Source organism: Myotis yumanensis, unplaced genomic scaffold (genome assembly GCF_028538775.1).
Source record: "Myotis yumanensis isolate MYYU_CA2020_CCGP unplaced genomic scaffold, mMyoYum1.0.hap1 SCAF_18, whole genome shotgun sequence".
Lineage (NCBI taxonomy): Eukaryota > Metazoa > Chordata > Mammalia > Chiroptera > Vespertilionidae > Myotis > Myotis yumanensis.
In genome coordinates, this window is record NW_027223769.1 from 9,115,450 (window position 1) to 9,251,821 (window position 136,372).

Sequence of the window (136,372 nt, forward strand, 5' to 3'; positions counted from 1 at the left end):
AATTAACCTGAGTGGCAAATAAGAATTATACAAAATGAGATAATATAATAAATTACCTGTTTGAAATTTAGTTGACTGTGGCAAAAAACTCCCAAAGGCAGAGATAGAGAATGGGTAAACAGCCTCATGGGTTTCTGTCATCTGAAAACTCAAGGCACATCTGTGTGAGGAGAGTACCCTAACAGCCCTCTGGGGTCTAGGCAGATGGGAGTGTTGATCCATCTGGAGCAGGTCTGGCCACATTTACAGGCTGGAGTTAGGCCCAAAATGAATGGTATACTCAAGAAGGACTCTGATGAAGTGGGGAACAATCCAGAGTCCAGAGAAGACTGCAGAATAAAGGAGACTCTGGCCATCTGGAATCTCAAACTCAAGGCTCTAAGTTACAAAAGCTGGCCAAGGATAACTGAAATCGTCTCAATAAAAGGCCAACTGTTTACAATCCAAATTTAAAAAGCACCACCACCATTAAAAACTTTATTTTAGAAAGTACTCATCTATGGCAAACAGTGGAGATCTTTTAACCTTCATATCCATCACAAATTAATTTTTTAAAGGAAAGGATTTAGCATTCCTGCAGAAAATACAATGAATAAACCCAACAAGGCAGCAGATACTGTGCAGGCATGTACAACAAGTATGCAGAGGCCATTTATTTGGTCCATAAGTACAGTATAGTTGTATTTGAGTTTTACAAAACATCAAATATAAATAACCTGAAACTGTAACAATACACAAAAATTGGCTTCTTACACAGACATACCAGGCAGTACAAGCTGAAAACTTGAGTAAATTAACATTGTTTTACATCAATATACATAGTGCCAGTTCATATTTAAAAACAAGTTTCAATACAGCACTTGATACTTTTTTTAAATCTGTTTCAGTTAAGAGTATGAAAATGGTTAGATCTAGGCTAAAAATAATTCTTTTTCTAACCAAAAATAAAGGCATAATATTTATAACCAGGTATCAACTTTACTAAACCACAATATTTTAAACTATTAAATGATACCCTAAGAATATTTACATTAAAAAGGCAACATGCATTGTGTTGTTTCTTCTCATGACTAGTTATGCAAACACTTTGTTCAGAGGGTTTTTAAACTATATTCCTACTTTCCATACAGCATTCCACAATGTGTCTGATAGTTCTAGCAAAGTGAGTGCTTTCAAAGGGAGCAGAATCATCTTCAAGTCACTGGGGTCAACTTTTTCCTTTTGGAACAAAGGACATTGGATGATCCATGCAGTCAGAGGGTTCTGCTGGAGGCACTGCTGTTCAATCTAATGCTATAATATCATCAAGCTCTCTTGTCTGTTCTGTGCGTGACCTCTTTGTACTGATATTCTCTTTCTCATCCAATTTCCTCTTGCGACTTCTCTCTTCACTGATGTCAGCATTATTTGAAGGACCTTCTTCATCGGAATCAACTATGAGCACATCATCTTGCTCTTGTGCTTATTTCAGAAAAAAGAAAAATGGTTAAAAGTGTGGGAATTACTAGTGGTTCATTAATATATTCATATAAGTGAAAAGCTAACTCTTCTGATATACACCAGACTTAAGAAAGGCTACCCTTCACTTTATACATCACATATTCCTATACTGCCTTAATGTTTTCTGTAACAAGTACCTATTCCTTTTCTAATCAAAACAAAAAATTATAACAGGCATGATATAACTCATATAAATTACCACAGTTCCTTATTTCTATTTCGCCAACAGAAAAGGGAGGGTAAAAATCCTAATACTGTGGTAGTGGTGGTGGTAAACAACAACAACACAACAACAACAACAACATACACACAGCACTTACAATGTGCCAGGAACTGTTCTGAGCACTTTGCAAATAACAACTCATTTAATCATCACAACAACCCTATAAAGAAGATAACATTATTATCCGTTTTCCAGAAAAGGAAACTAAGGTACAAAAAGGTTGACTTGCCCAAAGTCAAAAGCAGAGGATGAGGTCAGGATGCGGTTTTGTGCCCCCACCCAACAAATCAAAGGCAGAGTACTATCTTACTTATTGCACCAGCCTCCAAAACCTACCCACAGAGGATCAATCAATCCACATTTCAAATTATGATTTTTAAAAACTACCCTAGTCCCTTCCTCAAAGGATGATGGGCCTCTCTATTTTCAGAGAAGAAAGGTCATGAACCCATGGCCCACAAATGGGCCAAACTGTAGATAGTCTCAAAAACCATCTTTAAAACTCTCAGAGAACATCAGAACCTAGAACCACACTCCAAAGAACATCAAAGACCCAGGGTCAAAGAATTGAAAAAAGAAGTACAAAAATCGGTACCTTTTTGTTTCCTGACTTAAAGAATAAAGAGGGGTATGTGTGGGGAGGGGTAGTAGACATCCAAATCCAGCACAATCAAGTACAAGCACCAGCACTGAAAACCCAGCATCAAGGCCTCTGATACACTGTTCCCAGTCATATTGGTTCTGAGAAAACTGTGAAATGCTATAATTCTGTACTCAGCAAGCATCTGCTCACTCCAAAGTCAGATGTACTGATCTGTCATCTCTAAATAAAACAGGGATACAAAATCCAAAACTATGACTACTAATAAGAATGGTCTTTATGATCTAGTGCAGTGATGGCGAACCTTTTGAGCTCGGCGTGTCAGCATTTTGAAAAACCCTAACTTAACTCTGGTGCTGTGTCACATATAGAAATTTTTTGATATTTGCAACCATAGTAAAACAAAGACTTATATTTTTGATATTTATTTTATATATTTAAATGCCATTTAACAAAGAAAAATCAACCAAAAAAATGAGTTCGCGTGTCATAGGTTTGCCATCACTGATCTAGTAGAAAACTCACTGACATGTCCAATTGTAAAAATCCACTAACAAAAAAATAACTCAATGTTTCTAAATGGCTTCATGGGTCATACATCAAAACTCCATTAAAATAATCAATGCCAGCCCCAAACCGGTTTGGCTCAGTGGAAAGAGGGTCCTGGGTTCGATTCCAGTCAAGAGCATATACCTAGGTTGCAGGCTCGCTGCGTGTGCGAAGGCAACCAATTGATGTCTCTCTCTCACGTCAATGTTTCTCTCTGTCTCTCTCTCCCCCTACCCCTCTCTCTAAAAACCAATGGAAAAATATCCTCAGGTGAGGATTAACAACAACAAAATCAATGCCAAACAAAAACATACCTCTAGTAGTCCTATGGATTTCTACTTTATTGTCAATGTTTATGAAATAATCATAATTTGTTTCTATATAGTCTTGCCTGTTGGTTGGGTAATTAACCTTCTGGCTGGGACCATGACTCACCTGTGGATGTCGAAGGCTGAGCTCCATCGTCACTGCCATTGGTTATGCTTTTGGCAGCATCTTCAGCTTGTTTGGGCCCCACTTTTTCTGGGGCATCACCAACAACTTCAAATTCAACATCCTTTCCTAGGTCTTCACTGTAAAAGAACCATACGCTATAAAAATAGACCAGCACTACAACTATTTACAAAAGCAAGGTCACACCAGAAGAGATCTGCTCCTCAGTTTGAAGGATAGGCTATATACACACCAAATATTTGAATTCTGATTTTCTTTCAAAGAGCTAAAATAAAAAGCAAGACTATACATAACAGATTTTTGTAACAATTCCAAACTCTCTAACTCAAATTGTAAATACCACTGCATCTTCAAACAGGCACAGGGTGGTTTGTTTTTTATGTTAAATAACTTTTATTGCTAAAGCAGAAAATTGAGCCTAATACTCTGTGGCCCAATGTAACTTGCTGGCATTATTTCTTCAGCTACTATGCAAAAAGATTCTACACTTGACCAATTCTGATCTTGACCAAAGTAATTTGGTGTTTTAGAAGTAGGGTACATGGATTCTATGTTTCCCCCATCTTTACAAGCAGCACCCTTGCTTTTTGTAATGAGTTCCCAAAAACATGTACACAAGCACACCACTGGCATCCAATTGGTGACTACTTGAGGCTAGAGCTCATTCCTAGCATTATCTTTGCTCAATTGTCTGACTTTGTGAAACATACTTATTACTAAGTAGAGGGCCGGTGCACAAAATTCATGCGGGTGGGAGCAGGGGAGTTCCCCTCAGCCTGGCCTGTACCTGCTCCCAATCTGGGACCACTGGCTCCTAACCGCTCGCCTGCCTGCCTGCCTGATCACCCCCAACTGCTTGCCTGCCTGACTGATGGCCCTTAACCGCCTCTGCCTCAGCTCTCGCCGCCACAGCTTCGTCAGGAAGGACATCCAGAATGATGCCTGGAAGGTCATTTGGCTGTTTGGTCTAATTAGCATATTACTCCTTTATTATTATTATAGATAACTCACATTCAGTCTTTCCTGTCATTTTATGCTTTTTATAAACCAAATACATAAAATACAATGTTCTCCAAACTATACAAGTTGTATATGTTTGTACAGAGATGGCAATATTGGCAAAAATAACTGGACAAAGCTATTCGTTAGATGGTACCCAAAAGTCCTAAGTTAAGATGCAGTTTAGGGTTATAAATGAGTATGTAAAAAACTGCACCTAAAAAACAGACAAACAAAAAAACCTGCACCTTGTTTTACCAGATAAAATTACCAAAGTGGAGGATTATCTATATTTAATTGTTATATATACACAAATATTCTATAATGCAAGCACTTTGAATGCTTATTATAAAGGATGTAAAATCAAATTTAAGAAATATGTGACCCAGGAATCTATACAGGATTAATTTTAATATTCTCTTGTATTGTTACAGATCACAAATAAAATATTTCTTCCATTCTTCTAATGAGTCTTTAAAAAGAATAGAAATTTTTATTCTAGTTCAATTATCAAAATGAACTCACCTCTGATTATAACTATTCAAACGCCTGGATTTCTACCCTCATTTTCAGCAGGCATCATCGACAACAGTTACCCTTAAAGATTTTTTGTCTACCCCTTTTATTTCTGAACTAGAGGCCCGGTGCACGAAAATTCGTGCACTGGGGGGTGGGGGGTGTCCCTCAGCCCAGCCTGCACCCTCTTGCAGTCCAGGACCCCTTGGGGGATGTCCACCTGCCGGCTTAGACCCGCTTCCTGGGGGACTGGGCCTGATCTGGCAGTCAGACATCCCTCTGGCAGCCCTGGAGCCCTCAGGGGATGTCCGACTGACAGCGTAGGCCCACTCCCCGTGGAATTGGACATCCTTAGCGCTGTCGAGGAGGCGGGAGAGGCTCGTCAACTGTGATCATCAACCCTGCTTTTGGCTGAACGGAGCTCCCCCTGTGGGAGCACAGAGACCACCAGGGGGCAGTTCCTGCATTGAGCGTCTGCCCCCTGGTGGTCAGTGCACATCATAGCGACCAGATCCTGGTCATTCTGCCATTAGGGTCAATTTGCATATTACCCTTTCATTATATAGGATACCCAAATTTTTCTGTCAGTCAAACCTCAGGGAATTTAGGGCCAACTTGAACAAATGTACTGTGCAGTTTCAAATGAATATTAGGGTTTAAGGATAAGAAAACATATTTTCTCCATTTACTTAAGTGCATATATGAAAATAATTTCTTACATTTAAAATATTAATAGTTCTTACCTATGAAGGATGTTGATCAATAAAGTGTAGTCCTGAAGAAAGTCGTCTGCTTGAAGCCGGCTCCCATTTCTAATTCCAAATTCTGACAACTTCTTGTGATTATTAGCTATGAAAAATTTTTTAAAAATTTAGATACATTCATTATATTTCCATGGAGCAGTCACATCAATTAAAAAAGGTTAACACCCACCCTAAGCTGAATCGTGCCCCCCAGTTCTTATGTTGAAGCACTAACCCCAGGACTTCAGAATGTGGCTGTATTTGGAGACAGTGCTTTTTAAAGTGATTAAAAGAAGGCTGTTAGGGTGGGGTGGGCCCTGATCCAATCTAACTGGTATCTTTATGAGAAGCCATGGAGCTAAACCTCAGGAGAAAACAAACCTATTGCCACTTGAAGTCCTCTAGCCCCAGAACTATGAGAAAATAAATTTGTTATTTAAGTCACCCTATCTGTGTATTTTGATAGGGCAGTCCTAGCAAACTAATCCATTAAAATACTAGGCACTTAGGAATTTGTCCTTGAACACTCAACTACTAAAACTACTTCAAAGGCACCAAACAGAGGTTCTGAGAACTTTTTCCCATTCAAACCAAATTAATCTCGAATCTTGAGGAGTCAAAAACAACTTTTAGGACTGTACAAAATATATCCTTTATTGACATGTGTGTATGTGAGAGAGAGATCAATTTGTTGTTCCACTTATTTCTGCCTTCACTGGTTGCGTCTTGTATATGCCTTGATTGAGATTGAACCCACAACCTTGGTGTAATGGCATGATGCTCTCTAACCAACTAAGCTACCTGGCCAGGGCCAAAATATATTCTATGTTGCAAACAGGTTATCCACAACAAAACTTTTTAGCAAATTTTACAATTCAGAAGTATAAGAAAACTTTAAATAAGAACTTGATTTCTCAACATCAACATTTCTCAGTGAAGAGCTAGTGGGGCCTCCCCAAAATAAACATTCCAACCTAGTTCTATCTTCCACATGTCTTTTCTGTTTCCTCTGAATATCCCTAGTAGACAGAATGTGCTTGGCACCCAGTTAGCACTCAACAGACCTTTGCTACATGGATGTAAATACTCCAGTGAAAAACAATCCCTCCAACCACACTTTTGGTGTCACCTATTCTAGAGCCTTTCTGCCTTACTTATGCTTTCTCTCCTGCATGTTCAAATGCTCCCTCTCTCTGACCTGTAAAAGCACGCAAGTCTCATCTACAAAACTGCATATGCTATAGCACAGGGAATTAGTCAATAATATTGTAACAACTATGTTTGGTGTCAGGTGGGTACTAGACTTATGGGGGTGATCACTTTGTAAATTATGTAATTGTCTAACCCAGCCGTGGGCAAACTACGGCCCACGGGCCGGATCCGGCCCGTTTGAAATGAATAAAACTAAAAAAAAAAAAAAAAAGGACCATACCCTTTTATGTAATGATGTTTACTTTGAATTTGTATTAGTTCACACAAACACTCCATCCATGCTTTTGTTCCGGCCCTCCGGTCCAGTTTAAGAACCCATTGTGGCCCTCCAGTCAAAAAGTTTGCCCACCCCTGGTCTAACCACTATGTTGTACACCTGAAATTAATATAATATTGTATGTAAACTGAAATAAAAAAATTTTAAAAAAATTTAATCCTCACCTGAGAATACTTATTCCACTGATTTTTAGAGAGAGTGGAATAGAAGGGGGGAGAGAGAGAGAGAAACATCAATGTCAGAGAGACACATTGATTGGTTGTCTCCGGAACTCGTCCCAACATGGTATCAAACTGCAACCCAGGAATCAAACCTGAGAGGCTGACACTCTAACCACTGAGACAAACTGAAGAGGGCTAAAAAATTTTTAGCTGAAGTCTTAAGGAAAATAAAACCCTGCTTCCTCATCCTGCTGCCTATATACACTCCCTCTTTGCTACACTCAGTCCACTTTATTGAGTATTTGTTTGTGAGGGGCACAGACTGTATAGCACTTGCTGATCTATATCTACAGTGCCTGACATATACTGAGTAAACTATATTTTAAGTTCTAGTTGTCATGTTTAACTTTATGTAATTTCTTTCTTTAGTTTTTATTTCTTTCTTTCACTGCTTAAGAGGGAAAATGATTTAGGAAGTATCTCCCTACCTAGACTTTGAAACCCAGAAACTATTGACAGTTTCTAGTTCTCTCACAATTTTTTTTTATTACTTTAACTTTCCAATCTACCTGGAATGTCTTCAGAAAACCATAGTTCCCTCCCATCCTTCCATCCCAAGACCTTTCACAAACTCCCCACTTTACAAACTCCTCAAACCCAACATACTCAAAAGGAAAACAGTTACTGTGCATTCTAACCTGGTTATTAGCATCATCTGTAAACCTACAGTCCTGGCAACAGTCTTGTAATAATGCTGTTCTTCTTCACCTGTGCCCTAAATTCTGACCTTGCAAATCTCAAGTCTTGTCATCTGCTTCTATCTTAGTAAAAATCCTCACTCCCGGCTCCTGTCTCCACTCTCACACCCTTAATTTACCCTCTGCAAATCATACTAGAAGGTAAACACATTACTTCACCTCTTAAACCCTGGTGGGAGTAAGATATTGGGGGTTTGGGGAGGACAAAGACACATTACATGTAGCCACAGAAAGTCCTACAGTGCACTTCCATGAACCAGCACTGCCACCCCACAGCACCCTAATTTCCAGTAAAACAAAATAACTGGCCATTCTGAAAGTCTTTATAGAAGCTGCTCATATGCAGACACTCCCTTCACTGCCCAGAGGGTCCTTACTTCTTCAAGAACTGGTCCAAGAGTCCTTTCTCCTGTGACCTCCCTTTGAACCTCCCTTCACAAAGTTTCAATTCATATACTCTTTTACCACAGTATTTCTTAGACCAGGGGTGGGAAAACTTTTTGACTGGAGGGCCACAATGGGTTCTTAAACTGGACCGGAGGCCGGAACAAAAGCATGGATGGAGTGTTTGTGTGAACTAATATAAATTCAAAGTAAACATCATTACATAAAAGGGTACGGTCTTTTTTTTTTTTTTTTTTTTTTTTTTTAGTTTTATTCATTTCAAACGGCCGGATCCAGCCTGTGGGCTGTAGTTTGCCCACGGCTGTCTTAGACTGTACTAAATCCACTAGTTGATCATCTCTCCTCTTCTTCCAGGCTACAAAGAAATTCAAACCAGAGACTACTGTCGCACTCATCCTTGAATTATGAATACCTATGACTGTGCCTGTGATATATAGGACTACACACATATTTGAGTAAATGCCATCTCACCCTCAGCAGCACACGTATTTTGTGGAGAAGGGCCACATTTAAGCCACTGAGATTCTCGACCAGTTTCTATTTTTAAGGACCTAGCATTTGAAAGGAACCAAAAGAACAGTGTATAGTCATGAACAAACTTTTATTTTTTATTTTTGTGAAGACAGCTGTCAAGAATGGGGCCTAAATATTCAACTAGACTCTTAAAATAGACTACTACCCAGCCAAAACATGGCCTCCAAATGGCCTCCAATTACTCATGACCTAAAAGCCCAAACAATTTGACAAGTAACTACAGCCAAGAAGAATCCTGACACTAAGTTTTGATTTAAAGAAAGCTTAACATCCCCATCAGGATCTGGCAAAGTGTACTGAATAAATAACCAGTGAAGAAACAGGTAAATAAGTAAATTAATATAGAAAAAAACAATGCCCCTAGATTTTCAAAGCAATGGTATACTGACAAAATCTGAAATATAAAGAAATCAACTAAAACGATAACCCAAGAGATTGAGATGCCAAAGTGACAGAAGAGAACTGTTAATTCCAATCAGACTGACTAGTGTAGGCCAAAGGAGAACCAATCAGAAAGCTTAAACAGAATCAAATACACTGAACCTTATATAACAAATGCAGTAACAAAAGTTGACAGGCTTCTTGAACATAAAAATAAAGTCTAGCCCTAGCCACTTTTCTCACTGGATAGAGCATCGGCCTGTGGATTGAAGGGACCGATGTTCGATTCCAGTCAAGGGCACAAATTGCGAGGAAAACAATCAATGTGCCTCTCTCACTCCCCCGCCCTTCACTCTCTCTAAAAATCAATGAAAAAATATCCTCGGGTGAAGATTAAAAAAATATATATCTAAAAAGCCAAAACTAGGTACTGATTTTCAGCACTACTTTCTGCTCTATAGTAGGAGCAGGCTATGAAGGGTTCTCCTCTTGGGTCAAACACCTAAAAGCCTTAGATTACCATCTACTGATTTAACAGCCAGAACAATTTTCTTATTACCAATTTAGCTCCAGGATCCATGATACAGGCAAGGCAGTTCCTTCAAATTGGACAAGAGCATTGAAGTCATAGTAAATGATGACTATCCATTGGAATATTGAAAAATAGCACCTGAGACACACTGACAACATGGAGTTCCCAATACTTTAAAATTTGTGATCCTACCAAGGCAATGCCATCTTGGGAGAGCACCTCCTTGATCACATATTGCCTCTTTCAGCTATGATACTGAGTAACATACATAGCAAATGAACAACCTAATGTGCACTCCTTCATTTAGACATCTCCACTCAAAAGAGCGAAGTGAATAAATGCAATGTGTCATACCTTCTGTCTCTCCCTCTTCCGAAGATATTAGGATTGTTCCTTTCCCATCCTCGATTTGGACATCTGGTGCTACCATAGCAAATTTTTCTTTCACAATCTACAGAAGAAGAAGAAAAAAAAATCAAAATATTGATATAAGTAATTAAAGACCATATAACTTAGACCCTTTTTTCCATATAGGGTCTTACTTTCCCCTTCCATTGGAAAGGAGCCAAATAGTCCTGTAAGATACCTTAGGCTAGCTAGGGCAAGTTGGAAAGCAGTGGGAATTCACCCAATTACTTCATGCCCATGTTCCATCCTCATGTTTGACCACTGATGAAGATAAGATACAACTTGCTCCAAATGGAGGACTGAGAACTCTTTGATTGGCTCTTGGTATTTTGCACTTCCCTGCAGATTAGATACTGAGCTGGACATATAACATAATTTCTTTTAGTCCCCATGACAACCCTGCACTGGCAGATGTTTTACAGATTCAAATTTTCTCATTAACCTGACTCTCAAAGATGGTGTTCCTCTTCCCAAATTCCATTTCGCTTTAAGTTCCAAGATGAATCAAAAGCAGTAATATTCTGTCAAATCTACAAGCTCCTAAACGGGGGGAGAGGGGGGTGGGGAAACCTCTCTAAAGGTTTATAAAGAGTGGAATTACCTTTAAACTCAAGAATGAGTAGATACAAACTATAATTATTTCCTAAGAAAAAAGGTGAGGTCCTAGCTGGTTTGGCTCAGTGGATAGAATGTCAGCCTGCAGACTGAAGGTCCCAGGTTCAATTCTTGCCAAGGGCACATGCCCAGGTTGCGGGCTTGATCCTCAGTGTCGGGCATGCAGGAAGTAGCTGATCAATGATTCTCTCTCATCATTGATGTCTCTGTCTCTTTCTCCCTCTCCCTTCCTCTCTAAAATCAATTTTTTAAAAAAAAAATTTAAAAAGAACATCAAAAGAATTTTTTAAAATATTGTTAAAAAAAGAAAGAAAGAAAGAAAGGTGGGGCGACCATCCTCTGCTGGCAAGTATTACAAGTCCTGCCGTTTTCCTATCCAAAACATAAGATCCAACCAACATGCTCTTGGAGAAAGGAGATTTCCTTTTAAGCAGCCTTTAGACCAGGAAGGTCTACAAGGCATATAGACACACACACACACACACACACACACACACACACACACACACACGACGATGGGTATGATCAGAGAATAATCTGAAGTAACCCCAAAAGTGGGAAGTGATACCCATTGGGGCCATATTTTATATGTTCCCTAATAAAAACACTAGAGCCTGAGAAGCTCATGGTGGCAAGTCGGAAGCATTCAAACCAGGAAGGCAGTGGCTGGGGCAGCAGTGGCGGCAGGCACAGAAAGGATTAGGAAGGGCCAGGGAAGGCTGCTCCATCCTTGCACCTGGAGAGCCAGCCAGAGAGCACAATTTAGGTGCAGCACCACGACACTGCCCTGCCCCAGATTTAATTCTGCAGTGGGGGGTTTTGCGCGCAAAATTCTGGTGGCTGCTGTGATTCCAGTGCAAATCTTGTATTTGGATTAAAAATGGCGGCAGAGTAAGCAAATGCTACACAGACACACTCCTAGTATCAAACTGGAATTACAATTAAAATACACACACAAAAAAATCCTAAATAATCAACTGAAAACTATGTGGAGAGAACCCTGATAACCAAGAATGAAAAGTGGAGACTGCATAGAGACTGACATTTGCTATCCAGGTGGTAGGGCCTGGGGGGAAGACCAAGTCGACCCACCCTAATGGAAAATACCTTGCCCCATAGAGTAGAGTTTCTGAGGCCCATTAAGAGACTGAGAATAACAATTAGCCTCCAGGCAGAAGCAATTGCCCCACCTTGTTGGCAAAATTGTTGCCATACCTGTGGACCATTGCCTGGAGGCTACACAACTCTAAATCCAATCAGTCTGCAAGCAGAGGTGGTCCCTGGAGGCTTTGAGTCTTTGCCTGATCTAATTAGTCTTAAACAGCATTTGACAGTGTCCTGTACTAAAGATTGAAAGGCATAGCAGATCTACCTAATACATAGTCACAAACCCAAAAAGGCACCCAAAATGTGGAGACAAGAACAACCCGCAGCCGAAACCGGTTTGGCTCAGTGGATGGAGCGTCAGCCTGCGGACTGGGGGGTCCCGGGTTCGATTCCAGTCAGGGGCATGTGCCTGGGTTGCGGGCGCATCCCCAGTGGGAGATGTGCAGGAGGCAGCTGATCGATGTTTCTCTCTCATCGATGTTTCTGGCTCTCTATCTCTCTCCCTTCCTCTCTGTAAAAAAAATCAATAAAATATATTTAAAAAAATAAATAAATAAATAAATAAAAAAGAACAACCCGCAAACAAAAGAATTCTCCAGGAGAAGAGATAAATGAAATGGAGACAAGATATTTATCTGATACAGAGTTCAGAATAATGATGGTAAAGATGCTCAACAGCATGAGAAAAGATATAGTAACTATGAAAAACAGAAATAAAGAAAAACATAGCACAAATAAAGAACACATTGGAAGGAATACACAGCAGATTGGGGAAGCTGAGGATCGAATCAGTGAATTAGAATACAGTGTACAAAAATTACTCAATCAGAGAACAAACGAGAAAAAACAAGAGGACAGCTTAAGGGAGTATGGGACAGAGAATGTGTTTGAAGAAATGACGGCAGAAAACTTTCCTAACCTGGTGAATGAAAAAGTAACACAAGATCAAGAGGCACAGAGAGTCCCAAGCAAGAAGAACCCAAACAGGCCCACGCCCATACACATCATAATTAAAATGGCAAAAATTAAACACAAAGAGAGAATCTTAAAGGCAAAAAGAGAAAAGCAAACTGTTACCTACAAAGGAGTTCCCATAAGGCAGTCGTAAGATTTCTCATTAGAAATTCTACAGAACAGAAGGGAATGGCATGAAGTACTCAAGGTAATGGGAAAGCAAGGATCTGAAACCAAGATTACTATATCCCGCAAGGTTATCGTTCAAAATAGATGGTCAAATAAGGAGCTTCCCAGACAAAAGTAAAAAAAAAAGGTTAAAGGAGTTCATCACCACCAAGCCAGCATTATAAGAAATGCTAAAGGGACTGCTGTAATAAGAAGAGAGAAACTTAGGCATACAGATCTAGCAATAAGAACCTTAAATGTAAATGGATTGAACGCTCCAATCAAGACATAGAATAGCTAAATGGGTACAAAAACATGACTCAACTATCTACTGTTTACAAGAGACCCACCTTAGAACAAAAGGCACACACAGGATGAGAAAAAATTTTCCAGGCAAATGGAAAAAAAAAGCTGGAGTACCAATACTCATATCTGAAAAAATAGATATCAAAATGAAGGACATCACAAGAGAGAGTAAAGAACACTACATAATACTAAAGAGATCATTCCAACCAGAAGACATAACCATGGTAAACTTATATACACCCAATATAGGAACACCTACATATATATAAAAAAAAAACTTCTAGAGGATTGTAAGGGAGAGATCAACAACAATACAGTCATAGGAAGGGACTTTACACCCCGCTGACCTCAGTGGGTAGATCTTCCAGACAAAAACTTAACAAGAAAACAGTGACTCTAAAGGACACATTGGATCAGATGGGTTTAACTGACATTTATAGAACATTTCACCCCACAGCTGCAGAATATACATTCTTCTCAAGTGCACATGAATCATTCACAAAGATAGACCACATGTCAGGACACAAATCTCTACAAGTTCATACCAAGCATCTTCTCAGATCACAGTGGAATTAAATTAGAAATCAACTTTGCCGAAACCGGTTTGGCTCAGTGGATAGAGCGTCGGCCTGCGGACTGAAGGGTCCCAGGTTCGATTCCGGTCAAGGGTATGTACCTGGGTTGCGGGCACATCCCCAGTGGGAGATGTGCAGGAGGCAGCTGGTCGATGTTTCTCTCTCATCGATGTTTCTAACTCTCTATCTCTCTCCCTTCCTTTCTGTGAAAAATCAATAAAATATATTTAAAAAAAAAAATTAGAAATCAACTACACTAAAAACACCCCAAAACATTCAAACACATGGAGACTTAAATATCATCTTATTAAACAATGAATGGGTTACCAATAAGATCAAGAAAGAAATCAAGAACTTCCTGGAGCTGAAACCGGTTTGGCTCAGTGGATGGAGCGTCGGCCTGCGGACTGAAAGGTCCCGGGTTTGATTCCGGTCAAGGGCATGTACCTGGGTTGCGGGCACATCCCCAGTAGGAGATGTGCAGGAGGCAGCTGGTCGATGTTTCTCTCTCATCGATGTTTCTAACTCTCTATATCTCTCCCTTCCTCTCTGTAAAAAATCAATAAAATATATTTAAAAAAAAAAAAAAAGAACTTCCTGGAAGCAAATGAAAATTAAGACACAACAAACGAAAATCTCTGGGACACAGCAAAAGCAGTCCTGAGAGGGAAATTCATAGCACTATAGGCCCACCTCAAAAAACAAGAAAAATTAGTAATAAACTACTCAACCCTTCAGTTTAAAGAATCAGAAAGAGAATAAGAAAAGCTCAAAGTAGAAGGAAAAATATAATAAAGATTAGAGCAGAAATAAATGACATAGAGACTAAAAAAACAATACAAAACAAATCTATGAAACAAGAACTGGTTCTTTGAAAGGATAAGATGGACCTTTAGCCAGACTCATCAAGAGCCTTAGATGTTTTGGCTCAATGGATAGAGCATCAGCCTGCAAACTGAAGGGTCCAGGGTTCAATTCTGGTCAAGGACATATGCCTGGTTTGCAGGCTTGATCCTCAGTAGGGGTTGTGCAAGAGGCAGCCGATCAATGACTCTCTCTCGTCGATGTTTCTCACACTCTCTCTCTCCTTCTCCCTTCCTCTGAAATCAATAAAAATATATTTAAAAAATGAAAGAAATGAAACAAAGAGAGGACCCAAATAAATACAATCAGAAGTGGAGAAGTAACCACTGACACCACAGAAATACAAAAGATTGTAAGAAAATACTATGAATAACCACATGTCAACAAGCTGACAATGGGGATGAAAAGGATAAACTCCTAGAAAAATACAATCTCCCAAAACTAAATCAGAAGAATCAGAAAACCTGAATAGGCCAATAACAACTGAGGAAATAGCAGCAAAAAACAAAACAAAACAAAAAAAAAACTCCCACCAAACAAAAGCCCAGGTCCGTATGGCTTCACAGGGGAATTTTACCGAACATTCAAAGAAGAACACCTATACTCCTCAAACTATTCCAAAAAATCCAAGAGAAAGGAACACTCCAATCTCTTTTTATGAGGCCAGCGATATCCTAATTCCAAAACCAAATAAAGACACTACAAAGAAAGAGAATTACAGGCCAATATCATTGATGAACATAGATGCTAAAGTCCTCAACAAATTATTAGCAAATCACATCCAGCAATATATTACAAAGATCATACACCATAACCAAGTGGGATTTATTCCAGGATGCAAGGCTAGTACAATGTTTGCAAATCAATAAATGTGATACATCACATAAGCAAATTGAAAGATAAAAATTGTGGGGCGCGGCTACAATGTTTTGGACAGGTTCAAGCCTTGGACTAATGAGAGGGCACAGTCCTCTCGTGGCCACGTGCAAGTCCCAGCTGGAGGGCAGAGCCTTCCCAGCACAATTATAGCCAACAGCTATAGTTGTAAGCTTGAACCTGTGGTCCGAACAAGTAGCTCCACGTGCCTGAGTGATAGAGTTCAGGTGCATGTAGTTGAGTAGGGTTGAAACCCAAACCCAGGATGCTGTAAACATCTTGATCACGCCCTTACTTTGCCTCGTGGCATCTGCTATAAAATAAAAGACATGGCTTGTGGGCGTGGGTGCTGTCCATCAGAGGAGCAGCGTCCCACCGAGACCCAGCTTTCATTCTCTTTTCTGTCTTTTCTAAGCCTTTCATCGCCCCCACTCAGGGTCACTGAACCAGGCTGAGCTGGCATGAGTATGCCATGGCCGTGCCGGCTCCCCCAAAAAATCTCATGATCATATCAATAGCTGCAGAAAAAGCAACTGACAAAACCCAACACCCATTTTTGATAAAAACTCTCAGCAAAGTGGGAATAGAGGGAGCATGTCTCCACATGACTAAGGCTGTTATGCCCAGATTTCAAGACCCCCCAAAGATCCACCAGGGAGCGCCAAATTCGATGCAAAAGCAGAGAGTCTTTTATTCAAGCTAGCTTGGTCTCCTCTGCCTCCATTACTGGATGTGAGAGAGAGCCCGGAGTCCCAAGAGAAGAATTTATAGGGCTTGGACCACTGATTTGGCCAATTCCGGTTGGTTGAGTGAGGGCCGGGGGGCTAATGACGCAAGGGCAGGGTGCAGTTAGGGTCTGGTTACACAAAGACGGGGGGTGGCTAGCATACTCTTGGCCTTGAGTTTGTTTTCCCTTGCATTCCCATTGGCTGAGACAAGGGCAGGCTGAGTAACTGATACACTCCATGGCTTTTGCTGGAAGAGGAGTTAGGAACACAGCTATCAGTCCCGTTCTGTCCTTTCAAGGTCATATGACAAACCTAAAACAAACATCATACTCAATGGGCAAAAACTATAATCATTTCCCCCAAGAACAGGAACAAGACAGGAATGTCTGCTTTCACCACTCTTATTCAACGAAGTCCTAGCCACAATAATCAGACAAGAATAAAAGGCATCGAAATTGGAAAGGAGAAATAAAACTCTCATTATTTGCAGATGATAAGATACTGTACATAGAAAACCCCAAAGACTCCACCAAAAAACTACTAGATTTAATAAATGAATTTGGTCATGCAACAGGATACAAAAATCAACACCCAAAAATCGATGACTTTTTTATACACCAAATAATAAATTCTCAGAAAGAGAAACTAAACAAACAATCTCATTTACCACTGCATCAAAAAAATTAAGATACTCAGGAATAAACTTAACCAAGGAGGTAAAAGACTTGTACTTGGAAAACTATGAGATGTTGAAAAAGAGATAGAAGATATTAACAAGTGGAAGAATATACTGTGTTCATGGATTGGTAGAATCAACATCATTAAAATACTACCCAAGGCAATCTATAGATTCAGTGCAATCCTATTAAAATACCAAGAGCATATTTAACAGATCTAGAATAAATACTCCAAAAATTTATATGGAATCAGAAAAGACCCTGAATAGCTGCAGCAATCTTGAGAAAGAAAAACGAAGTTGGAGGAATCACAATACCAGATTTCAAGTTATACTACAAAGCCACCATAATCAAAACAGCCTGGTACTGGCACAAGAACAGGCATGGAGATCAATGGAACAAAACAGAGATGCCAGAAATCGACACAAGCTATTATGCTCAATTAATACTTGACAAAGGAGGCAAGAGCATACAATGGAGTCAAGACAGTCTCTTCAATTAATGGTATTGGGAAAATTGGGCAGCTACACGCAAAAAAATGAAACTAGATCAACAATTTATACCATACACAAGAATAAACTAACTCAAATGGATGAAAGACTTAAATGTAAATCGTGAAACCATAAAAATCCTAGAAGAAACCATAGGAAGCAAAATCTCAGACATCTCTTGTAACAATGTTTATAGATACATCTCCTAGGGGCAAAAGAAACTAAGGAGAAAATAAACAAATGGGGCTTCATCAAAATAAAAAGCTTCTGCACAGCAAAAGAAGCCATCAACAACAAAAAGGGAACCCACTGTATGGGAGAACATATTTGGCAATGATACATCTGATAAAGGGTTAATATCCAAAATATATTAGGAACTCATACAACTTGACAAAAGGAAGACAAAACAATCTAATTAAAAAATAGGCAAAAGACCTAAATAGACACTTTTCCTAAGAGGACATACAGACGGTCAAGAGACATATGAAAAAATGCTCAATGTCACTGATCAGAGAATTGCAAATTAAAACAATGAGGTATCTGCCCTGACCAGTTTGGCTCAGTGGCTAGAGCGTCGGCCTGTGGACTGAAAAGTCCCAGGTTCGATTCCGGTCAAGGGCATGTACCTTGGTTGCGGGCACATCCCCAGTAGGGGGTGTGCAGGAGGCAGCTGATGGATGTTTCTAAAAACAAACAAACAAAAACCCCAATGAGGTATCATCTCACATCTGTCAGAATGGCTATCACCAACAAATCAATAAATGACAAGTGCTGGCAAGGATGTGGAGTACCCTGCTGGTGGGAATGCAGACTAGTGCAGCCATTATGAAAAACGGTATGGAATTTCCTCAAAAAATTAAATATGGAGGAAAACAGTAGGGAGTTTCCTCAAAAAATGAAATATGGAACTGCCTTTTGACCCAGTGATCCTACTTCTAGGACTAAATCCTAAGAAACCTGAAACACCAATCAGAAAGAATGTATGGCCCAGGCTGGTTTGGCTCAGTAGATAGAGCACTGGCCTTCGAACTGAGGGGTCCCAGGTTCGATTCTGGTCAAGGGCACATGCCAGGGTTGTCAGGGTTGTGGGCTCGATCCCTAGTAGGGGGCATGCAGGAGGCAACTGATCAATGATTCTCTCTCATCATTGATGTTTCTCTCTTTCTCTCCCCCCGCTTCCTTTCTGAAATCAATAAAAATATTTTAAAAATTCTTTAAAGAAAGAAGGAATGTATGCACACACATGTTCATAGCAGCATAATTTGCAATAGCTAAGATCTGGAAACAACCCAAGTGCCCATCAGTAGATGAGTGGATTAAAAAGCTGTAGCAGCCCTGGCTGGTTTGGCTCAGTGGATGGAGCATCGGCATGCGGACTGAAGGGTCCCGGGTTCGATTCTGGTCAAGGGCACATGCTCGGGTTGCGGGCTTGGTCCCCAGTAGGGGGTGTGCGGGAGGCAGCCAATCAATGATTTTCTCATCATTGATGTCTCTCTCTTCCTTTCCCTTCCTCTCTGAAGTCAATAAAAATAAAAAAATAAAAGCTGTAGCACATTTATACTATGGAATACTATGCAGCAGTAAAAAAGAATCTCTTACCCTTTGAGAGAGTATGGAGGGACCTGGAGGGTACCATGCTAAGTGAAATGAGTCAGAGTATCGCATGATCTCACTCATATGTGGAATCTAATCTATACTAATAAAAGCCTAAGTGCCCCTCATGCGACGCCTCCATGTCACACAAGATGGCTGCCACAAGATGGCCAGCAGGAGAGGGCAGTTGGGGTGATTGGGCCAGCAGGGGAGTGATTAGGGGGCAATCAGGCTGGCAGGCAGGCAAGTGGTTAGGAGCCAGCAGTCCCAGATTTGAGAGGGATGTCCCCCTGAGGGGTCCCAGTTTGGAGAATGTACAGGCTAGGCCAGGGGTCCTCAAACTTTTTAAACAGGGGGCCAGTTCACTGTCCCTCAGACCGTTGGAGGGCCGGACTATAGTTTAAAAAAAAACTATGAACAAATTCCTATGCACACTGCACTTATCTTATTTTGAAGTAAAAAAACAAAACGGGAACAAATACAATATTTGTATTTGCATGTGGCCCGCGGGCCATAGTTTGAGGACCCCTGGGCTAGGCTGAGGGACTCAACTCCCATGCACAATTTTCATGCACCGGGCACTCTAGTTAACAAAATGAATTGATGAACTGAGTAGATCCAGAGACATGGAAGGCAGGGGGCGGGGGGGGGGGGGGGGGGGGGGGGGCAGGGGTAGGAGGTAATCAACCAAAGATCTTGTATGCATATATGCATAACCCATGGACACAGACAATGGGGTGGTGCAGGCCTGGGGTGGGGGTAGCAGGGGCAGGCTGAAGGGGGCCAATGGGGGGGAAAGGGGGACATATGTAATACTTTCACTAATAAATAATTATAAACAAAAACAATAAAAACTAAATTAGCCAGTTTAGGAGGAACCTAAAATCCAGGCAATAGAACCAAACCACATTTTAAACCCCATTTCTACTCATTCATCTAAAGGTGGCAGGTTTGATTCCCAGTAAGGGCAGATATCTAGGTTGTGGGTTCAATGACCAGTCGGGGTGTGTTTGGGAAGTAACCCATCGATGTTTCTATTTCTTTCTCTCCCTCCCCCTTCCTCTAACATTTATGAAAAATATACCCTCAGGTGAGGATTAAAATGAATAAAACACACACACACACACACACACACACACACACACACACTACATGAATAAATAAAATAAATGCTGCATCTCTACAACACAACATCACCAGACTCTTTTAGGATACTTCCTGTCTGCCAAAAATACAGAATTTATACACTATCTGGGAAATAGCGAGCAAAGCGTCTCAAGTTTGCCAAGATAAAGCACCACCTCTGCAATACCCACGGTGCATTTTGTAGTCAAATGCAGTTAATTCCTCTCTGGGATGTGAGGCACGTATTCTGGAACAACAGAGAAAAAGCCAGCAGGATCCCAAATGGTAAAGTGATCAAGGTTATCAGAGCAACACACTTCAGTAGCCAGAGTCTTCCAGAGTAATTATGAGGCTTTTAGTTTGCAAAAGGAAACTTGAGAAGTTTTGTTTTTTAGGAAAAGGAACAAAGTTGTGAAAGAGATTAGCTTCTGCACTTACCTTATCTTGTAATGTGAGAACGGTCACTTTATGGACATTCAGGCGCACAGTCACCTCTGGCTTGCTGGCACATACGTAACAATTAGGGTTGGGAGGATCCAGTGCACAAGGCACAAGGAGCTTCTTCCTTGGGTTTGGTTGTTTATTCAAAAAGATCTTTGGAGGAGAAAAAACACAAGCATAAATCAGAAATTCAAGCCACAGTTTTATACATCATACATATGAAGCTTACTGTCTTTTATTTATGTCACTTAACAATGACAAATATTCCCTTCTGGATGGCAAAAAGGATAAGGAAAAGCATGACCTTAAGAGCCTGATTTCCCAAACTTCTTTTCAAATTAGCTACCATGTAGGGAGAAGTATAGGTGGAGGTGGAAGAGAGGATAGAGGGAATAAATAGTGATAGAAGAAATAAAATGAATTGGAAAAAAATTAGCTACCATGTAAAAGGCTTAGCTTACTGAAAAGAAATTTACTTATATTTAAGACTGTAGCCCTAACCGGTTTGGCTCAGTGGATAGAGCGTCAGCCTGCAGACTTAAGGGTCTCAGGTTCGATTCCGGTCAAGGGCATGTACCTTGGTTGCGGGCATATCCCCAGTAGGGGGTGTGCAGGAGGCAGCTGATTGATGTTTCTAACTCTCTATCCCTCTCCCTTCCTCTCTGTAAAAAATCAATAAAATGTATTAAAAAAAAAAAAAAAAGACTGTAGACTATGCTGCAAATTAATTTAGCAAGACTAAGGGCTGAGTCATATTCATTTCTGGTTTCATTAAATCAGTTTTTGGGTGCCTTGCTAGTAGTTATTCTTATCAATTTTAAGCCAACTTCTCAGCTAATGAGAATGCTTTGACAGATGTATGGAACCAATGTGCTTAGCTTCCTTTTCAAATTTTCTATGACTATAATATTAACGCTTAAATAATTAAGAGAAAAAATAATGTATTTCTGGCACTATAAGCACCTAATTACCATTTCTCTATTATCCAAACAAAAAAACAGTAAGAACCAAGGCAAATTAAAAAAAAGAAAAAAAAAAACACTGAAATTTAAAAAGACGCCTGGCCAGTGTGGCTCGGTGGTTGAATGTTAACCCATGAACCGAGAGTTTACATGTTGTATTCCCTATCAGGGCACATGCCCACATTGTGGGTTCAATCCCCAGTATGGGGCATGCAGGAGGCAGGTGATTGGTGTTTCTCACTCATCACTTTTTATCTCTCTATCCCTCCTTCTTCACTCTCTAAAAATCAATAAAGACATATTAGAAAATTAATTAAAAAGCCCTAACCTCATACTACTACGAAACTTGGAGAACACTAGCCAGATTCAATACAAAGAAATGTTAGGACAACAATGAAAGCTAATACACAATTTATCATCTTGTGACTACTAGGTTCTGCGGTATTTGCTAAGATTAATTAATTCTAAAGGGGAAAACCCCATAGATTCCCACAGTAAACTCCTCAAGAGGCAGTAAGTGGTAGGAAACAGCCTCCCATAGTAACAGTATTACTGGTACTAGTCATTGTACTAGTGGGTCTGGGAGCAGGGTAGAAAGGGGGGAACAGATTTGTTTGATCTTGAGCTTCACTGGAATGGTAACTGTGCCTTAGCAAACTGACAGTAATGAAAGTAAGCACTAATATTACTAATACCCAGACTAACACTACTAACCCATCCTGAAATTCATTATGGACAAATAACTCAGAAATAAGTATCATTAGCTCAAGAGAGAATAGAGCTGAGACAGCAAAGAACCAATAAGGATGTTACAGGAACAGTAGATATTTTAATAAATTCAACAATTAGCAATGTTTGTGAGCTCGAAGGGATACTATAGCCACAGGATAAATTAAGGCTTCTAAAAAAAGGTAGAACTAAAAAAATGAAGTTCTTAGAAATTAAAAATAAGTTAGCTTAAAAAAATTATTTTTATTTTTTTCCTTGTCTTTTTATTTTCGGTATTAAGGTATTACATATGTGTTCTTATCCCCCTTAGCTAAAAAATTTTAATAAAAGATGGCACAATGGCAACATGATTCTACATCAAGCATGTCAAACTCACAGCCCATGGGCTGCATGCGGCCCCTAATGAGTATTTTTGTGGCCCAGCCAATATAACGATATGTAAGAAACGTTTTAATAAAAATTTCATGACTTAATTTTTACAATATCCTGTTATACATAATTATTAATAACAAACTACAATGTTCGCTAATGACTGATTACTATAATCGTGTTGCATTCATTTCCCTTACACGCAGATGCACCTTTTCTCTCCACTAATAGTAGCAGTGAATATTTTAGCAGCCAATTACCACATCATTAGTCTTGGACGTACTTGTTTGGTGTGCACAACAGGAAATATTTCGCTTTTGGAGAACAAGAAAAATAGATTTATTTGTGTAACACTTATTAATTTGTGTAGTTATTCAGTGTCTGGTAAGCTAATGTTCAAGAAAAAATATTAACTTTTATTAAAATGTCCTATTATTTTAACGATTACTCATTTATGTCAGTCCTTCGTATTCACCATGTCTCCATTGAAATAAACCTACATTCTATTAAAATTGAAGCTTTTGTTTTTTTGCGGCCCACATAAACTTAAACCTTGTTTATTTGGCCCATAGCCTTTGAGTTTGACATGCTTGTTCTACATTCCTTCACCCTGAAATTTCATGAAAACAATAAGATATTTAAATACGACATCAATAATGGCACTAAAGCTCTGCCTGGCATGTCTCAGTGGTTAGAACATCGGCCCAAACACGGAAGGGTCACGGGTTTGAGCTCCTTAGGACTCAAGCAGGAGGTAACCAGTGGATGTTTCTCTCCACTCTCCTACTCCCAACCGACCACCACCTTCTACTCTCTCTGAAAAGCAATGGAAAAAATATGCTCAGGTGAGGATATTTTTACAACAACAAACAAGGGCTAATGGCACTGAAATACCATCACAGACTAGGGTTTGTTTTTTTAAATAGAAATTCCTAAAAGTAAATTGACCCTTCTATAAAAGGAGAAACTACATTGCAAGAAATATTAGCCACAATATGTTTAAGGAGATTTTTAATTGCCCAGCTGGTAGGAAATCAAAGCACCTCAGACACACAAACTCAATACAGAATGAAAACAAGAATCCACAGAGGATATCCAAGTGTCTTACTCTTGAGATACAGCTAAGAAGACACATAAAAGAAGGACATGCAAGGGGAGAAGAGTGAAGAAGAGAAGGATAGCTTCCCCACAAAAATTACAAGAAAAATTATTTTGATATTGGTGTGTCAAAGAGGGAGGAAACTTCCTTTATAAAATTACAATAATATAGGGCTCATGCAGATTTGCTGTCTGAATATGTATGTGAATTGAAAAACTAAAAAGTTTTAAAATGGCCCTGGATTGGTCAGACCCTAGGCACCCAGAAATAAGTAAACACAAATCCTCTGAAGAAATGTATCTTTAAGGGGTCCTTAAAGAATTATCAAAGAGAGTTTTAACAAATACTAAGTCAGTTAAAAAAACAAATTATACACCAAACAATATTCCTGTACTATAAGAGATATCTGGCAGACGGAACACTATGTAAAAACACTATGATTGTCTAACCCAGGGGTGGGCAAACTTTTTGACTGGAGGGCCACAATGGGTTCTTAAACTGGACCGGAGGGCCGGAACAAAAGCATGGATGGAGTGTTTGTGTGAACTAATATAAATTCAAAGTAAACATCATTACATAAAAGGGTACGGTCCTTTTTTTTTTTTTTTTTTTTTTTTTAGTTTTATTCATTTCAAACGGGCCGGATCCGGCCCACGGGCCATAGTTTGCCCACGGCTGGAACCACTATGCTGAACACATGAAACCAATATAATATAAAATGTAAACCGTAATTTGAAAAAAAACAAAACGGGACTATAAAACAACCAAACAAAATTAAAAACCCATAAAGGACTCAGCACTCACAAGGTATCTGGAACAATTATTTTTCCACTGCTTTAGACCAGTTTTATTGATTTTTTTTTTAAATGTCAATTTAATGTGTTTTTTTATAAATTGTTTTTTCCCTGCAAATATATATTACTTTACAAAGAGAGTGAATAAAAAACAAATAGAAATACTCACTGTTCTACACTGGTCTATTTTTCCTGATAAAATCTTCAATCCTTCCAATACTATTAACCCAGCAATCACCGCATTAGTAGTCGCGATAGCAGGAATAATGTTCCCTGCCATTGCTAAAAGACATTAAAAATTAAAAAGAAAGATGAATATGCTTAACTATTAAAAAAGAAAAGAATAACTTAGTATTTTAGATGTTACAACTGAAGTACAACTTACATTTTATATCAAATCTGCTCTTCATATTCATACTGAAAATATGCATCCTGAGATTTGCAGCAGAGGTGACAAAATCCATTGCAGATGGATCATCCTGCCAATAATTTAAATAATTTAACAAGTCTCCCCACAATTTTACTAATTTTAACAAATTGAAGGCAAGAACCTTTTTAACAAATACTAAGTAACAAATACTAAGTCAGTTAAAAAAACAAATTATACACCAAACAATTTGTATTACTTTCAGAACAGTACTTTCACATGTTTATAACATTGCAGTCAGTCAACTAGAACATGAGATGGCCTTGCGGGAAATAAAGCCTTATGGTAGCGTGATTAGATGAGTAGCGGGCAGGGTCTCATCATCAGCTCTTCTGACCCAGGAATGTAATCTGACAAGAATGTCATGAGCCACCAGGCTCCTAGGAACTTGGAAACCAATTCCATTAATGACAATGGCAATCTTTTCCTGGGTCCATCAGTCAGTACAGGCATACCTCGGATATTACAGGTTCCATTCCAGACCACAGCAATAAAGTGAGTATCATAATAAAGCGAGTCATAAACTTTTTGCTGGTGGAGGTAGGTTCTTGCCTTCAATTTGTTAAAAACACAACATCCGCCCTGGCTGGTGCGGCTCAGTTGATGGAGTGTCATTCTGTGCCCCAGAAGGTCATTGGTTCGATTCCCAGTCAGGGCACATACAGGAGGCAACCTATTGATGCATATCTCTAAAATCAATGTTCCTCTCTCCTTTCTGCCCTCTCCAAAATCAACTTAAAAAAAAGAGAAAACAGCATCCGTGAGACGCAATAAAGCAAAGTACAATAACATGAGGTATGCCTGTAATAAAAAGGTTGTTTGACAAAAGATTTCAGGCAACCGAAACCGGTTTGGCTCAGTGGATAGAGCGTCGGCCTGTGGACTGAAGGGTCCCGGGTTCGATTCCGGTCAAGGGCATGTACCTGGGTTGCGGGCACATCCCCAGTAGGAGATGTGCAGGAGGCGGCTGATCAATGTTTCTCTCTCATCGATGTTTCTGACTCTCTATCTCTCTCCCTTCCTCTCTGTAAAAAATCAATAAAATATATTTAAAAAAATATATATTTCAGGCAAAGAAATGGAGGCTTTAAAAAACAAAACAAAAACCTGTTCAGATAAAGTCTCAGAAACACCTGGACAACTCCTTTTGGCTTTCTTTCTCCTTCATGTATACACCACTCTCCTACATTTGCTATTTCTTTTCAGAAATGGCAAAACAATAAAAGTTTTTCCCTGACAATTTATATTCTTCCTGAAACTATATCCTAGTCTCTAGAATTAGATTTCAGTAAGGTTTCCTGCATTCCTGAGAAGATTCTATTCTACCCTATTATTCAGAAGCACCAAAGAAAGGAAAAGTATTGACAGGATGTCAGTCCTTTATATATTTACTAGAGGCCCGGTGCACAAAATTCATGTGGGGGTGGGGGGTGTCCCTCAGCCCAGCCTGCACCCTCTCCAATCTGGGATATTCCTCTCACAATCCGGGACTGCTGGCTCCTAACCACTTGCCGGCCTGATTGCCCCTAACCACTTCTGCCTGCCAGCCTGATTGATGCCTAACTGCTCCCATGCTGGCCTGGTTGCCCCCAACTGCCCTCCCCCACAGGCCTGGTCACTCCTAACTGCCCTCCCCTGCCAGCCATCTTGTGATGACATCGCACATGATGCCACCTAGGCTTTTATTATATAGGATTGGCTGGCTGTATAACTTCAAGGCAAATAAACTTCCCTGAATCAAAATTCCTTAATCTGTTAAATAGAAAAATTAGATAAATACTTCGGAACGTTGTAGTTGAAATTAGGTTGTTCCCAATCCTGAGAATTACATTGAAATACTCAACAGTATCCAACACAGCGTCTATTAATTACTTCCCTAGGCAATTAGCTTATCACACACCTTAGGTATTGATTTTACTCAGAGGGTAACAATTCCCACTTCCAAGGTTTCGTTAACTAGCCCGTGTACAAATGAAAACCTCCCAAATCCCTGTTGTAACAATAACAATGAAAATATTTTTAAAACATAGTTACTCCTAACATCACATGTACCTAAAAGAATGAATCCCAAAAAATCTAAATTCACCATCTTCACTTTAGATGCCTGATTCAACCACAATTCCAGAATTTGCAGAGTTATCATATTGTTTGCCATCACAGGAACATATAAACTTTGTATCAGATATATCACTTATAGCCTTGGAAAATATTGACTGCAATTAGAAATAAGTAAAACTCATTAAACCTCAAAATACGACATCTAGCTCTGGCTGGTGTGGCTCAGTTGGTTGGGCATCGTCCAGCACACTGAAAAGTTGCTGGTTCAATTCTGGTCAAGGCATGTGCCCGGGTTGGGGGGCTTGATCCCCAGTAGGGGGTATGCAGGAGGCAGCCAATCAACATTACGCTCTCACATTTCCCCTCTCTCTTCCTTCCTCTCTAAAAATCAATAAAGCCCTGACCAGTTAGGCTCAGTGAATAGAGTGTTGGCCTGCGGACTGAGGGGTCCCAGGTTCGATTCTGGTCGGGGGCATGTACCTTGGTTGCGGGCACATCCCCATGAGGGGGTGTGCAGGAGGCAGCTAATGGATGTTTCTCATTGATGTTTCTAGCTCTCTATCCCTCTCCCTTCCTCTCTGTAAAAAATCAATAAAATATATTAAAAAATAAAAAAATAAAAATCTTTTAAAAACATACTTCTATATATAAAAGAAATATGACATCTAATTGCAAAATACTATTATATATTAATTTGTAAGGATAATTACATGTCATTTTTGTATTGAGGGGTCTTAGACTTCTAAAACAGTTATTACTATTGCAACAGAAAGGCAATTTTATTTTCTTTCACAGTCAAACTGGCCCAAAACTGGTGTCTCCAAAAGGATTTTGACTTCTATTAAATCTATACCACACAGGAAGCTTTCTTAAGTCTGTAAGACATTTTACTCCAACACATTCACAATATTTCTCTTATCAACAGAATATAAAACATGAACACATTAGAATCTAAATGAGGTTTTATGATATTGCCTGAATTCATGTATAGAAAATTCATAGTTTAATGTAAAAATTAAAGATAAAAACATGCAAAAAAATCAACACTATGGCCTATGTGGCAGAATAAACGATATTCAAAAATGACTAGCTTCTGACTATAGTTCAAAAACTAAAATATACACCTGATATTTCAAAACGAACCTTGTCCCAAATGAGCTCAGCTCCATCCCCCTTTTCTGCTAAATGAACTCTCAAAGTCTCAATGCTCTTTGAAAAAAGACGTGCATAGCTCTTTACATCTAGAACTTGCTGGTCTTTCAGACCTAACTGGGGTTCATTTTGTTGATCTGCTGCATTGATTTCCTCTCCTAAGGGGAAAAAAAAATATTAGAAATTTCACTATTAAACATCATTCCTCTACTGTTTAACAATTCAATGCCTGACCAATAAGAAAATAAGTAATATGAAACAAATCCTACTGAAGTAATTATCACTATGATACAAATATGTATACAAGAAAATTGCTAATATTGAGATGGGAAAGGTGCAAGACTGTTTCAGAACCTCAAAGGGTTACTGGGGGATTTAAGGATATAATATAGATAAAGGTGATGAGCATTATGCCCAGCACATAGTAAGCACTCAATAAATGCAAACTCTTAGAGCCATACTTAAATTAGCCTGTAAATTCAAGTATCCATTACTACAGAAAACTGCTCCAAACTGACATCCCTAATCTCCTGGGACCGTTTAAGATCCAATGTGCTGACCATTGCTGTGCATACATCAATTGCAATACAATTCAGATAAAGCAGAGAGACTGTGTGTTGAAGGGGAGTGGGATAAGGAAGTCGTCACTACTGGAATAGCTTTACTCACATTTAGAATTATAAATGTTTCTAACTTAAAATCTTAAAGAAATAATCACACAAAGGTACAAAGATGTATGTACATATATACTCATCACAACATTGTGTTTCAGGGAAAATGAAGCAATTAAATGTTAACTGATAAAGGACTAGTTAAATATTATTTACTAATAAGAGTAAGTCATGCCCTAACTGGTCTGGCTCAGTGGATAGAGCAGGGGTCCTAAAACTTTTTAAACAGGGGCCAGTTCACTGTCCCTCAGACCGTTGGAGGGCCGGACTATAGTTTGAGGACCCCTGGGATAGAGCGTCAGCCTGTGGACTGAAGGGTCCCAGGTTCGATTCCAGTCAAGGGCATGTACCTTGGTTGTGGGCACATCCCCAGCGGGAGCTGTGCAGGAGGCAGCTGATCAATGTTTCTAACTCTTTCCCTCTCCCTTTCTCTCTGTAAAAAATCAATAAAATATATATTTTTTTAAAAAGAGTAAGTCAGAACATATGAATTTATATGCCTCTATTATGTAAAGTGCACACATAACTGCTTGTGCCTAAATGCATAGATCTGATTCCCAGACATTCCCTAAAACATAGAGACTATTTCTCTAGGTGATAAGATTTCCAGTGATTTTCCCTTTTTCATACTTTTCTGAATTGTTTGAACTTCTTACCATGAACCATTTTCAAGAAACAACAGGGCTAAAGACTGAGGGAATTTCCAATTTAGATATTCCAAAGACTAAAATGTATCCTTTACCTTGACTCTGTACTTCAGCCCAGTCCAATGGAACCGGAGGTTTCCTTTTCCGCCATAGTTTGTCCATTGTCAACAGATACCTGATATCATCTTTAAAAAGCTTTAAAATAAACAAACAGGCAAACTCCATGAACCCTACAGTCCCTTTGCTAATAAAAGTCAGCAAAACTTCACTGGTGATTTATTATCAATATTATACTGTAATATCTTCTGATTTAAAGACATGCTGTATATCAGTAAAATGGCAATGTTTTTTAAATTTTTATTTATTGACTTGAGAGAGAGAGAGAAACATAGAGTTGTTGTTCCACTTCTTCATGTATTCACTGGTTGATTCTGTATATGCCCTGACCGGGATCGAACCCACAACACTGTGGCATATAGGGACAACACTCTAACCAATTAAGCAACCTGACCAGGGCCTAGGCTAACAATTTTTATAAAAAAGCTCAAGTCTTTTGTAAAAGGAAATTTGACACAGAGCTCCTACATCTGAGACATTAAAAGGAGAGGTGCTCTGCCCAGCCAGTGTGGCTCAGTTGGTTGGGCGTCATCCGTGCACCAAAAGGTCACCAGCTAATTCCTGGTCAGGGCACATGCCCAGTGTGGTGTGCAGTAGGACACCAATCAATGACTCTCTCTCATCAATGTTTCTCTCTCTCTTCTATAAAAACATACATACATTTATATATATATGTGTGTGTATATATATATATGTTTTAAAGAAGCAGAGATGCTCTGAGGAAAGCAGAGTAAGGGAATCCCTAGTTATGAAGACTGACCCTGCCCTCCCAATCACCTCCCTAAAAGCTCCCCTAAGGCTTCAAAGATCGTCCAAAGCACAATACCAATCAAGGGATTAAATAAATATACACCAACTCCCTAAGAATTGAACACAATCATTGAGCCTAGAGATACCAGTTAGCAGTATCTCCAAATCTGTGGGTACATACCAATAAAGCATACATATTCTAAATTTCTTAACCATCTGTAACATCTCTGAAATGTGCCCCCCCCAAATAAACAAACAAAAATTACTATTTCAAAAACATAAACATTACTACATGTAGACTGAAAGACTATCACATAAATCACACTATCCTATGTGGTAGCATTTCAAATGATTTTATCTTATCCTTAGTTGCATTTTCTATTCCTAATTGATTCACTGAATGTATTTATTATATTTATCTCTAGGAATTTAGATTTGGCTTAACAAAAAAAAGTTAAAGTTAGAACTATACTATATTCTATCAAATCTACTCAGTTCAATCAATATTTATTAAGCATCTTTAATCTTTGGAAAACCAGCCATATATACATATAATTAGAATATAGTGTGAAAATCAAATAGCTTGGAGTATTAGCAGGAATTTTGTTGTATCAATCTGAGAAATGAGGCAAGAATTCAAGGAGAAGGTAACATCTGAAATGGGGACACAGGAAAGGAATGTGAAGTCCGATATGGTATGGGTCGCAAATGTGGCTGGAGACATTATGGAGAGGACCTTCAGCACTTGACTGAAAAGTCTTCCAGGCAATGGGAAATTAGCATTGTTTCCCAAGCACAAGCTCCATGTCCTTTTTTATCCAATTATTAAATGCCGAGAGTCCCTGTACAGAGGTATCTTCATACTCTTCTTTTTCTATAAACCTATGAATCCCTATACATGTCTAGTCCAAACCTCTCTACTCACCTACAGAATCTCTTATCATTTCTCCAATATTTCATAGGATTCCTATCTCCTTCTCTATGCTCCAACCCCTACACACCTGCTTTCTACCACACCTACCTCAGAGAATGGTACCTCTGTTCATCCTGCTGCCCAGCAGGAAACCAGGTATTGATTCTTATTGATTCTTCACCTCATATGTCCTAAATACTCCAGGTCTATTTTTCCTCCACTCTCCACTAAGAATAGAGAGTACAAGAGGTTGCCCTTCAGACTACTTTGGTGCTGCACAATTCCAGAAGTACTGTCCCATATTGCTCACAACAGGAACATCAGGTGCTATAGTGGTGCACTGCATACCCTATATATCCTTATAGTGACACTATAGACTATCTTCTAATGGATTCCCACTGTCTTCATATAACCTAGAAAGCCCTGCCTGATCCAGCCTCAGCTTACCTTTCCAATCCTCTTTCCACTCTCCCCTTTAGTGGAAATGATTTCAGTACTGTAACCTGAGACTTTCTTTATATTTGTTGCACTCATCTCCACCCTTACTCTTTAAAATCTTAGTTCACCCTAACAAATGTCACTTCCTCTGGAAAGCTTCTTTTAAACCCTTATACTAGGAAATAATAATGTCTAATAATAAGTAGGTTAAGTCTAATTATTAAAGGATTCCAATGCAAATTAACTTAATGTCTTAACATTGAACTGAAATTACTTGTTCAATGTTTGACTTCCCCTCTAGACTTTGAGTTCCCTATAAAGAGCAGGGACCCTATTTTCTGTTTTGTTCCACACTAAATCTCCTGTACTTTTAAAGTGGTGTCTGACACACAGCAGATGCTTAAAGTTACCTGTTGAATAAAAGAATGGAAATGTATGTCAGATTATTCTGGCATTCAACTGTTGCTCAGATTGGAATGGAAATAGGTATATAGACACCAGTTTGGAAAATACTGTCACTATCCATATCACAGTTAAGTGCATTTTAATTATAATCAAAATAACGCCCCCCCCCCCCCCCCCACACCACCACCACCAAGGAAAAGGCAATAGTGAGGAAATAAATGCAATAGGTTTAAGAAAGTCAACCTGTGACATCTGTGGACAGTAAGCAAAGAGATGAAATGCAAGCTGGATGAAGCAGTAGGCCATTTGCTTTTAGGACAGTAAGACCTGTACATGTTAGAAACCAGACAGCAGGAGTCAGGAGAGATTTAAGATGCAGGGCAGAGAGAAAATACTGTTTGAAAAATAAGGTACAAAGGGAAGGGAAAACAGAAGGTAGAAGAGTTAGCCTTAACTCAGAGAATTTTCTCAAACAGAAAAAAGAGTTTGCAGTGAAGTGGGATATTCTCTTAACAGGTAAATTATGTGCAATGGCATCAAACCTGTTAACGTATCTTTAAAGTCATCTGCTTAGTGAGGGAAGGAAGAATATATTAGGCAGTTTAAGAAGAGCTGAGAAAGTTCCAAGTATCTGTTAGATAAACTTACTAAGGAGCAAAGTAGAAGAAATAAAAAGACTTTAAAACACAGATTTGAGGGCCTAAACTATAATTAAGTATATCCAATTAAAACAAACTTGAGTATTCTTCTAGAAATATTCAGCAGACAAATAATATACACTAATGAAAAGGGATTCAGCCAAGAATAAGAGGCTTTGGGATTCAAAAACAATTCAGAACATGTCAAACTGCCAATAGAAAATTTAAGCAGGAAAGGTGTATAAGACGAGAAACAGCAGGAACCAAAGACTAATTATAAGGAAAACAAACTTTCAGTGAAAGTGAGAGAAGGGAAGACAACCAAGAGTGTATAAGCCTCTGTATTTTACCTCCTATACAGACGCTACACTAATTTAGTGATGCCAAAATTTCATAACCTCTTATCTTGACTATATCAATAAATTTATTGACAGTATTAGGCATAAAAAGCTTAATTCAACGTCACATACTATTTTTAAAACAAACAGAATCCATAATCATAAAGTAAACCTAACCTTGGTAAAAAGTTTAACTGGATCATATCCAGTTGATTTAGCCCATTCCTTTGTGGAAATACGCTTAATGTCACCATCTTCATTTGATGCTCTGACTCTGGCTTCAGCTTCCATTGGTTCCCCTACAAAACAAACACCACTTTTATTTTCAACTGTAATAAATATAGAAGTAAGCTCTCATCTACCTTGGGGGTGGGGGGATGTCACTTTTGGCCATTACCTGCACATGACACATTTTTAGTTCAAGGAGAAAGAAAAACAACATGTACATCGGCATTTTTATTTTACCTGAGATTCTGAAGGCCACATGTAGAGCAGTTCAATGTATAACCTATAATTAGATCTGGTAACAACTCCCAGCTCTTTTACTAGGTTTGTGCAATTTCTCTGCACCCTGTTCTCACCAGTAAAGAGACTGCCCAGTGTTTTAAAGATGAAGTAATACATCTTAAACATATATTATCTAGCACATAACTGCATTCTCCCTCCTAAAGCTATCAATATTAAATTAGCAAAATAAAGGTGCTCACTAATAAGAAAAGATATCATCAAGCGTTTACTCACAGGAAGCTTCAGGGTCAGCTCTGTCAGGAGATACTTCTTGATCAGCATCTTCTTCCCCAAACAGCTGGCTATAATTTGAAAGTAGTAAATATTTATGCGCAACAAAATAGTCTGAACAAATGTTTACTTTTCCAATTTTCTTCACAAACAGCTAATTTACTTCTTTTCCTCTAAAAAATATTTTTATTGTTTTCAGAGGAAGGGAAAGAAAGAGAGAGATAGAAACAGTAATGAGAATCATCGACCGGCTACCTCCTGCACATCCCCTACTGGGGATCGAGCCCACAACCCAGGCATGTGCCCTTGACCGGAATTGAATCCGGACCCTTCAATCCGCAGGCTGACACTCTATCCACTGAACCAAACCAGCTAGGGCACAAACAGCTAATTTAGAATAACCCAAATCTTTAGTAAGGATGAAGAATAATTGATAAATACTATGTAAAGTAAAAATATTAATCTATTGACAGCTTACATCCTAATTTCAACTCCAACACAAGCAAAGCCAAATTTTAACACATTGTATGCGGGTAGTTTTTATCGCGTGCTAACAGGTGGCGCATGGCGCGGGCCATTTTTGCTAATTTTTTGCGCAAATGGCAACGTTCAGTAAAATTACGATAACTTTAGTTTACGTATTTATACGTTACCCACATTCTACCGCTAGTCTATAAAAAAACGTATTAATACGTGTCCTGCGCTCTACTTACTACCAGTCAACGTAAAACGTATACATACATTTCCTGCATACAATGTGTTAATAGACCTATGTTCATTCCTATCAGCTAGGCTCTGCAAATTCATGTTAAAAATCTTTTATCAGGCCCTGGCCAGGCAGCTCAGTTGGTTAGAGTGTCATCCAGATATGCCGAGGTTGTAGGTTCGATCTCAGGGTACATACAAGAATCAACCAACGAATGCATAAATAAGTGGAACAACAAATCAATATCTCTCTCTAAAAAAAATCAATTAAAAATTTTTGATCAAGAGACAGGTGAGGAACTTTTACATTCCAAGTTGGCCACAATAATGTTTGTGAAGTATATCTACAACTAGTGTTCAACAAACATCACACACCGCTATGTGCCAGGTGCTGCTCTAGGTACAGGAAATGCAGCAGTGAATACAACATTTTTTTAATGGTACTATGCATCATTACTACTGAAGAGTCTTAAGAAACTATATAAATAGTAAGCTTCAATTCTCTTTTGTTAATTATCCTTAAAACTGTTTAATTGCCCTAACCGGTTTGGCTCAGTGGATAGAGCGTCAGCCTGCAGACTGAAAGGTCCCGGATTTGATTCCAGTCAGGGGCAAATTAAACCTTGGTTGGGGGCACATCCCCAGTGAGAGGTGTGCAGGAGGCAGCTGATCGATGTTTCTCTCCCATCGATGTTTCTAACTCTCTAACCTTCTCCCTCTCTGTAAAAAAAAATCAATATATATTTTTTTAAAAACTGTTTAATTTATAACACTTATAGGAATACTAGAGGCCCACGCACAAAATCGTGTGGGTAGGGTCCCTAGGGCCTAGCCTCCTGCGATCAGGGCCATCTTCTGCCCGTTTGCCAGTCCCCAGCTCATCCCCGGCTGCTCAGGGCCGGCGACTTCACCTCTATGCGTGTTTGCTGGACCAGCCGCTGATGGAACGCGCTGCCGCTCACGCAGGCGCCACCACCACCATCACTGCTGCCGCTGGGGTTTGAGACACTGACGGAAGCTGTGGAGCGCGCCTGAGATCTACCCACCCTGGCGTGAGGGGCCAGCCCCGCACACGCACATGGAGATGAAGTCCCCATGGAGATGAAGTCCCCGGTGCCTGTTTTCCCGCAGGCCTGAGCCCGAGCAGCCAGGGATGAGCTGGTGATACCAACGGCCTGACAGCCAGCCTGGTCCTTCCGCCACCCACCCTGATGCCCCGTTCACCATCGCTGATCCATCAGAGCCTGGGGGCAGGGACCAAAAGGTCAGCTGTTCAGCCCACTCGCCAGTCCCCAGTCCCTCCCCGCGAGCAGGGTGGGGGGAGGGACCAAGAGGTGTTCAATGGTCGTTTGGTTGTCACTGGCAGTGGCTTTTTATGTATATAGTTCCCCAAGTTTTCCTCAAGCACATGACTTAGCAAAGTTATCTTAAAAGAATCTTTGTGGTTAAAAAAAAAGTCCAGTCAGGGTGGTCCAGTGGCTGAGCGTCCATCAGGAGGTGACAGTTTTGATTCTTGGTCAGGACACATGCCTGGGTTGCAGGCTTAATCCCCAGTGAGGGCCAGCAGGAAGCAGTCCATTGAAGATTTTCACTCTCATTATTGTTTCTATCTCTCTCTCCCTCTGCCTTCCTCTCTGAAATCAATAATAATAATAATAATAAAAAAGCTATCATCTCAAAGCTCCTAATACACTTCACAATACCCATTTGTTTACCACACCTTACTGTACCAATTTGCACCCCCACAATGGCATGTAAGATTTATTGATTCACTTCGTCTCCAGACTTAATATTTGCCAAACTAATAGTGTAAAACAATATCTTACTGTGATTTTATTCTTAATTTTGCAAGTTAGTCATAAGTTCAACATACCATTTCTTTATTGCCTATTTGGGTTTCCTTTGAAGTGAAAAAAATGCCTGTTCATATTACTTTGTCAGGTTGTCAATTATTTCTATAATATGCCTGTAGATTCTTTGGAGTTTTTTTATGTAGATTACTTTTTGTTTTTAGGTTGTCTTTTTATTACAGGAATATATTCTAGATCAATTTTTAGTTGCTTATATGTTACAAATATTTTCTCACATTTAATGGCTTATCTGTATATCATTTAATGTCTTTTGATAAGACATTTGATGAATTGGAATGTATCAATATTTTCCTTTATGGTTAACATTTTTTGTCTTGAGAAATCATTCCCTAATCCTGAGGATAAAATTTCCTCCTATATTAGAAAGATTTTTAAGTTTTGCCTTTCACAACTAAATATTTAATCTGTACTTAATTTCTATTGCTTGAGGCAGAGATTATTTTCCAACATTCATACTGAATTGCCCTATCTTTTATTTATCTCTTCTTTCATCAGCTATGATGAAACCTTTTCTGTAACCTCAGCTATGAGCTCTGCCTTGTCCCAATCGTCTGTTTTTTCTACCCCTGCACCAGCATCACCCTAAATTATTTTTAGCTTATATTAAATCTCGACATCTGTTAGAGGAAGTCATCTCAAGTTATTCTTCTCCAGGAATGTTTTGTTTCTTAGGCCTTATTCTTCTATATAAATTTTAAAATTAGCTGAACAAGTTCCAATAAATCTCTTATACAATTTTAACTGGAATTATATTAAATATATAGAGTAATTTGGAGACGTACTGACAATATTGGAATTTTCAATCTACAAACACACTCTCTCCTTTTATTTGGTGCTTTTTTTTATGTTCTAAAAGCCACTAACTTTTTTTTTAAATTTACAGAGAGGAAAGAAGGAAATATTAATGTAAAAAACATCGATAGGTTGTCTCCTAAAAGTGCCCCAACTAAGGATCCAACTCACAACCTGACTATGTGCTCTGATCGCAATAGAACCCACCACCTTTTATTTATTTTTTTAATTGTTTTTTAGAGAGGGAGAGGGAAAGAAACATTGATGTGAGAGCACAACATTAACAGACTGTTTCCTGCACACCTCCTACTCCAATCCGGGAATTAAACCAGCAACCTTTTGATGTATGAGATGACGCTTCAATGAACTGATCCACAAGTTAGAGTGTGAATAACTTTCTACATTAAGGCTTACATTAAGATTTATTCTCATATGTAATACCCTTTGTAATGCTTTAAGCAATTAAAAAAAAAATCAATGGAAAAAAAAAAGAAATAAAATAAATAGTAAATATAAAAATAAAAAATAAAAAAAAAAGATTTATTCTCGATATTTTCAGAGAAACCAAGATGGCGGCATAGGTAAACACCGGAAATTGCTGCCTCCCACAACAAATTCAAAAAGACAACTAAAAGACAAAACAGACATCATCCAGAACCACAGGAAGGCTGGCTGAGTGGAAATTGTACAATTAGAAGGAAAGAGAAAAGCACACTGAGACTCAGAGAAGGTGCGGAAGTAAAGTGCAGAGGTACGGAGGCGCACGCAGAAAGGGCTGGCAACTGAGGACGCGGTCCGGAGGGAGTCTCAAGCTCGCGACTGCTCTGAACTCCAGTTCCGGGTGAGTCTCTAGGGACCCAGACTCATACGGGGAGAAACTGGACAGTCTGGCATCGGTTGGAACTCAAAGGCGGCTTTCTCTCAGAGGTGCTTGCAGTGATTACCACGGGACACTGACCTGGGGCCTCTTAGGGCAGGGCTGAGGATCAGCCATAGCTGTTTGCTCCGAGACCTCCTGGTTCATAGGTTGATGCTCAACTACTGAGGCAGCTGATCAATGTGTCTCTCTCTCATCGATGTTTCTAACTCTCTATCCCTCTCCCTTCCTCTCTGTAAAAAATCACTAAAATATATTTTAAAAAAGAAAAGGGACATTAGATAAAAACGAAGAAAATTTAAATAAACTATGGATTCTAGTTAATAATGTATCATATTGGTTCATTAATTGTTACACATCTATCATACTAATGTGAGATGTTAATAGTAGAGGAAATTGGGTATGAGAACTCTACTACAATCTTCTCAATTTTTCTGTAAATCTAAAACTATTCTAAAAAGTAAAGTCTAGTGCCTGGCTGGTGTGGCTGAGTTGGTTAGGGTGTCATCCCGTAAACCGAAAGCTCTAAGATTCAATTATCCCAGTCAGGGCACATGCCTGGGTTGCAGGTTCCATCCCTGGTCGTGTTTCTCTCTCCTTCCCTCCCCATTCCTCCATCTCTAAAATCAATTAACATATCCTTGGGTGAGAATTAAAATAAATAAATAAAATTAAAAGCTAAAATCTACTAAAAGAAGTGTTTGCCAAATAAACAAAACAGTATTTTTTGTGAAATTTCACCATTATGTGTACTTCTCTGAGTGCATTTATATTATACCTTAATCAAAAAATAAATAACACCAGTGTCTGCTATAGGTTTCTAGAAGATATCTTTTATTAAGTTGATAAAGTCTCTTTTTATTGTACTAAGAATTTTTGTAATTAAAAGGCGTATGCTAAATTTTATCAGATAACTTTCTACATCGTTTCTCTTTAATTTTTTAATCCTCACCTGAGGATATGTTTATATTGATTTTTTCTTTTTTTTTTTTTGAGAAAGGAAGGGAGAGAGAGAAACATCAACTGGTTGCCTCCCATATGTGCCCTGATGGGGGACCAAACCTGCAACCTAGATATGTGCCCTAAATGGAAATCAAACCTGCACCTTCTGATGTATGGGATGAGGCTCCAACTAAACTGAGCCACCCAGCAGGGTTGATTTCTCTTTAATTTTTTAATGAAGTGAATGACACAAAGATTTTTCTAGTGTTAAACCACATCTGCATTACTGGAATAAATGCAACTTGCAAGTCTAAATTTGTATGCTAATTTTTTGTATAGAATTTTTGCATCTACATTTATGAATGAGAATGTCTTGTAATTTTCCTTTTATCCCATAATGGCCTTAATTAATTTTGATATCTAAAGCATAATATCTCCATAACCTGAACTAAGTATTTAATCTTTTAAAAAATTCTCTAAAAAAAAAAAAAAAAATCTCTCTCTAAAAAGAAAATAATCTCTAGCCCAGCCAGCATGGCTCAGTGGTTGAGCATCAGCCTATGAACCAGTAGGTCACAGTTCAACTCTTAGCCAGGGCACATGCTCAGGATGCGGGCTTGATCCCCAGTGTGTACAGGAGACAGCCAATCAATGATTCTCTCTTATCATTGATGTTTCTATCTCTTTCCCTCTCCCTTCCTCTCTGAAGTCAATAATATATATATTATTGACTGGTTGCCTCCCATATGTGCCCTGATGGGGGCACATATATATATGAAAAATTTCTCTGGAAGAGTTTATGTAAGATTAGAATGGCCCTTGCCAGCATCGCTCAGTGGTTAAGAGCATAGGCCTGCATACCGGAGGGTCTTAGGTTTGATGCCTGGGTTGCAGGTCCAATCCTCGCCCACCCCCCACCACACACACACCCATTGTGGCAAATGTTGGAAGCAACCGATTGATGTGTCTGTCACATCGATGTTTCTCTCTCTCCTCCCTCCCCTCTTCTCTCTCTAAAAAAGGAAAAAATTCAATGGAAAAAATATCTTCATTGGGCGAGAATTAATGACAAAAAATATTAGAATGAAATAGTCCTTGCACATTTAGTGAGAAAGACCTGTAAATTCAGAGATTTGGTGCATTTTCAGAATTTAAATGATTAAATTATCTTAAGACATAGGACTATTTGGGCCTTCTACTTTTTGAATCAGTTTTGTAATGTGTTTTCTTTTTAAATAAATTTATCCAGATTATTACAGTTTTATATGTACTGACATTGTCTGCTATCATTTCCATTCTGTGCTGAGATTACATTCCCCATTTAATTATCTCTCCTTTTTAAGATCAAACTTGCCAATTTTCTTCTTTTTGCTCATATCTCAGTTATAGCCTTCATTCTAATTTATTCTGTGGTTCTATTCTAACATAAGTTGGATCCTTACCTCATTAATGTTCACCTTTCTCCATGTAAGTTAAGGCTATAACTTTTCTTTCAACTACCACATTCAAAGCATCCTACAGGTTTCAGATGTAGTATTTTCACTATCATTACAAACTATTTTTAACTTCCATTTCTTTTTTATCAATGAGGTTTTTATGTTTGTATATCCCCAAAATAGATTTGTATTTATTTAGTTACATGTTTATCTCCAATATCACACCAAGTTCACTGCATAAAACAGGCATGCAATAAATATTGGCTGAATTTAATCCAAGAATATCACAAGGAAGCTATTAAAGTGTCCCTTCACCACATTTAAAATAACATTCAGGCCTAGCTGGGTTTGCTCAGTGGATAGAGCATAAGTCCGCAGATGGAAGGGTTCAATTCCGGCCAATGGCATGTACCTCAGTTGCAGGCCCTGGTCAGGGCACATGCAGGAGACAACCAATGGATGTGTTTCTCTCACATCGCTGTTTCTCTCTCTGTGTCTCTCCTCCTCCCTTCCACTCTCTCTAAAAAAAAAATCAATGGAAAAATATCCTCAGGTGAGGATTAACTCTCCCCCCCGCCCCCCCGCAAAAAAAAACTTCACCATGAATACAATCTCTCCAACACTTTAAATAAAAAATGACCCCATTTCCTAGCATTAGTACTAAAAATATACCCAGAAATATACATATATTCTTACTTGAACAAATACTTTGCCCAAACAATGCAATGAATAGGTTCTGAAGGTGTGTTACGAATTGTGCAGCCAGGAAAAGTTCTCTGAGTTGGTTTGGGATGACATTCATAACATTCAGTCACACCCTGCAAAGTCAGAATGTGAGAAAAACAGTTACCCCACGAGGGTGGTTTCTCAATAAGATAATATTATCATAACCATTTCATTCATTCATCTCCATTTCAACTTAATTGTATACTGTCAAGAAAATTTTAAAATATCAGTGACTACTTACACTTTACAGAGAAGGAATTATAATATAAAAGCTAATTGAATCATGCACACTCACAGCTAAAACTAAGCCATCTCCAATATCACAGGATTCCTCTGACTCCTGGACCAGTGACCCCTTACAACAGCAAAATAAAAATTACCAAACCTGCCGAAGCCGGTTTGGCTCAGTGGATAGAGCGTCGGCCTGCGGACTGAAAGGTCCCGGGTTCGATTCCGGTCGGGGGCATGTACCTGGGTTGCGGGCACATCTCCAGTGGGAGATGTGCAGGAGGCAGCTGATCAATGTTTCTCTCTCATCGATGTTTCTAACTCTCTATCTCTCTCCCTTCCTCTCTGTAAAAAATCAATAAAAATATATTAAAAAAAAAAAATTACCAAACCTAAATATCAAATATGGGAATTTTATCTTGATTACACCAAAGAGAAAGGAAGATTACTACTAGAAAGACAAACAGCTTTCCAACAACTTCTCTCTCAAAGTTGTGAAACTCAATTACTTAAATATTATTCATAGCCTTTCCTTAAAAATTAAATGAACTAAAAGTAATTATATATTTCAAGACCTATCCAGATACATGGAAAAATACTAGATATTATCAAACAAAATAGAAATATTCTTCATTTTGTTAACAGGGTTACCTTTTAAGTTACACTGTAAGAAATCCCTAGAAGTCTACAGCACCCGAGATAATTTTTCAAAACCACCAAATGAATATTTTTCCTCTCAGCCATTCTCAACCTCAGTTTTAATACATACTAGTATCTCAGAATCATGGTAATGAAAGTACCTTTCAAATAATGTTTAAAGAACCAAAATCTACAAATAGTGTTTTAATATTAATTACAGCAGCTCTAGAGTTTTCCCCATAATACCATTTCTGGAGCCCTTCCAATATGCTTTATTGGAGGCAGTCATATGGAGGCAGTTATTTCCCATTTCACAGCTGAGAAAAAAAGAACTGTCTTGACTTATCATCAGATTTGAAGGCCTCCAGTGATTTCATTAAATCCAATACACTTTGATACTATAAGTCTGCAGAATGATCTTCTATAATAATAAAAGCATAATATGCTAATTAGACCGGACATCCTTCTGGACAAAGCCGATGCTTGGCAGCCAGGGGAAGGAAGGACTACTCTTGCACGAATTTCGTGCATCGGGCCTCTAGTACTAAATAAGCTTCCAGGAGTAATTGTGGTAATTAAAACAAAGAACCAGAATTTTCAAGATAGGTAAACTGCCAAATAATACATAAAAACAGCAAATTTCAAGTAGAGTGTAATTTCTTTTAGTTTCAAAATCTGTAAAATCATTCTTCAAATGTATTTATGTTTAGGTTCTTGAAAGAATTAAAAGAAAAAAGATGTGAACAGCAAATGAATCACAATGCTGAGATTTTATAAAATTGGGTTATGAGTAAGAGTACACTGATATTTGCTGTTATTCTCTAGTTTTATCAAAACATTTGAAACATTTCAAATACACCAAAAATATTTTTCGGCATACTCTTCAGATCTATATATGCAGACTTTTTTTTACACAAAAAGTCACTTTTTAGAAGCCTGATTTACCATATATCAACTATAACATGATATGCTTCAGGTCTACAAAGAATTTTAAGAGTCAAGTTCATTAGGCTTACCAGTCTACAGATTTTAATATACAAGTGATATGACCCAAAGTAGTAAAGATAAAAAGATCTATCCTCTTTTGGGGTGCCTTTATGGTATCCTAAATTTTATAGGGGCACAAAATTCCTTATGTCCTGGATCCTGACCAGCCCATATCATATAAATCCAAAGTCTACATCTTTGAGGTCCCAAATAAGGATCAGTAAAGTATATTTAAAAAGTTATTTACCTTTTTGATAGTAGTTACTTGCCCAAGATAACCAGCAGTTCCACTCTCAATAAGAGGGACGTCAGCTGCCAGGCACATCCTATTAACATGGTTGCGGGCAGCTGGAAGAAAAATACTAGTTAGCAGGACTTTATGGGGGAAAAGAAGAAATTAATCTTTAACTAGGTTGACATTTACCCAAACTATTTCTTATTGCTTTTATTTTACATGCAATTTCTTTCTTTTTTTTAAAAAAAGTGTATTTTTATTGATTTTAGAAAGGAAGAGAGAGGGAGTTAGAAACATCAATGATGAGAGAATCATTGATCAGCTGCCTCCTGCACAATCCGCACTTGGGCTCAAGCCCGCAACCCGGGCATGTGCCCTGACTAGGAATCGAACTGTGAACTCCTGGTTCATAGGTCAACACTCAACCACTGAGCCACACCACAAAAGTTGGGCCTTTTTAAAAAATATATATGAATGTATTTTTATTGATTTCAGAGAGGAAGGAAGAGGGAGAAAGAGACAGAAATATCAATGATGAGCCCTGGTAGGTTTTCTCAGTGGTTAGAATGTCGGCCCGTGGATGGTTCAATTCCTGGTCCAGGGCATGTACCTCGGTTGCAGGTTCCCCAGCCCCAATAGGGGCACATGCGGGAGGCAGCCAATTAATGTGTCTCTCTCACGTCCATGTTTCTCTCTCTCTTTCTCTCCACTTCTTCCCACTCCTTCCACTCTCTCTAAGAATCAATGGAAAAAATATCCTAGAATGAGGATTAAAAAAAAGAAACATCAATGATGAGAATCATTGTTCAGCTGCCTGTTGCACTCCCCCTACTGTGGATCGACCCCGCAACCATGTTAATAGATGTGCCCTGACTAGGAATCAATCCGAGACCTCCTGGTTCATAGGTTGATGCTCAACTACTGAGGCACATCAGCCGGGTTACGTGCAATTTTCTGACAGCTATGACCAGAATAATACAACTGTTACAGACATTTAAGATACATTCACTAGTAAAATTTCAAGGAATTTATATCATAAATTTTTAAGGAATTTATATCATAAATTTACTCCAGGAAAAGTACCCCTATATCTATTTTTTAAATTCCAAAGTGCCATCTTTTATTGCTGTGCCTACTCTTTTAACCTTGGCTAAAAATTGTTTCAATGTGTTCCTATTCCTTAACTTGCTATTATTCTTTTTTTTTTTTAAATATATTTTATTTATTTTTACAGAGAGGAAGGAGAGAGATAGAGAGTTAGAAACATCGATCAGCTGCCTCCTGCACATCTCCTACTGGGGATGTGCCCGCAACCAAGGTACATGCCCTTGACCGGAATCGAACCTGGGACCTTTCAGTCCGCAGGCCGACGCTCTATCCACTGAGCCAAACCGGTTTTGGCTACTTGCTATTATTCTAATACAATTATCAAGTAATACATATAAGTTTAGAACATGAGATCTCAAGTTGGAACTATTAAAGCAGTATAAAACTAGGTGAAAGATGAGTCCAGTTAAAAGAGTCATTCTGGCCCTAACCAGTTTGGCTCAGTGGATAGAGCGTCAGCCTGCGGACTGAGGGGTCCCAGGTTCAAGTCTGGTCAGGGGCACATGCCCGGGTTGTGGGCTCGATCCCCAGTGGGGGGTGTGCAGGAGGCAGCTGGTCGATGTTTCTCTCTCATCGATGTTTCTAACTCTCTATCTCTCTCCCTTCCTCCCTGTAAAAAATCAATAAAATATATTAAAAAAAAAAAAATGAGTCATTCTGACTCTCATGCTACTCTGTATGGTTTTTTTCTTTTGGTATTTCTGGCCCAAATAGTTAAAAACTCACTTGACAGATGTACTTTTACATGTGGAAGTAATTACAGGCAAGGAATATTAAGTATTTTCATCCCAAATTATAGACACAGATTTTCTAACAATGACTAGCTATAGTACAATACTGGATTATACAAGACATCACCGCATATTGTGAAAAGTTGAACTGGGATATAATGTGTACATCTCATAGAATCCAATATGATATCTTACAGCACCAGATACACTTAAAAAAGAGCCATAGCTTCTGTATTAACTTTGGGATCCTATTGCCTCATTCTCAAAGCAGTGGTTTTCAGTCCTGACTGTACTTTAGAATCATCCGGGGAACTAAGAAATATGGCCCCATAAGTCTGACTGAACTGGTATTGGGTGAGATCTGGTAAGACACTGGTAATTCTTAGATTTCCACATAGATGAGGGGTGTGACACTGTTTAAGTGCTGGGATAATCTGAATCAAACACCCATGCATGCACCCTATGTAGTTACCCTTTTTAGTATTTTAAGTTCCTTTATATTCATCCACATCTTTTGGTAGAACAGCAGAATATATGACAGCTAAATTCCTGCCTGGAACCAGTTTTAATTAAAATTACAATCATTTGTCAAGACTTAAGCCTGATCATACTTCCCCTTTAAGTTCTAACTCATAAGAAAATATTTTGATTAATTCTAAATGTGTAAACACCCTTGTTATGGGGGAAGAAAAATACTTAGAAATTAAAAGTATTAAAATAATCTCACCTCTGTTATCTAAAGCATTCATAACCAATATAAATTGTCGAAAAAATTCCACATTATAGTCGGGGCTACAAAGCAAAACAAAAAAAGGTCAACAAAACAACTGGCCTTACATATAGGATCTTCACACAAGGTCCTAAAAAGCACTATTACTATATTAAATAGTGCAAAAGTAACTGATATAATTAGGGCTCTCTACCATTTACATAGGTTTGACTTTTTCTAAACACCATAAGTGGATTTTAAAGAAATTACTGCCCCCTAATCCCTATGACTACACATCCTTTTTGGCCAGCTACCTAGGGCACAAGAGCAGGATCTCCAACTAGCAGAAAGATGGCATGACCTCACTAGTCCCACCAGGCCTTCTCTGGGCAGCAAGTGCCTGGGAACATACAAAGAACACATTCCCAGGATCTGCCTGGCCTCTGGCTTCACCTCACATGGTTAGGATCAGGCAGGGTTCAGGCCCCTAGAGTCCCTGCTTTTAGCAGCATTGGGAAAATAACACAGGGTAAGGGGGTTACAGGGCTATAGGCAGGCTTGTAGAGCAAACATCCAGAGAATAAAAGGCTAGAGATACAAATTCCCTGAAAAAGTACAAAACTTCCTCTAATTCCAGACCTCAAATAAGAACTTCTATTTTTAATACTGAATTACATAACTATAGGTAAAGAATTGAGGCCCTATGGCCTGACACCTCCAAAATGTTATATTTACTCTATCTTTACTAAGATTAGAACATATTTATATACTGTTAAAACTACTGCTCCATCACAAATTCCTAGGGTTATGTTACAGAAATCACAATCCTAAAAAATGAATTATCTCGGGAAGGAACCTTTTAAACTGAAAAAGACGACAACTGAAATCAATCAGAATGAGAGCAATATATTTAGAAAAATCTGAATCATCACATAAAAGGATTTATCATCATTTAGAATATATTTTTCTTTAAAACAAGACGATAAGATCCTTATATTAAGTTTCCAAGTAAATTATTTATTGAAAGCATTAAAATATATTACCTCTTATCTAAATCATTCAAATCATATATATAAACTTATTACAAGAATGCCATTCAACTTATGTGGGCACAAACTATCACATTCTAATTATTCTAGAAAAATCATTTTTAAAAAAAGCAGACTGACTTCAAGCTCACATATTTGGCTAGTAAAAATACCTTATACTTTAATAAAACTTTAAAAATTCACAACAATTTTACAACATAATAATTAGAGCATACTTCATGATGCTGTCATGGTAGGCTATGATATTAGCTTTCGGGTAAAACTGCAGTACACTTTCTTTGGCAACCTGGAAAAACAAATAACACTAAATTACTAACTTACTAAATTAATACAACATTATCTGTATTTGAAATATTTTTATGGCAGACAATACTGTTATTTCACCTACTTACATAATCTTATATTAAAAACTAAAGAAATATTAAAATGTTACAAAATTTCATTAAAATTAAGCTACATACACATATTTATAAACAGTAGGCCTGCCCCACTCCTATATATAATTCTACAATGACAAGCTTCAGAAAAAATATAAAATATAGTAAAGAAGTGTCATTCATTCCTTCAACAAATATTTACTGAGCATCTTCTATGTACCAGGATCTGTATAAGGCACTGGTGAGCAAAAATGACATTAATCATATAACCATCTAGATAAATATAACTACAAAGTATGATAAATGATACTCAGAAAAAGTAGAGGTTGTTATGAAGAACTGGTCTGGTCCAAGAGGTTTGGGCGAGTACCCCCAGAGAAGAAAGCCAAATAGAGAAAAGCGTGGGAGCCTGCCAAAGGGCTGGGAAAAGATGCTTTACGACCCTGAATCAAAATGGAACACTCAAGGAACTAAAGGTCAGGGTGGCTAGAACCTCAAGGGAGGCTGTCTCCTATAAAAAGATACAACAGCATAAGCCAATACAGGAGCAGCCAACCTCTAGGGCAGCAGTTCTCAACCTGTGGGTCGAGACCCACAGGGGTCGTAAGACCATCGGAAAACATATATAATTACATATTGTTTTTGTGATTAATCACTATGCTTTAATTATGTTCAATGTGTAACAATGAAATTGGGGGTCACCACAACATGAGGAACTGTATTAAAGGGTCGCAGCATTAGGAAGGTTGAGAACCATTGCTGTAGGGAATGTAGGAACAGGAGGTTTATCCTAAGCAAACAATCAGAAATTTAAATCAGAAAGGGACACCATTTAAGGATTTGGTAGAGCGCTTCCATTTCCTCTGTAGACACCTCCACTCCCCCTAGAGAGGGCATCTTTAGTTCTTTATTCCACATATTCATTCATTCATTCTCTCTCACACTCTCTCTCTCTCTCTCTCTCTCTCTCTCTCTCACACACACACACACACACACACACACACACACACGGTTGCGGGCAGCTGGAAGAAAAATACTAGTTAGCAGGACTTTATGGGGGAAAAGAAGAAATTAATTAACCTTTAACTAGGTTGACACTTACCCAAACTATTTCTTATTGCTTTTATTTTACATGCAATTTCTTTCCTTTTTCCTTCTTTTTATTCTTAACAATCCCTCAGCTACAAAGAGATATTGCTTCCCCATACTCTTCTTAGTAGAGTACAAATTAATCTGATATCATAAATAGAAAATCCATTAAAGGATAGGATATATAAATGGATAAATAGAAATGGTATGAGAAATTACCTGGGCCTTTGATCTTCCAACATGTTTCTTTTGAAACAAAAACTGCCTGTTGAGGTTGCTGACATCAATAGTATCCAGATCAATCTACAAATAAATAAAACCCAGATAAATCACAAATTTTCTGGTATGTTTGAGCAATATCACTATTCTCAGCATCCATAACCCAGAACTTTTGATATTTGCTACATTCAGTGGAGAAAATGCTTTTTTTACCAATACCAAAATTCTTAAAACCGATAACTTAATGCATAACTTAAGAGATAACTTTCTCAAAAATTTTTTAGAAAGTATTTTTTTTTCTTTTGTTCAATCATCCTAGCAAATGTTAGTAGCTCAGATGGTTAGAGCATCGTGGCAGTAGGCCAGGTTTCAGATTCCATCCCAGGTCAGGGCACATACAAGAATCAACCAGTGAGCTCTGGCCAGTGTTTCCAATGGTTAGAGCGCTCAAGCATCCAAGAGTTTTGGATTCATTACCGGTCAAGGGCACGTACCTGGTTTGCAGGATTCCTGGCAACCAGGGCATGTGCAGGAGGCAACCAATCATGTGTCTCTCTCACATTGACATTTCTGTTTCTTTCTCCCTCCCCTTCCATTCTCTCTCTCTCTAAAAAAAAAAAAAAAAAAATCAATGGAAAAGATATCCTCCAGTGAGGATTAACAACAACAAAAAATAATCAACAGTGAATGTTTAAATAAGTAAAACCAATGGGTGTTTTTCTCTATCTCCCTCTCCCTTCCTCTCTCTAAAAATCAGTAAGTAAATTTAAAAATAAAAAGTTCCATATTGAAAATGCATTATAGTTCTGGGCAGTGTTGCTCAGTGGTTAAGAGTGTTATTGGCCCCTGCACAAGGGATCTCAGGTTCAATTCCCTGTCAAGGGAAACATCACATGGATGTTTTTCTCTCCTCCTCCTCCATCCCTTCCACACTCTCTAAAAATCAATTGAAAAAAACTCCTCCTCGTGTGAGGATTAACAAAAAACAATACATAATTAATCTCTATTAATCTAATTAGTCTTTCAAAACCACATATTAGATTTAATTGCCTTTTTTCTTTTTTACAGAGAGGAAGGGAGGTAAAGAATAGAGCCAGAAACATCCATCAGCTGCCTCCTGCACACCCCGAACTGGGGATGTGCCTGAAACCAAGGTACGTGCCCTTGACCGGAATCGAACCTGGGACCCTTCAGTCCACAGGCCAAACTGGTCAGGGCTGCCTTTTTTTTCTTAAGTGATACCTGACAAATTGTTTTTGCTATTTCTTTAATTCAAAAGTCTTCACACATGCAAATACCATTTTTAAAAGTATATTTTTATTGATTTCAGAGAGGAAGGGAGGACAGAGAGATAGAAACATCAATGATAAGAATCATTGATGGGATCGGGTACACAACCCGGGCATGTGCCCTGACCGGAATAGAGCCGTGACCTCCCAGTTCATAGGTCGATGCACAACCACTGAGCCACCTCGGCCAGCCCCCACAATATCATTTATAATTATTTCCTGAGAGCTGTAAGAAAAATCTCTACACAAGGTTTTTTTCTAATTATATTTTTATTGATTTGAGAGAGGAAGGGAGAGGGAGAGAGATTTAGAAACACCAATGAGAATCACTGATCTAATCGGCTGCCTCATGCACACCCCGCACTGGGGATCAAGCCCACAACCCGGGCATGCACCCTTGGCTGGAATCAAACCCGGGACCCTTCAGTCCACAGCCCTTCGCTCTACCCACTGAGCCAAACCAGCTGGGGCTCGACACAAGATTTTAAATGTGCTGTTTTGAGCCTTATCTAACTGCTGCTCAGAAGTAAATATTAAGGGGGAAAAAGTAAATATTAAGGATGAAAATGACTAAAGCCATTTTCATTCCATTTCAATAAATTTATATGGAGAGAAATCAAATGTTCTAATTGTGAAACATCTTAACGGATTTGGTTAACTTTGAATAAAAAATTTTCCCACAAAAACTGGCTGGCAGTTCAAACCCAGGCTACAAAGGACCAGCATATATTTCTCAGGTGTCTATTACCAAACGGTTCTTTCAAATATGTGTCACTGTTGATCGGGTAAGGCACAACCATACTGGGATTTGTGGTACAGAAGAGAGTGGGAAGGAAAGCCCTATAAAAACCCAAGGGAACATGCTTGGATTGTGTCCCCCATCACTCATCAGCTCCGTCAGCCACCTCTACTTTTTCTTTTTTCATTCCAAGTTTTCATTACATCTTAAGACACCTTTAAACTCACATTCAATTCCAGGAAACAGCTCTAATCTCTAAAAAGTTCACTGTAACAGAAATACCTAGACTTAAAACTAGTCACTGTAAACCAACGCAAAAGTTAAGATCCTAACCAACATCTCTGAGGAAATAAGCAAGTGTATTGTCTATGGTACTGAGAGTCACGCAGACTGACCCACAACAGAAAAGCATGAGGCCCGAACGTCTTGCCACTTGCTTGGTGACCCAGGTAAACTGCCAAGCGTCACTGCAGCTCACTGTTTTCCCTGAAATCTGTTGACATGGGATGGAAACTGCGCTCGCAGCCTCCGGTGGTAGGAAGATTAAAGCGTTAACGCGGTAAGGCCCTCGGGTCCCCTCAGGCTCCGGGCAGGCGCTCAGTGTGCAACGAAGACCGCCACCCTCTGCTTTGGACCCCCGTTTCTGGCTTAAACAGTCACAACCTGCTCTAGAAACGCCTCCCAGTAAAGCTAGGAACTGCTCTAGAGCTAAACGACCAGAAAGAGGCCGCTTCTCCACCCGAGAAACGCCGCACACCGGCGCTGCCCGGGAAGCGGAGGCCGGCCCCGCGGGACGCCCGGAAGACCGGGCCCGCGGCCTCCTCAGCGTCCCGCGGCGGCCAGGGAGCGGCGAGGCCCGCTCCGTCCCCGCCGGGGAGCTCCCTCTCTCCAGCCGGGACCCCGGAGCCCCTTGGCCGGCCGTGGCACGCCCACGCCGGTCCCGACCCCCGGACCTCGGCACCGCGGCCCCCCATTCAGCCCGCGCGCACGCCTGGCCCTCACCAGGTCGATGTGGGAGAAGCCGGTGATCACGAGGTTCTTGAGGAGCTCACAGCCGATGCCGCCCGCGCCCACCACCAGCACCCGGCCCCTGGCCACGGCCTCGGCCAGCTCTCGGGGGAGCCCCTGCGACAGAGCCATGGCGGGACGACCACGAGCCGCGACGGAGGCGGAGGCGGGAGAACTGAGCCGAGGCCGGAAGCGGTGGGGGAAGGGCGGCCCGGCTTCCGTTCCTGCGCACTGCGGCCTGCCCGGCGCGGGGTGGGCTGTGGCGGGGAAGGCTTCTCGGAGCCGGGCTGTGTTCCTGCCTGGTGTCATTTGCCGATGTCCTCACACCCACGCTCCAGTTTAAGAAGCGTAGGGTCACTTTGTAGCCTGGGGTTTGAACTGCCAGCCAAGGCTTCCTTACAGGTTACAAACAGATGCCCCTATATGTAAAGAGCTCTTACAAATTAAGAAGAAAACAAATGTCACCCATCAAAAAAATATAGGCAAACGATTTGAACAGGCACTCATAAAGAAAATGGGTAATACGGTCAATAATGACATTGAAATTTAATCAAAGAAATGCAAAATTGTACTTAAATTATTTTCACCCACTGGCCTGGCGGGGTTGGTTAGTTGGTTAGAACATCCTCTGGATATACCAAGGTTGTGCGGGCGGGTTCCATCCCATCAGGGCACATACAAGAATCAAACGGTGCGTGCATACTAGTAATAACAAATCTCAATCTCTCTCTCTCTCTCTCTCTCTCTCTCTTTCTCTCTCTCTCCTTTCCTCTCTCTAAAATCAATTTAAAAATTGTAAACTATTAAAATATATAAAATAAGTAAATTATTTTTACCTATTAAACTGGCAAAAAGTTGGGAAGAGATTTGGGAGGATTGAGTGAAAAAGGTGAAGGGATTAAGAAGTACAAATTGGTAGTTACAAAAGTGTCATGAGAATGTAAAGTACAGCATAGGGATTATAGTCAATACTAGGGGCCTGGTGCACAAAATTCGTGCAGGGGGGGGGGCGCCCTCAGCCCAGCCTGCCCCCTCTCACATACTGGGAGCCCTCAGGGGATGTCCTGGTGATGGCTTAGGCCTGTTCCCTGCTCCCCTTGGGGATAGGGCCTAAGCAGAAGTCTGGCCTCCCTTTCTGGGAGGTGACCGGGCTGATCAGAGGAAGGCACCAGCCCCATCACCCCACTGCTGCCGCCACTGCCAGTCACCGTAGTCAGCAAGATTTTTTCATCAACACGGACTCCAGTCCCTTCACCATGAAAAAATGACAACTTTCTTTAGGCATTTTCAAGATGTGTCTTTCATATAATAATAATTTCTTTCTTTATTTTTTTTTTATCCTCACCTGAGGATATGTTTCCATTGATTTTTAGAGAATGTGGAAGAGAAAGGGAAAGACAGAGAGAAACATCAATGTGAGAGGAACACTTTGATTGGTTGTCTCCTGCATGAGCCCTGACCTGGGCCCCGGCCAGGAAGGAGCCTGCAACCTAGGTACATGCCCTTGGTCAGAATTGAACCCAGACGCTGCCATCGGCAGGCCAAGGCATTATCCACTGAGCCAAACCGCTAGGGCAGGATATGACATTTCTTAGCCCTCCAGCAGTGGACCTTTGTTTTTTTCACCAGGAGTGTGGTGAAAAACCCTAGATCACCTTTTTGGATTCTTATTACCCAAGTTACTAAGAATATTACCAGTGGCATACAGGGAGCTTAACCAATGAGCAGGCAGAAAAGGTGTTTCTGCCCTAACCGGTTTGGCTCAGTGGATAGAGCGTCGGCCTGCGGACTGAAGGGTCCCAGGTTCAATTCTGGTCAAGGGCATGTACCTTGGTTGCGGGCACATCCCCAGTCGGGGCGTGCAGGAGGCAGCTGAATTGAATTGATTTTTGCATAAAAATAGAAACCTTTGCCAATTTTCATTCTTTTTTTCTCTTTCTTTTATTATTATTATTTTATTTTGTTGCCATTTGTTTTTTCTATTTTTTGTTCTTATGATGAACGTGCATATAGCTAAATCTTTTTTTCCCCATTGATTTTTTATTTGTTTTGTTAATCCTCACCTGAGGGCATTTTTCCATTGATTTTTAGAGAGACTGGAAAGGAGGGGGAGAGACAGAGAGAGAAACATCAAAATGAGAGAGATACATTGGTTGGTTGCCTCCCGAATGCACCCCAACTGGAGCTGGAGCCTGCATCCAAGGTACATGCCCTTGACTGGAATCGAACCCAAGACCCTTTAGTCTGCAGGCCAACGCTCTGCCCCACCCTGGCAGCTAAACAGAACAGAGGCCCCCCAAAGATGCTGGACCTACTCCTATCTATAGATACTCAGTGAATGGGAGCCACTTCCTTGGCTTCTCTCCTGCCTCCCTCTTCCTCCCCTGGGCCTTGGGTTTTCTTTGTGAATGTGTCTCTGTGAGTATGTAAAGTGTAAATAAAATACTTGCCCACCAAATTCAAGGTTATAAATGCAGGAAATAACAACTGAAAAAGTCCTAATCCTACTCCTCAGGGCCCTTGCTGGCCTTTGTCTCTCTAGATCTAGGTTCTTACACAGCAATATGCAGTTTTACATTTACATGCGTTTACACTATACTTTCTGCCTTAACAATAGCTAACCCTACCTTTGTTTCCTGCCTAATAACCTCTCATTACTAGCTCCCTCCTTGTTTCCCAATTAATTTTTCTCTTTAGCTGAACAAGGTCTTTAGGATGATGGCTTGCACCATTTCTGAGAGTTACTCAGTTTTCCTGGGTCTCTCCCTTATATACAAGAGGTATAACATGTTATTAAAACTTGTTTTTCTTCTGTTAATCTTTTATTACATTGGGGGTGTCTCAGACAAGTATCTAGAAGGGAAAATTGTCTTCCCCAACAAAATCCAGCATGCCTGAAGCCTCACTGACCAGCACCTTCAGTTTGTACACAGCCAGCCACTTTCCCTCAGGTGCCTCAAGGTAGGGAGCAGCCCTAGGGTCAAGCCTCAGGCTGACCTGTGGCAGGGCCACAAACAAGTCCCAGCCTGGAGGGCAGAGCTCTCCTAGCATAACTAAGCCTGGCCTTGTAGCCCTCCCTAATTCCTTCCTAAGTAGCTAATGGGCTGTGGGAGGTGCAGCAAGTGTTGCCAAAACAAGAACATTAGTATACACGTTAATCTACCCTTGTTTTAATGAGAATGTAAAATAAAGCATCGGCTTGCGGGCTGGATCTTTCTGTGTCCTCATCCAGGCATGGGAGATCGGAGGAGCCCCAGCTGTATTCTTAGTCTGTCTTTAATCCTTCACTGCCCCATCCTCAGGCGGCACACCCCAGGGGGAAGGATCAGATGGGGTTCTAACCAGACATGCACTGTCCAGGAAAACCCCATCTCATGATACTCTGGGCATAATGTGTTATTTACCAGAGTTGCAAATCAAATTGTTCATATCCAGTTTCCTCATCTGTGCAAAGAGCAGGTCTGTACAAACAGGTGGAGTGTTTTCATAGTGCTGTCAAGGGGTAGCAGAATGGAAGGGGTCAATAACAAAAAGTGAATGGAAAGAGAACTTGGAAAGTGGATGGCTGGATGGAAAGACAATGTCCAGAATTCAGTAGGGGCCCCTTCCTATGATGCTGCACAGGCAGAAGGTAGTGTCAAGAGACATCAAAACCTTCAGAAAATTTTTATGAGTTTAGTTGAGCCAAACTGATGATAGGAAGCATTATCAACAGATTGAAAAAATGCTCTAGAGGTTGTAGTTTTATTTTATATCAGAATAAAAGGAGGAGACATAAGGAGGGTTACATGAAATCCACTGGTGGTAAATTAAGTCAAGATAAAAGCAAACTGAGAAATTTCTGGGGTTGGATAAAAAGGCAAAATAAAGAAACCTATTTCCTTTACATTGGTGGGTACAGAAGAGTAAATAACTAACATTTACAGCACAGTGATGGGATGCGGGGAACAAGATAATGAGGGTTCTGTGGTCTGGAGCTCTGGTACAGCAGTTGTGCCTTGAGGGGTCTGGAAAAGATAACTCCTATTTCAAAGGCGTGTTACCTTAGATGTGAAAAGACAATAGACAGACTTACTTAAGGTAAAAAAAAAGGACCTTTGTCAAGGAAGCTATAAGCCTAAAACATGACTACCCACCATGACTGACTGTTAGGAATTTTTATGTTCAGAACACCCTATATCAGTGATGGCGAACCTTTTGAGCTCGGCGTGTCAGCATTTTGAAAAACCCTAACTTAACTCTGGTGCCGTGTCACAGATAGAAATTTTTTGATATTTGCAACCATAGTAAAACAAAGACTTATATTTTTGATATTTATTTTATATATTTAAATGCCATTTAACAAAGAAAAATCAACCAAAAAAATGAGTTCGCGTGTCACCTCTGACACGCGTGTCATAGGTTCGCCATCACTGTTATGCCCAGATTTCAGGATCCCCAAAAAACCACATCAGGGAGCCAGCCATGTCCGATGCAAAAGCATAAGAGTCTTTATTCCAGCTAGCTCGGCTCCCCCACCTTGCCGACACAGCAGCAGGAAGCAGAGAGAGAGATAACTCTGTGTGGAGACGGGTTATATAGGGGGAGTTGGAGTAAGGGGAGGAGAAAGGACTGTGCTCTGCCTATTGGCCAGGAGCAAGTCGGTGTCTTGTTCCTGGGTGTGGCTAGCAGAGGCTTAGACTTCCGGGAAGAAGCTCCTTGCCAAACAGGTGGCCAAGGTAAGATGGAGCACTTACCCTGGGGCAAGGTGGAGGGCGTAGCCCTTACCCTGGGGCAAGGTGGAGGGCCTAGCCCTCGCCCTTTCAATCACTGCCATATATGGTTACTTTCAGTCCCCGAGTTTGTACAGCCCACAATGCAAGCCTCCTGAGCTTGTCGGGTTTGGTATGTGGCCCCTTTTTCGTCCACAGTAGAAATGGGTGAGGGCAGGGAGCCTGAGGTGGGGAACATGAGGCAGTATAAACAGCTAGTGTCACAGTGTGGGAGCCTGAAGCAGCTGATCTGTCAGCATCCAGGGACTGCAAGAGTCCAGAGAGGGGCAGAGGCAGCAGGGGTAATGAGAGGCTGATGGCTGCTCCTGGCTCTTCAGCTGCTCACCCGCCCAGAATGCCCACCAGCCTGCTGTGCAGGGAACAGCTGCCCTCTGGGTTACAGAGGAGCCTCATTCCAAGCTTACCCTGTGGAGAAAGGCCACTGATCCTGGTAGACCAGCCCACAGCCAGGGGGTTCTAAGTCTCGCTTCAGTCCCAGCACGGTGCCAAAAAGCGAGACAACACTTAACAAGAGTGAATAGCTTGTAAGTCAAAATGAAGTAAAAACAAAAATTTGGACATTAAAATTTATTTGAATTTATATTAAAAATGGAAATATTCTACTTAAATAATAATTCATCTGGGTCTTCTTGTACAATACAAACTTCTTCCATGGGAGTCTGCTGATTTTGAGGCCAGCAACTCTTCTCACATGTGTAAATTAGAACTGTTCCAAATTCCACAGAAAGACCTGAAAAATATAACAAAGTCAGGATTCCAGCAAAGAGCAACTGTTATGAGATACACTCAATATTTGAGTTTGCTTGGTGGATAGAGTCCACTCTGGAGCAAGACTTTAGGTTCGTATTCCAGCTCTACCACTTTTAGCAAGTGACTTCACCTCTGTGTAATAATGATTAGATTCATCACAATGTTGTGAGGCGGATTAAATAAACTAATCCAGCCCTAACCGGTTTGGCTCAGTGGATAGAGCATCGGCCTGAGGACTCAAGGGTCTCAGATTCGATTCTGGTCAAGGGCATGTACCTTGGTTGCAGGCACATCCCCAGTAGTGGGTGTGCAGGAGGCAGTGATCGATGTTTCTAACTCTCTATCCCTCTCCTTTCCTCTCTGTAAAAAATCAATAAAAATATTTAAAATAAATAAATAAACTAGTCCATGTAAGATACTTATAACAGATCGTGGCACATGTTATGTGTTTACCATCAAACAAAGAGATTAACTAATTAGATGATGATAGAAGGAAAGGAGAAAGATGGCTCAATATCAGGATAACTGATACAAGGAGTGATTTCAACTTACAAGCTGAAAAAATAATTACGTAAAGCAAAAACAGTGTTCACTAACTTTCACTCACAATACAGTCACACTTTTTCCTACATTAAGTGACCACTGATGACAAAAAGCAGATTTAACAGGAAAATATAATTTAAAAATAAACGAAAATCGAAACAAGTCTTCATTACAGCTGTCTAGACCATCTGACATTTAAAAATACATCACTCCAACCGAACACACTACCACCAAGAAAGGACTCAGGCAAAAAATAGAAAATAAATCCTAAGAGTTATAGAAATTTATCAGTGAATGGAGCCATGAAGAATGGTACCAAGGAAACATGAGCAACACAACTCCTGCTAATATCAGAAAAGGAAGACAGGACAACAGAATGAGGTGGATAACTGGTTTGAAGCAGCCCAGGGGAAAAAATGTAGACAGGTTTAATGGAAAGAAAATGATCAAAGCCAGACGACAGAAGACCAAAATAGAGCTGATTTGGGGGAAATCACCTCGTGTATTTGAAATAATTTCTAACAAGCATGTGCAAAAGCATTTGCAGAGAACAGAAGGCTGGAGCCTCAGAAATATTAACCACCGGGTTAGGAAAAAAGGTAGTACATGAAATAAAATACCACCTGGCCAGTGTGGCTCATGGTTGAACTTTGACCTATGAATCAGGAGATCACGGTTCGATTCCCGGTTAGGGCATATGCCATGGTTGCGGACTCGATCCCCAGTGTGGGGCATGCAGAAGGCAGCTGATCAATGATTCTCTCTCATCAATGATGTTTTTGTCTCTTTCTCGCTTTCCCTTCCTCTCTGAAATCAATAAATATATAAAGAAAAAAAGAAATAAAATACCGAGTACCTGAGTGTGATACCGAGTACCTGAGTGTGATACCGAGTACCTGAGTGTGATACCGAGTACCTGAGTAGTGTACATGAAGGCTCTCAAGGCCCTGAATTTCATGCACTGGGCCTCTAGTATATATATAAAAAAAATTAAAAAATAAAATAAAAAACAGCCTAACAACAAAATAAACTATTATTTAAAAAAATTAGAGAACTGGAAACAGCGTGTGGGTCTCTTCCCTCTTGCGGCCATCGTAGGAGCGCCAGCGGTCAAAATGAAGCTCAACCCCTTTGTGACTTCTGACCGGAGCAAGAACCGTAAAAGGCATTTCAATGCACCTTCCCACATTCGAAGGAAGATCATGTCGTCTCCTCTTTCCAAAGAGCTGAGACAGAAGTACAATGTTCGGTCCATGCCCATCCGAAAGGATGACGAGGTCCAGGTTGTTCGAGGACATTACAAAGGGCAGCAAATTGGCAAAGTAGTCCAGGTTTACAGGAAGAAATACGTCATCTACATTGAACAAGTCCAACGGGAGAAAGCTAATGGGACAACTGTTCATGTGGGCATTCACCCCAGCAAGGTGGTTATCACTAGACTAAAGCTGGACAAAGACCGCAAAAAGATTCTTGAACGTAAAGCCAAATCTCGCCAAGTAGAAAAGGAAAAGGGAAAATACAAGGAAGAAACAATTCAGAAGATGCAGAAATAAAGTAATATTATATACAACTTTCATTAAAAACTTAAAATGAAAAAAAAAAAAAAATTAGCCCTCGCCCTAACCAGTTTGGCTCAGTGGATAGAGCGTCGGCCTGTGGACTGGGGCAGGGGGTGGAGGTTGGGGGCAGGCTGACGGGGGTCAATGGGGGAAAAAAGAGGGTATATGTAATACTTTCAACAATAAAGATTTGTTAAACCAAAAAAAGGAAAATGCAACTGAAAAGTATGATAAACATAAAGGATAACAAAAGATGATACATATAAAAACAAACTCAGCCCTAACTGGTTTGGCTCAATGGATAGAGCGTTGGCCTGCAGACTCAAGGGTCCCAGGTTCGATTCCGGTCAAGGGCATGTACCTTGGTTGCGGGCACATCCCCAGTGCGGGGTGTGCAGGAGGCAGCTGATGGATGTTTCTCTCTCATTGATGTTTCTAACTCTCTATCCCTCTCTCTTCCTCTCTGTAAAAAGCCAAAATATATTTTAAAAAAATAAAAAATAAAAACAAACTCAGTATTTACAATAAATTGAGTAACCTTAAAAAATAAACAAATAGCCCTGGCTGGTTTGGCTCAGTAGGTAGAGCGTCGGCCTGCAGACTGGAGGGTCCCAGGTTCGATTCCAGCCAAGGGCACATGCCTGGGTTGCGGGCTCAATCCCCAGTAGGCAGCGTGCAGGAGGCAGCCGATCAATGACTCTCTCTCATCATTGATGTTTCTCTATCTCTCTCCCTCTCCCTTCCTCTCTGATATCAATAAAAAACATCTCTCTATATAAAATCCTAATATGCAAAGTGTCCCCTCGGGAGTTCAACCAGGAGACCAGGAGTTGGATTGCTCGCCATGACGTCCACTGACCACCAGGAGGTGGCACGGAAAGAAGGAAGGCCCTGATCGGCCCTGATCACTGCCCAGGCCTAGGGACCCTACCCGTGCATGAATTTCATATATTTCATGAATTTCATATATCTATTGCTCTAGTATATATATAAAAAAAATTAAAAAATATAATAAAAAACAGCCTAACAACAACAAAATAAACTATTATTAAAAAAAATTAGCCCTTGCCCTAACCGGTTTGGCTCAGTGGATAGAGCGTCGGCCTGCGGACTGAAAGGTCCCAGGTTCGATTCTGGTCAAGGGCATGTACTTGGTTGTGGGCACATCCCAGTAGGAGGTGTGCAGGAGGCATATGGTCGATGTTTCTCTCTCATCGATGTTTCTGACTCTCTATCCCTCTCCCTTCCTCTCTGTAAAAAATCAATAAAATATATTTAAAAAAGAAAATCAGCCCTGGCTGGTTTGGCTCAGTGGATAAGGCATCGGACTGCAAACTGAAAGGTCCCAGATTCGATTCCGGTCAAGGGCACGTGCCCGGGTTGCAGGCTTAAATCCCAATTGGGGGCGTGCAGGAGGCAGCTGATCGGTGATTCTGTCTCATCATTGATGTTTCTATCTCTCTCTCTCCCTTTTCCTTCCTCTCTGAAATCAATAAAAATATATTAAAAAAAAAAAAAAGTTAAAGCCTCTGTCCATATAAATCTTCATAACATCTTTATTTGTAACAGCCCCATATGGAAACACATTAACATTAAAAAAATGTCCATCGCTGAGACCGGTTTGGGTCAGTGGATAGAGCGTCGGCCTGCAGACTGAAAGGTCCCAGGTTCGATTCCAGTCAAGGGCATGTACCTGGGTTGCGGGCACATCTCCAGTGGGAGATGTGCAGGAGGCAGCTGGTCGATTTTCTCTCTCATCGATGTTTCTAACTCTCTATCTCTCTCCCTTCCTCTCTGTAAAAAATCAATGAAATATATTAAAAAAAAAAAATGTCCATCAATAGACAAAGTGTGATGTACCCATAAAATAGTAATCAGCAACTATAAGATGCGATCTATTGCTCTAGCTGGTGTGGCCCAGTGGTTGGAGTGTCAGCCCACACACCAAAGGGTCCCACGTTTGATTCCTGGTCAAGGCCAAGTGCCTGAGTTGTAGGTTCAATCCCCGGCCAGGTTAGGATGTGTGGGGGAGACAACCGATTGATATGTCTCTCTCACAGCAATGCTTCTCTCTCTCTCTCTGTAAAATATCAATAAAAAAAATCCTTGGGTGAGGATTAAAAAAAGAAAAAAAGGTGTGATCTATTGATATACAATATATGGATGTATCTCAAAGTAATTATTAGTAAAAATAAACAAACAAAAAGTAAATGATTCCATTTATAAAATTTCTAGAAAATGCAAACTAATCTATAATGAAAAGTCAATCGGGTTAATAGAAGGGGTAAAACAGGATACAAAGTGCTTGAGAAAACTTCTGAGAGTGATGAACACATTCATAACTTTGACACTGGTAGTGATGATTTCATGTGTATACATATGTCAATACTTAGCAGACTGCACACTTAAAATATATAGTTTTGTTATATGCCTTTACATCTCAATAAAGCTATTTGCAAAAAATTCTAATATATTAAAATGGAAAAAATTATCCAAGTATATCAGAAAGAATGAGAGGCTATAAAACAGTATACCTATTTTTGTCCAAAAAACTGTTTTACATGTGTATACATGTAAAAATGTATACACATAAAATATGTTTAGAGGAAAGTATAAGAAAATAAACTTGCAATAAAAAAAGTTTCTTCTAGCCCTGGCCAGTGTGCCTCAGTTAGTCAGATGGGCGTCATCCTGTGCACTGAAAGGTTGTTGGGTTTAATTCCTGGTCATGTGACTGGGTTGTGGGCGTGATCCCCAGTGAGGGGTGTGTAGGAGGCAGCCAAGCAATGTTTCACTTTCACATTCACATCAGATGTTTCTCTCTCTCTCTCTAAAAATCTATTAAAAAAGAAAAGTTCCTGCGGGAGGGTGGGAGCGGAGGGCAAAAAAAAAGAAAAAAGAAAAAAGAAAAAGTTCCCTCTAGTAACTGACATTAGGAAGGCCTTTACTTCTTTTTGTTTTTTTAATCCTCACCTGTGGATTTTTTTCCTTTTTTTTTTAAGAGAGAAGAGAGAGGGAAACATTGATGTGAGAGACAATAGGTTGCCTCCTGCATGAGCCCTGACCAGGGCCTGGGCCAGGGAGAAGCCTGCAACCAAGGTATGTGCCCTTGACTGGAATTGAACCTGGGACCCTTCAGTCTGCAGACTGACACTCTATCCACTGAGTCAGACAGGCTAGGGCTTCTTTTTGTTTTGTTTTTAAGATTTAATATATTTTTATTGATTTCAGAGAGCAAGGAGAGGGAGAGAGAGATAGAAACATCAATGATGAGAGAGAATCATTGTTTGCCTCCTGTACAGGACATTTTTTTATTATTATTGATTTGAGAGAGAAAGAGAGAGAGAGAGAAAGAGAGACATCACATCAATGATGAGAAAAATCTATCAGTTTGCTTCCTGTGGGTGACCTCCTGGGATGGAACCACAACCTAGGTATATGCCCTAGGGAATCAAACCCACAACATTTGGGTGTACGGGACGACACTCCAACCAACTAAGCCACCCAGCCAGGGTCTTTTCATTTTTTTCTAAAAATTTATAAAAATAACTATAATCACGTAAATGCAATTTGTAAAAGAATAATACATTTTTGTTATATTATAATGAGATAAAAATAATTTTTTAAAATATATCTTTATTTCAGGAGGAAGGGAGAGGGAGAGGGAGAGAGAAACATCAATGATGAGAGAGAAACACTGATTGGCTGCCTCCTGCACACCCCTTACGGGGGTTTGAGCCCGAAATCCAGGCATGTGCCCTTGACCGGAATAAAACCCAGGACCCTTCAGTCTGCTCTATCCACTGAGCCAAACCAGATAGGATGAGATGAAAGTAATTTTAAGGACAGAAAATAGTGTGGCCTTAAATCAACTAAATTGTTATCAGTGCATTCATTAGATTGAATTATAAATTTCCTTACCATAATTTCAATTTCCCAAATTTTCTGTAATATGCTTATATTTTATGAATAAGTAAAACAAAATAGTCTTTTATTTAAAAATAATTCCAATTTAGTGTCATAAATCCACAAACTCAAATGAATAAAGGGCTTATTACCTAAATTAGCACTTCTTAGTATGCTGACCAGTGCTGGCATAAGCTGAAACTCAAATGTCCTTTGGGCTCCACAGTGGCTGCAGGTTGGGAGCTCAGTGACTTCTGATGTAGGGCAGGTCAAAAACAGTGGCTGTCCACTCCAGGAATACCTAGGCACCGAAACAAAACACAGAGTCAGGACCACCTACAAGTCCCATTGCAACATCTAAGAGCTCACTTTGCAAACTTTGTTTCCTTCTTGCAGAGTACCAGGCCTAAGCCAGAGAAAAAGAAAATCCATAGGCTCACAACACCAGCAGCAAGCCTGTAAAGCATGGCAAGATATCTGAAGTCTTGCCGAAACCGGTTTGGCTCAGTGGATAGAGCGTCGGCCTGCGGACTGAAAGGTCCCAGGTTCGATTCCGGTCAAGGGCATGTACCTGGGTTGCGGGCACATCCCCAGTAGGAGATGTGCAGGAAGCAGCTGATCGATGTTTCTCTCTCATCGATGTTTCTAACTCTCTATCTCTCTCCCTTCCTCTCTGTAAAAAATCAATAAAATATATTTTAAAAAAAAAAAAAAAAAAAAAAAAAAAAAAAAAAAAAAAAAAAAAAAAAAGATATCTGAAGTCTTATCAATACTCGATTCAAAGTTTGGATGAAGGCACAAAAGCCAATGTGGAACTGAATCTAAGTAAAAATGCCACAAAGCCCAGGTTCAGCTCAACTGCAAATTATGTAGAATCAGACCTCCTCACTACTGGCATGCCCTTCTAAGGAGTAAATATTTACTTTAGTAACTACCTTTCTTCAACATATAATTTCTGGTAAACAATTTTTTTAAAAAAGTTATTAGATATGCAAAGAAGCAGAAAAATTTAATCCAGCCCTAACCGGTTTGGCTCAGTGGATAGAGCATCGGCCTGCGGACTGAAGGGTCCCAGGTTCGATTCTGGTCAAGGGCATGTACCTTGGTTGCGGGCACATCCCCAGTAGGGGGTGTGCAGGAGGCAGCTGAATCAATGTTTCTCTCTCATCGATGTTTCTAGCTCTCTATCCCTCTCCCTTCCTCTCTGTAAAAAAATCAATAAAATATATTTAACAAAAGAAAAGAAAAATTTAATCCATAAGGCAAGTCAATACAAGGAGACCCATAGACAAGATAATGGTATTATCAGAAAAAGATTTTAAAATACCAATAATACACATGTAAAAAAATCTAAAAGAAAAGGTGACCATGCAATAAACAGATTAGGAATTTAACATAGAAATGGAAACGACAAGACTGAAACAGAAATGTGATATCAGAAATAACTTCATTCAATCAAGGAAAATAGTAGACTGGGAACAAAAAAATCTGTATGTCTGAGGAAAATAGAAATATCCAAAATGAAACAAAAAGTGAAAATTTAAAACAAAAGGAAAAAAGCTTTAAAAATCATGAGACAATTTCATATAATCTAACATACAATTCACTAGAGTCCTAGACGGAAAGATAGAAAAAATATTTGAAAATAATGACCAAAATTTTTCCAAAATTAATGAAAAGTAATCAAACCATAAATCCAAAAAGCTCAGCAAATCCCAGGCAGAATTGAAACACACAAATTCTAAAGTACATAAAGTGTAAATATATGTTAAAAACAGAACAAACAATAAGAATTACTTTCTAATGGATACAATAAAGAAGATAATAGAACAAAATCTTTTCAGTACTGAAAGTAAAAAGTAAAAAGTAATATTTATATCTAATAAAAATGTCCATTAAAAGAAATATTAATGCATTTTTAGACAGACATAACCTTAAAGACTGTCTCCAACAAGTCTTCACTTCAAAAAAATAATTAAAATAAGTTCTTCAGACAAATAGCACCTGGAAGCCCATATCTGCATGCAGAAATGTAGAGCACCAAGAGGTTAAATAGGTGGATAAATAGAAAAGCCCTTCTAACAAGTATTTTTATTTCATTTTACGCACATACATTTCTTTTCTTTAAAAACTATTGATTATTTCAAGCAAAAATAATAATGTTTATGGGGTATATAGCATCTACAGAAGTGGATATATGAAAACAAGATCACAAAGGGCAGGGGAAAGGTAAATGAGAATCTGTGGATGGGTTCGCAGTTCATAGGAGTAAACTACTAAGTGAAGGTAGACTAATAAGTCAAAGCTGTACATTATAATCACTAAAGCAAGCACTAAAAAGGCTACAGAGCTAGTACAGAAAGTTAGGAAAGGAGATAAAATCATAAACCATCTCCGCTGGTGTGGTTCAGTGGTTGAGCATAAACCTATATAAATTAGTTCACAGTTCGATTCCTGGTCAGGGCACATGCCTGGATTGCAGGCTCCAACCGCAGTGGGGAGCGTGCAGGAGGCAACCAATCAATGATTCTCTCTCATCATTGATGTTTTTTTTTCTCTCTCTCCCTCTCCCTTCCTCTCTAAAATCAATAAAAATATATTTGAAAAAATCATAAACTAAAAAAACTCAATTCACTGAAAAGAAGGTTAACCAAAATGAAAAACAGGTGCAAAATAAACAAAGGGAAAAATCCAATTCCAGAATGATTAAAATAACCCACACCACCAGTAATTACATTAAAGGATTAAAAACCACACAGCCCTGGCCGGTGTGCTAAGTGGTTAAAGCACTGGCCCTTGTATCAAAGGGTCTCAGGTTTGATTCCAGGTCAAGGGCATGTACCTGGGTTGCAAGTTCGATGAGGCAACCAATTACTGTGTCTCTCTCACATTGATGTGTTTCTCTCTTTTTCTCTTTCTCTCTCTCCTCCCCTGGGCCCTCCCCTCCACTCTCTGTAAAAATCAATGGAAAAAATATCCTCAGGTGAGAATTACAAAAAAACCACACAAAACATGTAAAAGGCAAAAGGCAAACAGCCTGAATTTTAAAAAGGCAAAACCCATATATTTAAGCTGCTTAAGAAAAATATTTTAGATTATTACCTCACACCTGTTAGAATGGCTATTATCAAAAAGAAATAACAGCCTGGCCTGTGTGGCTCAGTAGGTTGGGCGTCATCCTGTGCACTCAAAGGTTGCTGGTTCGATTCCAGGACAGGGCACATGCTCAGGTTGTGGGCCACATCCCCAGTAGGGGGTGTGTAGGAAGCAGCTGATCCTGCTTCCCTTTCACATCGATGTTCCTCTCTCTAAAAATCAATAAAAATATATTTTTTAAAAGACAACAGAAATAACAAGTATTGGTGAGGATGTGAAGAAAAGGGAACCTTTGTGGACCGTTGGTGGGAATGTAAATTGGTGCAACCAACATGGAAAACAGTATGGAGGTTCCTCAAAAATTCAAAACAGATCTACCATGTGATGCAGCAATTCCACTTCTGGGTATTTATCGAAAGAAAATAAACACAGTAACTTGAAAAGATATGTGATGCACCCCCATGTTCATTGCAGCATTACTTTTTAAAAAGTATATTTTATTGATTTTTTTACAGAGAGGAAGGGAGAGGGATAGAAAGTTAGAAACATCGATCAGCTGCCTCCTGCACACTCTCCACTGGGGATGTGCCCACAACCAAGGTACATGCCTTTGACCAGAATCGAACCTGGGACCCTTCAGTCCGCAGGATGACGCTCTATCCACTGAGCCAAACCGGTTAGGGCCATTGCAGCATTATTTATACTAGCCAAGATAGAGAAACAATGTTAAGTGTCCATCAATGGATAAATTGGTAAAGAAATTATGGTATAGCCCTGGCTGGTTTGCCCAGGTTGTGGGCTTGATCCCCAGTAGGAGGCATGCAGGAGGCAGCCCATCAATGATTCTCTCTCATCATTAATGCTTCTATCTCTCTCTCCCTTTCCCTTCCTCTCTGAAACAAAATTAAAAAGTAATTGTGGTATAAGTGTGTATATGTGTGTATATATATATATGTGTGTGTGTATATCCTATATAATAAAAGCCCAGCAACCAAACCGCAGAACCACCAGAACGACTGGTCGACCAGTCGCTATGACGCACACTGACCACCAGGGGGAAGATGCTCAACACAGGAGCTGCCCCCTGGTAGTCAGTGAGCTACCACAGTGGGAGCACCGCTTGGCTGACTGGGATGAGCGGCTGCTCCCGCCGAAAACCCTGGGCCAACGGGCAGGAACCCAGGCTGTGATTGTTGCCTCCTTGTTCCAGGTTCCTCCTCCTCGCTCCCTGCCGCCTCCTCTAGATGCCTGCAGGCTGTGCAGAGCTAACCCTGGAGGCTTGGAAGCGGGTTCGTGGCTGCCACAGGACTGAGGCCTACTCTGCCATCTCTCAGTGCTACTGTCCCTGGGCCCAGCTCCTACTGGGTCCCCTGGAGAGGTAAGTGCTCTGGCTCCACGGAAGATGCCGGACCAGGGAGTAGCCACTCAGAGGGTGGGCCCACAGACGCTCAACTGACTGGGATGAACAGTGGTGCTCCCACAGCGCGCCGATCCCTGCAGGCCACGCCCCCACCAGTGCACGATTCCCATGCACTGGGCCTCTAGTACATATATAAAAGAATGAATATTTCCATTTATGTAAACATGGACTGACTCTAAGCAAAATAAGTCAGAGAAAGATAAATACCATGTGATCTCTCTTATATGCAGAATTAATCTAAAAGAAAACAAAAACCAAGCTCATAGATACAGAGAGCAGACTGGTCATTGCCAGAGGTGGAGGTTGGGAGGTAGGCAAACAGGTGAACTGTTTTGTTTACTTTTTAGTTTAAATAAGTTGATGACTTATATAAAAATACACTTTATATTTAATATAAGAAAGAAGTTGAATGTAAAAGAGTGAACAAAGACTAAACAAAAGAAAGTTAGTGTGGCTATATTAACATCAGACAAAATACATTCAAAGGAAGGAGTATGAGCAGAAATAAATAGGAACATGTCATAATTATAATACCGCCAATTCCTCAGATAAATATAACAACACTAAGTGTACATAACTTAAAACAGCACCAAAATGCATGAGACAAAATGACAGGAGAAAAAGCTATCCATAATCATAGTTGGAGGTTTTAACATTCCTCTCCCAGTAATAGATAAGACAACACTAATCCTATATAATAAAAGCCTAGTGGCGTCAGGGGAGGGCAGTTGTGGGCAATCAGGCCGGCAGGGGAGGGCAGATGGGGGCAATCAAGCTGGCAGGAGAAGGCAGTTGGGGGGCGATCAGGCTGGCAGGGAGCAGTTAGGTGTCAATCAGACCGGCCAGAGAGCGGTTAGGGAGTGATCAGGCTGGCAGGCAGAAGCAGTTAGGGGCAATCAGTCCCAGATTGTGAGAGGGATGTCTGAAAAAAAGCCTAAGCGACTGGTCAACTGGTTGCTATGACACACAATGACCACCAGGGGCAGATGCTCAACACAGGAGCTGCCCCCTGGTGGTCAGTGCACTCCCACAGTGGGAGCGGCTCTGCCCGGATTCCCGCAGTCCACGCTGAGGGACCACACTGGTGCATGAACAATTGGATATTCACATGGAAAAAAATAAACCCTGATCCTCATATGTCATATATTAAAATTTACTGAAAATGGATCACAGACCTATACGTAAAAACTGAAACTAAAAGTTTCTACAAGAAAACACAGAAAAAACCCTTCTTTATCTTGGTTTAGGCAGAACTTTCTTAAGCAAAACAAAAACAAAAAACCAACCTCTCCACCATCTGGGAACAGGAACTCTAAAACAACAAACATGTCTGGAAGGCTGCTGGCTGTAAGTGGGGTCTCTAGAACCAGAGGGAGCACACAGCTCTTCTTTCTTATTTTTAAACTAGTGGCCCAGTACACAAAATTCATGCACATTAAAAGGGAATTAATTAGAGGAAATATTTTAATATTGCTATATACCCTTTCTCTATAATAGAAGTGTCAGAGATGAAAGAAAATTAGTAAAATGTATATGAAAATCTCCCTCCTGTCAGAGTCTAGGATGCACCGCAGGATCCAGAGTCAAGTCCCCACCCACCCCGCACACCTCAAAATTGCACGACCCAGACCTGGCCATCCCCACCCCCGTCAAGCCCCACAGGGCAAGGGGCGCAGCCTCAGGTCCCCCAGCTCCAGCATTGGGGCAGGGGGCACGGCCTCAGGTCCTCCGACCCCGGAGTGAGGGCGCAAGGGTACGAGGGCATGACAACCATTTGCATATTAGCTCTTTATTATATGGAAGACTGTCCTCGGGTTACGTCAGCCTCGACGTATGTCATTTCATGGTTATGTCACCATCTCCCATTTATTTATATAAAAAAAAGTTCCGTCATTTCGACGTATGTACGTACATATGTGCTTTATGTTTATTATTTATTTACCACAAGTAAAGGTCAGAAATTATCTTTCTTTTAAATTTTTTTTACTGTTTCACTTCATACTGCTGAGTATGTGGTCCATGTGAGTGATGTAGGTGCTTATGTAGTTGGGTTCCAACTTATGGCTAAAATCATGTTACGATGCGCCTTAGGAACGGATCTCTGATGTAACCGAAGGACCTACTGCATAGGATTTTTTATTGATTTCAGAGAGGAAGGGAGAGGGAGGGAGAGATAGAAACATCAATGATGAAAGATAATCATTGATCGGCTGCCTCCTGCATGCCCCCTACTAGGGGTTGAGCAGGGTATGTGCCCTTGACCGGAATTGAACCCGGGACCCTTCAGTCCGCAGGCTGAGGCTCTATCCACTGAGTCAAACCAGCTAGGGCAGCTCTTCTTAAAACTGAAGGTGCTTATGCTTGAGATGAAACTGAATTCCATGTAGGAAAAAGATGTGTTCAGACAAAAAACAACAGTGACTCCTGGTGGGAAACCTAAGAAAACCAGCGCAATCTGGGGAAAGTCAATGTCCTCATGGAACAGTGGCATGGCCCGAGACAAATTCCAAAGCAACCTTCTGCTAAGGCCACTGGACACAGGATTTGTGTAATGCTGTACTCAAGGACTTAAACTTATTAAAAAGTGAAAAATATAAGAGGGGATAAAAAACCCCAAACTGTTAAGTTGGACTCGATCAAAATTTAAAACTTTGCCTCAAAAGACCCTATTAATAAAATGAAAGGCAAGCCACAGAAAGGGAGAAAATATTTGAAATGTATATAACCTCAAAAAGAACTCATATCCTGAAAATATGAGGAATTCCTACAGTTCAACAACAAAAAAATAAATGACCCAATAGAAATATGGTGGAAAGATCTGAACTGATACTTTCTTAAAGATGACAGATACAGGTGGAAAACAAACACTTGAAAAGATACTCAGCATCATTAGTCATTAAGGAAATACAGATTAAAACCACAAGGAAATACTCCTCCTCCTCCTACTACTACACATCATCTAATATGGCTAAAATTAAACACTGACCATATGAAGTACTGGCAAGGATATGTAGGAACTGGAATTCATTTTTTTTAAGGCTTTTATTTATTTTTTAAGAATATGTTTTTACTAGAGGCCCAGCGCGCAATATCGTGCAAGACCCAGACCTGCTGCCCTAACCGGTTTGGCTCAGTGGATAGAGCATCAGCCTGCGGACTCAAGGGTCCCGGGTTTGATTCCGGTCAAGGGCATGTACCTGGGTTGCGGGCACATCCCCAGTAGGAGGTGTGCAGGAGGCAGCTGATCGATGTTTCTCTCTCATCGATGTTTCTAACTCTCTATCCCTCTCCCTTCCTCTCTGTAAAAAATCAATAAAATATATTTAAAAAAAAAAAAAAAAAGACCCAGACCTGCTGCACTGGTGGGACCCAGACTGACTCCCACCGTGCTGGGCGGGACGTGGGACTCAGAGTCAAGTCCCCACCCACCCGCGTGCGCCTTGCTGTGCACACAGCCTCCTGGTGACCAGTCTTTGGTCGTTCCGCGTTACAGCATCATGGCACAGGCCTTTTATTAGTAGAGATTGATTGCAGAGAGAGGAAGGGAGAGGGAGAGAGAGAAACTTCAATTGTCAGCAGCTTCCTGTACACCCCCCACTGAAGATGGCCGGAAACCTGGGCATGTGCCGACCCTGAATCAAACTGTGACCTCCTGGTTCTTGGGTTGATGATCAACCACTGGCCAGGCATAAGGTTTTTATTTATTTATTAGTGGCCTGGTGTATGAAATTCATGCACAAGTAGGGTCCCTAGGCCTGGCTGGCTATCAGGGTCGATCGGGGCCTTCTGGCTGCCGGCCGGGGCCTCCCTTCCTCGGCTGCCGGGGCCTTCCTTCATTCCACGCCACCCCCTGGTGGTCAGTGCACATCATAGTGAGCGATCGAACGCCCAGTATCCTGATCGAACTCCCAAGGGGACACTTTGCATATTAGGCTTTTTTATATATAGAAAATATAGAAGATTTTTACATGTATTTTTACTGATTTCAGTAATGCAGCACTAAACTGTGCAAAACTGAAACAAATTGGATGGGAACACTTAAATACCCAATGATATATCTATAAGCAAAATCAAATAACAAATCAAGAAAATTAATCATAATAATAAAGGCTAATCTCTATAATACAGGGTGTCCCCCCAAAAATATATACACACTGTAACAGCTGATAGCACAATTTAAAAAATTTTATGTTTTATTGATTTCAGAGAGGAAGGGAGAGGGAGAGTTAGAAACATCAATGATGAGAATCATTGATTGGCTGCCTCCTGCACGCCCCCCACTGGGGATGGAGCCTGCAACTCAGGCATGTGCCCTTGACCAGAATTGAACTTGGGACCTTTCAGTCTGTAGGCCGATGCTCTACCCATTGAGCCAAACTGGCTAGAGCTGATAGCACAATTTTGAAAATGAGATGTATTTTAATAAACACTGCCCTTATAATTATTCAAAGTGCATATATACATTTTTGAGGATACCCTAGATAAGAGTTCCTGAAAATCAAAAGGACTAAGAACTTATGGGAACATGAGTAAAGGATATGAATAGATAGAAATGATTCAAAAACATAGAGAAAGATGTCAAAAAAAAATTTTTTTTAAGTAAAATTAAAAAAAAAAAAAAAAAAGTAAAATTATACCAAGATGCCCTTTTACCTTGAATTAGTAGAAATACAAAAGCATGAATCTCACACTATTGGTAAGACTATAGGAAAACAGACACTATAGACTGCCAGTAAGAATTAAACTTTGATATATCACCAGTAGGAATTAAAGTAGCAAAAGTTTGCCCTAACTGGTTTGGCTCAGTGGATAGAGTGTCAGCCTACGAACTGAAAGGTCCCAGGTTCGATTCCAGTCAAGGGCATGTACCTTGGTTGCGGGCACATCCCCAGTGGGGGGTGTGCAGGAGGCAGCTGATTGATGTTTCTCTCATTGATGTTTCTGACTCTCTATCCTTCTCCCTTCCTCTCTGTAAAAAATCAATAAAATATATTTTTAAAAAAAGTAGCAAACGTTTGGGAATAACATTAAACGTCCAAGAAATACTGACAAGGGACTACACAGTACTATAAAGCTTTTCTTAAAACAAAATTCTCAATGTACTACAAAAATACAGTACTCCTAGATACAATGTAGAGTTAAAAAAGCAAGGTTCAGAATCTGCCTCAAATGCATCCTTTTGTGTAAAAAAAAAAAAGTAATACATAATCATTATATTTGCTTATACATGCATAAAGAAACTATAAGCACACATAGGAAACTAACAACAGTGGGTACCTCAGTAGACTGTGGATGGCAAGAAAGGAACCATTATATTTATACATATAGGCTTATGTACACAGTTTTATATTTGAGACTTAGGAATACAGTACCTATTAAAAATTTAGTTTAAGAAAAAGCAGAAAAAACATTTTGAAGAATTTTTAATATACAACAACCTTTCAATACCAATGAATGTTTATTGAAAAGAAAAATTATTGCCGAAACCGGTTTGGCTCAGTGGGTAGAGCGTCGGCCTGCGGACTGAAAGGTCCCAGGTTCGATCCCGGTCAAGGGCATGTACCTTGGTTGCGGGCACATCCCCAGTAGGAGGTGTGCAGGAGGCGGCTGATCGATGTTTCTCTCTCATCGATGTTTCTAACTCTCTATCCCTCTCCCTTCCTCTCTGTGAAAAATCAATAAAATATATTTAAAAAAAAAAAAAATTATTAATACTAGGATCCCAACCCTTGAGTCCACAGGTCGACGCTCTATCCACTGAGCCAAACCAACCAGGGCCCAATTATATTTTTAAAAAATACACAATACCTACCTGCATCCATGCATCCAAATGCATAAAAAAATAAGTGAATGTAATATACTAAAATCTTAGCTTCGGTTTTCTCACTTTACTTTCCTGTGTTTTCCAAACTAACATATCAAGAGAAACAATAAAAGAAAATTGTACCTTTACCTCAAAATCTGCTCCTGACAAGCAGAAATTCTCTTCATGAATTTGTAAAATATCTTATCTCCACTTTTAATTATGGTCTTCTCATATTTTTCATTACCATCACTAGGAAGACTAAAAAGAGAATCAGAAAATAGTTTTGAGTGTCTATATCTAGAGAATTATAGTATTTAGAAGAGCAAACAAGGTAATTAAAAAAATTTTTTTTACCAAAGTTAACATATGCAAACAATTTAAATATCATAAATTTAATACATTATAATGTATAAGAGTAATCCCCTTGCCCACCCTTTTCCCATGCCCTGCTCCCTAACCATTTTCAACTCTGGAATAATGGTTTGCAATGTTTCTTTCTCCATTTGGATTATATTCAAACACCAACACGTCTTTATGCAACCCCAAATTATTCTGAAAAAGCTTATGAATGAAAGAGCTCTGGTACAGAACCAGGTCATCTCTCCAAATATCTTGTTGTAATTATATTATAACAGCAAAATAATCATGCTTACGTCTTTAGAGGGCTTTGGTTTATATAGCCCTCCAAGACCTACTCTCTCACTTGACTCCCAAAACCATCCGATGATAAGACAATATTATCAAAGTCACTTCCATTTTACATGTCAGAACAGAGAGTCATCCAACTGAGCCACACTGGCCAGGGCACAAATAGCATTTTTCTAACTTACCTGTCTCAGCTATACATTTAGAAAGAGAAAACAAGAGAGGTAGTGAACACATCTTCTTCTGTAAGTAGTTGGCATCCCTAACTTCTGTTTTCAAGCTAACTCAAGAAATTGAAGCAAAAAGGTCTTACACAGACAAGTTCTGCCTGAAAAAGTTCTCCCATGTATTAGGGTAAAACCAAAGGGTATCTACTGTGGCAGCTTTCTGATCAAGTCTCCTCTTAACCTCAGCTGCACACATTCTCACCTTTGGGAAAGCAACTGTTCCATATCAATTCCTTCTCGTTGTTGATATTCCCTGAGAAGACTATGCGCATGATCTAGACTGACAACGTCTCTGTAATCATCCTCATCTACCACACAGATGTAGTGGGGCAGGAACTGTGGCACCACAGAAGGCAAGGCTATCCCTTCCCCAGGAGGCACAGGAAGAGCAGCATTCGTGTGAGTTTCCTGAAGGTGGAGGTCTTGGAGCTGGGCAGTCCAGTCTATGTCCTTGGCACTGTTCGAATCATTTCCAAAACCCAAGGTAAGCTGTGGTGAAGGCGCCTCCTCATTGTCACTTCCCCAGTCATCCGCACCTTCACACCAATCCTCAGCTGCAAGGCCATTTTCCTGTTTCTGGAAGAACATCCAGTGAATGAGGTCCAAGCACACCTGGGTGATCTCACCTATTCCCCTGGCTTCAGCCACTCATCCCTTCACCTCCTGGAGGGAGGCTTCACACAGCCACTTCCCTTCTAGCACAATCTGATTCACTTCATGGACCCCATTTACTCAAAAGCATGTTGGAGGTGGCAGATAGTGTCTTTCCTCTTTAGGGGCAGTATGGCAGATGCAGTACAGTGCCTTGTTCAACCACCTGTTCCAAACTCTTTCAGTTGTGCTTCATGTATTGCAGAATCTAGCAGAAAAGAATTACATTTCCCAGACTCCTTAGCAGCTAGGGGTCCAAATATGATCAGGGGTCTGCTAATCAGGTCCACCAGAGAGAAAGACAAACTTGAGAGGCCATGAAGCAAAAGTCTGCAGATGGAGAGAGAGCATGGCTCTGGAGTCAACAGTTCTGACCAGGGCAACTACCAGTTCACGAGCCCACACCTCAGCTTCCTGACTGCAGCAGAGGTAGCCTAGCAGCTCCCTCACAGACCAGTCCTGAGGTGTCATTCTGGAGGTCATTCCTGGAGTTGCCTTCTCCAGCCTGTCCAGTACGTTAGCAAAAATCTAATTTTAAGTCTCACCTTTAAAAAGTCAAATTGCTTGTCTATTATCTGCAATTGAACCCTGCAAATATAGGCAGACACCACGGTCATCTTTTTATCCCCAGTATTGCTAGTACTGTGCTTGGCACATATTAAGAACTCTCTCTCTCTCTCTCTGGCAATATTTATAGGCAAAGGGAGGCTGAAATTTGTTCTGCTGCTACCAATTTGCCTGACTTTTAGATTATTAAATTCAGTGTTTGTCTTATTAAATGAGTTATATACATATCACAGTAAGAATATTTATTATAAATACATATATGTACTACATACAACCATGTATATGTATATACTCATACTTTTTCCCCAAACAAAAAAAATCAGTAAGCTATGTGCCTCAAGACCTTCAGTGTATATTAAAAGAAACAACTAGCCCTGACTGGTTTGGCTCAGTGGCTAGAGCGTAGGCTTGCTGACTGAAAGGTCCCAGGTTCGATTTCAGTCAAGGGCATGTACCTTGGTTTCGGGGCACATCCCCACTAGGGGATGTGCAGGAGGCAGCTGATCGATGCTTCTCTCTCATCAATGTTTCTAACTCTCTAACCCTCCCCCTTCCTCTCTAAAAATAATCAATAAAATATATTTTTTTAAAAGAAACAACTAACAAAACCTTAAGGAAATAGCATTTTATGGCTCAGAAAAGAGCAAACAACATTCCAAATGCCCCTAGCCGGCTTGGCTCAGTGGATAGAGCATTGGCCTGTGGACTGAAGGGTCCCGGGTTCCATTCCAGTCAAGGGCACATGCCCGGGTTGCAGGATCGATCCCCAGTAGGAGGCATGCAGGAGGTAGCCGATCAATGATTCTCTCTCATCATTGATGTTTCTATCTCCCCTCTGAAATCAATAAACATATATTAAAAAAAGAACACGGCTTAAAGTTTGTCTTAAACGATATTCTATAAAATACCCTGAAGTCACAGCAAATCCTAACATGCACAACCGCTTTACCTGAGTGTCCGGCACTTCTTTCTCTCGCATCTGCAGGAACTGGGAGCGGAACACCTGCCAGCTTCAGGGTAAAGATAACTGCGGTGAGGGCCCCACTCCCGACCGCCGCCGGCTGCCCACCCAGCCCGGTGCGCCGGGGCGGCCCCAGCACCTGCCACCTACCTGCGCGCCCCGCCGCCGCCGCACCCGGGGCTGGGGCAAGCGAACACGTGCAGTAGCCGATGAAACGAGGAGCCTTCCAGCGGGCAGTACACCTGCACGACCAGGGCAAGCGGCTGCCTGCAATGTTCACACACTGGCCTCGGCGCTGCTACCGCGGGCAGGGCGTCCTGAGGGCGGGGGCGGGGGCGGCGCTCAGACCCGGACAGCGCCCGGGACCCAGCCCACCCCTCACTGCGCACCAGCACCCGCCGACCCGACTCCGGCGCCCCATCTCACCGGAAGGCCGCCCAGCTTGCTAGCAGTCCAGGCGCCTGGGCCAGTGGGGCAGCCATGCACCGCTGCGTCCGGAAGACCGAGCAGTACTGGCTTCCGAACCGCCGCCATGACGACGGGGGACCCACGTGAACAGACGAACTACGGCAGCCCAGACGGCGCGCCCTGCTGCGCACGCGCACCTCCTGCCTCCGCGAGCCGGCCCCGCCCCCTTGAGGGCCTCTCTGAGGTGGGAGCCCAGCTGCAGGCTGCTGCTCTGCTGGGCTCAGAATCCGGGAGCCCCGGCACTTGTGTGCCTCCAAGTGCATTGCAGTAGGAAATATGCACACTTATGAAGTAGTGTTGCCATAAAGTTTTACCTGAAATAGGCGAGGTAATAGTATTATGGTTAACAAGAAAAAACAACGTCCATAATTTTTAGAGATACACATACAAATGCTTATAGATGAAAGGATGTATGAGACTTGCCAAAGCATGATGATGGGGTAGATGAAATAAGGTCATGAGGTGGTAATTATTGAAATTGGGTGTCAGGTACATGGAGGTTTTCTATACTGTTATAGTGTAAAGCCCGGGACGCAAGCCGCTGTCACAAAGAACCAAGAGACGCTTCTCATGCAAAAGGCAAAGGGTTTATTTAGCTACCAACATGTTGGGGCCCATAGCTTACTCTGAATGCAGCAGAGCAGCGGCTGTTAGCCCTGACTAAGAGTCTAAGTATAGGTTATATACCCCTCTAGCAAACGGGGGAAGCAAACGGGGGGAGCAAGGGGGGAAGCAAACGGGGTCACTCTTCTGGGAATCTTGGCGTTGTTGTGAATTAATGCTTGTCTAGTTTCTTATCAAGTTGCTTGTTTTTCAGTTTACTCCCGGGCTGCGGCCATCTTCCGTACCCTCCCTGCTGCAGCTGTCTCCCATAAAAGTTGATTGTTACATCTCCCCCTACTGACCTTCCTGATTGCCCTGGTGCTGTAAAATGTAACACTCTGGTAACGCTCTGATGCCGTTTGTTCCTTGATCTCTCTGACCTGATTATATTGGCGCCTCTCATTCCCCCCTTTTTCTGTGGATGGTTTCTAATTTTAGAGACCCTCAGGCTCAGCCAAGGCTGAGTATTGTTGCCTGACGACAAGGAGTTTAATGTCCCCTACCCTCTGTTGTATGAATTCCATAATTTTATTTATGATGTAGGGTCCTATAGAGAGGATTAACAGTAGGATTATGAGCGGTCCTGTGATTGCTGACAACAGGGTTGTTAACCATGGCGATTGTGTAAATTAAGATTTAAACCAACTCTTTTGCGCCTCCCTTTCCTTTTGCCGCTCGGCTAGCCGCTGCCGAAGCTTGGTCATGGACTCCTCCACTACCCCTGTATGATCGGTATAAAAACAACACTCTTCCCTGAGGGTTGCATAGAGCCCTCCTTCCTGCATAAACAGGAGGTCGAGACCACGTCTATTTTGCAGAACTACCTCTGAGAGCGATGTGAGGGAGTCTTTAAGGGTAGTTATAGAGGTTTCCAATTCCTTTAAATCCTGATCTATAGCAGCTTGAAGCTGGTGCATATGGCTCGACCCCTGGATAAGGGCAGTAGTCCCAGTTCCTATCCCCACTGTTGTTCCAACTCCTAGGAGGACTGCTATAGTGAGAGACACTGGTTCCCTCTTAAAGCGGGTGACACGCTCCCCCACCATCTCTTTAAATGAACTTGCATTATGATATAATACTCGAGGAAATAAACGGACTATGACATAGAAGTGATGGGAACTATTGAATACAGCAGTGGAGATACAAGGGGTCAGACCGGTACTTCAGGCCCACCAAGTTCCTGCCTCTGGAGCCAGATACCCAGCTGTGGAGTTCATAGAGACAGTTCTGGCACAGAGTCGCTGGTGGCTCAGCGGGGGGGTACCTATGCAGAGTCCTTTGCCAGAAACCTCAGGGAGGGTTAGCTTGTGATCTCCTCCCCAACTGCAGGCAGAGCTTGTGGTCAGGGTGTAAGTTCCGTTTACTGCAGTCCCCTTGTAATAAGGGGGTGTTGCCGAGAGGCAGAGCCAGCAGGATTGAGTCAAATTGCTTTGGGTTGCATTAAGGGCAGAGTAGGCTCCACTTACGAGGTTAAACAGGGGGAGCCTACCACTTGGGCTTCTCAGGGTAGGAGCCCCACTACTCGGAGTCCGAACAAGGTTGGTAACCTGGGGAGATTCTGTCACTGGCCCTGCCAAGTCACCCAGGGACGCCAGGGGCCGGAGTGGGGAGACCGGACGGACAGCTGGATTGGGCCCCACCAGGACTGGTGTGGTCTCTTGTTGTAGTTTGATAGTAAACCAGAGACCAAAGTCATATCCGGAGGCATAAAACCTAAGCCCCCATGTCCTTCCCTTATACCAGTGGGAAAGCTTGTCCGCCCCTCTGCCTCGTTCTGTTAAGGAGATATTTAATCCATTACATAAAGCTTCTGTTTTACATTCTCCCCTTTTGCTGCTCCAGTGGACAGTTATCCAGTCTGAACTGGATCGGGTGGTCCAATAAGCTGACCCCGTGGTTTCACACCCCCATGCTGTGCAATAAAGGGATTCAGGCCCACCACAGCTCCGTATTTTATTCTGACTACGATCATCTCTTGGGCAAACATAAAAAGTGAGGTGGTCTAGGAGGGTGCGTTTGCCATAATTCTGGCATCCCGCATTGGTATTGCTACTGGGGTAGCCCCTGAAGTCGAGACCAGCGGAGGGCTTACTAGGTGCCACCGGGATGTTGTTAGGGTTCTCTACCTTTGATATGTCCCATGTGTCTAGACCGACAGCTAGCTGGCATACGTCTGGAGATAGGGTAGGCCACCAGCTACCCGGAGTGTGGACACCTCTGGTTGACCAGACTACTTGCCCTGTTGGGTTGATGACTTCCCAGGTCAAGGTTACAGGGGCATGGGGGTTACTCGCCATCAGTTTGGCCAGGCAGGGGCTTACAACGAAAGCGAAGCTTAAGAGGGTTATTAGTCCTTTCCATTGTCCATTCAGGTCCCGGTGGCGGTGCAGGCTTGAGATGGGAGGCATGGATCCAGGGAGTGATGCCATCTACTTTAACCGCAGTCGGGGTGGTCAGCAGCACCACGTAAGGTCCTTTCCACCGGGGCTCCAAGCTGTGGGTCTGGTGCCTCCTCACGAACACCGAGTCTCCAACGTGGAAGGAGTGGGGCACTTTGAGGTCTCCTGGCTGATAGGCAGAGGCCAAGGGCTTCCAGATGAATTGCTGGATTCCCTCTAAAGCCTTTAACCTGGCAAGTAAAGGAGTATGGGGTAATGAGTCTTTGTCTATGGTGGGTAACATTTTTGAGACTGGAGGTGGGGTTCCATATAGAATTTCAAAAGGGGTGAGATTATACATAGAAGGTGAGGGAGTGTTCCGAGCACGGAACAGGGCATAAGGTAGGAGCAAGGTCCAATCCTGAATGCCAGTCTTTAAGGTCAATTTAGTTAAGGTTTCCTTAATGGTTCTATTCATTCTTTTTACCTGCCCTGAATTTTGGGGACGATAAGCATAATGTAATTTCCAATTAATCTTCAATACCTTGGCCACTCCCTGACTTACCTGGGCCATGAAAGCAGGTCCGTTATCTGACCCAATTACCTGGGGCAGTCCGAATCGAGGAAAAAGTTCTTCCATAATTTTTTTAATTACCATTTGCGTTGTTTCCCTTCGGGTGGGGTAGGCCTCTACCCATCCTGAGAAAGTATCTACAAAAACTAAGAGAAATTTTAACCCATACTTAGTTGGTTTGATTTCAGTAAAGTCCACTTCCCAGAATTGGCCGGGCCGGCTTCCCCTGAGTCTTTTCCCTTCTGGCATTTGCGACGGGTGTGCATTTACAGCCTGACAGGCTCGGCAGTTTCTTGCCACCTGTTCAGCTAGCTTTCTGTTTTCCTTGGCTGCTAGAGTGAAGGGCTGCTCTTTTAATAGCTTTTGCATCTTCCTGGCCCCCAAATGAGTGAGCTGATGTACATGTTGTAAGTAGGAGGCCGCCTGTTGTTTTTTATTCCCTGTAGCCTCGGGTGTCGTGTCTTCCTTAGGAGCCTTGTTCACTAGTGCTGGGACCTCTGCCCCTTTAAGAGCTGCTGCCTTTGCTTCTTTGTCTGCCCGCCGGTTTCCTGTGGCTACAGGGTCCGACCCCTTTTGATGGCCGGGGCAATAAACAATGGCTAATTTGGTAGGCAGTAGGACAGCTGCTAGTAGTCTAAGGATTTCGGCCTTGTGTTTGATGTCCTTTCCGGCTGAGGTTAACAGTCCCCTTTGCTGGTATATGGCCCCATGTACATGAGCCGTGGCGAAGGCATAACGGCTGTCTGTATAAATGGTAGCCTTCTTCCCCTTAGCCAGTTCTAAGGCTTTTGTGAGGGCAATTATTTCCGCTTTTTGGGCGGAGGTCCCTTCTGGTAGCCCCGCAGACCATACAACCTTGTCCTTGCTAACTACCGCCGCCCCTGTGCATCTCTTACCATCCTGTAGGAAGCTGCTGCCGTCCGTGAACCAGGTCACCTCTGAGTCTGGCAGTGGGAAGTTCTTTAGGTCACGACGGATTCCTGCTTCTTTTGCCAGGATATCCTGGCAGGAGTGTAGGACCGGGTCTGCAGCCTCATCCGGAAGTAGAGTGGCAGGGTTTAAAGTAACTGGAGGTCCGAAGGTCACTCGGTCCTTGTCTAACAGAATGCTCTGATAGTGTGTGATGCGAGCATTCGAGAGCCACCGGTCTGGGGGCTGCCTGATGATACTTTCCAGCATATGAGGGGCTACAATAGTTAGTTTTTGTCCCAGAGTCAATTTGTCTGCATCTTTGGCTAGTAAGGCAGCGGCAGCTATAGCTTTAAGACAGCGGGGCCAGCCCCCAGCTACTGAATCCAAGCGTTTGGATAGGTAGGCTACAGGTTTTTTCCAGGGTCCTAAAGTCTGGGTCAAGACCCCCCCCCCCCCCCCCCCCCGTGCCACTCCCCCTCGCTCTTCTATGTAAAGGGTAAAGGGCTTTTCGACATCAGGAAGCGCCAATGCTGGGGCTGATAGCAGGGCTCTTTTTATATCATCAAAGGCTCGCTGTTGCTCTGACCCCCAAGAGAATTCTGTGTCCCCCTTCAGGAGCGGGTACAGCGGGGCAGCTAGCGAAGCAAATCCCGGAATCCACAGTCTACAGAACCCAGCTGTCCCCAAGAACTCTCGGAGTTGTTTTCTGGAAGTTGGTGTGGGGATCTGCACAATAGTCTTTTTCCGCGCCTCAGTTAACCAGCGTTTCCCTCCCCGGAGAGTGTACCCTAAAAAAGTAACCTCCTGTCTGCATAGCTGGGCCTTCTTAGCTGATGCTTTATACCCAAGCCGAGCGAGCTCCTGTAGTAAGGAGCGAGTCTTGCACTCATATTCTTCCCGAGACGACGCGGCCAGCAGCAGGTCATCTACATATTGGAGCAGGGTTACCTCCGGGTGCTGGGTTCTGAAGGTGCCCAGGTCCTGATGGAGGGCCTCATCGAAGATCGTGGGGGAGTTCTTAAACCCTTGGGGCAGCCTGGTCCAAGTCAGTTGTCCTGCAAGACCAGCCTTCGGGTCGGTCCATTCAAAAGCGAATAGAGGTTGACTGCTTTCGCAGAGCCGCAGGTAGAAAAAGGCATCCTTTAAATCCAATACAGTGTACCAGCTCCTGTCAGGTGGAAGGGAACTCAGAAGATTGTAAGGGTTAGGGACAGTGGGGTGTATGTCCTGTACCCTGCTGTTAACTTCTCGTAGATCTTGCACTGGTTGGTAATCCCCGGTCCCTGGTTTCTTGACGGGAAGGAGTGGTGTGTTCCAAGCTGACTGGCAGGGCTTCAGGACACCCCCCTGCAGTAGCTTTAGAATATGTGGCCTGATTCCTTCCCGAGCCTCCTTACTTATGGGATACTGCCTCACCCGAATTGGAACTGCAGAAGCTTTTAAGGCAACCACTACCGGAGGTTGATTTCTCGCTAGCCCTAATCCGGCCTTCTCCGCCCAGGCATCCGGATACTCGTCTAGCCACCTTGTTACATCTTGTTCCTTTACCGGGGAGTCATACAGGCGGTATTCATTCTCCATAGACATTGTCAGAGCTGTTACTACTGGTTGCTGGACTAGGGGGCTCAAGAACTCTACTCTGGGCCCTTCGGGGTTGAAGGTGATGCGGGCTTTTAATTTGGTAAGCAGATCTCTCCCCATAAGGGGAGCTGGGCAGTCAGGTATCACCAGGAAGGAGTGATGGACCTTTCCCCTTCCTAAGTCTAGAGTTCTTTTGGTGGTCCAGGCTCGGTATCGGCTGCCGTTGGCACCCCTTACCAGGGACCGCTTAGTTGACAGCGGCCCCAGTGGTGCTTGTAATGCCGAGTAAACAGCTCTGGTGTCCACCTTAAAATCAACAGGAGTCCCCTCCACATCAAATTTTACCCTGAGCTCGGGGAGGGGTTCCGAGCCTCGTCGCCCGAGCCTCGTCGCCCCTAGTCTTCATCCAGGGCCAGCAAGGTGGGCGGTTTAGCCTGTAGGCCCTTCCTGGGTCTCTTTGGGTAGTCTTTCTTCCAATGCCCGTACTCCTTGCAATAGGCACACTGATCCGGGTCCAATTTTGATCGCGGCCGTGGCCCAGCACTGCCTCCCTTCCTGTCTCCCTCTTTATTGTTACTGACTGCTGTAGCCAGGATTTTGGTTAATGCTTTATCTCTCTTTCTATCCCTGGCATCCTCTCTTTCTTCTCTCTCCCTTTCCTTACGTTCCTCTTTCTCCTCCGTTTCTCTCTTATGAAAAACTTTATCTGCTTCTTTAACTAAGTCTCTAAGAGTGAGGTCCTGCAGCCCATCAAGGCGCTGCAGTTTCCGCCTTATGTCTGCAGCAGATTGGCCAATGAAAGCCATGGCTACTGAAGCCCTCTGGCCCTCCGACTTCGGATCGAAGGGGGTAAACCTCCGATAGGCTTCCATTAACCTCTCTAAAAAGACTGCAGGAGATTCATCAGGACCCTGGACGACCTCCCTTACCTTAGCCAAATTGGTGGGCCGCCTGGAAGCTGCCCGGAGACCCGCCACGAGAGCCTGGCGATAGGAGGACAGATGCTCCCTACCTTCCGGAGTATTAGGGTCCCAGTCGGGGCGAGCCAGTGGGAAGGTGTCATCAATAACATTCTGTAGCTGTGTCGGACGCCCGTCTTGCCCCGGAACGTTCTTCCGAGCTTCTAACAGGATCCGGTCTCTTTCCTCTGTAGTGAAGAGGGTCCCCAGAAGTTGTTGACAATCATCCCAGGTTGGCTGATGAGAAAACATAAGGGACTCCACGAGACCTGTTAACCGAGTGGGGTCTTCAGAGAAAGGAGGGTTATTATTTTTCCAATTATATAAGTCAGAGGAAGAAAATGGCCAATACTGGAGGCCCGGCATCTCCCCCCCGCTTCCATTTTCCACCATAGGCCCGTAAGGGCGTAACGGCAGAGTAGTGGCCACAGGTCCTTCATCCGGCTGGCGCCGGCTCCTAGTCCGCTGTGCTGGCCCGTCGCCCGGTGGCAGCAGAGAAACCTCGAGGGTGGAATCTGGGGAGGCCACCGTTGGGGACGCTGGCAGGGGGGCTGGACCGGGCGCCGGAGAAGGCACTTGGCCGGGCCGCTGCGGTGCCTCGGCCGCCGGAGGCTGCAAAGGCGAAGCATAAGGTGGTGGGAAATCTAGGAGAATAAGATCAGGCTGTGAGTCCGGGAGGACCGGAGGAACAGAGGGTGGAGGAGAGGGGAGAGCCGGCTTCACAGGGAGGATTGCTGGCTCAGAGACAGAGACCGAAGACCTGGGGAGAGAACCAGGGGGTAAGAAGGGCTTGACCCACGCCGGGGGGTTCTCACATAAGTCCTGCCAGACCAGGATGTAAGGCTCCTGGTCTGGATGTCCGTGTCGGCCAGGCTGAAATACCAGTCTCCTTACTTCCCTGATGAGAGGCAGATGGAAAGACCCCTCCGGGGGCCATCCGATATTAAAGGCGGGCCACTCGGATGAACAAAAAGTCTGCCATTTACCCTTTTTGACGACAAGAGAAAGGTTTTTAGCTCGTCCCTTGACTTCTGACCAGCGGTCCAGGGTCAGAGACAAAGGAGTAGAGACAGACTGGCCCATGACTACGAACACACACACACCAATGACAAAAAACAAGGAACAAAAAACAAGGACAGACACAACGCGTTGAGGCAAAAATCGGAGGATTCAAAAAGAAGGTTTTACAGAGCCAATTGACCTAGCTGGCAACAGAATTACAGAACCAGAAACAGAACCAGAATCAGAATCCGTATCTAACAGACGGAACAGACAAGAGTCCAGGCGTCCCTGGTCCTCTCCAGACTCCACCAGGGCGTCCCCCGGGGCTGTGGCCTGCGACCTCCCGACACGTCTGTCTGCCGCAGTTGGGGGAGGCTCACGCCCCTCCCCGACAGCCACCAGACCGAACAGATTTGCCAGCTCTGACTAAATTTGTGTTTCCAATATCTAAGCGATCGCTATTCAGAAAGGCGCCGTCACTTACCCCAAGAAGCGTCTGTTGGAACCCAGAGGCGGCTGCAACAAATATCGCGGTGGAACCTCCAAATGTAAAGCCCGGGACGCAAGCCGCTGTCACAAAGAACCAAGAGACGCTTCTCATGCAAAAGGCAAAGGGTTTATTTAGCTACCAACATGTTGGGGCCCACAGCTTACTCTGAACGCAGCAGAGCAGCGGCTGTCAGCCCTGACTAAGAGTCTAAGTATAGGTTATATACCCCTCTAGCAAACGGGGGAAGCAAACGGGGGGAGCAAGGGGGGAAGCAAACGGGGTCACTCTTCTGGGAATCTTGGCGCCGTTGTGAATTAATGCCTGTCTAGTTTCTTATCAAGTTGCTTGTTTTTCAGTTTACTCCCGGGCTGCGGCCATCTCCCGTACCCTCCCTGCTGCAGCTGTCTCCCATAAAAGTTGATTGTTACATCTCCCCCTACTGACCTTCCTGATTGCCCTGGTGCTGTAAAATGTAACACTCTGGTAAGGCTCTGATGCCGTTTGTTCCTTGACCTCTCTGACCTGATTATATTGGCGCCTCTCAATAGTTTGAAGTTTTCCATAATACAGTTAGGTGAACTTCAAAAACATGCTAAGTGCAAGAAGCCAGACACAAAAGGCCGCATTCTGGAAAAGGTGAACTTTAAAGATAAAGAAATCAGACCACTGATTGCCAGGATTTGGGTTTGGGAGGTAGGGATTTGTTAGAGGAGGCCGACAGAAAGATGAGCTGGGAGAGGCAGCTGGGGCTTGGAGGAAGGAAGTGCCAGACCTGACAAGCTGAAAACAATGGAGGTGGCAGGCCTTTATGTGAGCAGGAAAGAGTCAGAGCTCTCCAGGACGAGTCTAACCGGTGGCATTGTAGATGAAGGAGTCTTGTAACTTAAAGACACATTTTTGGGGGGAAATAAGGGAAGGGGAGACTTACTAAAGGGCACTCCAGTCTAGGGATATAAATATCCCAAACCCCACCAGGCAGGACACTTGGTTCCGTTTCGGCCAGCTTAGTTGACCGCTCAGGTCCTCTCTGAGTGTATTGCTTCCCTACAAATAATTCCTTGCCTGTTTTTGCTGTCTTTTTATTGCCTTTTGTTTGACTTTATTTGTACAAGCGAGATAAAAACAGGGGATACAGAGGACTGTCTGGCCAGAAGTTATCTCCGGCCAGAGACCCCCTTGTCAACCGCTGACAGATTAACCACAAAGGGATGCCAGGAACTTTTTGGGGTGATGAAAATGCTGTATATCTCAACTGTGTGGTTACCTGACTGTATACATTGTCAAAATTCAAAACTGTACACCAAAGGAAGGTGAATTTTACTATATGTAAATTATATCTCAATAAACCTGACTTTTAAAAAAATGCTTGTTGCAAAGGCACTATCTCAGGCTTCATATCATAGGGTGCAAAAGAAATTAATGTTTTCAGGGACCCACACTGCTACCAAACTCAAGAAGTTTGCCACTTGGGGTGCTCTATTCAAAAATGAGACATGTGTCCTAGCTTGTTTGGCTCAAGCGTCAGCCTGCCGACAAAAGGGTCCCAGGTTCAATTCTGGTCAAGGGCACATACCTAGGTTGTAGGCTCCTCCCCGGCCCAGGCCCTGCAGGAGGCAACCAATTGATGTGTTTCTCTCACATCAATGTTTCCCTCTCTTTCACTCTCCCTAAAAATCAATGGAAAAATATCCTCAGGTAAGGATTAACAATAAATACATTTTTTTTTTAAAAAAAGAAAAGAGCCCTTGGTTTGGCTCAGTGGATGGAGCGTCGGCCTGCGACTGAAGGGTCCCAGGTTCAATTCCAGTCAAGGGCACATGCCTGGGTTGCAGACTGGATCCCCAGTAGGGGGTGTCAGGAAGCAGCCCATCAATGATTCTCTCTCATCATTTTTTTTTTTTTAAATTAAATCTTTATTGTTCCTCTCTCATCATTGATGTTTCTATCTCTCTCTTCCTCTCCCTTCCTCTCTGAAATCAATAAAAAAATAAAAAGAAAAAAGAACAGAGACGTGGTTGTCTGCAGCAAGTAAATGAGACAAGGGATTAATATCCAAAGTTCTGACTCCTGGAAGGGAGGCTTAGCCATTGCTTATATACAGGATTAGGTCAATTCAGTGATGGCGAACCTATGACACGCATCGACAGAGACAAAAAATTGCATAATTCAAATATTTGTCTCTCGCAACGGCCAGAGTTAGGCATCACTAGAGTAATATTATCACTCACGTTACTCATGATCAATAATGCAATTATAAAACCGGATGTAAACAAGTACATCAGTGTTGCATAGCAAAGATACATAGTGAAAACATCCAAGATACATTGTTCCAATATTGACATTAATATAAAAAGGTTAAGAATTACACTATAAAGAGATTAATCTTTACTCATGACATTTTATTTTTACTCGAGTGACAAAATGCCCAATTCTGGAAACGGCCTCATTATTGTCAACATGTGCCTCGGGTAAGCTTCCTGTGCATTCGGGTGCATTCTGCAAACGGACGCACTTGATCGCCATGTTCGTTAGGAGACAGGAGTGGGAGGGTTAGAAGAAAAAGATATACAGTGCAACAGAGTTCAACGAGACATTCTGCATGTCAGATAATTGATTACAGCACCACATATTTGTTGGTTATACATACTATCTTTGAATTGTTTTGCGCCAGGAGTCATGCAACAACACTGCAAAAAGTTAATAGGTAAGAAACCTATCAACCTTTTATAAAAAATGCCGTGATTTATATTATTTATTCTTGCAGCCTTGTGATGGAGAATCAAAAAAATAAAAAAGCAAGATTGAATGATAGAGGAAGTGGAAGTAGCAGTAGCTGACCCTATCAAGACATATGGACCGAGATGTACGGGATTGTCAAGAGAAACAACAGGTCATTGTGCATACTGTGTAATGAAATGGTAGTAAGCAGAATGTGGAATGTAAAGAGACATTTTGAAACTAATCATTGTCAGCTCTTGAAAAAAAGTATCGATGAAAGGAAGGAATACATTTCTAGGCAGCTACACCTCTATAAAAGTCAATCAAATTCCATCATTAAATTTGTAAGATGCTCTACAAATTTAACATCAGCAAGTTACTGTATTGCTCACTCCATAGCTCAGCATGGAAAAGCCCTCAGTGACGGAGAATTTATTAAGGAAACAATTCTAAGATGTGCACCAGCTCTATTTCACGATACGAAAAATAAAGATGATATTATTAAAAGAATTTCTGAGTTACCACTCAGTAGAAATACTATCAAAGACAGAATAATAGATCTTAACAAAAACGTACAACATTAATAAAAAAAAGACTTAAATAGTCGGAAATATTTTTCGATTTCTCTCGATGAAACTATGATGTCACATCAAATGCTCGGTTGGCCATTATTGCTAGATATTCTGATGGTCTCACAATGAGAGAAGAGTTGATAAAGTTAGAATCATTGCCAATAAGTACATCAGGAAACAAAATGTGTAAGGTTGTTATAAAAAGATTCAGTGACCTAAACATTGATATCTCTAAAATTGTGTCAGTCACGACAGATGGGGCACCAAATATGGTGAGAAAAAATGTGGGATTCCTGAAATTGTTTCTGGAAGCTATTAGACATCCACTTGTACCTTTTCATTGCATTATCCATCAGGAGGTATTGTGTGCCAAATCAGGATCCTCAGAATTGAACGATTTAATGTCAGTTGTAACAAAAATTGTGAATTTTATAGCTTCTCGACCCCTTCACAAGCGAGAATTTCCTGCACTTTTACAGGAAGTTGATTCAACCTACAGTGGACTACTGATGTTCAATAATGTGAGATGTCTGAGTTGAGGTAAAGTACTTGAGTGATTTGTGGAGTGCTTTGAAGAAATTACGGTATTTATTGAGAATAAGGATCTGATCATTTCCTCAGATCAATGATCATAAGTGGGTCAGCAATTTGATGTTTTTTACAGATCTCTCTGTTCATATGAATGAACTGAACTTAAAATTACAAGGTTTTGGCAAAAGTATTGACGTTATGTTTGAATACATCAAATCTTTTGAAAGTAAACTTAAAATTTTCAAGCGAGATATTGAAACTAAAACTTATAAGTATTTTCCTCGGATAAAAAAGTATTTTGAGAGAAACCAAGATGGCGGTATAGGTAAACACTGGAAAGTGCTGCCTCCCACAACAACTTCAAAAATACAACGAAAAGACAAAACGGACATCATCCAGAACTACAGGAAGGCTAGCTGAGTGGAAATTGTACAACTAGAAGGAAAGAGAAAAGCACACTGAGACGCAGAGGAGGTGTGGAAGTAAAGTGCAGAGGTACGGAGGCTCGAGCACCCGCAAAAAGGGGCTGGCACCTGAGGACATGGCTGTCTTTTTGAATCGGGAGGGAGACACAAGCTCCCGACTGCTCTGAACTCCAGTTCCGGGAAGTCTCTGGGGACCCAGGACTCATACGGGGAGAAACTGGACTGTCTGACAGCAGGCAAAACTAGGAACTCGAGGGCGGCTCTCCCTCAGAGGTGCTTGCAGCAATTAACAGGACACTGAGACGTGGGGCCCCTTAGGGCAGGGCTCAGGATCAGCCATAGCTGCTTGCTCCATCCTGTTGATTCCCTGAGACCCCGCCCCACCCAGGCTGCAGCAGAGGCTTTTGCATATGAATGCCCTGGCCCTTTGCAATCTGAAAATTACCTAACAAATTACAGGTGGGCCAGACAGACCCAGAACTTCCAAGAGAAGGCCCAAGGCCCCACAGCAGCTTGCATTGCTTCACAGCTAGGCCTCTTCTGGGCACCTCCAAACCCCCCAAAAAGGAAGGGGAATCTGCCAATCTCTTCGTAGCTCCTGCTGGGTAGCCTCAGGCAGAGGCTAAATTAGCACTTCCTTACAACCAAGAGCCAGTGTATCCAGTGGTCAGAGTGGGACCATCCAGATTACAACTCCTCAGATCCATAAGGGACACACTCAGGGTGCAGACTCAGTGAGCACCAAAGTCCCACTGAAGCAAGTCTTGCCCCAGAAGGGTGTCTTCAGCACAGAAGTTCTCCCATTGCAGACACAGCTGATTCTCACAACCAATTGGCCTGGAGGTCAATTCCTCCCAGTGATACCTACAACAATCAAGGCTTAACTACAACAAGACTGTGCACAAAGCCCACAAAGGGGTGCACCAAGAGTTTCCACCTCAGGTAATTGGGGAGGCTAAGCCACTGGGCCCTACAGGACACCTAGCACACAAAGCCACTCTACCAACACAGGGAAGCATAAAAAATGCAGAGACAAAGAAACAGATCACAAATGACAGAAATGGAGGAAAGCAAACTACTGGATATAGAGTTCAAAACCACGGTTATAAGATTTTTCAAGAATTTTCTAGAAACCACCGATAAATTTAGTGAAACCCTGGAGGATATGAAAAAAGACCAACTAGAAATTAAGCATACACTGACTGAAATAAAGAATAATATACATAGATCCAACAGCAGACAAGAGGATCCCAAGAATCAAGTCAAAGATTTGAAATACAAAGAAACAAATAATACCCAACCGGAAAAGCAAAAAGAAAAAAGAATCCAAAAGTATGAAGATAATGTAAGGAGCCTCTGGGACAAACTCAAGCGTACCAACATCTGAATTATAGGGGTGTCAGAAGAAGATATTGAAAACCTATTTGAAGAAATAATGACAGAAAACTTCCCCTACCTGGTGAAAGAAATGGACTTACAGGTCCAAGAAGCGCAGAGAACCCCAAACAAAAGGAATCCAAAGAGGACCACACCAAGACACATCATCATTAAAATGCCAAGAGCAAAAGACAAAGAGAGAATCTTAAAAGCAGCAAGAGAAAAAAAGTCAGTTACCTTCAAGGGAGTACCCATACGACTGTCAGCTGATTTCTCAACAGAAACTATGCAGGCTAGAAGGGAGTGGCAAGAAATATTCAAAGTGATGAATAGCAAGAACCTACAACCAAGATTACTTTATCCAGCAAAGCTATCATTCAGAATTGAAGGTCAGATAAAGAGCTTCACAGATAAGAAAAAGCTAAAGGAGTTCATCACCACCAAACCAGTATTATATGAAATGCTGAAAGGTATCCTTTAAGAAGAGGGAGAAAAAGAAAAAGGTAAAGATAAAAATTATGAACAGCAAGTACATATCTATCAACAAGTGAATCTAAAAATCAAGTGAATAAAAAACCTGATGAACAGAGTAAACTGGTCAATATAATAGAACCAGGGGCATGGAAAGGGAGTGGACTGGCAATTCTTGGGGGGAAAGGGGTGTGGGGGTGCAGGAAGAGACTGGACAAAAATTGTGCACCTATGGAAGAGGACAGTGGGAGGGGTAAGGGCAGAGGGTGGGGTGGGAAGTGGGTGGAGGAGAGCTATATGGGGTTAAAAAGAGGAACAACTGTAATAATCTGAACAATAAAGATTTAATTTAAAAAAAAAAGTATTTTGAGAAGGCCACTACAATGAGTGTAATGGAGTGCATACTTATGTACCAGAATATAGCAAACTTGTTATTTGAACAGTTCAGCGAAAGATTCGACCAATTTAGAAGCCTAGAACAGACCATTAAAATAATTAAGTATCCGGATGTAGTTGTTTACAGTACTTTGGAATTAAAGGATTTCCAATGGATGCAAATTGACGATTTAGGGATGCAACTTGCAGATTTTCAAGGTAGCATTTGGACTCATGTGTTTGTGGACTTAAGGTCAAAACTTGAAAATCTGGAACGAAATCGTTTGAATAATGAAGAGTGCAACTATGAACAAGAAATTTTGAGTGCTTGGAACAGAGTACCTGACACTTTTAGCGACATAAAAAATCTAGTGATGGCTTTGATAACAATTTTTTCATCAACATATTTTTATGAGACTTTGTTCTCAGCATTAAATAATATTAAAACGAACAAAAGAAACTGGCTAACAGATGAAGTTAGTGGCGCTTGCTTGGCCTTGAAGTGCACCAAGTATGAACCTGCAATCGAAGAATTAGCAGACAAACTTCAGCATCAAAAAAGTCACTAATTTCTAGTTTTCCTACCATTGATTATTATTGTTTTTATTATTATTTTTTCCTAGATGTACATTGTTTTTCTGTTTTTGTTCATTTCATACATATTTTTTGGTTGATTTTTCTTTGTTAAATGGCATTTAAATATATAAAATAAATATCAAAAATATAAATCTTTTTTTACTATGGTTGCAAATATAAAAAAAATTATGAATATTTCTATATGTGACACGGCACCAGAGTTAAGTTAGGGTTTTTCAAAATTTTGACACACCGAGCTCAAAAGGTTCACCATCACTGGGTCAATTACATGTTGATTTCCTCTTTGCAGTTGGCTACTTCCATCAGGTTGAGTTCCCATCAGCTCATCCTGTTTACTGCTTGACTTACAAAATGCTGTGCTATCCTATCTAATAATAGACAAACATGGTAATTAACCATACCTCCAACATGCTTCCCATTGGCTAATTAGGGCGATATGCAAATTAACTGCCAACCAAGATGGCGGCCGGCAGCCAGGCAGCTGAAGCGAACAGGAGGCTTGCTTGCTCCAGTGAAGGAGGAAGCCAAGGTTCCCTGCCTGCCTTGCCGGCCTCTGAGCTGCTCTCTAAGAAACAATCTTGCAATTATAGAAGCTAAAAAAACCCAGATACCTGCTTTCAGCCATCAGAGCTGGAGCGAGCAGGACCGAAACAGTGTTGCAATTATAGAACCCAAACAAACCCTAGATTCCTGCTTTCAGCAGCCGAGGTCTCAGAGCTGGAGCCGGCCTCAGAACTAAAGCCAGCTCTCAGCTCCAGTGACAGCCATAGAAGGTAAATAAATCCCAGATTAAAAAAAAAAAAAAGAAAAAAAGGAGAGGTTGGGAGCTTCAGTCGCCTGCCAGCCTGAAAACGGCCCTCAGCCCCTCACCCAGACTGGCCAGGCACCCCAGTGAGGACCCCCACCCTGAAGGGGGTGTGACCAGCTGCAAACAGCCATCATCCTCTCATTCAGGCTGGCCAGGCACCCAAGCGGGACACCCACCCTGATCCGGGACACCCTTCAGGGCAAACCAGCCGGCCCCGACCTGTGCACCAGGCCTCTATCCTATATAGTAAAAGGGTAATATGCCTCCCAGCCCCAGGATCAGCGGAGCTGCGAGGCCTCCTGAAGCCTGGATCAGTGGAGCTGCAAGGCCTCCCTGCACTGGGATCAGTGGAGCCTCCCAGCACCGGGATCAGCGGAGCAGCGAGGCCTCACTGCCCCTGTGTCAAGCGGAGCTGCGAGGCCTCCCAGCACCAGGATCAGTGGAGCAGCGAGGCCTCCTAGCACTGGGATCAGCAGAGCCGAGAGGCCTCCTGGCCCCCTGGAGCAGCGTGACATGGGGCAGCGCCCAAACCCCCTGATCGCCCTGCGGCTCTGTGTGTGATAGGGGGCAGGGCCACAACCTCCCTATCTGCCCTGCTCTGTTCATGACAGGGGAAGGCGCCCCAACCCCCTGATCAGGCCTGCTCTGTGTGTGACAGGGTGCGGCGCCCCAACCCTCCCATGGGCCCTGTTCTGTGTGTGACGGGGTGGAGCCGCAACCTCCCCATCAGCCCTGCCCTGAGTGTGACAGGGGGGAGTGCCCCAACCCCCTGATCGGCCCTGCTCTGTGGGTGACAGGGGGCGGCACCCCAACCCCTTGATCGGCCGTGCTCTGTGTGTGACAGCGTACGGAGCCCCAACCCCCCTGATGGGCCCTGCTCTGTGCATGACAGGGGGTGGCGCCGCAACCTCCCCATCGACCCTGCCTTGAGTGTGACAGGGGACGGTGCCCCAACCCCCAATCGGCCCTACCCTGAGCATGACTGAGGGTGGCATCGCAACCTCCCGATCCGTCCTGCTCTGTGCATGACAGGGGGCGGCACCCCAAATCCCCAATCAGCCCTGCTCTGAGCCCGACCAGGGGCTGCACCTAGGAATTGGGCATGCCCTCTGCCACCCGGGAGCAGGCCTAAGCCAGCAGGTCATTTTCTCCCGAGGGGTCCCAGACTGTGAGAGGACACAAGTGGGGCTGAGGGACCCACCCCCCCCGCCAGTGCACAAATTTTTGTGCACTGGGCCTCTAGTCTTATATAATAAAAGGGTAATATGCAAATCAACCAAACGGTGGAATGACTGGTTGCTATGACATGCACTGACCATCAGGGGGCAGACACTCAATGCAGGGGCTGCCCCCTGGTGGTCAGTGTGCTCCCACAGGGGGAGTGCCACTCAGCCACAAGCCAGGCAGCGCTAAGGATGTCTGACTGTGGCTTAGGCCCCACACCCCCTAGAGCGGGCCTAAGCAGTCAGTCAGACATCCTCTAAGGGCTCCCAGACTGCAAAAGGATGCAGGCTGGGCTGAGGAACCCTCTCCCCCTGAGTGCATGAATGTGATGTACCAGGCCTCTAGTCCTATATAATAATAGAGGAACATGCAGTTGTCCCAGACACCATCACATCATGACAGTTCAGCAGGGTGGGCGGGGCTGTGGGTCCACGGGGTGGGACTCTGTGTCTCCTGTGATTTTGTCCTGCCCAGGCAGACTCCCCTGCGGCCATGCAGCCAAATCCTGATGCAGACCCAGGGTTTACTAAACTTTACTGGAGCTGCTCCCCACACCCCCACCACCTACCACAGGAACACGCTGCCTGCAGCAGGGTGCCCCAGCAGCCTCCTGACAGAAGGGTGGAGGGGGAGAGCCAAATAGGGCGGGGTGCAGGGAGCCATGGAAGGGCAGGATGGCCAGAGCCAAGTTCCCAGGGGTCTGAGGAGAGCGCAGACTGCAAAGAAGGAAGAGGAAGCGGCCACAGGGAGCTCTTCCAATCCCCCTGCAAGGACACCCTACCCCAGCCCCCGCACCCACCCTCGGGGGGATGGGGAGGCTGACCCGACAGGGAGAAGACCCAGCCTCGGGGGTAGCCGCAGCCTGCACCTCCGACTTCCGATCTCTTCCCCCGCCACCCCTGCCAGGGGCACTCACAACAATAGCATGCTGGCCATGACCCGATGACCCATCAGCACCCCCGAGGCCCCCGTGGCCCGTAGGCCGCCACTGCCAGGCCCCCTACGCTGGGGCCGGGCACACCTCTCCTCCGTACAACTCCAGACCACCGGGGTGGAGGCAGGCCCGAGTGGCCCCCCAGGGTCAGACCCATCCCCCACTCAACAGCAGCACAAGTGCGCTGAACCTCGCTGGGGGCCGGCTAAACCTGCCCTCCTAGCCTGCCTGGCCTCACCCTGGCCCAGCTCCTGCCCTACTCCAGGAGATTGGAGCCCCGCCCTGAGCACCTACAGCTGTGAAACGGCCACATACACTTTACAGAATGGCGCCAAGCGGGGAGGTTTGACAGTTACTCCCCTTTCAGCCTCGCCATCCCCCTAGTGCCCCCCTAGTACATCCCGCCCCCCCCTCTCCCCCGCCAGCACCTCCAGGGACGACCACCACTATAGGGCTGCTGGCCAGAGCCCGCCCCTCTGAGGCCTGCTGGAACCCTCTGCAAAGCTTCAATAGCTACAGTCCCAGGAAACAATCATGCCCTCCTCCCCTAACCAGCACCTGCTACCTTCCCATTTAGACACTTGATGAAACATTTCTAGGTTTATTAGCTTGGAACCTTCTCATGAGAACCCAGTGAAGTAGGCGGAGAAGAGATTATAATTCCCATGGTATATGCGTATGTATTCAGAAATGAAACTCAGAGAGGAAAAGTGTCAAGGTATAGCACACAGGGGGGCAATTTGACTTTAAGTGGGAGCAATAGAGAATGAGTTAACAGTGAATTTTTTGCATTTCTTATGGTTCTAGGGGGGCCTCATCTATAGCAAATCCTATATAATAAAAGGCTAATATGCAAATGACTGAATGGTGGAATGACCAGTCACTATGATATGCACTGACCACCAGGGGGCAGATGCTCAACGCAGGCGCTGCCCCCTGGTGGTCAGTCTGCTCCCACAAGGGGAGCACCACTCAGCCAGAAGCCAGGCTCATGGCTGGCGAGCACAGCAGCAGTGGTGGGAGCCTCTCCCACCTCCGTGGCAATGCTAAGGATGTCTGACTGATGGCTTAATGGGCCCAAGCCATGAGTCAGACATCCCCCCAAGGCTCCCGCACTGCAAGAGGGCACAGGCCAGGCTGAGGGACCCCCCTCAAGTGTACAAATTTCATGCACCAGGCCTCTCTCTCTATATATAAAAGCCTAAGCGACCATTATGACCAAACAACCGGACGACCGACCAGTCACTATGACATGCACTGACCACCAGGGGTCAGATGCTCAACGCAGGAGCTGTCCCCTGGTGGTCAGTGTGCTCCCACAGCCAAACTCTCACAGCCAGCCAACCTCCTGCGGTCCCTCTTCCTGGCCAGCTGGTGGTCAGTGCACTCCCACTGCCAACCTCTCACGGCCAGCCAACCTCCCGCAGTCCCTCCCCTCTGCTGGCCAGCCCCAATCGGCCCCAGTTGGGACTGGGCAAGATGGCCAAAATTGGCCCCGATTGCCAGCCAGGCCAAGGAACCCCACCCATGCACAAATTTGTACACCAGGCCTTTAGTATTTTAATATTTAACAAGAAATAACTGGAGAGTCCGGAAGATGGCGGCATAGGTAAACACCGGAGACTGCTGCCGCAAACAACCACTTCAAAAATACAACTAAAAGACGGAACGGACATCACCCAGAACCACAGGAAGGCTGGCTGAGGAGAGACTCTTCAACTAGAAGGAAAAACAACAGCATTACGAGGCTCAGAGGAGGCGCAGTGTGGAAAATTTAAAGGTACGGTGGTGCGCGGGCAAAGCGGGCTGGTGGCTGAGGGCGCGGTTGTCGTTTTCAATCAGGAGGGAGTCTCAGACTCTGGGCTACAGATCCGGGTGAGTCTCTAGGGACCCAGACTCAAACGGGAGAAGCAGGACTGTCTGGCTACAGTCCCTCCGAGGTTTGCAGCAGTTGCTGGGACAGAGAGGTGGAGACCCTGGGGATGGACTGAGAGCAGCCATAGCTGCTCCCTCCACCCGCCCAGTTGATCCCGCCCCGCCCAAGCCCTGCGCAGAGCCATTTGCCGACCGCCTCAGGCAAAGGCTGGAATAACGCCTCCCCAGAGGACTGAAGTTTTCCCACAGCTGATTCTCACAGCCAGTCGGCCTGGTGGTCAAATCCCTCTAGTATTAACTACAACAATTAAGGCTTAACTAGAACAAGACGGTGCACAAAGACCACAAGGGGGTGCACCAAGAAAGCATAAAAGATGCGGAGACAAAAAAACATGACAGAAATGGAGGATATGGAGCTAAAAATCGCAATTTTGAGGGCTTGCAATAAACTTGAGCAGAGCCTCATGAAAACTAATGAGACCCTCGATGCTACGATAAAGAAATTAGAAAGTAAGCATACACGGACTGAAATAAAGAATATTATACCCAATAGCAGACCAGAGGAGCACAAGAATCAAACCAAAGATTTGAAAGCAAAAAACACCCAACTGGAAAAGCAAAATGAAAAAAGAATCCGAAAGTGTGAAGATAGTGTAAGGAGCCTCTGGGACAGCTTCAAGTGGACTAATCTACACTAATAAAAGAGAAACATGGTAATTGGCGTACAACCGCTACCCTTTTCATTGGCTAATCAGTGAGTATATGCAAATTAACTGTCAGCCAAGATGGCGGAGGGCAGCCAGGCAGCTGAGAACAGGATGCTTGGTTGCCCCAGTGATAGAGGAAACCAAGGTTCCTGCCTGCAGCTGTGGGACTCTGAGCTCCTGAAGCAACAGCTCCAAAAGATACAATGTTTCAAGTAGAAGCTAAAAGATGGCGGTTAATCTGCAAACTCAGGCTCCAAGCGGTAGAGCGAAGCCAAACAACCCTGAAGCCGCAGAGCAGAGAGGCCTCCAAGCTTGGGGATCAGCGGAGCCGAGAGGCCTCCCGGCCCCTGGATCAGCGGAGCCGAGAGGCCTCCCGGCCCCTGAATCAGCGGAGATGAGAGGCCTCCCAGCCCGGGGATCAGCGGAGCCGAGAGGCCTCCTGGCCCCTGGATCAGCGGAGCCGAGAGGCCTCCCGCCCCCTATATCAGCGGACCGAGAGGCCTCCCGGCCGCGGAATCAGCGGAGCCGAGAGGACTCCCGGCTGCAGAATCAGCGGACCCAAGAGGCATCCCGGCCCCTGGATCAGCTGAGCCGAGAGGCCTCACGGCAACTGGATCAGCGGAGCCGAGAGGCCTCCCGGCCCCTGGATCAGCAAGCCGAGAGGCCTCCCGGCCTGGGGATCAGCGGAGCCGAGAGGCCTCACGGCCGCGGAATCAGCGGAGCCGAGAGGCCTCCAGGCCCCTGGATCAGCGGAGCCGAGAGGCCTCCCGCCCCCGATATCAGCGGACCGAGAGGCCTCCCGGCCACCTGGATCAGCGGAGCTGAGAGGCCTCCCAGCCCGGGGATCAGCAAGCCGAGAGGCCTCCCGGCCCGGGGATCAGCGGACCCGAGAGGCCTCACGGCCCCTGGATCAGCGGACCGGAGAGGCCTCCCGGCCCGGGGATCAGCGGAGCCGAGAGGCCTCACGGCAACTGGATCTGAGGAGCCGAGAGGCCTCACGGCAACTGGATCAGCGGAGCCGAGAGGCCTCCCGGCAACTGGATCAGCGGAGCCGAGAGGCCTCCCGGCTGCAGAATCAGCGGACCCGAGAGGCATCCCGGCCCCTCGATCAGCGGAGCCGAGAGGCCTCACGGCAACTGGATCAGCGGAGCCGAGAGGCCTCCCGGCCTGGGGATCAGCGGAGCCGAGAGGCCTCACGGCCGCGGAATCAGCGGAGCCGAGAGCCCTCCCGGCCACCTGGATCAGCGGAGCTGAGAGGCCTCCCAGCCCGGGGATCAGCAAGCCGAGAGGCCTCCCGGCCTGGGGATCAGCGGAGCCGAGAGGCCTCCCGGCAACTGGATCAGCGGAGCCGAGAGGCCTCCCGGCAACTGGATCAGCGGAGCCGAGAGGCCTCCCGGCTGCAGAATCAGCGGACCGGAGAGGCATCCCGGCCCCTGGATCAGCTGAGCCGAGAGGCCTCCCGGCCCGGGGATCAGCAGAGCCGAGAGGCCTCCCGGCAACTGGATCAGCGGAGCCGAGAGGCCTCCAGGCCCCTGGATCAGCGGAGCCGAGAGGCCTCCTGGCCCCGATATCAGCGGACCGAGAGGCCTCCCGGCCACCTGGATCAGCGGAGCTGAGAGGCCTCCCAGCCCGGGGATCAACAAGCCGAGAGGCCTCCCGGCCCGGGGATCAGCGGACCCGAGAGGCCTCACGGCCCCTGGATCAGCGGAGCCGAGAGGCCTCCCGGCAACTGGATCAGCGGAGCCGAGAGGCCTCCCGGCTGCAGAATCAGCGGACCGGAGAGGCATCCCAGCCCCTGGATCAGCTGAGCCGAGAGGCCTCCCGGCCCGGGGATCAGCGGAGCCGAGAGGCCTCCCGGCAACTGGATCAGCGGAGCCGAGAGGCCTCCAGGCCCCTGGATCAGCGGAGCTGAGAGGCCTCCTGGCCCCGATATCAGCGGACCGAGAGGCCTCCCGGCCACCTGGATCAGCGGAGCTGAGAGGCCTCCCAGCCCGGGGATCAACAAGCCGAGAGGCCTCCCGGCCCGGGGATCAGCGGACCCGAGAGGCCTCCCGGCCTGGGGATCAGCGGAGCCGAGAGGCCTCCCGGCCGCGGAATAAGCGGAGCCGAGAGGCCTCCCGGCCGACTGGATCAGCAGAGCCGAGAGGCCTCCTGGCCACCTGGATCAGCGGAGCTGAGAGGCCTCCCGGCCCAGGGATCAGCAAGCCGAGAGGCCTCCCGGCCTGGGGATCAGCGGAGCTGAGAGGCCTCCTGGCCCCGGGATCAGCGGAGCCGAGAGGCCTCACGGCAACTGGATCAGCGGAGCCGAGAGGCCTCACGGCAACTGGATCAGCGGAGCCGAGAGGCCTCCCGGCAACTGGATCAGTGGAGCCGAGAGGCCTCCCGGCTGCAGAATCAGCGGACCCGAGAGGCATCCCGGCCCCTGGATCAGCTGAGCCGAGAGGCCTCACGGCAACTGGATCAGCGGAGCCGAGAGGCCTCCTGGCTGCAGAATCAGCGGAGCCGAGAGGCCTCCCGTCCCGGGGATCAGCGGAGCCGAGAGACCTCCTGGCCCCTGGATCAGCAAGCCGAGAGGCCTCCCGGCCTGGGGATCAGCGGAGCCGAGAGGCCTCCCGGCCGCGGAATCAGCGGAGCCGAGAGGCCTCCCGGCCGCCTGGATCAGCGGAGCTGAGAGGCCTCCCAGCCCGGGGATCAGCGGAGCCGAGAGGCCTCCCGGCCCCTGGATCAGCGGAGCCGAGAGGCCTCCCGGCCCCTGGATCAGCGGAGCCGAGAGGCCTCCCGGCCACCTGGATCAGCGGAGCCGAGAGGCCTCCCGGATGCCTGGATCAGCGGAGCCCAGAGGCCTCCCGGCCCCTGGATCAGCGGAGCCGAGAGGCCTCCCAGCCCGGGGATCAGCGGAGCCGAGAGGCCTCCCGGCCCCTGGATCAGCGGAGCCGAGAGGCCTCCCGGCCCCTGGATCAGCGGAGCCGAGAGGCCTCCCGGACGCCTGGATCAGCCGAGCCGAGAGGCCTCCCGGACGCCTGGATCAGCAGAGCCCAGAGGCCTCCCAGCTCCTGGATCAGCGGAGCCCAGAGGCCTCCCGGCCCGGGGATCAGTGTACCCGAGAGGCCTCTCGGCCCCTGGATCAGCGGAGCCTGATGGAAGCCCTGTGTGTTTATGCACCCTGGGAGTTCAGAGGTCCTGTCCTAGGCAGAGGCCTATGGCGAAATTTTCGACTCTGAGAAGCAGCCTACGGGCTGGAAGGCAGCTCCTCTGACCTCAGTGCTGGAGAAGACCATTAAGCAGAAAACTAAAGAAACCGATTTTACATCATTTCCCAGGTGGAGAACAGTTGGCATGTAAGCCCCTGACCAGTGCCCAGCCTCTCCTCTGTCAGTCTATCTCACTCTTAGGTACCATGTTCTTTGTTCTGTCTTAACTGCAACTCATTTTTAAACTAGATTGCTTTTAAAAGAAGACTAAATAAAGTTTCCCTTAAGTTATTTAGGTGGTGCTGAGGCTGCTGGTGGCCTGATAGAAGACACAAACACGCAACAGGTGGCCTGTACCCAGCAGCTCCAAGGCCGGCCACCTTGGTGCTGGGGCTGCTGGGGGTATCAGAGACACAAACCGGCAGGCCTGGCACCCAGCGGACCCGAGGCCTTTGTGGCAGCACTAAGGAGCAGCAAGCCAAGTGGTAGGAAGCAGCAAGCACCTGGGCAGTAACAAGGGAGGGGTCCCGGACTGCAAGAGGGCACATGCTGGGCTAAGAGACCCCCCACCCATCCCCAGTGCACGAATTTCGTGCACCAGGCCTCTAGTATCAGAATAATAGGAGTGCCAGAAGATCAGAGACAGCAAGATATTGAAAACTTATTTGAAGAAATAATGGCAGAAAACTTCCCCCACCTGGTGAAAGAAATGGACTTACAGGTCCAAGAAGCGCAGAGAACCCCAAACAAAAGGAATCCAAAGAGGACCACACCAAGACACATCATCATTAAAATGCCAAGAGCAAAAGACAAAGAGAGAATCTTAAAAGCAGCAAGAGAAAGAGACTCAATTACCTACAAGGGAATACCCATACGATTGTCAGCTGATTTCTCAACAGAAACTTAGCAGGCCAGAAGGGAATGGCAAGAAATATTCAAAGTGATGAATACCAAGAACCTACAACCAAGAGTACTTTATCCAGCAAAGCTATCATTCAGAATTGAAGGTCAGATAAAGAGCTTCACAGATAAGGAAAAGCTAAAGGAGTTCATCACCACTAAACCAGTATTATACGAAATGCTGAAAGGTATCCTTTAAGAAGAGGAAGAAGAAAAAGGTAAAGATACAAATTGTGAACAACAAACATGCATCTATCAACAAGTGAATCTAAGAATCAAGTGAATAAATAATCTGATGTACAGAATGAACTGGTGATTATAATGAATCAGGGACATAGAAAGGGAATGGACTGACTATTCTTGGGGGGGAAAGGGGAATGGGAGATGCGGGAAGAGACTGGACAAAAATCGTGCACCTATGGATGAGGACAGTGGGTGGGGAGTGAGGGCGGAGGGTGGGGCGGGAACTGGAAGGAGGGGAGTTATGGGGGGGGGGGAGAGGAACAAATGTAATCTGAACAATAAAGATTTAATTTAAAAAAATGAAAAAAAAATCCCCAGAGTCCCTGGCAAAAAAAAAATAAAATAAAATAACTGTTTAGCCCTAACCAGTTTGGCTCAGTGGATAGAGCGTTGGCCTGGACTGAAGAGTCCCAGGTTTGATTCCAGTCAAGGGCACATGCTCAGGTTGTGCGCAGGAGGCAACCAATCAATGATTATCTCTCATCATTGATGTTTCTTTCTCTCTTTCTCCCATCCTCTCTGAAATCAATTTTTTAAAAAAGAACTGTTTAGCCAAGCCGGTGTGGCTCAGTGGTTAAGCGTCAACCCAGGAACCAAGAGGTCAATGGTTTGATTTCCGGTTAGGACACATACCTGGGTTGTGTGCTCAATGGCCAGTGGGAGGTATGCTGGAGGCAGCTGATCAATGATGTTTCTCTCTATATATCCCTCTCCTTTCCTCTCTCTCAAATAAATAAATAAATAAAATAATAAATATTAATTAAAAAATTTTTAAAAAAGCAATAACTGTTTAGAACTGCCCAGACCTTGAGACTATTATCCTATCTAACATCTCAAAGGAGGACACAGGACACGTTTGGCTCCAGCCCCAGAGAGGACCTGGAGATGAGACCAGTTTACTCCTGGTTTATGAATACCAATCTGATAGCTTTAAATGGGCTGTGAAGTCTGACCTTCGTGTCCACTTCAGGTCTAGCCAAAGAGCTGGATGACCTGACATGTTACCCATGACATATTTTTAAATTAGAGCAAGAATGCCCTAGCTGGTTTGGCTCAGTGAATATAGTGTAGACCTGCGGACTGAAGAGTCTCAGGGTTCAATTCCAGTCAAGGGCACATGCCCGGGTTGTGGGCTCGATCCCCAGTGTGGGGCATGCAGGAGGCAGCCTACCAAAGATTCTCTCTCATCATTGATGTTTCTAGCTCTCTCTTCCTCTCCCTTCCTCTCCGAAATCAATAAAAAATATATAAAGATAAAATAAAATAGTAAAAAAATTATACCAAGAAGCAAACTTCAAAATTCTTATGTTTGCTAACAGTTACTGACCACTCTCCAACATCAGTCACTTACTTACATCATAACACCCATTACAACCTCCTGATTGAAGTGTGATCTCAGTATGAAGGCCTACTGCTTAAGGTGAATTTTCAGGATACTAATTACTGCCACATTCTGGAGTCCTTGGAACAATGTCACAAAAAGTACTTGCATGTGTGAGATTTGAAGTAACTGGCTCAATTCGTTATTTTGTAGGGTTTGAACCACCTGGCAAACCCACACATAACAAGTTATGATAGTTTGCATGAGGAAATACAGAACAAAGATGTAGAAAGGTGCTTCAGTCTCACCCTGAAGAGCTACCTGTTTGTAATGGTTAATTTTATGCATCAGCTGGGCTAAAGGATGGCCAGATAGCTGGTAAAACATTTCTGAGATTGTGTGTGAGGGTGTTTCCAGAAGACAATAGCATTTGAATCAGTAGACTGAGTAACTAAGGTCGCCCTCACCAATGTGGCTGGGCATCACCAAGAGCTGGAATAGAACAAAAAGGAAGAAGGGCAAATTCTATCTCTTCTTGAGCTGGGACATCCATCTTTTCCTGCCCTCAAACATCTGAGCTCCTGGTTCTGACCTTCACTCTGGGATTTACAGCAGTGGCTCCCTCCATTCTTAGGCTTTCACACTCAGACTGAATTATACACCTGGCTTCCCTGGTTCTCCAGCTTGCAGACAGCATATCATGGGACTTTTCAGCCTCCATAATCACATGAGCCATTCCTATAGTAAATCTCAAATAACTATATATATGTATGTATGTGAATATATATATATATATATGTGTGTGTGTGTGTGTATGTATGTATATATATGTGTGTATGTGTATATATATGTGTGTGTGTATATGTATATATATATATATATACATATATATATATATAGTATTGGTTCTATTTCTCTGGAGACCTCTAATTCACATACTGTTCAATACTTGAAATAACGCAGCCATGGGATACTTAAGTGGAAGCCACAAGTGATGATACTGGGAGTGGTGAGGGGCAGGAGAATAAGAGGGCAAAGGGACATGTGGCCAACTGTCATATGCCAGTTCCTCTTGCATAAAAGAAGACATGAGGCTTGGCAGCTGACTTAGAGCACAGTGGTCCCCCTGCTAACATATCTTTCACATGAAGCCAAGTTAGTCTGAGAGGGTCTTCCACCTTGAATTTTCCTATCTGTACTTTTTTTGTGCTTGTCATTCTGTAATAGAGGAAGTGGCGGTGATAGGGAAAGGCCTTCACTTTTCATCAGCTAAATTAATAAAGGAGGTGGTGCCCAGCTGGTGTGGTTCAGTGGTTGAGCATCAACCCATAAAGCAAGAGATGACCAGTTTGATTCCTGGTCAGGGCATATGCCCGGGTCCTGGGCTTGATCCCCAGTGAGGGGCAGCAGTTTGACACTTCTCTCTCTCTAAAAATCAATAAAGACATATCTTTAAAAAAAAAGAAAAAAAGGAGGTGAATCAGCAGGAGCCTAAATAGAACTCAACTGTCAAAAAACACCTTTCTAGCACCTCTGCAAAGGTGGGGAGAGAAGTGGGCATTCACTTTTGGAATTAAAAAAAGAAACCTACTTCACTAATAGAAAGATGCCGACAATATCCAAGTATCATTTCAAGTGGACATTTGCCCCTGTACGATCATTTTCTAGAATTAGGATATTCCTCACTGAGACTTTGGGAGTGCAGTTTGCCTTCTTATAGGAGCAAAAAATATGAATCTTGGCTTTCCTTGTCTTAAGGAAGGCATGTGACCAAGCCAGAGTACAATGCAGAAGTGGGTGACCCAGGACGGAACGGGGTAACAGCAGCCCAGATGACCGGATACAAGGCAGAAGGTTCCCAGTCTGGATTTTTGCATTCTGGTCTAGGGTGTATTTCCTGAATGCTCAGCCTCTAGCCTGCCCAACAATTCTGCCCCTCACTCTTTAAAATTCCTCCTCTGCTTAATTAATCAGACATATTATTTAACATCCTATATAATAAAAACCTAATATGCAAATCAACCCAACGCAGAATGACCGGTTGGTGGGGAACAGGGCCAGTGAGTGGGCAGCGCCAGGCCAGCCAAGGTGGGTGCCAGCGGGCAGAGGGAGGGGACGGTGATGGGGGGCGTGGTGGCAACTGGAGGTGGTGGGGGGCAATCGAGGGCAGAGCCGGCTGCTCACCCGCTGGTGCCGGCCCCCAATTGCCCAGCTGGTCACCTCCCACAGAGGAGGCCAGACTTCGGCTTAGGCCCACTCCCCACGCTGTCAGTCAGACATTCCCCGAGGGCTCCTGGTCTGTGAGAAGGCACAGGCTGGGCTGAGGATCCCTGCCTCCGTGCCTCCCCCCCCCCCCCCGCACAGTGCATGAATTTTCATGCACCAGGCCTCTAGTCTTGAATAAAAGACTAGTTTGCTCAAAAATTCTTCTTTCAATGTTTACCTTATAAAAGGAAAGAATTACCTGGGCATCTGGCCAGGTAATAGTAGTCACCGCTAATCTGGGCCAGGAACTCACCCAAAACAGATATAGTCTCAATTTGGTTTGTAAAATCATCCAGTGAACACAAGTATACAGTTCATCAAAAGTCACAGGGGTGAGGAGTAGAAGATGGAGAATGGATTTGGTTACAGAGGCCAAGTTGCCCTTGTGACTTCGATTGTGCCCCACCCAATACAGTCTCTTCTCAAGGACCATCCTCCATTCTGGAGCTGCTCACCACTTAGTCAAGCCTCAATCCAGGCACATCACTCCTCCTACAGGCGCTCTAACTCCTGCACAAAGCACCATCTCAGGAAACAAGAGGCTGAGCTTACAACCTCCTTTGTGGCATCTTTATTTTTTTACCTGGTACATGAACAATGTAAATGTGGGTCAAAAATTAGCTGCACTGAAACACTTCAACTAATTGTAACACAGAGGGGAGCGGACACAGAGGGTGGGGGTGACAGTTCCAGACCAGCTTCCTTAAAGGGCTTGTGGTCTAAGCCCATGACCAGAGGGTGTTCTGGGCAGGACCATGCAATGCAGACTCTGGTGAGGAGGGACAAGAAGGACAGTCACAACAGGGACTGCAGCCCAGCATGAGTTTATTTGATTCTGGCGGTACACTCCTGCTTGATGAAGTTGATCAGCCCATTGGTGGAAGAATCGTGAGAGGTCACTGGGCTGCTGCCATCAAGCTCAGGCTCAATTTGCTTAGCCAGCTGCTTTCCCAGCTCCACTCTGCCAGGAAAAGGAGAAAGAATTATATGAGGAAGGTTCCAGTACTGCTAGTGAAATCCACAAGCATTCCCACCCTCTCCTTGAATCAGCAACTCACCCCCATTGGTCAAAGCTGTTGATGTCCCAGATGATGCCCTGAACGAAGATCTTGTGCTCATACATGGCTGCAGAGGTGACAGATATGCACATTTAGGGCTCTACCAGCCCAGTACAACTTACCCCAAGCTGGGACCTTCCCCACTCACTTACCAATTAAGGCTCCAAGAATGAATGGTGTGAGCATGGTAAACACAATAGAGTTGGTTGGACGATTTCCTTCAAAGACCTTCAGAAAACACCCAGGAGGAGCCCCCAGTTAGTTGTGATCCCTAAGTCCTCAGAAGGGAAGCCCGCCCTTCCCCAGAAGCTGGGATATGTAGGTCTTTTAGGATGGCCCCTCCTACTGTGGACAAGCCAAGCAAATCATGAGCCCTGCCTTGGCCCCACAACTTTATCCTTCCAACTCCAATATGCCACCCAAACCCCACTTCAAAAGTGCTTACCTTGTGTGGCAACAGCTTCTCCAGGTCCTCTGGGCTCCTTCCTGCAGCCTGGAGCTCCTTACGAGCCTCCTCTGTCGACTTTCCCCTCATCAGGGCCTCAGTCTGGGCCAAGAAGTTGGCCAGGAGGATCTGACAAGAGAGAGACATCCAATTTTGCCTGGAAACTGTCTGAGCTTCAGGCCGAGGGATGAGACCACTTGGCACTTGGCAGTCACAGTTAGTCCAACATGGGCCAGACAGCCGTCCCCACTCTAGAGCTCAGTTGGAGCACAGGGGGACAGCAAGGCACATCTGATGACACCAGAAAGTAGGTAACTATCCTTTAAGGAATATGTACTACTTGTCAAGGGCCCTACTAAGAACTTAACTGACACCTACTAAGATTCGAGGAGGAAAGGCATCATCTCTCTTGTAGTTGAGCCTCTTCAAGTGAACAGCACTGATTCGCAGAAGTACGAGGGGGAGAATCAGAATTCAAACCCAGGTCTCCGAGTGCAAATCTGGTGCCCACAGTAACCCATGTTACTCTGCATACCTGAGATGAGGTATGACTGATCCTCTTAATGGACTTTAACATGTTAGGAGTTAGATGATTTCCCCATTTGCTACTCTGTAGGCAAGATCTTGGCTCAGTGATTTTTTTTTACCTCCTGCTGTTACACCTGTGTATGTTACATTACATGGCAAAAAGGATTTTACAGATGGAATTAAGGTCACAGCACGGCCGGTGTGGCTCAGTGGTTGAGCGTTGAGGTGACAGCCCTCAAAGGCTCTATGAACCAGGAGGTCATGGTTTGATTCCCAGTCAGGGCACATGCCTGGGTTGTGGGCTCCATCTCCAGGAGCGGGTGTGCAGGAGGCAGCCAATGAATGATTCTCTCTCATCATTGATGTTTCTATCTTTCCCTCTCCCTCTCCCTTCCTCTCTGAAATCAATAAAAATATTTTTTTAAAAAAGAATTAAGGTTACAGATTTTAAGATTTGGAGATCATGCAGCTGGGCCCAATCACATGGGCCCTTAAAAGTAGATGAGGGCCCTAACCAGCTTGGCTCAGTGGATAGAGCGTCAGCCTGCGGACTCAAGGGTGCCGTGTTCGATTCCGGCCAAGGGCATGTGCCTTGGTTGCAGGCACATCCCCAGTGGGGAGTGTGCAGGAGGCAGCTGATCAATGTTTCTCTCTCATCGATGTTTCTATCTCTCTATCCCTCTCTCTTCCTCTGTTAAAAAAAAAAAAAAAAAAAAATCAGCCCTAGCCGCCTTTGCTCAGTGGATAGAGCGTCAGCCTGTGGACCGATGGGTCCCAGGTTTGATTCCGGCCAAGGGCACATGCCTGGGTTGCAGGCTCGATCCCCAGTAGGGGGTGTGCAGGAGGCAGCCGATCAATGGTTCTCTCTCATCATTGATGTTTCTATCTCTCTCCTTCTCCCTTCCTCTCTGTAATCAATAAAGAAATATATTTTTTTAAAAAATCAATAAAATATATTAAAAAAAAAAAGTAGATGAGGAAGGCAAATGAGTCAGTCATAGAGATGCAACAAAAGAGAATCAAAGCTTGAGAGGGACTCAACCCACTACTGCTGATTCTGAGATGGAGGGGACCACGAGCCAAGGTGGCTTCTAGTAGCTGAGAATGACCCCCCGGCCACCAGCCAGCAAGGAAACTGGATCTTGGTTCTAACCTGAGCAGAGACCCAGCAGAGCCTGGTGGACTTCAGACCCACAGAAACTGAGATAATAAATGGGTGTGGTTTTAAGCCACTAAGCGTGTGGTCTTTGTTATGGCAGGAATAGAAAAGTGCACCAGGTCTTACGAGGTCTGGTTGTAATGTGAGCCTAGGAAAGCGTGAGGAGGGTCTGGATGGGGCTCTTACCTTGTGATGCAGACCCTTCCTTATCGGGTGCTGGGTCTGAACCGGGATGAGGAAGTCACAAGGTATCATCTTGGTGCCTGTGAATGGCACTGTGGTCACTCAGGCACTACTCCAGCCCACAGGTGACAGCACTGACCTCATGGAGAAGTCTGTGCTGGTGGGCCCTCTCCCTCCCAGCAGCACCTGTGCCCAGGCCAGGTGGGCCCTACCTTGGTGGATGAGCTGGTAGAAGGCATGCTGGCCATTGGTCCCTGGCTCCCCCCACACAATGGGGCCCGTCTGGTGGTCCACACGGGTGCCGGACTTGGTGATGTACTTTCCATTGGACTCCATGTCACCCTGGAATGTGGACAGAAACCAGCCCTCTCTCTGCAAGTGCTGCTCCCTCGTGCACTGGGCCCAAATCCTGCCTGGGATGTAGCAGGCATTCCTGCCCTGCCCTGGCCCTGAGAGATATCCACAAGCATGATCCTTTTATCTCCCCTCACCCGTGAAGATACAGGCTCACAAGCTTTCTAGCTTAGACCACTCTGCAGGAAGAAGCCATGACTAGGAGAAAGTAGGTATGAAGGTTCCAGGAAGAACTCCCTAAGGGAAGAAATTGGTCACAAAATCTTCAATTGGCTTCTTAAGGGAGAAGCAGGCTGGCATCCAGAGTGAAGAGCCTTTGAGGGCTGTCACCTCAACTAGATACTGGGCCTTGGGGTGTCTTTGCCCTCCTTCAAGCACAGGATTCATCTGCAGGTGCTGGTGAAAGTCTGCTGTGCCTGCCCAAGGGCTGCAAGGCAGGGACTGGGTTTGTGCTAAAGCGAAGCAAGGACAGATGAGGAAGGGCTGCCTGCCCAGAGCGGTGGCTGGACTAGGGGAGGGGCTCTGGAGATTCCGGCGGGGGACAGAGGGCTGTGAACAGCCCAAAGAGGCACTACAAACTGGGTGTGGACTTGCTTCTCTGGAGGAACAAAGGAGTACAAACCATAGGGGTCCTGACCTGTGGCCCCACCCTATCGCAGGCACACAGGGTGATGTCCAAGGAAAAAACCTCCCGGCTGAGAAACATGCCCTGAGCCAAGCCAGGACTTAACTGGCCAGGGCTCCGTGATAAGCAGTCATGCCCCTCCCATGGAAATCAAACTTGGCTGACCTCAGCTCAAACAGATCCTGGATGCAAAAGGTTCACCCTGAGATGGGGAGCAGAGGTGGGCCTTGGTCATGCCCAGGGGTAACAGATGTGCAGGAAGCTGGGTGCCTGGACTCACAGGCCTCTCAGGCCCCCCACAGGCTATGCTGACCCCAAGGCCTGGCCGGGCAGCTAGTACCTGCTGGAAGTAGGCAGCAAAGCGGTGCAGGTACTGGTCATAGGGCAGCATGGCATGTGTCTCACACCCAAAGCAGTTGATGTACCAGACACCCAACAAAGCCAGCAGGACGGGGGCATTCTTCTCCAGGGGCGTCTTGCGGAAGTGCTGATCCTGAAATGAGAGCCGGGTGGGTGAGCACTGAGCAGCTGCCAGGGAGAGGAAGGGGAGGGGAGAGGAGGGGAGGGGAGGGAGAGGGGAGGGAGCTGGACTAAGCACAGGTCTCTGGCCAGTGCTTGGCAGAGAACACAAGCCTCCGCACTTACCATCCAGTGAGCCCCCGAGAGCAGCTGCTCGAAGTTGTCAAATCCTGTGACACAAAAGCAGTGTCAACAGAAATGGTCATGCCCTAAGCCCTCCTGGCAGTGGGCACAGCTTCTTCTGGAACCAGGGAAAGGTTAGATGGGGAGCCAGGAGAAAGAGGACCTGGGAGGAACTGGGCCTGCAGAAAGCCCCTCTAGTTGGATCAGCTCTGAGCGCAAAGGTGGATCTAAACGCCTCGCAGGAGAAACGAGGCGTTCCCAACCCTCTGGGAAACAAGCTGTGAGGGGAGAGAAAGGCCAACCTGCAAACCCCAAAGAAAACTTGGTCCATCCCTCTTGACCTGAAAGAAATGGACCAGCCAAGGGCAGCAAGGCCAGGGGCCTGTGGGGACAGGAAGGCGCTCAGTGACATGAGCACCTTCCGACCTGAGACTTTCAACATCATCTCCCGAACCAGAAACAGACACTCACCCACGTGCAGAGCAATGGAGAGTCCAATGGCTGACCATAGCGAGTAGCGTCCTCCTACCCACTGAGAGAGACAGGAAATGGTGCTGAGGAAGGGTTGGCGTTCCCGCCCCCTCCCTCCTGCCACAAAACTTGCCCCCTGGGAGCAAAGCTCTTCCACAGGAGCAGCTCAGAGGGCCTGGGCCTACCCACCTCTGGCCGATGCTGGGACTGATCAGAGCCAGAAGACGCAAACGGAGACCTTACCGAAGTTGGGCTGTCTCCTCAGACACTGAAAGACCCAGCGCCTCATACCTGTGCCAGGTTCAGCCTCTCCAAACACTGACAGACTCAGCGCCTCATACCTGTGCCTGTTCAGGCTCCTCAGACACCCACAGATCCAGAACTTCATACCTGTGCCTGGTCAGGCTCCTCAGACACCCACAGATCCAGCGCCTCATACCTGTGCCTGGTCAGGTCTCACAGACACCCACAGATCCAGCGCCTCATACCTGTGCCTGGTCAGGTCTCACAGACACCCACAGATCCAGCTCCTCATACCTATGCCTGGTCAGGCCTCCTCAGACACCCACAGATCCAGCGCCTCATACCTGTGCCTGGTCAGGTCTCACAGACACCCACAGATCCAGCACCTCATACCTGTGCCTGGTCAGGCCTCCTCAGACACCCACAGATCCAGCGCCTCATACCTGTGCCTGGTCAGGTCTCACAGACACCCACAGATCCAGCTCCTCATACCTATGCCTGGTCAGGCCTCCTCAGACACCCACAGATCCAGCTCCTCATACCTGTGCCTGGTCAGGCCTCCTCAGACACCCACAGATCCAGAACCTCATACCTGTGCCTGGTCAGGCTCTTCAGACACCCACAGATCCAGCGCCTCATACCTGTGCCTGGTCAGGCTCCTCAGACACCCACAGATCCAGCACCTCATACCTGTGCCTGGTCAGGCCTCCTCAGACACCCACAGATCCAGCGCCTCATACCTGTGCCTGGTCAGGTCTCACAGACACCCACAGATCCAGCTCCTCATACCTATGCCTGGTCAGGCCTCCTCAGACACCCACAGATCCAGCTCCTCATACCTGTGCCTGGTCAGGCCTCCTCAGACACCCACAGATCCAGAACCTCATACCTGTGCCTGGTCAGGCTCTTCAGACACCCACAGATCCAGCGCCTCATACCTGTGCCTGGTTCAGCCTCTCCAAACCCTAACAGACCCAGCGCCTCATACCTGTGCCTGATCAGGCTCCTCAGACACCCACAGATCCAGAAACTCATACCTGTGCCTGGTCAGGCCTCCTCAGACACCCATAGACCCAGAACCTTATACCTGTGCCTGGTCAGGCCTCCTCAGACACCCACAGATCCAGCGCCTCATACCTGTGCCTGGTCAGGCCTCCTCAGACACCCACAGATCCAGCGCCTCATACCTGTGCCTGGTTCAGCCTCTCCAAACACTGACAGACTCAGCATCTCACACCTGTGCCTGGTCAGGCTCCTCAGACACCCACAGATCCAGCTCCTCATACCTGTGCCTGGTCAGGCTCATCAGACACCCACAGATCCAGCGCCTCATATCTGTGCCTGGTCAGGCCTCCTTAGATACTCACAAACCTAGAACCTCATACCTGTGCCTGGTCAGTCCTCCTTAGATACTCACAAACCTAGAACCTCATACCTGTGCCTGGTCAGTCTTCCTCAGGCACCCACAGATCCAGCGCCTCATACCTGTGCCTGGTCAGGCTCCTCAGGCACCCACAGATCCAGCGCCACATACCTGTGCCTGGTCAGGCTCCTCAGACACCCACAGATCCAGCGCCTCACACCTGTGCCTGGTCAGGCTCCTCAGACACCCACAGATCCAGCGCCTCACACCTGTGCCTGGTCAGGCTCCTCAGACACCCACAGATCCAGCGCCTCACACCTGTGCCTGGTCAGGCTCCTCAGACACCCACAGATCCAGCGCCTCATACCTGTGCCTGGTCAGGCTCCTCAGACACCCACAGATCCAGTGCCTCAAACTTGTGCTTAGTTTACCTCCTTGAACACTGACAGACCCAGTGCCTTGTACCTGTGCCATATCTGTATCCTCAGACTAACAGGTTCAGTGCCTCATACCTGTGCCCAGCCTGCCTTTTGACACACCCACAGGCCCAGGTGCTCATACTTGAGCTTCACTGATCACCTCAGCCTTAGCCTCAAGACACACCAGGCCTACTATTTATTCACACTGTGCCTTTTCATGCCATATTACAGATTCTACTTTGTGTCATCAGAATCCTCAGAACTCGCCTGGCTGCAGTGGTTCAGCTGGTTGAGCACTGCCCTGTGCACCAAAAGGTTGCTGTTTTGATTCCTGGTCAGGGCACATACCTGGGTTGCAGGTTCAATCCCCAGTTGGGTAATGTACGGAAGGCAGCTAGCTAATCGATGTATCTCTCTTCTCTCTCTCTCCCTCTCCCTCCTTCCCTTCCTTTCTCAAAGATCAATAAAACAAAAGAAATCTGAGGGGTACTTGAGCCTAGTACCCCTTAATTCTCTACTGGAACCCCATTGAAATAGGCTGGCCAGGAGCAAACACAGCACAATCTAGAAGATGAAGAAAGGAGTGGGGGCTGGAGGGTAGAAGCTGAGAGGCAAGGCTGGAGAAGGGAGAAGTCTGGGAGGGGTGAAAATGGAAACAGGAAGCCCCTTAGGACCCCCAGTGGTTATCCAGAGAATACTACCCTGGGGGTGCAGATTCAGGAGGTTCAATCAAACAGGATGAATTGGGACAATGAGAGAACCAAGTGTGACCCAGAGTTCTCTGGCCTGGGTAATAAAGGAATGGTGGGGGCCCTCACCTGGAAAGGGTCCAGGTTTGGGGGAACCTTACCTGACAGACACAGTTTCACTGGCCATACCATGCCTGACATAGGCTCTCAGATCTCAACAAACAGACTCAATTCTAGAAACCGGACTGAGAACCAGCAAGCCCTCAGACTGACAGATTCCACGCTGCTGACCTTGGCTGAGGCTAGGTCAACAGACCTCTTGTTTTCGGAAAGCCCATCAGTGCCAGTGTCTGACTTGAGACTCTAAAACCTCAACCTGCAACACAGGTCTCTAGACCTCAGCTGTAGCTGCAGCAGGCCTCTTAGACCACATCTTATAGATGTGGCTCCTCAGCCATTCAACAACCTGTGCTGACCCGTGCCCCAGACCTCACTTTATCTACTAAGACATAACTCTATCTTTTTCCTCACCTGGGTAAGTCAGGCCCTATGCCAACCACACTACAGACCACACCTCGGACTAGTAATGGATCCTCAGGCCTCTAAAATACCTTGAGCTCTGCTCATCACACCTGACCAGGATGCTGACCGAGCTTGGGGCACTCTATCTGTCCTCCCCGATCCTAAGGGCTCTCAAGACCTTCCCAGGCAGACCCAGGCACACATTCATAGAATGACTTTGTCTTTCCCGGAATGAGAGCCCCATGCCGCCCATCTGACCTTGTCCAATCCTACCACGGAAGTTCCCACCTGTGTCTGACCCTCCTTCTCAGGACTCACCAGCCACACCAATTATGCATTTCTGGGCTAAATCGTGCCCACTCATTTTGCCTAACAAGCCCAAGGATGCCAATCTGTACCTGAATCCAGGGGGCAAGAACCCACCTAAGATCATGTTTCTACACCTCTGCCCATATGACCCTGGATCAATGGTCTCACTGACAAAGCCAGCATTGGGCATGGATGCAAAGGCTTCCTTCCCCTGGGAGGTTAGCTCTGTCTGTGTCCTATTCCAGTACCTCATACTGCACGGTCATACACCCATCAGAGGCAGGAGTTAGACAGCTCCGCTAATGGACCAAGTTTCCCGTACCTGCCTGCATCTCAACCTATAGCCAACTCAGACTCCTCACACCTTCCTGAGAGATCCGGCTTTATCTACATGGGCTCTCAGGCCTAACTTGAGAGGCCCAAGTCTATATCCTATGCTTGACTCTGCTCTTCTCATCTTCTAGACCAGTGGTCGGCAAACTCATTAGTCAACAGAGCCAAATATCAACAGTACAATGATTGAAATTTCTTTTTTTTTTAAAATATATTTTATTGATTTTTTACAGAGAGGAAGGGAGAGGGATAGAGAGCTAGAAACATCGATGAGAGAGAAACATTGATTCAGCTGCCTCCTGCACACCCCCTACTGGGGATGTGCCCGCAACCAAGGTACATGCCCTTGACCGGAATTGAACCTGGGACCCTTCAGTCTGCAGGCTGACGCTCTACTGAGCCAAACCGGTTAGGGCATGAAATTTCTTTTGAGAGCCAAATTTTTTAAACTTAAAACTATATAGGTAGGTACATTGTTATTAACTTAATTAGGGTACTCCTAAGGCTTAGGAAGAGCCACACTCAAGGGGCCAAAGAGCCGCATGTGGCTCGTGAGCCACAGTTTGCCGACCACGATAGACAGATCCAACACTCACAACCCTGCTTACCCTGTGCATCAATACCTCCCTGAGGAGTCACAGATCTCATCAGACATGGACATCGCTGCATACCTGTGCTCCACAGACCCCACCTGAGAGATGCAGTTCTACCTACTTGTGACTAACCCATGTTCCCCAGCCTAACTTCTAAGACCTGGGTCAACACACCTAAGCCAGAGCCATGTTCCAAGGACTTCGCCTTCAGGATCCAGGCATACGTACCTCTAGCTCCAAAGTCCCTGCTTGAGAACCACATCTGCCTACTTGTGTCTAACTTTGGCCCCTGGAGCTCCATAAGCCCCACAGTGCTCTGGCTGATCTGGAAGGCTGTACCCTGGTTCTTCAGGCCTCAACACAAAGACCCAAGGGTACCTGTTTTCACCTGAATCCAATACTTGAAAGAGCCAACTCTATCTACCTGCGTTCAACTCTAACTCTTTAAAGTTCATAAGACACTACACACGTGGCAGACAGGCTTTGCGTACCTGCCTTAGATTCTGGTTTCTTAAACTACACTAGGTGGGCCCGCTCTACCTATCCGTGGATTGATCTTGGGTTCGCAGACTACATTTATGGGCCAACTTTATCTAGCTGCATATGACCCTGGCTCCTTCCACTGTACCTAGCTCCTCAGCCACATCTGGTGACCTTTGCTTGAGTTTGGCTCCTCAAACCACACCTAATAGGATAGTTCTACCTACATGTGCTTGACCTGCGTCCTCAGACAGCACCTGGCAGGTCAGCTCTGCCTACCTGTGCTTGACCTTATCTCCTCAGACCACACATGACAGGACAGTTCTACCTACCTGTACATGACCCTGGCTCTTTATACCAGTGATGGCGAACCTTCTGAGCTCGGCGTGTCAGTATTTTGAAAAATCCTAACTTAACTCTGGTGCCGTGTCACATATAGAAATTTTTTGGTATTTGCAACCATAGTAAAACAAATATTTATATTTTTGATATTTATTTTATATATTTAAATGCCATTTAACAAAGAAAAATCAACCAAAAAAATGAGTTCATGTGTCACCTCGGACACGCGTGTCATAGGTTCGCCATCACTGCTTTATACTGTACCTAGTGGGCCTGCTTTGCCTACCTGTGCTTGACTTGGGCTCTTCAGACTATACTTGATGGCAGCTCTACCTACCTGTACTGGACCCTGGGTCCTCTGGTAAAATCTGTCAGACCATTTCATACTCCTGGTCCCTTACACTGCAGCAGGTGTGCCAACTCTGCCTACCTGAGCTTGACTTTGGTTCCTCCAATCACACCTGGTAGGCCAGCCAGCTACCTACCTGTACATGACCTACCTACCTGTACATGACCCTGGCATTTTTAAAAAATATATATTTTTATTGATTTCAAAGAGGAAGAAAGAGGGAGAGATAGAGAAACATCAATGATGAGAGAGAATCATTGACAGGCTGCCTCCTGCATGGCCCCTACTGGGCATGTGCCCTTGACCAAATCAAACCCAGGACCCTTCAGTCTACAGGCCGACGCTCTATCCACTGAGCCAAACCAGCTAGGGCATGACCTTGGCATTTTATACTGTACCTAGTAGGCCAGCTCTGCCTACCTGTGCTTGAGCTTCTCTCCTCAGACCATATCTGGTGGGACAGTTCTACCTACCTGTGCTTGACCCTGGATCTTCAGACAGTACCTGGCAGGTCAGTTCTGCCTACCTGTTCTTGACCTAGGCTCCTCCACAACTGGTAGTCCAGGTCTACCTACCTGTATATGACCATGGCTCCTTATACTGTACCAAATGGGCTCTGCCTACCTGTGCTTGACCTTGGCTCCTCAGACCACACCTGACAGGCCGTCTCTGCCTACCTGTGCTTGACCCTGACTCCTCCAACCTCACATGGCAGGCCAGTTCCGTAAAACTATAGATGACCCTGGCTCCTTACACTACAGCTGGTAGGCCAGTTCTGCCTACCTGTGCTTGATCCTGGGTCCTCAGACACACCTGGCGGGCCAGCTCTGCTTACCTGTGCTTGACTTTGGGTTCTCAGACCTTATCTGGTGAGCTGATTCTACCTACCTGTATGTGACCCTGGCTCCTTATATTGTACTTAGTGGGCATTTCTGACTACCTATGCTTAGCCCTGGCTCCTCAGGCCTCACCTGGTGGTCCAGCTCTACCTACTACCTGTACTTGACCTTGGCTCCTCAGACCACACCTGTGAGCCAGGTCTACCTACCTGCAAATAACATTGGCTTTTTATTTTTTTTTTTTATTATTTTTTTTATTTTTTATTTTTTCAATATATTTTATTGATTTTTTTTTTTTTTTACAGAGAGGAAGGGAAAGGAATAGAGAGATAGAAACATCGATGAGAGAGAAACATCGATCAGCTGCCTCCTGCACACCACTGGGGATGTGCCCGCAACCAAGGTACATGCCCTTGACTGGAATCGAACCCGGGACCCTTCAGTCCGCAGGCCGACGCTCTATCCACTGAGCCAAACCAGTGCTGGCAACATTGGCTTTTTAAAAAAAATTGATTTTAGAGAGGAAGGGAGAGATAGAAACATCAATGATGAGAGAGAATAATTGATTGGCTACCTCTTGGCATGCTCCCCTCTTCCTCCTGGGCATCAAGCCCGCAACCAGGGCATATGCCCTGACCGGGAATGGAACCGTGACCTTCTGGTTCATAGGTCGCCACTCAATCACTGAGCCACGCCATCTGGGCAGACACTGGCTCTTTATACTGTGTGTGGTGTGTCAGCTCTGCCTACCTGCACATGATCCTGGCTCCTCATACTGTACTTGGTGGGCCAGCTCTGCCTACCTTGCTTGACACTGGCTCCTTAGACCACACTGGGTGGGAAAGTTCTACCTACCTGTGCTTGACCCTCCATCCTCAGACTAAACCTGGAAGGCCAGTTCTTCCTATAGATGACTGTGGCTACTTACATTGCAGCTTGTGGCCCAGCTCTACCTACCTGTACTTGACCCTGGGCCAGAACACACCTGATAGGCTAGCTTTGCCTACCAATGCTTGACCCTGTGTCCTCAGACCTGCTCACCTGTGCTTGACACTCGCTCCTCAGACCTCACCCGGTGGGATAGTGCTGCCTACCTGAGCTTGTTCCTGGCTGCTAAGACTGCACCTGGTGGGCTTTCTTTGCCTACCTGTACCTCATCTTCCCTGCTTACATCTCATTGAATGCATTCGATTCTTACCTGAGCTTGACTGTGACTTTTTAGATTTCACTTGTCAGACCCAGTTTATTAACTTGACCTGATCCTGGCCCGAATAGGTCTTCCCTGACAAACCCTGTTCTACCCACCTGTGCCTAACACACTGACAGAGCCAAGGATACAAACTTGTGCCAGGTGCAGATTCCATAGACCTTACCTGAGAAACTCAATTCCATATACGTGTACCTGGCCACAACTCCTCAACCTCACATGAAATCTCTACAAGATAGGTAGAGAGACAGTTCTATCTGCCAAACCTGACCTTACCTGGGAGATTGTACCTAATCCCAGCACCTCAGCTCTCACCAGAGAGATCCTGCTGTTTTCACCTGTTTTCACTCCATATTCTCAGAGGTAATCTAAGAGATTCAGTTCTTTGTAGATGAGCCTAACCCTGGCTCCTCAGGCCTCTCCTACAGATCTGCTCTACCTACCTGTGCCTGAGCTCACCAGTGAGACAGAACTTTAGCCATGGCTTTTCAGGTCAACCTACCTCTGCTTGCCCTTGATTTCACAGACACAACCTGAAACACTCAACTCTACCTACCTGTGTTTGACCCCAGCTCCTCAGATGTAGAATAAGAACCAGGGCCTGACCTTAGCAGCTCAGAACTTACCTGTTCAAGACCCAAAAGTACTAACCTGTGTATCTCCCTTCAACTCGAACTTCACTTGACACCCTGCTCCACACACCTGAGTCAGACCCAGAATTCGCAAACCTTCCAGATGGATGCAGTTCTACACCCCTTGGCCTGACTCCAGCTTTCAGTCTTTTCCCATCGACCTCTATGCAACACCAGAACTGCTCAGACATCACCTGAGGACAAAGTCTGACCCCGACCTGTCAGAACTCACCTGTCAGACTCAGCTCTGTCTCTGCCTATCTTTGGCTCCAGTTGGTCCTTACCTGACCAACCCAGTTCTACCTAAATGTGCCTAATCTTGGCTCCTCAGGCCTCCTTAAGAAACCTAGTCACACACACCTTGTCTGATTCCAGCACCCGAGACCTCAGACAGGTGTAGCTTTACCTGGCAGACTCCAAGTCACCCCTTATTCATTTCACGTCCTGCAATTTCAGTTACCAGGGGCAACCATGGTCCAAAAATATTAAATAGAAAATTCCAGAAATAAACAATTTACAAAATTTTAATTGCACACCATTCTGAGTAGGGTGATGAAATCTCATTTCATCCTGCTGCATTCTGCCCAGGATGCAAATCATCACCTTTTATAACCAGGTGCGTTCTTACCTCTCTCTCATGTAGGCTCCTCTAAGCCTACCCCAGCCAGAGCCCAATGCCACAGGCCATGCCTTGCCTAGTTATGGAACCTCAGAGGTTTCTGCAGTACCTTGTGCTCTGCCCATCACACCTGGTCAGGATGCTGAGAGCCCGGTGGTTGCCCTGGCTCAGGGGGCTCACCTATCTATGTTTGTCTAATCCTGAGTTCTAATCACCTCATTTGAGTGATCAGTTACCCATTACCTGACGCTGACTTCTCAGAACTGACCAGAGAGACCCCAATATATGTACCTGTCCCAGATCTAAACCTCAACTCACAGATCCAGATTTAAATACCTGTATGTGACTTTGGATCCTCAGACCTCACTTGATAGAACCATCTCTAAATACCTGTTTCTCCTCCAGAATTCAAAGACCTCACCTGTACCTTTACCTGTCCTGCACCCTCTAGAACCCACCTGTACCTGTCCTGGTTCCTCTTCACACCTCACCAGGCAAAATTAGCTCTTCACTGTGTGCTGACTGGTGAGCCCGGAGGCAGCCCATGATTTACTGCCGTGCCCTTGCTTGATCCCAACACATGAAGCTGCCCCATGACCGACCTCAACAGATTGGGCCTCACTTCACATACCTCTGCCCAACTGGACTCTTCTAACCTTACCTCAGAGCCAATGCAATATCCCTATGTCTGTCCTGACTCCTCTGCCTCACCTGAGACCCCCTAACTCCTGAACTTCACCTGCCCCTGTTCTTGGCTCCTCAGATGCCAACGACTCAATTCAGCAACATATACTTTTAGTGAACCAGACAGGTCCCTCCTCCAGCTACTGTGGCATGTGGTATGTTTGGCCTGGCCAGGAGGCCTCTGCTGTGCCTGGCCACCTAGGCCTCACTAGGCAGCCCTAGACCCATGTTCCTGTGCCCAAGTATCATTCCTAGGCCTTACCTGGGAGACACAGGCCTCTCCCTAAGCCAGATCCCAGCTCATCTCTGCATGCTGGGCAGTTACGGGCACTGAATACCCAGACTAGGACATAACCTGGCTAGCTTCCTGGCTACCAGGAGCACATGTCCCGGACCACCACTCGCTCAGGCTCCAGATCCTGGGAGGAGGTGAAAGGTGCCTCCCCTCCCTTAGCAGGCACGTAGCATTTGTTACAGCTGCAGTCTCTCTCAACCGCAGTTCCTCATCTGGACCACTGGATGTAGAAAATTATTTGAGTGACTTCTCAATTCTCCAAAGGATGGTACATAACTAGTCCCATTCTAGAAAGAAATTAAATCATTGCACACCGTAGGTACCTTAGAGCTTAATTCTCTCCCAGACTCCACAGCCTTTAGAGCTTTCAAAAGTTATATTTGTGAATGCTGTCACCATGCAAACAGTCTAAAGGCCTGGAAACAGCCCCAGGGATCAAGCCCTCTTTGGTGCGCTGGCCATGGTTATGACCCCCGCATTCACAGCACCCACAGCGCACCCTGCACCCCAAGCCTTCCCTGCATTCCACAGCCGGAGGCCTTCTCACACCACTGCTGCCCTCAGGCAAGCTGCAAGGAAAGCTCCCGCTCATTGCTTGGCACCAGGTGTGGCTCTAGCAGAGATGAGTTCATGTGACCACATGTCGGTGGAGTGGCCCACAGCTCTGCCACTCAGTCAAATTTTGCTCTGCAAGCTGCCTAGCAAGGCCCTTCCCAGGCCCCGGGCCTGGTGCCTCCTCTTTGCTGCCCTCCAGTTGCACCTGCACAATCTTCCCAGGCCTGCCTGGCCACACCCGCTGCCTCTCCCTGCCCCTTGGCCTTTTCAGATTGCGGCTGTAGTTCCGGAGAAAGGTCACCACTGAGAATAACTCATAGCCTCAGCTTCAAGAGGAGGGTAGGGGCGGCTGCCAGGCACCCAGGGGAGTGTCACCCTAGCCTTGTAAGCTTGGCTCCCCCTCGGTGGAAGTGGAGCCCTCATCCTGACTGGGCTGCTCCTGCCCCACAGGCCTCTCTGGGGGCCTCTTGGCTTTTCTCAAAGCCAGACATGCAGCAGGTAATCAATAAACATTGACCTGACCCCATAGGACCCTTATCTGTGGCTCAACAGTCATGACTTAGAGAAGGACACATAGTTAACCCAGCAAGGAAGTGCCTTTACTTACATCCCAGAACTCGAACATGTTTTGAGGGTCAATTCCAAACTCCTTCACTTTGGTCTACAAACAGCAAAGGGAGAGGGAAAGAAGAAGCACGATTAGCTGGACAAGAACAAGAGCTCCAGGGCATAAGGAGTTGTGGGGTCCGAGCATGGGAGCACCCCCACCTCCCGCAGAGCCCCAGATGGGGCAGGGCTGGAACAGCCTATGAGTCCAGGACAGGGACCAAGAGCTGCCCGCCCCCAGAACTGGACACCAGGCCAGCTCGAATCCAGCACGCCAGTGGCCCAGCACCTGTGAAACCTTCCTGCTGAGGGGGTTGCACACCCAGTATGAGGACCTGGCCCACATGCTGCTCTGGCAAGACCCACCTGCATCTGCCTGTCAGAGTTACAGAGACTGACCCCCCCCCTCCCTGGACATCTGGGAAACTGAGCCTAGTGCTGGAACCCGAGCCCTGGAAGGGGCTACCTCCAGGCCAGGTACCACACAGCCAGGACACCTGCCCAGCCCTTTCAAAATCTGGGATGGCGACTCTGCCCTAGGAAGCCTTCAGGGATGATCAGTCTGATTCCTCAGGGGCTCCAATCCCCCAGGTAGAGGTGCCGGCTTCCTGGCCAGCAGGAGCACCCACATGTCTTTGACCACCACTTGCTCAGGCTCTGCCGGACAGTGGCACTGTGGTTAGCCAGCCTAAGGAGGGCCGCCTGTCTCCCTCGATGGGCAGGTCAGCAGTGGAGGCAGGAAGAGGTGGAAGGGGTGGGAGGGAGCAGTAAGGAACCTGGGTGTGGTTCCAACTCTGACAAAGCCCAGCACAAAGCCCTCCGCACGCCAAGTGCTCACAAGGTTTGCCGTGGTTGTTATTCCGAGCCCCACGCTGCCCCGCTGGCCCACTCCCACCCTACCTTGCACAACCTCCGGCCAGGCAGACCATGAGACCTGGCAGGTAGGTGGGCCGCATTCTAATCCCGCAACCACCGGGGGAAAAGTCACATCCTCATGTAAGAACTGGGATGCAACCCCAACCCCATTTGGGAAGAGGCTGGTGGTAGGGAGGTCGTGTGCATGGAGTGTTCCGAATTATCACCCAGGCCTTGGAAATGCATGGGGCTGCCCTGATCTCACTGACTGCAAAGCCCTTGGAGCTGCAGAGACTTGGGAGAATGCAGAAAAGACAAGGGGAGTTTGTAGCTCACTTCCCTCATAGGCACCCAACCAACCCTCCTATCCCATCAGCCAAGCCGAGGTTCCCGAACCTGTGAACCGCATCTTGGCGCGTACTTTGAAAGGCCATGTCCTTATGTGGTGTGGGCCCTCCCGGGGAGGTAGTCTGGGGACCCACGCGGCCACTTACCGTATTAGTAGACAGGGCAACAAAGTGCTTCGCAACAGAAGAAGGCTACAAGAGACAGAGCCAAGTTACACTGAACCCATCCCAGGGGGCCACCCATGGGAGGGACACTCCCATCTCTAGAGAAACCCAGGTCCTTGGTTCTGAGGCTGTTGGAGGAGCACCACCTCAAGGTCAAGAGGACAGAGAGGTCGGCTGGCCCATCTACCTCATCAGCATACAAGGCCCAGGAATGGCCTTCCTTATACAGTGGGTGTGGCCAGGGGAGGAGAGGATTCCACAGAGCCAAGGGGCCTTAAAGAAAGGGCCCTCAGCCAATTAGAGCAGGTTTTGCCACATTAACCAGGAAAGTCAGGCACCAGAGAGGCTGCTGAGCCACTCAGGTGGATGGGCAACCCCACCCCGTCCTTCCTGGCCCACACACTGCCCACCGCCCACCGCCCACCGCCCACCCAGCACTCACATCCTTGGACGACTGGAGGAGCCACTCCTTTGCCGTCTCTGCGTTCGTGATGGTCTCCTGGGTGGTAAAGGTCTGCAACCAGAGAGCACAGCAGTCTGAGCAGCAGAGGCCATGTGGGTGCCCGGTTGTCACAAGGAGCAGTGCATGACTCCACATAACCTCCACCCACAGGTCCACAGAGCCACGGTGAGTGGCTGTGTCTGGGGCTAAAAGGGGCCTGGAAGTAGCAGCGACATCCTGTGATCCCAGGCCTTCACAACCAGAGGGAGAGGGGAACCCTACTAAGAGCCACAACCCACCCCCTTCCTCTGATCCCCGCCACAGGTCAAAGGCCAGAACATCTTCCAGGAGAAGAGCTGTGGCCACGCCTGGACGTTCCTTCAGCCCAGGCTAGGCTGTATCTCAGAATTCAGATGGGATTTTTAATATTTTATGTGCATTAATATGAGTAAATAGGGCAGAGATGGCAACAAACAAAACTCTTACATTATCTGAGCATGGCTCTGGGATCAGAAAGGAGCAGATACTAGAGACAGGTCACTAAGGATGAGAACAGTCCCAGGCTGAGCACAGATCCCATAAAGCAACTGGGTATGGCCTGAAGACCAAGATTCCAACTGATGAGTTCAGGCTTTTATCAGGTAAACAGTGAATGCCCCCAGACAAGGAACAGTCTGAGGGCAGCTGTGCTGCCTGGATCCACAACACAGAGTCCACTCAGAAGTGGTGGGGAGGGTCCCATGCCCTGCCCCCACCCCAACACACACAGGGGAGCCAGGCTGGGTGTGAGGCCCGTACCTTGGAAGCGATGATGAACAGGGAGGAATCAGGGTTCAGGTTGGCCAAGGTTTTGGCAATGTGGGTCCCATCAATGTTGGAGACAAACCAGACCCGGGGTCCTCCCGAAGAGTACGGCTTAAGGGCTTCAGTCACCATGAGGGGTCCCTGTGGGGAGACGTAGCATCAGAAAACAAGATTCCAAGGGGAAGAGGTAGGGACAGCCAGGTCCCATCATTGGAGAAACCAAGGCCCTGGATGGGACCCCTCACCCCACCCCAAGACCGTCCTCTCCTTACCAGGTCCGAGCCCCCGATGCCGATGTTGATGACGTCTGTGATGGACTTGCCCGAGTGCCCCTTCCAGTCACCACTTCGGACGCGCTGGTGTAGAGTGAGAGATGTGATTAGCCCAAAGCCCTAAGGGTAAGCTGCTGCTCAAACACATCATTACTGCTTCCTCCTTATGCCTCAGTCCTAACTTTCAGGCCTTCACAGGGGCCCACTGAGTGGCAGATGCCTGCCACACTCATCACCAGCTATTTCATCATTGGCAAGGTGGGATACATCCTCACCGCACAGTAATATTGTCAAAATTTATAAAACAAGGGCGAACTCTAGCAGAACCCAACGTATCAGAGACCAAGAGATGCGAAATGCCCATCACTAACACTGGTCTGTACCAAACACACAGCCAACCTCCATATGGACCTCAAATGATTCTTGCCCCCTGGTATTCACGCCCTAGCACGGTCCGTATGCTGAACAGGGCTGAGCTGTGCACCCTTTGTGGTACTGCGGGCAGGATGGCGCATGACTTCAGAAGCGGGGTCATGAAAGGTTTCGTCTTGCTCTCTTGTATGACTCACTTTTGGTGGAGCCATCTACTATGTTGGAGGACACACAAAAGTTCACATGAAGAAGCCCATGTGGCAAGGAACTGAGGCGTTCTTCCAACAGCCAGGGCCAATTCACCATCCATGAATGGGAACCACCTGGGAAGAAGATCCTCCAGAACCTGCCAAACATTCAGGTTAAGGGCAGCCCTGGCAAACACCCTGACCACAACCTCAAGAGAGACCCCCAAACCAGTTAAGCCAGTCCATAATTTCTGACCCATAGAAACTATGTGAGATAAACGTTTATTGCTGTTTTAAGCCAAATTTGAGTGTAATTTGTTATCCTATATAATAAAAGGCTAATATACACATTGACCAAAGGCAGAACGACTGGTCGCTATGACGTGCAATGACCATCAGGGGACAGACACTCAAGGCAGGAGCTTCCCCCTGGTGGTCAGCGCACTCCCACAGGGGGAGCGCCGCTCAGCCAGAAGCCCTAAGCTGGGCTCACAGCTGGCGAGTGCAGCGGCGGTGGCGGGAACATCTCCTGCCCCATGGCAGCACCAAGGATGTCCGACTGATGGCTTTGGCCCGCGTGGGGAGCGGGCTGAAGCTGTCAGTTGGACATCCCCCGAGGGCTCCCAGACTGCGAGAGGGCGCAAGTCGGGCTGAGGGAACCCCCCAGGTGCACAATTTGCACCGGGCCTCTAGTCCTATATAACAAAAGTGTAATATGCAAATGGTCCGACCAGTCGGCGGGGGACAGGGCCGGCGAGCATGTGGCGCCAGACTAGCCAAGGGGCGTGCCAGAGGGCAGAGGGAGCGGGGGCAATGGGGTGGAGCGTGGCGGCGACCAGCAGCGGGGCAATGGGTGCCCCTCGCCGTCCCCAGATTGGCCTGCCAGGGTCGCCTCCCACAGAGCGAGGCCACTGGCAGCAGTGGCACAATGGGGGGCACAATGTTGGGTTTGAAAATTCACAGCCTCTCAAGGAAGCAAGTGATGCTAAAATTAAGAGATGGTTCTTTGCCCCAGCCTGTGTGGCTCAGTTGGTTGGATGTCATCCGATGCACCAAAAGGTTCCTGGTTTGATTCCTGGTCAGGGCACATGTTCAGGTTGCATAGGGGTGTGCGGGAGGCAGTCCATCTATGTTTCTCTCTCATTTCCTTTCTCTCTAAAAATCAATTTTTTTAAAAAAAAGAGAGATGGTTCCTTGGCAAAGAGCAAATTCAGAGCACTGTCACAAAAGCATAGCATGAAGACAACGCTGAGAGTGTAGCTGTAAACCCTCTAAGACCTCAGAAAAAGCTAAGGTGGTAACACAGAGAACCTTTTCGTGAGATAAAGCTTCTAAGAAGCTCAAGATTATTATCTCTGTGGTCTCAGAAGCAATGGTAAGAAAAAGTTATCTTGAAGACATTTGTGGGTATTACTTTTGTCTAATGGAGTGAACCCCTCAATAAGCTTTATAGGAGAACCTCACAGTTTCTTTTCTTTTTTTAAAAGAAATATTTTTATTGATTTCAGAGAGAGGAAGGCAGAGGGAGAGAAAGTTAGAAACATCAATGGTGAAAGAGCATCATCTACGGGCTGCCTCCTGCACGCCCCCCACTGGGGTTGGAGCCTGAAACCCGGGCATGTCTTATGACCAGAATGAAACTGTGTCCTCCTGGTTCATGGGTCGACACTCAACCCCTGAGACACACTGGCCAGGAGACACAAAGTTTTTAAGATAACTGAATTGGCAGAAACACCACCAGTTTAGACTAAAAGGGACAGGGATGGTACAACGGGAGAAGAAGCCTTTAGCCACATTTCTACAGGAATAGGCAGGCTGACAAAACCATGCATTTGCAAGTACCTTTCATATAAAAGGAATGAATGAAGCCCAAACCAAAACCCCTAAGGCAGTGGTTCTCAACCTTCTGGCCCTTTAAATACAGTTCCTCATGTTGTGACCCAACCATAAAATTATTTTCGTTGCTACTTCATAACTGTAATGTTGCTACTGTTATGAATCATAATGTAAATATCTGATATGCAGGATGGTCTTAGGCGACCCCTGTGAAAGGGTCATTCGACCACCAAAGGGGTCGTGGCCCACAGGTTGAGAACCACTGCCCTAAGGGATGATTCCCAAGCTTTGAGTGCTGACCAAGTAACGGCCAAAATGTGTCCTGCGTGCCTCCCATTCCCCCTCTTTTTGAAAGGAATGATCCTATCAGGTGGCCTATGCTATTTCACCTTTGTACGTTGGGTGTATGAGGGGTAAATAATTTGTCTCTTTAATTCACATGTCTTCAGATCTAAAGGAACTGTATTTAAGTTGTACTAAAAGAAATGAAGCCCTAGCCATTTGACTCAATGGACAGAACGTCAGCCAAAGGGTCTGGTCAAGGGCCCATACCTTGGTTGCAGGCTCCTCCCTGGCCCGGGCCCTGGTCATAGCGTGTGCAGGAGGCAACCAATCGATGTGCTTCTCTCACATCAATGTTTCTCTCTGTCTTTCCCTCTCTCTTCCCTTCTCTCTAAAATCAATGGAAATATATCCTAGGGCGAGGATTAAAAGAATAAGAAGGAAGAAAGAAATGCAGGTCTTACTATACTTGTGCCTAACTGAGATGAGGTTCCTGACGGCTAGCTGATATTGTAACGGGACATCACCTTAGGCCAGTGATGGCGAACCTTTTGAGCTCGGCGTGTCAGCATTTTGAAAAACCCTAACTTAACTCTGGTGCCGTGTCACATATAGAAATTTTTTGATATTTGCAACCATAGTAAAACAAAGACTTATATTTTTTATATTTATTTTATATATTTAAATGCCATTTAACAAAGAAAAATCAACGAAAAAAATGAGTTCGCGTGTCATAGGTTCGCCATCACTGCCTTAGACAGTGGTTCTCAACCTTGGCTGCACATTAGAATCACCTGGGAATCTTTTTAAAATCCTGATTTCTGGGCCTCATCCTCCGGAAATTCTGTTTCTTTGTTATGGGGTGGGGCCACAACATTAGTAACAAAGAAACAGAATTTCCGGAGGATGAGGTCCAGAAATCAGGATTTTAAAAAGATTCCCAGGTGATTCTAATGTGCAGCCAAGGTTGAGAACCACTGCCTTAGGAGAAGGTGACTGGGAGATTTTGCATGTGGAGGAACATGATGAATTCCTGGAAGCCAGAGGGCAGGGTATGGCAGCCGGCTTCCAAGATGGTTCCCAGGGATCCTTGCCTCCTGGCATTGCATTCATGTCCTTATACAGTCCCCTCCCACTCTGATCAGAGCTGGCCTGTAAAACCAATAGGTACTAGAGAAATCAAAGAATAATTTCTGATGCTCGCTCATGAAAGACCTTGAGGCACTCTGGATCATTTGCTCTGGGGAAAAGCAGCTGCCTTGACCTGAGGACAATCAAATAGTCTGTGGAGAGGTCCACCTGATGAGGAACCGCAAGGCTCCCAAAAGCCAGCACTAAGTGCTGGTGAGCCACTTGAAAGCAGATCCTGCAGCCCCCATCAAGCCTGTCAATGAGCGGAACCTTGGGCCAACGTCTGAACCACAAGCTTATGGGACCTGAGGCAGAACCAGCTGGCAGAGTCGCTGCGAATCCTGATCCACAGAGATGTTGGCTGCTGTTTTCAGTTGCTAAATTCTGGAGTAATCTGAAGACCCAGCAACTATTAATTTTGCTTTAAATAATAAAGTAATCAACCTATGGACATTTTTCCATCAATACAAAAAAGGAAGTAAGTTGCACATTTTCTCGATCTCACTATTAAGGTTTTATTATAATAAAGCACCTCAGAGGAGAAATGTGTTTATCTTTAATATAACTACACACACTCTTTATTTGACCAGATGGTATTTTACAACACATGCCAATTCTGTAACTTCCTTTTTTAAAATCATAGTATATCCTAAACAGCACGGCAGGTCAATGCAACCATAGCTCCCTAATCCCTAATGGTGCTTCCCAATTCCTATAGTGTATGAACACACACTGATTCTATTGATCAGTGCCCTCTGATAAAAGAGCTCTTTTCAGTTTTTGCCACTACAATCAAGGTCATGGCATCCTCACCCAATATCGGTGAACTTTTTGTTTGTTTTCCTAATCCTCACCTGAGGATACATTTTCCCATTGATTTTTTATAGAAAGTGGAAGAGAGTAAGAGAGGAGAGAGAAACATGATTGGTTGCCTCCCAAATGTGCCCTGACTGGGGCCGGGGACTAAACCTGCAACCCAGGCACATGCCCTTGACTGGGAATCGAACCCGTGACCCTTCAGTTCATGGGCCAGCACTCTACCCACTTAGCAACTCCAGGAAGGGCCTGGGGAACTTTTAAGAGCATAGCCATGGGGAGTGTTCCTCACCACGGAGCTGCTGCCATTCAGCAGCTTTTCTATACTATAAATATCCTATGCGTCTGAGTCAGGTCCTCCAGCAGCCAGCAGTATGGGAGCGCTCTCCTGGAAGAGGCTCCCCAGACAGCCAGTGGCACACCCTCCACACGGCATGCCTGAGCACACAAGGGTTGATCCACAGAGCAGCAGGCTTTCCCAGGCATGTCAGCTCTGGCACTCACAACAGATGGCTGGAAATCTCCTTCTTCATACCCAGGGCTACCACCCGTATCAACCACTGTTAAGGAATATTCTGGAAACCAGATTCCCATCAGGATCCCAAGCCTCCCTCACCCTGGGATGTATTACTCATTCGGCTGCCAGGCCCCTAGGATTGATGCCCAGATCACCTCCTGTCATTTCAGGTCTGAAAATGGCTCTTAGCCAAAGCAACCAGACTTTGACCAGCCTCCTGGGGGCCACTGCTTTCAGTACAAGCTGACCAGAACCCAGATTATCACTCCCAGAGTGATAATCACACACGTCACGAACATGCACACACCCACACAGACAAACAAGCCCACAGACATCATCCCTGTACTCCAGGCTTGAGGACGTCTGCCACCCATTGCAGGATCACCCCTGGGCAAGACACTGAGGCAACAGTGTTGATGTGGCAAAATCTCTAGCTGGTCTCTGAGGCTATACCCCTACACCCCACGCAGGAAGTTATGTACAGTCACGCTGACAATAGGGCATCTCTTACATATTTATAAGTACAAATAAGCTGCAGAAGAGTAGGTAAAAACGAACCTGTGTGTACGCATGGGTATGTGTGTATTTCAAAGAGGAGTTGACAGCTGCATGCGTGCATGCCTAGGAAGCCTTTGGGGACGTAGTCAAAGCAAGATTAAAGTATGTCTTTCATCGAGTTCTAGACTAGGGAATGAGGGCATATGACTAAACACAGATTAGAAAAGCAAGTCTCTTCCCCACTCTCCCATCCCTCACTTTTCTTTTCAGACCTTGGCCACTGGCCGGTTTGTCCATGAGCCCACAGGTGTCTGTAGTTCAGGAAGGAAGCTGCTCCACTGCTGCCGGTGGTGGGTTCCCTCAGAACCGGGTCAGGGACATTCGTGCCTTAGCAGAGCCCCCAAGGGCCAGCAATCACACAGACCACCCCCCTTAGGCTGCAGTGAGGGCTGAGTCCTCTCCGAAGAGAGTGGAGGTGTGACCCACCACGGCCCCCAAACTCCCCAATACATGCACACATACAGCTAAAGGCAAGTCCGGCCCAATAGCTGCTTACCTGGCAGAAAGACTTCATCTTCTCTAGGACCCTGTTGACCTCCGGCATCACATCCTTGCCATCCACCAGAATGGGTGTGTTTGACCGGTTCCGCAGGGCCACATGCAGCACTGCCCGATTCTGGGGACAAGAGTCAGAGTGAGAAGATCCCCACCCCAGGGCAGCCACACTCCCAGCTCGGCACGGTGCAGTGTGGCCCGGAGAGTCAGCTCGACCCTTACTCATTGGACATGCAGGCCCGAGGTCTCCGTCAGTACTATGGTCTCACACGGAGAATCCACTGTGTGCTTATGGAAATGGGGGCTACCCCGGACCCCGGGGGAAAGGCAAAGCATGTGCTGCAGATGATCACAAGGTGAGAGAGACCGGAACAAGCCTAGGACAAGCCCCAAGGGCCCATAGGTATTCAGGGTGTGAAAAGACAAGGAAAAAGGTAGTGAGCGAAGGTAGAGAGTGGTGACAACATAGGTCAGACAAGCAATGGCTTCAGAGGACTAGGGCTCACTCATTAAGCCTAAAGGCATCTCATCTTCCTGATCAGAGGACATGGTGTTTGCTGGCACCTTTTGAAAAGTGCCCCCAGCCTCTTGAATGTAAAGCAAAGTAGGCAACTCAAGCTTCCCTCACCTAGCAGCCCCATCACAAACAAATCGGACCCTAAGTCTGTGGTGCCAGGCAGCTGGCCTTGTCATGCAAGAGCAACAGTCTCATCAAGCTGAAGCCAGCAGAGGAGTCCTTGAAGGAAACAGACCTAAAGATGCCAGGTGGGCAGGAAAGAGATGGTCTTCACTAAGGTGGAGGGCTTCATGCTACCTTGCCCGACCCTGCTGGGGTCCAACCCCAGCAGGTCCAGGGGTCCCCAAAGGTGTGGACGGAGTCGGTGAAGAAGGAATGACACGGAGACAGCCTTCAGTTGATCAGCAGCCTAGTCAGGACCTCTAGCCAGGATCTCCAGCCAAAGTTCTGGTTGGGATCTCCAGCCAAGTTCTGGTTAGGATCTGATGTTTATTGTCTTGTTACATCTGTATTTATACCAGTCGATTTTAATCCTATCAATTTCTATTGCAAAGGTTAGGGCGTCTCTTATCTCCATTCCAGGGAGTAAAGATTATGTAGCTTAAGCGTGATTGTTTGTAGTTAAAGTGATTAACTACCCGCCTGGCACTTAGTTAAGGGGTTGTATCCCCTCCCTAACCTCAGGGAAAAATCCCCACCTGGGGAAACAACCTTTCTCGGAGAGGTGACCTTGGTTAAAACACATGGCGCTAAGGAGAGCAAACATATTAAGAACAATATGCTATATATGCCAGGTCCCTTGAAACATATGCTGTGCAGATGTTTTGTTCCTGCAGCGACTGTGTCAAGCAGCAAGAATGGACCAGCTTCCGGCACGACCCCACTTCAACAGGTAAATGTACCCCTCCATGAAGCCCTCCTTGATTGCAGCCTCTCTCCGTCTAGCCCAGCAGTGCAATCCTGACTCTACCTCTTACGGATATGACTCTTGGATAAGTCACCTGACCTCTGAGCCTCAGGTTCCTCATGTGTAAAAGGAGGATAATAACATCTTGAGGCCAGGCCTCTGAGTGCTCAGTGATTATTATGCCTCCAGGCTTCCACAGCAATTCAGGAGCTGGGTGGTCCCCAAAGCCTGGCTTTCTTCTTGACTCCTACCACTGAGGAGGTTTATTTTTTGACATAAGAATTTTCTTTTCATTAATAAAACTTGGCGCAAAGCTAGATCAAAGTTCTCCACGCATGCCTTGAGAAGCCCTCTCCTCACAGGTTTGAAACGTGCTCTCCCTAGGCAGACACTGGGAGCCATTCCATGCTTACCAAGTTCAGACCATCAGTCTTGGGGAAGACACCCCCCAAGGCCCGGCAACGGGCTGGAGGAAATAGGCCTTCAGGCCCCTTGTTAAGCAAAAGTATTGCCTAACAGGAGGGGTGAAGACACAGTGAGCCCAACGGTCATGAGAAGGAAGGAAGAGGCCCTGGGGGACCTGAGAAGTCCGATGCCACCAGGCCTGCTCACCTCAGTGAAATTGATCTTCTCGCCATTGAACATGTTCTCCCGGGCCGCCTCCACGCCCCTGGACTTGGCCTGCAAGAGAAGACACTAAGGCTGGGAACCACCCACATGAGCCACCAGGAGTCCAAATTCCCGGGCACAAGGCTTGGTGCAGCCTCGGGTGAGGCTGACAGATGGCTGCAGCCTGGCACCCTCTCCCACCGCCGAGTAAGAAGGGTCGGCTCAGAACCTAAGTTCAGGCCAGGAGCTCAGAGCCCTGCACTGGCACAGTCACTGAGGTCCACAGAGAGCAGGAAGTAAAGATGCTCAAGGACATGGGGGCTCCCAGGAGCCCAGCTTGCCCACCACACTGTGGGTTACAGGTCAAGCCTCCCAATAAGAACATTACCAGGTCCACCAGCATCTTCATCACACCCTCCGTCACCAGGTTCTTGGAATAATCCACCAAAATACGCCCATGGCTGGTATCGAGGTTCAAGCTGCAGAAAGATGGCAGAAGCCGTTGGCCACACCCAGGTACCCCCAGCCTGCTCCCTAACCAGAACTGCTTCCAGAAAAAAAATCCTCTTTGTGCCATACCCCACACAGGCCGAAGCGGCCCAGCACAGGGTGGCATCTGTCACCTGCCTGCCCACCGGGCTGACCTGGGGCAGCGGCACAGTGAGAAGGGCCGCCCTCTGAACAGAACGCACGCCTCTGGGTGAGGAGCCGTTCCTCTGCTAAAACCGAGCTGGGGGATGGGAAGACACAGAGCGAGGTTCACTGTCCCTCCCTAGTCCAGGCAGTGACCAGCCCCTCCCTGAACTCCCACTCTGCGCCTCAGCTTACTCAGGGGAGGGCCCAGGGGACAGGGCTGGCCACAGGGGACTTCCAGCCGGAGCCGCAGGCCACCCCTCCCCAACACACCTGCACAGAGCACGGTGGGCCCATTCCCATTCCCCCAAGATGTCCTCTAGTAGACTCCTTGCTATTTCCTGGTCCTTCACAGGTCTCCGGCCCTGGCCTCTTCCGCGGGAATCACGTCCCCACATCTCCACCCTTCCACCAGACGGCCCGCAACCCCCCGGCCTGCCCCACCCAGACCGAACCCCGCTAGGGTCCCACGCCCTCAGCAGCGAGCGGGTGGAAGCAGACAGCCCTTCCCCGCCCGCTGCGTCAGCACGAGTCCCTCCCCGCCACAGCGAAGGGGTCTCTGGATCCGCGGGGGCTGCGCGGTGGGGACAGGGGGAGGGTGATGGGCACGTCCCCGTGCAGGGGAGCCGCGGGCCCACTTCTCAGGGCTAAGCAGCCCTGGGATCTCCGGCGAGTTCCCGGAACCTGCTTCAAGGAGGCGTCAAGGACGAAGTGCGGCCTGGGTCCTGATCCGAGGCCGGGGCTCCCAGGGACCGCCGCCCGGCCCCCCGGCCCCGGCCCTGCACACCTTGAGCCCCTGCGCTGCGCCCCGCGCGCCCCGATCCCGGCCCGCACGTCCCGTGGCCCCGCGCGCACCTGAAGCGGTTGAAGCGTTCCTTGTCCCCCTCGAAAAGGCGGCGCAGGTTGAGCTCAGAGCCGTGCTTGCGGTGCCATTCCTGGAGCTGCTGGAACTGCGGGTTCTGGGTGAGCGCGGCCATGGCGAGGGCAGCAGGATGCACGGGCAGCGAGGAGGGCGGAGGAACCAGAAGGGCTGAAGGCGTGCAGGCGGCCCCCGGCAGCGGTCTTTATGGCCTTATGGCGCAGGCGCCGGCCCCGCCCGCCAGGCCCCGCCCTCAGCGCCCGCCCGACGACCTTGCCAGCAGCCCGGCTCTGGGGCCTCCGCTGGGCTCTCCCTGCACAGGGTGGCCACTTTGCTGCCCCTCTGCGACCTCTGCCTGGACGTGATTGGAGGACAGAAGCCGAAGTCTCCGTGCCCAGTCTGCTTCATTTTTTCGTTCATTCATTTATTCATTCATTCAACACAACTCAGAACACCTTCCATGTTACAGGTAGTGTTCCAGGCGTTTCGGATACATAAGTGACAGATACGTAGAACATATGGTATGTCAGATGCTGGTAAGTGTTATTGAGAACACTGGAAAGGGTGCTGGGATTGTGGGTTGCAATTTTGAATAGAATGTTCAAGGGGAAATTTACTAATGAGGTTACATTTGAGCAAAAGCCTGAAGAAGGTTAGAAAGCGAGCCAATGGGATATCTGGGGGGAAAGTGTTCAGACAGCCCTAGTCTGTTTGGCTCAGTGGATAGAGTGTCAGCCTGCGGACTGAAGGGTCCCAGATTCAATTCCGGCCAAGGGCACATACCTGGGTTGTGGGCTGGATCCCCAGTAGGGGGCATGCAGAAGGCAGCTGATCGATGATTTTCTCTCATCATTGATGTTTCTATCTCTCTCTCCCTCTTCCTTCCTCTCTGATATCAATAAAGAAATTATATATATATATATATATATATATATATATATATATATGAAAGTGTTCAGGAAAAGGGAAGAACAACTACAAAATTTCCAAGAGCAGCATGCGTAGACGTTTCAGAAACAGAAGTAGGCATTTTGGCTGGAGCGGAAT

The 136,372-nt window shown here is 45.1% G+C and overlaps 5 protein-coding genes across 6 annotated transcripts; 1 reads left to right on the forward strand and 4 right to left on the reverse strand.

Moving 5' to 3' along the window:
* Nucleotides 1-614: 614 nt before the first annotated feature.
* On the reverse strand, nt 615-51,947 carry UBA2 (ubiquitin like modifier activating enzyme 2). 2 transcript variants are annotated; one of them, XM_070398741.1, is made up of 17 exons: nt 51,767-51,947; nt 48,737-48,820; nt 47,267-47,337; nt 46,021-46,085; nt 43,468-43,568; nt 41,337-41,458; nt 34,021-34,088; nt 33,457-33,578; nt 29,776-29,875; nt 28,354-28,520; nt 25,111-25,204; nt 24,895-25,007; nt 20,770-20,925; nt 10,199-10,295; nt 5,585-5,690; nt 3,309-3,445; nt 615-1,461 (listed from the first exon to the last, which is right to left on the reverse strand). In XM_070398741.1, the coding sequence occupies exons 1-17, from the start codon at nt 51,902-51,904 to the stop codon at nt 1,283-1,285; spliced, it is 1,920 nt and encodes a 639-aa protein (XP_070254842.1). In that variant the 5' UTR covers nt 51,905-51,947; the 3' UTR covers nt 615-1,282. The 2 variants fall into 2 exon arrangements, with proteins under 2 accessions (XP_070254842.1, XP_070254843.1); XM_070398742.1 differs by lacking the exons at nt 48,737-48,820; nt 51,767-51,947 and adding an exon at nt 47,739-47,889.
* A 5,149-nt stretch (nt 51,948-57,096) lies between these two features.
* Nucleotides 57,097-77,209, reverse strand: PDCD2L (programmed cell death 2 like). The gene is made up of 7 exons (XM_070397907.1): nt 77,102-77,209; nt 76,826-76,992; nt 76,664-76,724; nt 74,699-75,072; nt 73,772-73,882; nt 63,455-63,603; nt 57,097-57,274 (listed from the first exon to the last, which is right to left on the reverse strand). Exons 1-7 carry the CDS (start codon nt 77,207-77,209, stop codon nt 57,144-57,146), a joined length of 1,101 nt encoding a protein of 366 aa, XP_070254008.1. The 3' UTR covers nt 57,097-57,143.
* LOC138996694 (large ribosomal subunit protein uL24-like) lies at nt 58,912-59,405 on the forward strand. The gene has a single exon (XM_070397818.1). It carries the CDS (start codon nt 58,953-58,955, stop codon nt 59,388-59,390), a length of 438 nt encoding a protein of 145 aa, XP_070253919.1. The 5' UTR covers nt 58,912-58,952; the 3' UTR covers nt 59,391-59,405.
* A 2,178-nt stretch (nt 77,210-79,387) lies between the features above and the next one.
* On the reverse strand, nt 79,388-85,233 carry LOC138996786 (uncharacterized). The gene is given in 4 exon segments (XM_070397953.1): nt 79,388-80,375; nt 81,595-83,572; nt 83,575-84,762; nt 84,832-85,233. Coding segments are annotated over 4 exon segments (3,573 nt in total). The 3' UTR covers nt 79,388-80,370.
* Nucleotides 85,234-106,719: 21,486 nt separating this feature from the next.
* Nucleotides 106,720-135,507, reverse strand: GPI (glucose-6-phosphate isomerase). The gene is made up of 18 exons (XM_070399104.1): nt 135,322-135,507; nt 134,222-134,312; nt 133,837-133,905; nt 131,802-131,921; nt 125,606-125,689; nt 125,328-125,474; nt 124,530-124,601; nt 124,070-124,114; nt 122,722-122,775; nt 111,642-111,702; nt 111,174-111,217; nt 110,869-111,021; nt 109,762-109,891; nt 109,553-109,629; nt 107,680-107,808; nt 107,387-107,462; nt 107,235-107,301; nt 106,720-107,137 (listed from the first exon to the last, which is right to left on the reverse strand). The coding sequence occupies exons 1-18, from the start codon at nt 135,441-135,443 to the stop codon at nt 107,002-107,004; spliced, it is 1,677 nt and encodes a 558-aa protein (XP_070255205.1). The 5' UTR covers nt 135,444-135,507; the 3' UTR covers nt 106,720-107,001.
* Between the last annotated feature and the right edge of the window lie 865 nt (nt 135,508-136,372).

Coding starts and splice junctions, on each gene's coding strand:
- UBA2 (XM_070398741.1), bottom strand. CDS start 51,904: ATGGCTCTGTCGCAGGGGCTCCCCCGAGAGCTGGCCGAGGCCGTGGCC. Junction 33,579..34,020: donor AGCTGACCCTGAAGCTTCCT/GTGAGTAAACGC, acceptor TTTGTTTTGTAG/GGGAACCAATGGAAGCTGAA. Junction 20,926..24,894: donor AAATAGACCAGTGTAGAACA/GTGAGTATTTCT, acceptor TCTCCTCCAAAG/ATCTTTTTGAATAAACAACC.
- LOC138996694 (XM_070397818.1), top strand. CDS start 58,953: ATGAAGCTCAACCCCTTTGTGACTTCTGACCGGAGCAAGAACCGTAAA.
- PDCD2L (XM_070397907.1), bottom strand. CDS start 77,209: ATGGCGGCGGTTCGGAAGCCAGTACTGCTCGGTCTTCCGGACGCAGCG. Junction 76,993..77,101: donor GCAAGCTGGGCGGCCTTCCG/GTGAGATGGGGC, acceptor CCCCGCCCTCAG/GACGCCCTGCCCGCGGTAGC. Junction 73,883..74,698: donor GAACAGTTGCTTTCCCAAAG/GTGAGAATGTGT, acceptor TTCTCTTTTTAG/TCTTCCTAGTGATGGTAATG.
- GPI (XM_070399104.1), bottom strand. CDS start 135,443: ATGGCCGCGCTCACCCAGAACCCGCAGTTCCAGCAGCTCCAGGAATGG. Junction 124,115..124,529: donor TCCTCCAGTCGTCCAAGGAT/GTGAGTGCTGGG, acceptor TGTCTCTTGTAG/CCTTCTTCTGTTGCGAAGCA. Junction 107,302..107,386: donor CATTCTTGGAGCCTTAATTG/GTAAGTGAGTGG, acceptor TCACCTCTGCAG/CCATGTATGAGCACAAGATC.